This window comes from Natator depressus, chromosome 3 (assembly GCF_965152275.1).
Source record: "Natator depressus isolate rNatDep1 chromosome 3, rNatDep2.hap1, whole genome shotgun sequence".
In the NCBI taxonomy this organism is placed as follows: Eukaryota; Metazoa; Chordata; order Testudines; family Cheloniidae; genus Natator; species Natator depressus.
In genome coordinates, this window is record NC_134236.1 from 18139800 (window position 1) to 18283978 (window position 144179).

General features: G+C 47.7%; 1 protein-coding gene across 2 annotated transcripts; it reads right to left on the minus strand.

The window, feature by feature from the left end:
• Positions 1 to 14655: 14655 nt before the first annotated feature.
• On the minus strand, positions 14656 to 84195 carry TNFRSF21 (TNF receptor superfamily member 21). 2 transcript variants are annotated; one of them, XM_074947492.1, is made up of 6 exons: positions 84065 to 84195; positions 58671 to 59325; positions 56336 to 56839; positions 41667 to 41932; positions 17217 to 17439; positions 14656 to 15911 (listed from the first exon to the last, which is right to left on the minus strand). In XM_074947492.1, exons 1-6 carry the CDS (start codon positions 84146 to 84148, stop codon positions 15682 to 15684), a joined length of 1962 nt encoding a protein of 653 aa, XP_074803593.1. In that variant the 5' UTR covers positions 84149 to 84195; the 3' UTR covers positions 14656 to 15681. The 2 variants fall into 2 exon arrangements, with proteins under 2 accessions (XP_074803593.1, XP_074803594.1); XM_074947493.1 differs by lacking the exon at positions 84065 to 84195 and adding an exon at positions 78960 to 78995.
• Positions 84196 to 144179: the final 59984 nt, after the last annotated feature.

Below are 144179 nucleotides of genomic sequence, written 5' to 3' on the forward strand. Positions count from 1 at the left end.
CACACACATTATATATATATATATCCTGGAGCAGACTTTTTTTTTTGACGGATCAGTATTTTCTGACAAACGATTCATGGATAAATTCACAACCAGCTCTAGTCTGCATCACAAAGCCTGGGAAGACTGGCTTAGGGCAAGTCAAGAATTGTGCAAGACAACCCTTAAACAGACATAATGGGAGCTTGTGGTTCAGGAGCGAGGACCATCAGCAGTTCTGCAGGAAGTTGCATCCACCAATGAAATTAGTGCCTCAGGAGCAGTGAATTCACACAACATCGCAAAGGATATAAACGAGACAAGTGAAGTGGGGAGGAACAACAGAGATGGGGAAGGGACAGTCATTGGCTAACTAATGAGCCTGAACCCCTTATTCCTTAACATAATTTCATAATTCTCAAATTCATAATTAACAAATTCATAATTTCATGACTGATTTTACAGTCATTCTCCACCATGACTGTAAAATCAGCACAGCGTGGGCCAACCCACATGGGACCTTCAGCACTAAAGGAGTGAGGCCCAGATCCTCAAACATATTTAGACCCTGTCAGGGTTCCTTCCCCACTCTGAACTCTAGGGTACAGATGTGGGGACCCGCATAAAAGACCCCCTAAGCTTATTCTTACCAGCTTAGGTTAAAACTTCCCCAAGGTACAAACTTTGCCTTGTCCTTGAACAGTATGCTGCCACCACCAAGCATTTTAAACAAAGAACAGGGAAAGAGCCCACTTGGAGACGTCTTCCCCCAAAATATCCTCCCAAGCCCTAAACCCCCTTTCCTGGGAAAGGCTTGATAATAATCCTCACCAATTTGTACAAGTGAACACAGACCCAAACCCTTGGATCTTAAGAACAATGAAAAAGCAATCAAGTTCTTAAAAGAAGAATTTTAATTAAAGAAAAGGTAAAAGAATCACCTCTGTAAAATCAGGATGGAAAATACTTTACAGGGTATTCAGATTCAAAACACAGAGGATCCCCCTCTGGGCAAAACCTTAAAGTTACAGAAAACGGGAATAAACCTCTCTCTTAACACAGTTATAATTCACATAAAACAAAAGATAAACTAATCCACCTTGCCTGGCTTACCTACACTGGTTGCAATATTGGAGACTTGGATTAGGATGGGTTGGAGAAGATGGATTTCTGTCTGGCCTCTCTCAGTCCCAAGAGAGAACACACACATAAACAAAGAGCACAAACAAAAGCCTTCCCCCACCCCCACCCCCACCCCCCAAAGATTTGAAAGTATCTTGTTCCCTTATTGGTCCTTTGGGTCAGGTGCCAGCCAGGTTAGCTGAGCTTCTTAACCTTTTACAGGTAACAGGAGGTTGCCTCTAGCCAGGAGGGATTTTATAGCACTGTATTCAGAAACGTGGTTACCCTTCCCTTTATATTTATGACAGACCCCTAACTCCCACAATGGAACTTTCCTAAATACCTTTGCAGATCTGGGCCTCATTCCTAGCTGGAAGCAGTAGATGACTCATTAACCTATTGTGTGGATCAGCCACTAGAAGGGGACAAAGGCCTGCATTGTCCTAGTGTGGGTCAAAGTGATCCATGATTTCCCTACATCATTGACCCCGACAGCATGAGGAGAAGCCCATACTGTCTAACATTTGCTTCACTTTTTCCTGAGAAATACTTCTCTGCCCAATTCTCAGACCCTTCCTCCACTACTGGAGCAATCTTCCCTAGTGGGAGTGGGTCACTCAGGGTATGTCTACACTGCAGCTGGAAGGTGTGATTCCCAGAGTGGGTAAACAGCCTCATACTAGTTCAGCTCAAGCGAACATGCTAAAAATAGCAGTGTGGCTGTCTCGGCACTAGAAATGGCTCTGTTTAAACCAATCTAGAGGAATGTCCCCATACCCGCATCTGTCATTGGGGTTTTTTGTTGGCCCTTTTAAAAAAAAAAAAACAACTAGGATGTGTGGGTGTGGGTGTGTAGGTATTTATTAAACCATTGTCAGTTCTAAACAAGGTAAACCAGAGGTAAACCAAATGAATAAGAACACAGGTAAAGGCAAGGACCCCCACAACAGGTGATATAAGGTAAGTAAAGGCCCGGCAGTATGCTGACTGTGACTGAGGGGGAGTTCCCTCCCCGAGGACGGGACCCAGATAAGAGGATGGAGGATCAATGGACCGTTGCCATGTCTTGCAGCTCCGAGGACCCTCACGACAACGGGACAGCTCCGGACTCTGTCCAGGTAGGTGGAACCCACAGCTAAGGAGTGGACCCCAGGATCAGGCAATGACAGCTCTGCCCCAGTGATGACTCGGCTTGTACTCCCCCCTGCGACGTCATGGGCGTGTGGTTGTCCTCAGTGAAAGAGTGAGAGCTGGTGACACACACTCTGCATGCAAGTGAGAATCACCCTCCCGCAACCCGATGAAAAAGCGCGGTGCTCAGCGCACTCCTCTGAGGCAATCTAGAGAGCTGAGGTGTCTGCTGCGCTTTCCAACACTTGCAGCAGCAGCACCTCCAGACTCTGCCACTCAGAAGGGCAGCCCCTTCCCCCTGCTGTTACTGGGCAGATCATAGGTCACATGGCTTGCTTAGTTTCCCGCCTTTTGGTAGAAAGGGCGGGAAACTACACCTGGGGAGAGGGAAGAAGGGCAACCAAGATGGATCCCCAATTGTTGTTTGGGTATTTCAAGATGGCGCACCTAAGATGTTAAGCACCAAAATTTTTTCCCCTACAGCTCAAGCTAGCTGTCTGAGTCCACGTCTGCCTGAGCCCCGGGGTCCCAGCTCAGGCACTGAGCCTGAGCTTCTGCCCATGCTGCAATGCCCACATGGGTGTTTTTAGTGCACTCGCTCCCGCTGAGCTAGCACAAGTCTGTCCGCCTGTCCAGGGAATGGCACTTCCAGATGCAGGGTAGAGTACACATACCCCAGAAGCCAAATAAAGAGCCAGAGGGGATAGACGCCATTTGAGGAGGAGCAGCAGCAACAGCTGTAGGCTGAGGGAAACCCAAGAAGAATGGCATAAGACATATGTTTGCCTGCAGCCAGGAACTAGCTGTCTGTATGCAGCTGTGAACTCCTCACCGTTCCTGGCCTGTCTGGATAGCTGAGTTTCTTTACTCTATGAACATGAAACAAGCACTAAAATTCTTGTAATGATCTTGTAACTTACTGACAAATACCAGCCTGGATGAAAACCAGTTTACACACTTAGGGCTCAGTCCTGCAAGGTGCTAAGCATCCTGCATACCACACACATCAATGTCACTAAAGCAAGGAAGGCAAAGGAGGACAGAATAAGAGACATGAAGATAACATGAACGGAGGATACTCAAGTCCAGATCATCTATGCTAGTTGGTGCCTAAATCCCATTGGTTACAGTGGGAGTGAGGACCCAGATCCTTAAAGGTATTTAGGCTCCTAACTTCCATTGAAGTCCATGGGAGTTAGACACCTAAATAGCTTTGTGAATACCATCCTAGGTGCCTAAATGATCTGGGTGGGCTTAAGTACCTTGTAAAATTAAGCCCTTAATGTGGAATGGTTACATGACTGAAAGTCATTAAAATCTACCCAATAATAGTAATTGAAACTAATGACTATTATTTGCATTACAGCAGCACGTAGCTAACCTAGTTGAGATCAGTGCCCTAAAGTGCAGTGCATTGTACAAACACAGTAAGAGAGACCCTTCCCTGAAGAGTTTATGATATAAACAGAGAAGGAGCAGAAGAAAAGAAGTATAGTTATCCCCATTTTACAGATGGGCAACTGAGGCAGAGAGAGATCGAGTGATTTTCCCAATTTCCCACAGGTAGGTTGTGGCAGACCGGGGAATTGAACATTGATCTGCTGACTCCTAGTCCAGTGCCTTAAACATAAGACCATCTTCCTCTGAATTACTGATGGATTAATACCCGTTGTTAGCCACAGTGTCTTGATAAAATTATCAAGTCAATGGCTCTCCAAATGTCCACAAATATCCTGTAGAGAAGCTATTGTTTCTCTCTCCTTTTTGCTTAACTGATAATGCCTTGTATGGAAACAAGTGCCCTTGTTAAGAATTCATCACCTCGCTGCAGTTTCCCTGCTCGAAATCATAATCCTGTTTGTAACAACACAATTAGTTGCTGTGGAGATTATGACGATGTCATAGAGAACTATGACTTTGGGTGGGGAATAAACAACAGATTTTCTTACCACCCGCCCCCTCCCCAACATCCTCTTTGTTATGCAAGTCTCCTCATTAATGAAGAATGAGGAAGGCCCCTCTGGATTATACAGCAGTAAGAATATCTTAAAACCACAGTTTCCCATGGAACGTCAGCAGCTGTTTTATGGATTGCGAAACTAACAGGTTTTTACATTGGCCTCCGAGTTCATAGGACACTAGTGAACATTAGACAACTCCCAAAAGCTACAGAACATGAGCTTGTCCAATAAAAGGTGTGTTCTCAGCTCTTTTATGCCTGCACATACCTGATGAACTTGGAGAGTGAGCTTTAATACAGGAAGACTATTAGGACAGTGAACGATCCACACATCATTACAGAAGAAGCAAGCACACACTATTCACCACAACCATCTTGAAATCAGAGACTGGGCCCCAAGCCCCAAATCAGCAATCACAGTGCTTTGGTGCCACTCAGACCCAGCCTGGAGCTTGTTTCTCTAGCGCATGTCTAACTGGAGATTTAAAATTGGAACAAGGATATCACAGGGCAAGTGCCACTTAATTCAAGAGCATTCAGAGTCCCGGGGAATGAGGAGGAGGCAGCAGAGATGTTATGGTTTCAAGGAGAAAGTGGAAGAGTCTGCTGTTCAGCAGGGATGATACTTGTTTCCCAAGGCAGCTTGTGCCTTCAACTCTCTGTGACCCAGCCTCAGGCAGTTGTACCAGGCCAGAACTCCCACATATTGCCACATTCCTTTCAGTCCCATTCACTCTATTCTTTCTACCAGGCCAAGGATTTCATTATCCCTATTCAACCTGTTTGCCATATCTCCAGTGACAGCACAAAGGTGGTCTGTTTTCAATCATTAATGCTCTTTGTTATGTAAGAGAAGGAAAAAGAAGTGACTTTACAAAATAGAACCAAAGTAACTCTGTTAGGGCTTGCTTAGGAGGGACAACTGACCCTGCCTAGTGGCAGTGCACTCTAGTGAGTAAAGAACTGGACTGAGAGTTAGGAGACTTGGATTCTGTTCTATTCTATTCCCAGCTCAGTCACTGACCTGGTAGGTGGCCTTGAGGAACTCACTTGACCTCTCTGTGCCTCTGTTCCCCTTCCCCTGTGTGTCTGTCTTATTTCAGGAGTGAAGTCTTCAGGGTAAAGTGTGCTTCTCGCTGTGTGTTTGTGCAGCGCCTGGCACAGAACTCTGAAGGCACGCTATTAAAGTACACTTGTCTCCGTAAGAGTTCAATCACTCCTGGTAATGTGTCTCTAAGTCCATACATGCAGATTTAGGTTCAGACAGCTTGACCATATTCTTCACGTGCACAGAAAGTGCTTCCTTTACCTCTTGTCAAAATGACTACTTGTTTGGCCTCTCTCTTCTTGCTCAGCCTTCCTGGTTCAGAACCATACTTCCTCTTTCCTGCTTAATTAGCATGTCCACAGTCTCTCTCACTTACCAAACAGTCTGGTCTGCTCCCGTGGAGCTGAGTTTCATTTCCCTTGTAAAATCCTTGACAGTTAGTCAAGCAAGGACATGTTATAGAGTGCTTCCAATTTTGCCACCACAGAGGGCAAAGATGGGGTACCAAAACCCCTTGAGTGTGACAGAAGAAATTTTAGAAACCCAGGGCCTGATTTTCCGAGGTGCTGAGCACCCACAGTGACAAGTGAAGTCAGATGGAGCTACAGGGGCTCAGCCATTCTGGACATCAGACCCCAAGTATTAAGAACGCTCCCTTTTAAAGAAAAACTGCAAAGCAAGCATGAGTTAAATCCAGGTTTTTCCACTATCAGCTAAAAGTCCCATGTATCAGAGAGCATTCAGAATAAAAATAAGTTAACTACCCCTTTTTAAAAATCCCCTCAGGATTTCTGTTGGTATGGCTCAGTTCACTGTGACATTACAAGTAGCATGAGGTTCAGTGGGAGATTAGACATTTTGGATGTCACACAAAGTACCAAGTTCACAAAGGGTTAAATCATTTACAAAAATTAAAGCTTATTTCTGTGTTGAATAGCCCCAACCACTTGGCCAGCGAGAACACGGAGTACAGAAAGCCAAGCTCCAGTTTTGCTATGCACCTTGCCTTTAAAACAGTAAAACATTAATCTGTTGGCTGAACACTGGCTTTATTGCCAATGTCTGAATGAAAGGGCAGTAATCAAGGCCCCGAGGAGCTGTTTATTATGAAACTAAACTGGTTACAAAGAACTCTAACGCTATTAAACACACACGAATCACCTCACTTCTCAGGCTAAACTGCTCCAAGCCAAACTTGGCTCAATAGGGCCCATGGGCCTAAAATCTCAGACATTTCAAATGTTATTTTCCTTCAGATAGAGATTGGGATTAAAGGTTGTTTTATTATATCATCCAGCCTAACCCCTTGAATCAGGTCTACCTCCTGCACCTATTATATCCCCTTATGTACCATCACCGTGGTAAGTAGCTCCAAGTACGTCGACTTCGGCTACGTTATTCACGTAGCTGAAGTTGCGTAACTTAGATCGACGCCCCCTCCCCCCCCGGCCAGTGTAGACCAGGACTAAGGCTATGTCTACACGAGCAAACCTACAGCAGCACAGCTCTACCGATGCAGCTGTGCCGCTGTAAAAGTGCTTGTGTAGCCACTCTATGCCGACTGGAGAGAGCTCTCCCGTTGACCTAATAAACGAGCATTGGGAGCTACGTCAGCAGTAGAAGCTCTCACACCGACATAGCACTGTGCGCATAAGCACTTATGCCAGTAAAATTTGTTGATCAGGGGGGTGTTTTTTGCCACCCCCGAGCTAGATAAGTTTTGCCGACGTAAGTGACCGCGTAGACATGGCCTTCCACTCTTCCCCTACGCTCATGCTCCCCAGTCACTTTTTTGAACGTCTCAGTTAATGATGCCTCATCAGTCATTTGGGTGTGGCCAAAGATCAGTGAAAAGAAGGCAACAACAGAGCTGGGTGAATGATTGTTTTTCCATTTTGCCTCCAGCTCCCGGGAAAAACAAAACACAAACAAACCAACGTGGTTCCAGTTGAACTGAATCCTAAACATTGCACAAAGTTTTGGCAATTGAAATAAAAAATCTGTTCCATTTGACTGGAAATGGATTTTTTTCCAGTTATTTTTAAATGGCTGGATTCACAAATGATGACAGCAGCAGCAGGAGCCACCCACCTTATGACTTTCAGTCCAGGGGTTAGGGCACTCACCTGAGATGTGGGAGATGCAAGTTCAAGTCTTTGCTCCAAGGACTAATTATTTATAAAAAAGTGGAACAGCTCCAATAGGAGAGAGAGAGAATGGGAAGTAGGCACCTAAATACCTTTGAAGATCTGGGCCCCAGTGGGATGTGCCTGGACACCTAACTCCCATTGCATCACTTACCTTTAAAAATCTGGCAGCTAAATCACTTAGATGTTTTTGAAACTTTTACCCAATGATTATTAGGGCCTGGAGTGACTAAGGGCAAGTCTACACTAAAAAATCAAGTCCATTTAAGTTACCTGGACATACAGCCACTGCAGTAAAATAAAATTGATTTTTCATGGCCGCACTAAGCTCCTTCCGTCGGCGGTGCGTGTTCTCACCAGGGGGCTTCCACCAATTTAAACAGACAGTGTGGAGCATTGTTCACTGACAACCCGGAGCCGCTGACAACTCCCAGCTGTCAGCCCCATTGGTGGGGCTCCGGGCTGTCAGCCGCCAGGGGCTGACAGCCAGAATAGTCAACGCAGTGTCTACACCAGGGGTCAGCAACCTACGGCACGCGAACAGATTTTTAATGGCACGCTGCTGCCTGCTGGGTCCCAGCCACCAGCCCCACTCAGCCTGCTGCCGAACCCAGGCTGGGACCCCAGCAGGCAGCAGCGTGCCATTAAAAATCCTGCCCGCCCTGACCCGCTCTTCTCTGCCCCCCCGCGGGGGGCAGGGTGAAGATGCTTGGTCCTGCCAGCTGCTGCAGGGCAGGCAAGGTCCCCCTCTCCCCCACCATGCTGGGTTCCTGCCCCTCCTCCTTTCCTTCCCTGCTGCTGATCAGCTGATGGCCCTTGCAAGGGAGGGGGAGAAGCGGAGCCGCATCCGAGGAGGAGGCAAAGAAGAGGTGGGGACGGGGCCTTGGGGGACAGGGGTGGAATCAGGGCATATCCCCTCCAGCCCCCTGCTGCGAGCCGCTCTGGGTAGGGAGCACCCCCACGACTCTAGCCCAAACCCACAGCCCCCTGCCCTGACCCCTGCACCACCCTCACACACACACACCCAGCCCTCTGCCCTGACCCCTGTACCTCCCCTCTCCAGCACCCCCTACCCCATGCCTGACTCCTGCACCCCCCACATGCCCCCAGTCCTCTGCCCTGACTCTTACACCCTCCTCACACCCCCAGCCCTGACTCCTGTACCCCCCACACATACCCAGCACCCCCACACCCCATGCCCTGACTCTTGCACCCTCCCACATTCCCACCCCCACCCTGAGCACCAAACAGGAGCTCTGCACCCCACCCCCACAGTCCCACCTGCACCCCTTGCACCAAATGGGAGCTGCCCAGGTAACCACTCCACACCCAAACCTCCTGCCCCAACCCTGAACCCCCTCCCTCATTCTAGCTCCTGGCCAGACCCTACACCCCAACCCCCAGCCTTCTCCTTCACCCCCAGCCCTGTGCTCAGTGCACTCCCACCCTCAGCTCAGTGCAGAGAGAGAAAGAGAGCTAGAACCAGGGAGAAGGTAGGTACCCACTCTATGTGGGCAGGGCCAGGATCCCAGACCGGCAGCGGGCTGAGTGGGGCCCTGGCTGGCAGGAGCCGGGGGACGGAACCCCGGACTGGCAGCGGGTTGAGTGTCAGCAGGCTGAGCCGCTCAGCCCACTGCTGGTCTGGGGTCCCGGCCGCCAGCCCTGCTCAGCCTGCTGCTGGCCCAGGGTTCTGGCTGCTGGCCCCTTGCCAGCCAGGGTCCTGGCCGCAGGCCCCGCTCAGTCTGCTGCCGGCCTAGGTGAACAGAACCCCAGGCAGGCAGCGGGCTAGCAGCATAAGATCAGCATTTTAATTTAATTTTAAATGAAGCTTCTTAAACATTTTGAAAACCTTCTTTACTTTACATACGGCAATAATTTAGTTATATAATATATAGACTTATAAAGACCTTCTAAAAAATGTTAAACTGTATTACTGGCACACGAAACCTTAAATTAAAGTGAATAAATGAAGACTCGGCACACCATTTCTGAAAGGTTGCCGACCCCTGGTCTACACTGGCACCGTGTGTCGGCCTAAGTACATCGACCTAGGTGCTATGCCTCTCGCAGAGTGGGAGTTATTAGGTTAGTGTAGTGGGCAACTTACAGTGGCAGGAGCAACATTGTATTGAAGACACTCACAGAGTTGAGTTGATGTAAGCTGCCTTACATCGACCTAACTCTGTAGCACAGACCAGGCCTAAAGCAGAGAAGAAAATAAAAAGGGCAATGGACAAATTGTAAACAGATTTCATGTGTGCGTGTGCAAATTCCCTCTTAAGAAGGTGAATGGAAAGCCTGGTACTCCTGGTTCTGTAACTACGAGAGAGGTTGTCACCACTAACCAGCTCTTACATCACTAAATGGTTAGACTTCTGTTGTTTGTGTTTTACCTTTCCATTTGGTAGCAGTAACCCTGGAAACTCCCTCATTATGCCATCAACAGTAGCAATGATCAACAAGCAAATGGAAAACCTGAGCAAAGCACCAATTCAAATGGGATTAATTTAAACATTCTCAGTAATCTGCCCAGAATGAGTTTCCCTCAGAGCTGGTTAGCTTCACAATAATTCAAGCCTTCCCTACCCTAACTTGCTATGGCCCTTCCACACCCTAGCAGCAGAGTGTCTTTCAAAACCTTGCAGGTGATACACCTGTTCTTCTTCGGCTGCCACAGGGTGGCTCATACAAAGGCAGAGGAGCTAGAAAGAGACAAGAAAATGGCACGTGCCAAAGGAGCTAAAACCGGCCTTGAGACAGTCCTAAATGATGCCCTTATCACAGTGGCTAAAATAGGCACATCCTTTACCCTGGCTGTGAACAGTATTTGATACTAGCCCAATGGCATCTATTGCACTGCACAGATTAAGCTGAACCACAACTGAATGTAACTGGTTCCAGTACTCAGCTGATGTGGCCTGTTGGCCCGCATTAGGATGTTATCTGGGGAACCCTATTGTTCTCTATGAGCTCATGGTCCAGACTCTTCTGCAGCCGCTTGACGAGAGATGGTCTCGCGACATCAGAGGCCCATCTCCCAGTGGATTATTCACACAAATACTGTCCATATCTAAAAAGAAAAGGAGTACTTGTGGCACCTTAGAGACTAACCAATTTATTTGAGCATAAGCTTTCGTGAGCTACAGCTCACTTCATCGGATGCATACTGTGGAAAATACAGAAGATGTTTTTATACACACAGACCATGACAGAATGGGTGTTTATCGCTACAAGAGGTTTTCTCTTCCCCCCCACCCTGCTCTCCTGCTGGTAATAGCTTATCTAAAGTGATCACTCCTTACAATGTGTATGATAATCAAGGTGGGTGATCACTTTAGATAAGCATGGAAATGGCCCACCTTGATTATCATACACATTGTAAGGAGAGTGATCACTTTAGATAAGCTATTACCAGCAGGAGAGCAGGGTGGGGGGGAGAGAAAACCTCTTGTAGCGATAAACACCCATTCTGTCATGGTCTGTGTGTATAAAAACATCTTCTGTATTTTCCACAGTATGCATCCGATGAAGTGAGCTGTAGCTCACGAAAGCTTATGCTCAAATAAATTGGTTAGTCTCTAAGGTGCCACAAGTACTCCTTTTCTTTTTGCGAATACAGACTAACACGGCTGTTATTCTGAAACCTGTCCATATCTAGTTCTCCTACACTCTGCACTGTATCCCAAGACTCTGTCATAGTTAATTCACGAATCGGATGATATAAAACTATCTGGAGGGTAAAGTTTGCAAAAGCACCTAAGTGACTTACAAGGAGACTTTGGCTGTTTGCTTGTTTTAAAAAAATGCGGCTCGGGTTTTGAAGTCACTTAGGCATTTTTAGAAATTTTACTGGAGATCAAATCCCAGCAAAACTAACACCCCACTGATTGGCTGAGGCAGATGTGGTAAGAGCAACAGTACACAAGACACCATTTTCAGTGGGACGCTGTTACAGAAGGTTCGTGTGATACAAAAGGCCACTTGGGCAACGTCCTTAACCGAGGCTTGAAACTAGGAGAGCAGTTTTAACTAACCAGTGAGGTTATCACCAGTTTAGAATCTCAACTGCAGCCTCCTAACCTGTTGAGCTGACAACTCTGATTAGTGTGATGCAACAACCCTGCCACAATGTCACACAAGCATGTAGTGTGGGCTGGCAGGAAGGCTGTACATTGTCTAGCTGCTACAGAATGCAAAACCTTATTATGGGAGGTGGGCAGAGGGTGATCCTGCTCACAGGCTGTTTGCGCTCTTGCCTGGAGCAACCAGCTCAGATTTTTTTAAGATTGTAATTCTTAGTGTCTTGTTTACTGGACTAAGTGGAAAGACGAATACTTGAGACCCTCTGATGGAAGGCTCTATAAATGTGTTAGTCTCTAAGATGCAACAAGGACTCCTCGTTGTTTTTGCTGATACAGACTAACACGGCTGCCACTCTGAAACCTGCCATAGAAGCAAAGAGCTTCCCATAAATGCTTCTGGCAGTCCAAGTAAATACAATGGAGCTTGAGCTAGTGCGAAAGTGAAGGCATAGATCATAACCATCACCGAAACTGTAGAATCAGTCTCTATGACAGTTATCTGGGGAAAGGGCCTAAGGAACCTGGACGACCTAATGGAAGTTGATGGGAGGAAGGCAATAGGATGACTAACCTGAAAGCAAAGCTGTTGTAGGGGCTGCCTGAAACCTAAGAAGGCTGGATTAGGAGGGTAATTTCCTACCTGAAGCAAGTGGTTCAAACATCCAGAACTGAAAATAGGGGGTGGGAGGAGGCATGCTAGAGAAGAACAAAGTGACTATGAGTGTAGCTTGTAAAGGGGGATTTGTTTTAGAGCACTAGATGATGCAGGGAATTGGATGTAAAAGCTGTATGTCTCTAGGAAGCTGGCTTAAACCTACTCCCATTTGATGGCAACCAAAGTTGCACCAGCTGATAGTTCTTTGGGGTCAGCCTGATTGACTCATTAAGCCTCAGTCAGTACACAAACCTTCACAAAATACCACCACCACCACCGGCAGAGCAATGCAGGGAGGTTTGTACTCACTGCATGCACTGGACCCGATCTATGGCTAGACAGAGGGCTTCAGTCTCCAAGACTATCAATCCAGCACTAGAATTCACCTTCTTCCCCCTTTCCTACCCCATAAGTTCCCCTAAAAGATTCCTCATCAAGCTGGTAGCCACAGCTACAGAATTACATCACTTAGATTGCAAACAGGGCATTCTTTCAACGGGTTTGTTAGCTTCTCTAAGGCAGTGCCCCCTATCTCTGCAGGGGTGGTGTTCAGTACTGGCTCAGGTGTATCAATTACAAATTACACACCTATCAAAAGTACACGCAAGACTGACAAGCTGTTGCCTGGGCTGTTACTTTAAATAACAGGAAAAACTGTGGCACATTGTGCAGGCACAAAAGGAATAACTACACTGTATGGGCCTTGTGCTATCTCAAACACAACAGAGGCTGGACAAAATCGAAGGGTGAAAGGGAAGGAACAATTCAAAACAGACACACCTCTGTTCAGGCAAAAACAGCCCTGTTCAATTTGTACAGATGCAGATCAACAGGGAGGGGTAAGCCACAAAGCTCTCCTTGTCAGCAGCAGTTTTCAGACAGCTGTTTTGCTATTTCAGTTTTGTCTACGCTTTACTGGTTTAACCACAGCTTCAATCACACAGGGCAGTGAAATTTCAAAGTGAAACAGCAAGCAGATTTCTTTCCCATCTCCTTTGATGTCTAAATATCTGCACTTGACTTACAGGCCCCACAATAATCAGCTGTACCCATAAAATGAGACAGAGTTCCAGCCAGGCAGTGTCATTTATATGGATTTTTGGGGCTTCACTTTGTGCCTCCAGGCCATGAAGGAATTAGTCCTACCCAATTGCTTGAGACTGTCTCTACAGACAAAGAGCTGGGGATGTTTTAGTCTGAAGCTTCCACATGCATTATGGGGTGGTAATATCAGTGTGATAAATTGAACGTTGACTACCACAAGCACACGCTGGCCACTGACCCATCTCCCCACAACTTAGCATTCCAAGTCTCCGAGCAGCTCTAAGCTGCTACTTTTAAAAGGCTGCCTTAAAAAAGGTTTCTTCTTTGTTCAGTTTCCCCAGCAGAGAGCCTCTACTGGTTGAGCTGGGAAATAGCCAGTCCTGCACTTCAGACAGGCTTATGCTCATCAGGTTAGGAAAAATAGGGAGGTTTATACCACTGGCAAGGAAAGATTCCCAGTTTTCCAGCATTCATCTTACTGTGGGAAAGTCCTCAGATAGTCTGCTTTCAAAGTACTCCACGTATATACTGAGCACCTAATTTAGGTGATAATTATAGCTCCATTTTACTTTAATATCTACTAAGCCTGTCTCCTCCAACTGAACCCTGGGCTCTCCTAGTACACCCCTACCTACCCTGGGGTCCATACACTAGAGTTCCTTAACATGGCTTGATTCAGCCTTTGAAAAAACATAGCCACCTACTAGCCAGAAACCAACATGAAAAATCTCCCACAATTGAGGGGTAACTCAGTGAGAAGTCTCCTCCCGCCAACATGCTGGGAACAAAAAAGGATGCAACATTTTACCAAGGTGAGATGTGTTCACCTCTGCCTTTGTTGTTTACTACGTGTGCTGCACCAGACTCAGCCTTCTAGTGGTGGCAAGTTATGTCCAGTCTCAGGTAAACAGAGGTGCAGCAGCCTAACCTGGCGGTACAGATCACCGTGGCTAGATTCTTGTTCAAGAGGAAAGTGTGGCACAAGGCACCATGCCTCACCTCTGTGGCAGTCCACATATCCAAAACCATCAACACAAATGAAGAGAAAGTATGAGCTTTCTTGGGTATGAATTTAATGTAACAATTTCACTTAAGACAATCACCCATTATGCCTAGACCACGTATGCAGAACTTCAAACCAGACTACATCTTAGAACTAGTTCAAATGCCCCACATCAAAACTAGGGCTTACTGAAACAGATTCCAATCATCTTATTTATAGCAGTGATTTGGAGACATCCAGCCCACAGAGCGAAGCATCACAGAAGTTAACACAGAAGCATGTCAAGTAACAAACATCTAGTATTTATTAATAAATTAGTACACTGGAAGGCAATTTTTCTGTATCAGAACCTCCCCTCCCCTCAACCTCACCCCATTCCAAGGTAGCAAATGCCATCCTTGTATTATAGTTCTTCAAGCTGAACATATTACAGACTGTTCATTATGGGAGCATAACAGTTGCAAATATAATCAGACCATTCTGGTTTTTGCTTTTTTTTTTTTTTTTTTTTTTTTTTAAAAATAAAAAGTGAAGTGTGATTTAAGAGACCACTAAGACCAGGTAAGGTCTTCGGAACCTTACCTATTAGCCAACACCTGTATAAAAAAAACCCCCAAACAAACAAGAGAGAGAACTGTAAAAGCATAGCTCAGGAAGTTTTATGATCACAAGGAGAGTGTCACCGCCAGGGCTCTCCCTCACCTTCCACAGTTCAGCACCAGTGCTGACTGAGATGATTTATACAGGGCCTGCTTATCTCTTAAGTTGCAAGGCAAGATACTTCTTGTTGCATGTGGTACATTCAGCTGCAGGCCAAGTGACTTTGTTATAGTCTTGAAGGCTGGAGGAATTAAGCCATTTATTTTCTTTAAAACATTTCTGCTTTAGCTTAAAGGAGCACAAGTAATCAAGCATTTTATGCATTGTCCAGGTGAAAACCATACAAAAAATAACTGTGCTAGTAAAACCTCCGCAAGGAAAATGAACCATACAATAGTACATTTAAAAAAAAGTCAGCTCAAGAAAAAAAATAAAAGCGAGTTGCATTAGAGAGTAACAGACGAAACTCAATTCTCATGTTTTCCTATTTTCCACCAAGGAGAAGAGGGGACAAGGGGAAAGAAAGGTTTGTGAAGAGGAAAGCTACTTTGGAATAAGACAGATATGACAAAAACTAAAATGAGTTAAGAACTATTCCAGATTCAATGTGTAAGTTACACTGGATTTGTGGTCTTTCGTTAATGACATTTTTTAAAGTGCATAAAATGACTGACTGGAATGAAAACAGAAAAATAATTCAGAAGGGGACAGAGGGAACAAAGATTTTAATTCTGAAAGTTAAGCATGAAAGGGGCAATGTTTGCAAACTGCCCCTTCCACAAACGAGAGAGAGACCTTGAAGAAAATACTGGCCATGTATTCTACAAAAAAACAGCCTGCATATTGTCACTCATCTTTAACGAGTGCCAAGCTAGTACTAGCAAGATTCAGAGTGCGTGGTGGCCATTGTCTACAATAGATCGGGAAGATGACTATAGACAGAGTCCAGCAGTGTTTGGCTGGCTTCCTGGCTCTTGACTCCAGCAATTTCAAATAGCCTGTCCAGCTTATCCTCTGCCTGTGGAATCTCTTCAATCACATGGAGCTCCTCAGGAGTTAGGATGTGAAGCATATCGTCAAAGATGGGTTGCAGGTCACAAGGGTCCAACCGCACCTGACGCAACACTGTGTCTTTCTTTTCTGTGAAGGGAAGAAGGGACCGATGGTTAAGGCACCATTTGCTGGAAGAGCATTCTCCCAGACAGGAGACAACAAACAAATAAATTCACACCTTGGAGACCTCACTCCCCATTCCCTGCCTCTAGGAGGCAGGTCACAACTTGCGAAGAACATGAAAAATGTGGGTGGGTGTTAGTCACAGAAACTAGAGATGGAGAAAGCCTATTGAGTCACCCAATCCAAACCTCTGCCACAGCAGCATGGTTCCCCAGAGCATATTTGCTAATGCTGAATTACAAATATTGAAAATCACAGGGAAAGAAGAGAGGCCAAAAGCCAGGGAGTGCTACATTCTGTTGGCTTCAGTCGTTTTAATGGGTCAGATTACTTTGTGTCCTCAAGTGTAGATGATTGGGTTAGGTTCCAATGAGTCATGCTTCAAATTACAAGTTACCTTAAAGGAAGTTGGTTTAAAAAAAGAAAAATGTACGACCTGGAATTCATGCAACAAGGAAGAGGCTCAAGCAAGGTGGTCTCCCTTCCTTGGGATCTCTCAGACATCAGATCTCCTAATACTGACTAGGAAAGAGGCAAGTGTCGTGGGAATAAAAAAAAAAAAAAAATCCAAGGAAAATCACCATGTTGAAACCTAGTCTGTTTCAAAGACAGCAAATTTAAAATAAATTCAGGTATGACCCTGCCAATTCTTGTGGTTTTATAGCCACGTTTTCCTATTTACAAATCTCTCCCCCCCTATGTGTTAAAAACCTTTACAAAGGGAAGGAAATTCATTGACTGAATACCCAGGGAATACAGTAAAAAACAACTGTAAAGTTGGACCCGGTGAAACACCAAATAGTGTCAATGGGCATTTTCCTTTAATGGGAATTCGATCAGTAGCCACGAAGACACTAAAAAGCCATGTGCAATCTGAGAGATCTTAGATGTTATGTATAGCAATAGTAGACAAAATTTGACAGAAGAGTGATTTTTAGGTTGAGGGTCCCTTTAAAGCACTTTGTCCTTTCTACTCAGGTCTTTATACCATGTCTACAACAAAGGTATCTGGTACCTGAATCCCCATACCAAGTGCCTATACTGTCAACTCATAGTCTCTCCAATTGATATTCAAATTGTATTTATTCTAGTGACAACATACTCCCAATAACTCACTAATTTCTTCTCCACATATCCTGGCTTCCTAGTTTTACTGGATGCAGCAAAGAAGCAGTAACCCTTCCTATGGTCACACATTAGCACTTTCCACCTTTTATATTGTTCTGAAAACACATTTAAACATGCAGACTAGCATGCTGACTTGGGTACCTTTGGTAATAAAAGAGCCTGTTCGGCTGAGTGGAGAGGAGCTGCTGGAAGTCGAATCACAGCGCAGAAGAGGTTCAGATTCATCGACAAAGAAGCCCTTGTTCTTCTCGCAAGGAGACTGTTCCACGGGGAGGATGGTGGCATCAGGAAGTTTCAGATTTGGACTGGCAACGGGACCGAGTGGGCCAGGGCTCACTGGAAGGGCCAGTTTGTCAGGTTCTAGCTGTGAAGACAAAAGTTGATTATGATTTGTTATGCAAAACCTAAAGCAAAGTTCATATTCAGAACCATTTGCATCTCAACTTACCAAACAGGGACAGAGGCCAGGACATTAATATTGTAACTTTATAGGTAGACTCTAGCCCCTTCTCAGTGGAATTTAGAGTAAACACATAATAGCTCTACCTTTTAACAGGGTTCACAATATTCTGATTGACTTCTCCACAAGGAAAACTGAAAGTACCTAATGTAAATGGCCTGTTCTCAAAGGAATTTCTCTCCCTACATCCTACTGTCCCAGTAAATAAGGAACAAAGCAGAGAGTTCAAAATGATGGGGTCTAAATTAGCTGTTACCACTCAAGTAAGAGCTCTTGGAGTCACTGTGGACAGTTCTCTGAAAACATCCACTCAATGTGCAGCGGCAGTCAAAAAAGCTAACAATGTGTGGAACCATTAGGAAAGGGATAGATAAGACAGACAATATCATACTACTACTATATAAATCCATGATACCCCCACACCTTAAATACTGCATCCAGTTCTAGTCACCCCATCTCCAGAAAGATATATTAGAATTGGAAAGGAACAGAGAAGGGCAACAAAAATGAGTAGGGATATGGAACAGCTTCTGCATGAGGAGAGATAAAAAGACTGGGATTTTTCTGCTTGGAAAAGAGAGGACTAACGGGGGATATGACAGAGGTCTATAAAATGATGGTGTGGAAAAAACGAGTAAGGAAGTGTTATTTACTACTTCACATAACACAAGAACCAGGGGTCACCCAATGAAATTAATAAGCAGCAGATATAAAACAAACAAAAGGAAGTACTTCACACAATGCACAGTTAACGTGGAACTCGTCGTTAGGGGATGCTGTGAAGGCCAAAAAAAAAATTAGATAAGTTCATGGACGATAGGTCCATCAATGGCTATTAGTCAAGAGGGTCAGAGATGCAACCCCACGTCCTAAGTGTCCCTAGCCTCTGTTTGCCAGAAGCTAGGAATGGGCGACAGGAGATGGATCACTTGATGATTGCCTGTTCTGTTCATTCGCCCTGGGGCACCTGACATTAGCCACTGTCGGAAGACAGGATACTGGGCTAGATGAACCACTGGTCTGACCCAGTATTGCCGTTCTTATGTGGTGGAAAACCGCTACCAGTATTTGGTGTACTTACATGTGTGTCCAAGAGCGTGTCCAAGTCCAAGTACTTGTGTTAAAAGCAATTAAAAATATACTGGCCATTTAGTATCCCATATACATATTCAAAGGTGAGTCACTATAGCTTATCTTCATGTTCTTTTCATTTCTTTGCATGGTTAACGGAAAGAGAGAGAGAAAAGCCCAAGATGGCTTGCTGATACCAAGAGTCAGGATTCCACAGCTCCGAAGTAAAACATACAGGCCCCAGTTTCTCACTATGGCTAAGCTGTGCTGATGTACTGGAGAGCAGCAGCTGCAGGAAGCAGGTTGTAGCTCCCCCATTCAGGGCCAACCAGCTCTGGTCAGAGGCTCCATGTACCAGAATAGTAGGTTCAGGAACAGCTGAGCTCAATTCTGCCACTCTCCCTCATACCCCAACCCACCCGGGTCGTCTTATGGGAGGTTCAGAAGGGACTTGTGTAGGAGCTGGTGCTATTGCCAGCACAAATTCCCACTAACTGGGGGGGAATTATTCACTGGAAACCACTGGACACAGTGTTGCATAGCAGAATGGAGACCCACAGCTATACCTCTATGACCACAGAGCACTCAATGGGGTTGCACAAGTGTAACTTAATGGAACACCTTGAACAGTTCTGTTGCTGACGCACCAGACGAGAATCTAGCTCCCGCTCCTAGAGCTGAAGATATTTTCATTAAATGAAGTGCAATTTTCAGCTACTTTTCAGAGTTAATCACATTTCAAATTAGTCATTTATTTGCCCAAACTGTGTCTCCTCCCCAAAAATATATACACCTGCTCTAAAAGTTAGACTGTATTTAACTCCACTATGGGCTTACTCACAGATCTTAAAGCCAGAAGGGACCATTAAATGATCAACCGTCTGACCTCCTCTGGAGCACAGGCCATTAGAATTCCACCCAGTTATCTCTCTTAGCCAAACACAAGTTATTGTGCTCAATAAGGCGTATCTTCCAGAAAGACATCCAGCCTTGGTCCGAAGACATCAACCTATGGAGAAGCCACCACTTCCATGGGTAGTTCATTCCAATGGTTAATCAACCTGAGTGTGCTTATTTCTAATTTGAATGTCTACTTCCAGTCATCAGTTCTTGTTATGCCATTCTCTGCTAGATTAAAGAGGCCTTGAGTAACCTGTATTTTCTCCCTGTAAAGATGCTTATACACTAATCAAATCACTTCTCAATCTTTTTCATAAGCTAAATATATTGAGCTCCTGACATCACACCGGAAAGCATTTTATCCAGTCCTCAAATAATTTGTGTAGCTTTTTTTTGCATGCTCTCCAATTTATCAACATCCTTTTTAGATGTGGACACCAGAACTGTACGCAGCATTTCTGGACTCCCATTTTCCTTCATCTAAACCTATAGGTACTGAGAGAGAGATTTAGGCAACTGCACTGTTGAGAACCAGAATATCCCAGGAAGGACAAGGACTGTTCATACTCAGTTCTTTCGGTCTCAAGTCCCATATCTTTACTCATTTCACTTGGTAACAGAAAGTCCAATTTCCAGATGGAGCCAGTTTTATTTAACTTGTGCACACGGATAGAGAATAGGGAGCATAATACCACATGCAAAGCAATTTATATTCCATGGACTAGCTAGATACACAAGCAATGAAGCCCATTTAACTATTCCACTAGATAAATAATAAAGGCTCAAGTCATAGATTTAGAATCATATTAAGGCAACTTCTTAGCATTGGTAGCCCAATAGCATTTCATAGCCACACCCGAACCCCACTCTCTAGTATACAAAGGAAGTATGGAACAATGTTCGCATGCTGTCAGATTGTTTAACGCAGCCCAGCTCTGCTAGGCATTTTAGGTGTTGTATTAAAAGTAAGAAGCTTGCTCCACTCAGCCCTCTGCATATGCTGGAAATGGTAAAATGTTTCTGGTATTAGCTCTGCAGCCTGACCCCCTAAGACATATGACAACTGCAGTCACTCCCTCACATTCATACAAATGACTTATGCACCTAACAAAGAGGTATTTGTACACACTGTGCGGTTCTCAGGAACTCTGCACTGATCTTTAGTACTGTGATTCACATGAATGTAATTCTACATTCTGCGTGTGTAAAGCATTTACCTCCTACATATGTCCATTGAGCCGCCCACCTCACTTCCATCAATTCATGAAATTAACTTTCAATCCTGTTCCACTGTAATAAAAGGACTTCTTTCAGCAGGAGACCGAGGATTGTTCTACTTCAACATGTTTTGCAATATATTTACAGTGGTGATTGATTTTAAAAAAAAACCAAAACACACAATTTTGTACTCTCCATTAAAATGCCCTGCATGATTCTGCACGATTTGTTCACAAGATTTAGACTACTGTTAACTGAGAAAAAGAACGCCAGTAGAGAATTGGTGTAGTAAACCTGGATGCTTCCAACACAGCATCCTACAGGAGATAGGGATTTTACCTTTAAAATAATTTGACAGTGGGGCTAACTCTTCCGAAACATGCAATTTGCCTGCTCAGTACCCAGGTGCAAGCCTATTTTTATCCACAAGAGAGGTCTGAAGAACAAGGTGCATGAAGAGACAAGACAAAGGATCAGAGATGTTGAAAACTTAATGCCTCCTAACACTAAACACCAAATAAATCACAAACAGCTGCTAAAACATTCATGAAAGGGTGGTTTTCTAGAATGTAAAAATCCTCAGAGCCTGACGTGTTCTGAACACACTGTTTACTTAATAAGCGAAGTACACAGGATTCTGGGATGTGTAGTTAATGTTTAAATAATGAGGGAAAGAAAGCAGAGTAAAACACTGCTTTGGAGAACTATTAATAGACTGAGTAACTTACATGAACCTGCTTGCAAAATTTATTTTTAAAGCACTAGTCTAGAAAGGTGCTGTCCACTTCCTGACCTAAGCTGGGTTCATGGTGTTGCATCCAGCTGAGCACTGCCCCATGGGTAGCTATGTTTCAGAAGCTGGAAAAACAATTCCTGTATACAGTTTATCCAGCACCATGGGCTCCTTGGAGAGTGAACGCACTCCTAGAACCTGCGTCCAGCTGATCATAAATAGTCTCCTGGGTAAGGTTTCAGAGTAGCAGCCGTGTTAGTCTGTATTCGCAAAAAGAAAAAGGAGTACTTGTGGCACCTTAGAGACTAACCAATTTATTTGAGCATAACCTTTCGTGAGCTACAGGTCACTTCATCGGATGCATAAAGTGGAAAGTACAGCGAGGAGATTTTATATACACACAGACCATGAAAAAATACACATTGTAAGGAGAGTGATCACTTTTAAGATGAGCTATAACCAGCAGGAGAGTGGGGTGGAGGAAGAGAAAACACTGGTCTGGGATTCTGGAGATCTAGATTCTATTCCCAGCCTTCCTGCGGAACCCTGGCCAAGACAGCTTCTATGCCTGGGCTACCCCATTTGTGGAAAAAAGGGGGACAATACAACCTACTCACAATTGGTTAGAGTTTATGGATGCTTAGACAGAAGGTACTATGGAACTCCTCCGTTTTCTCATTCCCTTTTACCATTCTACAGGGGAGCCTCACATTAGATATTGTAGTAAGAGTCTAATGACGGTAGAAGCAAATATCTGTAAAGTGCAGAGGAGGCAAACAAGAGCTCTCTCACTGTACTGGGAATCACCATGTCTAATCAGAGAGGCATTCACTACCACTGACCCGCAGTTACCTCACTAAGCAGTTACACATTTGGTTTTCACACTGAAACCAATTAATGGCTTTGACGAATCAGTTACCCTCTGCAACGAAACAGGATTAAATCGCACCAATTTTTCTAAGTTACTGCAGCTAGTTTTTTGCAATGCAAAACTTCTATCTTCCACTTTTCTGCTATTCCAGGCTCTTTAACTTCCAGGCTCCAAGGACTTGAGTGACTGCACCTCCCGCTATGTCTGTTCAGTCCCTAAACATTGTGGCAATGGGAACTGGCACCAAGGCAAAACAGATAGCTTCAAGCTTGCTGCCCCAGACACGATGGATTAGTTCCTAGCTGGGAACAGAGAGGCAACAATTTTTAAAAAGCCCTAGAAGGTACTTAAAATGGCCTGCTGAAATACACAGGACTTGTTCCTTAAAGACAGCTGTGAGGACCTTCTGAAACGACCTTCAGCCAACAACCATCTGCTGACAGCATCCCTACAGCCTGTATTTTTACAGCTGGTTCTTTATTTTGGCTGAAAATGTTTGCATTGGCTTTATTACACTGTAGTACTGGATCATCTTCACAATAATTTATCAACCAGCTGAACTGATCTTTATGTATTAACATCCGTGAATAATATGAATGTACTTATGCTCATTCATTTACAGCCCCTTCTAGAGCACTCATCATGGTACCTGGGCAACTCAGCCAGCAGCGTCTGAAGTTCAGTGATCTTAAATATAGGGGGAAGACCAACCTATGCTTGAACCATCTCGAAGGTGAACTGTAAAACCAGAGGAGAAACACTGAGGCCTGAACATCCTTGCCCTCTCCTCCCACCTACCTCCATCTGGCAACATTCAGATGAAACTGTCAATTCTTTCCCATTCGTGATGACTGCCAGCTCTTGTTGGTTTATTAATGGTATCCCAGAATTTATCATATTGTTGGATCATATTAAAGAAGTTCTATACTAAAATCACAAATGAGTTTGATTCCTCATAGTTTAAATTCCAGGGTATTACTAATTAAGAGGTCTCTTGGTTTTGGGTACTGTTTCTTTCCCTCTGTGTGAAACTTGCAAGCTGCTAATTGCGTTAGTACATTCTAAGACAGTCTGTTCTCAAAGCAATTCTTTGTAACAACTACTCCTCACACAGAGAGAGACTCAAAGCAATACTCTGTAACAACAGAAACAGCACCCAGAGACCCCCCGCCCTTTTGTTGCATTCATCTTGCTTTGTTAACAATTGTGATTAAAATAGAGATAGAGGATGTATGTGGATGGATGCTTGGTGTGGATAATAACTGAATGATCAGGGAGGTGCCAGCCTAAGAATCCAGTGTCCATCGGCTGAAGAAGGCGTCAAGTGGAAATAACCAGAGGACTCCCGGAGGGCAGACTGGAATCCACCCAACAGCCTCAAGAATGGGAGAACCAAAGAACAAGATAACATCTGGTAGCACGGAGCCGTCAGGAATGTGTTATCTGCTGATTGATTCAGCAACAGCATGATGAAGCAATTCCCATAGTCTGGCATAGGAAGAAATTCCTATAAAAATGGACTCTAGAAAGTGAGAACTTTGGGGTCTGATTCTGCAAACCAACTTCCAGGAGCACCAGATGAGCATCTGACAAGGCCCTGCTCCCTCCTCGTGTCCAGGCCACCTGGCCAGTGGCTGGGCATGAGCAACTCTAAGGCTGGTAACTATGATAACCGTGGGGGGGGAGAGAGAGAGAGAGAGAGAGAGAGAGAGAGAGAGTGTGTGTGTGTGTGTGTGTGTGTGTGTGTGTGTGTGTGTGTGTGTGTGTGTGTGTGTGAGAGAGAGAGAGAGAGAAATTGAATGGATCGTTATAGCTATAACTAACTGCTTACTATAATTCTTTCTGTATTCACAATAAATGTGGCATTTTGCCTTTTCCCCTTTAATAAGAGCCTGCTGGTTTTTATTTTATTGGTATAACAATATTGGCACATCACCAGTGTCTCCAGAATTACGGAAGACTTAGATTTGCTAGGTGGGGAATTTAGCAAACGGTGCTGGACTTCTACTCATTTTAACTTTGCATCACCCCTTTGGATTATTCCTTAAATTTAGCAATAGCTTTTAGAAGCACATGGTGGGACAGACAAATTCACCCAAAAAGTGCAAGAAAAGCTACTACTTCAGGGCTCTTAACTCTAGCTAGAAAGATTATCTGATCCACCTCATGTAATGAACCTTTCAGTTTTCTGTGCATGTCAGCAAACTGCCACGGTCTCTTACATCAAGGGTAATTCTATGACGGCCAGGCCCATATGACTCACTGAATACCTTAACTTATAGAAATGGAGGGCTCTCCAAGTTAAGAAAAACACTGGGCTCAGCTAAATTCAATTCACATTTGTACAAAGCTGCAATTCATACTGGGATGTCTGCGGACTCAAGTGAACTCAAACGTGCATTTGCAGCCCCCTCATGGAAGGGAGCAGTCAAGGAACACGTTTCGACACAATAGCTGTTTGGATTTTTGCCCCTAAAAGACACGTGTTGCGCTCCCTGCATTCCCTCGGCGGGAGTCTTGTTGTGGGTGCTTCGTTAAGGAACGCATCAAGATTCTCTCTGCTGTCTCTTCACCTTACAGAGACCTTCAGACAGCACAATGGGTTTAAAATTTATATGCAGCTCATGAACAAGCGCTAACAGATGAATCTGGCTCACTGGAATCAGAACAGAACTTGCATTGTTTTTGTTATTAAACTACAATGAGAGAAATTAAATGTTGGGACCTGATGATTAAAAAGAAGCCTGATGGTAAGTTTTAAACAAACAGTGCATTATACTGGCTAATTGCCTAATGCCAATGAAGAAACAGCTACCTGTAGTTTGGTTAAGAGAAAGTTTTCTTGCCTAACACACACAACTAACGAGACTGTAATTTTCCTGGCCAATTTAGCAGCTGGCTCTAGTCAATGGAGAAAATCTTAGAGACTGAGACTTTGCGGTCATTGGGTCAGGTGACAGCGCAAGATTTCACTGCTTAAGAGAGGAGGGATTTACATTTAGGATGGGGTTGCCGTTTTCCTGCTTCCTTGCGGAGGGATAGGTCAGTGGTTTGAGCATTGGCCTGCTAAAAACCCAGGGTTGTCAGTTCAATCCTTGAGGGGGCCATTTAGGGATCTGGGACAAACATTGGGGATTGGTCCTGCAGCGATTTGGACTAGATGACCTCCTGAGGTCCCTTCCAACACTGATATTCTATTCTATGTATGATTCCCTCACCACTAAGATTCCACAGCCCTGGAGGAGGGATGACCTGAATGAAAGTGATGAGAGCCCAGTCATTTCCAAGCTGTGAGGGAGGACATACTCTGCACACACAGTACAGCAGAGGAGACATGCCTCAGCAGGCGCTCACTGCAAGCAGGCATGATCTTACCAGAAGGAACAGAAGGCACAGCAGGTGGGAGGAACAAGACACTGTGCAGTGCCAGCCAGATTGCAATTAATAATTTCTCAAAGCACTTAACTCCCATTAAACCTAATAAGCCCTCCATGCACACGAGGAAGATACGCCCCAATAAATGGTGTACACGTTCAACTGGCACCAGATTTGGTCTACTTTACAATCAGCCCTCTAAATTAAAGTTTCCAGATTATCTGCACCAGTGGAGGAAGATAGGTGGGGTCACAATGTCCACAGTTTAGCAGTTTTGATCACTGTTTGGGGCGCAGGGGGTGGGAGTGTACATTGGATAAAGTTCCCGTACAGAATTTCAAAGGAGGAAGACATTTATATTGCAATTCTCTTCCCAACCCTCTTCAGAGCTCCAAGCTCATTTTTATCAACATAGGAACGTCACACCACTCCTCCAAGCTACAGTGTTATATATTCATTAAGAGGAGGGATTTTAATTCTGAAAGGTCTTTTTCATTCAAAGTCAGTTAACTGATACCATTAACTGGACAGCCAGCCAAAAGGGAGACTTCTGCTGTGTTTACTGAAAGACAAACAATTGGCTTCTCCCTCTTACCACTCTTCCATAATTTTCCTGGTTTGAAATAAAAGACTGGCCATTTTGAAAAAAATTAAAAGTGCCAGGAAGACTCATACAAAATCTTCACACCCCTCTCCTGCACATAAGAGCCAGAGAGATGACAGAGACTGTGCGCAATGCCAAACACCCTCGCTCTTAGTTCTCCAGCTCAACACCCTCATCCCTCAAAAAGAGGGATTTAAAAATCCACGTTTTCCCCACCTCTGATTTCTGAGTGCATTCAGTCTGTGTGGCTATTGTTGAAATGTTAAGCTCTTTGGGGGCAAGGGCTGTATTTGTGCCCTGTACAATGCCAAGTACATTGTTAACACCAATAATGAAGTTTATTGGGCTATGTCTTCCTGAAGTGTGCATGCAGGACTCAGTTTTAATGATATTAAGTTTAACAGGGCACCAGCCATGATTAACAGTGTTTGTTCCAATACTTTGTCACTAGTGTAGACTAGACACACCATGGTTCTAACACCGAATTAGGGATAGTCATTATAGTACAGGTCAAAATCTTGGGGTTTGTCTACATTGAAAATATAATCAAAATCAGGGCAGCTGGTTACAATACTTTTTGTATCCTGATAGCCTTGAACTTTCCAAAGATTTTGTAAGAAGACTACATGGGCACTACAGGTGTTAACCACAGTAACCAGTGTAGATCCAGAGCCAGATTAGTTCGAGATCTAGGCTCTAAGTAGGTTTCCCTAACATGTTTAGAAAACAGCACTGTCACACCCACACTGCATGTTCTCCCTCAGTTCATACTAAGTCCTTCAAGGTCTTGTACTCCCACCCCTACTAATTCACTGGAAGGTATACCAGTGTTCAGATAGATCACAAAAACAGGATTCCCCAGACCTCAACTGATATTCAGCCATAATCAAACACACACACACACACACACCCACCCCTGATCTAGTTTGATGCACGTTTTCCCTAAAGACCTGCCTTAACCCAATTTAGGTCTCTTTACACTCCACTTTGGTACAATGGGTGGTTAAATAAATCGCATTCCTGAAATTCGGAGGAAAAATATGTTTTCATGTACCCTTCTTATTTAATTGGCTGCCTTTGCATTTTAGATACTCACTATACAGACTGACATCTGCGCAGTGTTTAATTCCTTCCCATCTTGAACCTTGCAAGTGACGAATTTAGCTGTAACCCCCTTATAGAAGTGCCCAGTTCTCTGTTTTGCTAAAAGGGGAAATAAAGTAAATAATTCATGAACCAGGAGTCTGACACAGCAAAAGATTTAGGCTACATTTGAAAAGAGCTGCTTAAAAAGATCCAGACCAAAGGGTTTTGAGCTCTGATAACAGGAAGTAACAGAACGATTGAACCTTGGAACAGCTATTAGGCCATTTGCAATACTGCGTTATATGGAACTTTCACATCCTCTTTTCCCCATCTGGGGGATGGTGAAGGAAAGCTGCAGAGAGACTGAACGTCACAGTGTGTCAAGTGCCGAGTCAGCAACAGAATCTAGAGCCCTAATGCTACGAAGATTCAGGAATTTGTTTAGATTGATATACTGAATTCCCCGCACTAACCACCCCCTTTAAAACAATTGCACCTGGGAGAACAAGTAGCATGGGCCTCAGTTGACATGAGTAACACAAATATTGCTGTTTACTGCCCTTAAGTCAGGGCTCTAAAATACTTCAGCTGTATCCAGTAAAGTCACAAAAAGGTAAGTGAGGGATAAGAGTAATAAAAGTGGCAAAAACCCTAGTGCATAAGAGCACCTATAGTGTTCGGGCACTGTTATTTTAGTAAACCGGACATGCTATGCAACACTGCTAGTTAGTTAGCTGCATTCTGCAGCTGGTGTGAATATGTTTAGGGTCACGTTGCAAGACAAACTATACTGGCCTATTATCTGTAAGCTGCTAAGCAGATCACTGCAATTGACCTTATGCCCAAACAGAACCAAGTACAGCTTAAGGTAGGGACACAAATGTTGAGCTTCTACAACCATCCCAAGAATGGAGATTTGCAAGTTATTAGTAACCACAAAGCAAAAAGTCCTTTGGGCAGAATGCTACTGGGATTCTGGGAAGAGCTAATACTCTACAAAGTGTCTGGATGCAATTAGGCAACAGAACCCATCGGGGAAAATTAATGGCCATTTTTCATACAACAGGACAAGCCTGGAAAGGAGACATTTTGCAGAATGTGCTCTTTCTTTCAAACACTGTTCAAATTCGGTGCATGCTTTTCCAGCTCATCACGGAGGCCAGAGCTCATTCAGATCTGTACATGTTAACACCTCAAAGTTCTTCCCAGAGCTGTTCTGCTCTTTGCTCATGTTCACAACAGTCACTGATCCAGAAGACAAAGCGAGCCAGAGGGCTAATCTAGTTTTAACCTAAATTCACTAAGTGTGATGTAAGACTGGCATAACCTTACACAGTAACAACCCAGCAAGCACTCAGCAGAGAAATTCTCTTGCTATATGCCATGCTGCTCTCTACAGATGAATGGATTTAAATTAAGTCTATGTGTATGCATCAGTAGTAGTAAATATTTATACGATGGTAGTGCCCACAGACTCCAATCAAGAGTGGGGCCCCTGTTGTGCAGGACAAAGCCCAGAACGAATCCTTGCCTTGAAGGTAAAACAGACAGAGGGGAGGGGAGGGGAGACAGACAAGTAAGCGAATAAGGGCTGGGGAGGATGGTCCAGTGATCGGAGTGCTAGCCTGGCATTCTGGAAACCAGACTTCAATTTGCAGCTCCTGGGTAACCTTGGACAAAAAAAGTCTCTTAATTCCTCTGCACCCCATTTATGAAATGGAGAGAAGAACTTTCCCCACCTCACCAGTATATTCGGAGGATAACTTCATAAAAGACTGACATGCTCAGTTATGACAGTGATGGAGGCCATGCAAGTCCCCGAGGTTTATCATGCTTTATTACATGGGTTTGTAGTGTGGATTTTTAAGTTGAGGATACGAGCAGGAAAAGGAAAGAAGGGGAAGAGGAACAGTCACAGCTAGTCACCCATCGTCCTGCCACAGTCTGTGAGCTGGGTTTTGTAGGCACTGTGGCAAAGGAGTCTTATGGATGCACTGGAAGAAGGTTGGACAAATGAGAGCAACAGAGTTCAGCTTTCCGGTTAATTCTCAAGTCTCTAGCATACCCTGCTGCGTCCTAGGTACGGAAACATGCTAGGTCTAACACCACCAATTTGAGAGCAGAGCATGGCCAGAACCAGCTAAGGGATGGAATGAGAGCCTCTGCAGTAGGGCCACCCATAGCTAGATATTCTGCGGCAGTAAGCCGTTATTCATCTGAAGGGTGACTCCACAAGAAGCCAGTTTGATGGTGGGTACTCATCCAGTGGGAACTGGATTAACTGGCAACCTTTTTGGAAGCCTTGAAACCATGCCTTTAAGGAACAGCTAGTTACAGGTGCAAAGAAATGAATGGTTTCTCAGACCTGAAAAGCTTGTATGAGAAGTTTCAGAGCAGCAGCCGTGTTAGTCTGTATTCGCAAAAAGAAGAGTACTACTTGTGGCACCTTAGAGACAAACACGAAAGCTCATGCTCAAATAAATTTGTTAGTCTCTACGGTGCCACAAGGTCCTCCTTTTCTCTTTGTATGAGAAGGTTACTGCTTCGGAACTGTTCATTGCCAGGCATTGTGCTATGTACACAGCTAGCTCTGCTTCTTAAAATGAACGGAGAATTCTTGAGGAACAAGCTAGCTTCATCCCAGTGACGCCTCCCTTAGCTTTCCCAGTAGCTAAGTCCTATAGGCCACCACCAGCCGCAGCACAAGCGTCTCACATCATCACTGCATCTCAATCCTGCTCTGCAGGGGACACCTCTAGGGGAGAGAACAATCCAGACTCCTCCCTAGTTTGTTGTGTCTACTTACATCAAACCTTTAAGGGATGGGTTGCAATGGGGACATTCTCTAGCTTAGGTAAGGTTCATGTCCATGTCCCAGAATCCAGAAGAACACTTTCCCCTCACCTGTCTGCTGTGCCTCTCCAGTTATCTCCCCAAGGCTCTCTTCTCCCCACACATCTTTTCTTACCTCCATCTTGACATAAATTCCAGAAACTCATTTAGAGAATACTTTGGGGTAAGCATGTTCAGGCATAGCAGTAACTTGCAGAAATGCACCAGGCTCCAATCTCAAACCCATACCCTTAGGGCCCTATTAGCATTCGTTTAACTAGCCCTGTATATTCATCAGATGGATTGCTGTGTGGAACATTTACCAGTAAAGACACAACATCTGTACAAAAAAAAGAAGTTGGCCCAATAAGAAGACTTCCTCACCCATCCGGTCTCTCTAATATCCTGGGACCAACACAGCTACAATTACACTGCAACCTCCAAACAAACAAAAAAAACCAAAACAAAACCAACCGCACACCAAAGGAATTCCGGTGCCATGAGCCTGATACAAGAGCTCCAGCAAAGGGGTTAATTTTAAGTGTCACTTAAAAGACAGACCATGACTTGCCACAGAGCAGCGGGGAAAAAGGGCTTGGTCTCACAGCATGCCAGTAAGTGAAATGGAATGGTAACTCAGAAGCCACATGGTACTAGTAACAGGGCCATATCCAGTCTCCAAGCTAGAGGATGCAGCTGTTTCACAGGTGAGACACACTGCTGGGGATGCCCAAAGCTGCGAGCCACTGTGTTACCTCTCTGTCTAGGCAAGAGAGAGTTTTACTGGCAATTAGATTGTGTGTCAGCTTCCTGCCGCACCAGCCTGTTTTCCCCGCCAGAAAACTCCTCAAGGCTCTCCCTGCCCAAACATTGCCTGGCAAGTAACAATCAGTGAACTCTAGCTCCCAAGCTCCTCAGGAGATCTCTCTGCTGTGTACAGGTCCTACCATGGTGCATTCACAGAAGATATTAAAAGTCGCTGCTCTGTTAAAGAGTCAATACATCACAGCTTACTAATTTCAGTGGATACAGGCTTCCCTTCAAACATGGCCCTAAGCTGGTTTACAGCAAGTAAAACAAGTTCATTAAAAAAAGAGGAGAGATTAAATGATACCAAACAAAAGAGATAAAATGTAGAGATGATTACAAGCAAATAAAAGTGAAAACAAGTCTTTCAGAAAGGAGGAAGTTAAACAGAAATTAAAAGGTACAGCACAAAAAGTGAAATCTCTGCAAGCTGCATGGAAACTTTTTAAAGACACCATAATAGAGGCTCAACCTAAATGTATACCCCAAATTAAAAAACATAGTAAGAGAACCAAAAAAGTGCCACCGTGGCTAAACAAAGTTTAAAAAAAGCAGCAGTGAGAGGCAAAAAGGCATCCTTTAAGGGTGGAAGTTAAATCCTAGTGAGAAAAATAGAAAGCAGCATAAACTCTGGCTAATGAACTGTAAAAATATAATTAGGAAGGCCAAAAAAGAATTTGAAGAACAGTTAGCCAAAGAATCAAAAAGTAATAGTAAAATTTTTTTTAAGTACAGCAGAAGCAGGAAGCCTGCTAAACCAGTGGGGCCCACTGTATGATCGAGATGCTAAAGGAGTACTCAAGGACGGTAAAGCCATTGCAGAGAAACTAAATTAATTCTTTGCATCAGTCTTCATGGCTGAGGATGTGAGGGAGATTCCCAAACCTGAGCCATTCTTTTTAGGTGACAAATCTGAGGAACTGTTCCAGAATGAGGTGTCATTAGGGGTGGTTTTGGAACAAACTGATAAACTAAACAGTAATAAATCACGAGGACCAGATGGTCTTCACCCAAGAGTTCTGAAGGAACTCTAACGCGAAATTGCAGAACTACTAAATGTAGTCTTCAGAGTAGCAGCCGTGTTAGTCTGTATTCGCAAAAAGAAAAGGAGTACTTGTGGCACCTTAAGAGACCAACAAATTTATTTGAGCATGAGCTTTCGTGAGCTACAGCTCACTTCATCGGATGTAGTCTGTAACCTATCATTTTAATCAGCTTCTCTACCAGATGATTGGAGGATAGCTAATGTGACACCAATTTTTAAAAAGGGCTCCGGAGCTGATCCCGGCAATTACAGGTTGGTCAGCCTGACTTCAGTACCAGGCAAATTGGTTGAAACTATAGTAAAGAAAAAAATTGTCAGACGCATACATGAACACAATTTGTTGGGGAAGAGTCAACATGGTTTTTGTAAAGAGAAATCATGCCTAACCAATCTACTAGAATTCTTTGAGGGCGTCAGCAAGCATGTGGACAAGTGGCTACAGTGTACTTAGATTTTCAGAAAGCCTCAACAAGGTCCCTCACCAAAGGCTTTTAAACAAAGTAATCTGTCATGGATTGAGAGGAAAGGTCCTCTCATGGATTGGTCACTGGTTAAAAGATAGGAAACAAAGGGTAGGAATAAATGGTCAGTTTTCAGAATGCAGAGTGGTAAATAGTGGTGTCCCCCAGGGGTCTGTACTCAGACCAGTCCTATTCAGTATATTCACATATGATCTGGAAAAAGAGGTAAACAGTGAGGTAGCAAAATTTGCAGATGATACAAAACTACTGCACATTGGAAAAATTAATCTTAACTATACATACAAAAAGATGGGGTCTAAATTAGCTGTTACCACTCAAGAAAGAGCTTGGAGTCATTGTGGATAATTCTCTGAAAACATCCACTCAATGTGCAGCGGCAGTCAAAAAAGTTAACAGAATGTTGGGAATCATTAAGACAGGGATAGATAATAAGACAGAAAATATCATATTGCCTCTGTATAAATCCATGTTACACCCACATCTTGAATACTGCGTGCACATGTGGTTGCCCCATCTCAAAAAGATATATTGGAATTGGAAAAGGTTCAGAAAAAGGCAACAAAATTAGGGGTATAGAACGGCTGCCATATAAGGAGAGATTAATAAAACTGGACTTTTCCGCTTGGAAAAGACACTACTAAGGGGAGAACATGACTGAGGTCTATAAAATCATGACTGGTGTAGAGAAAGTAAATAAGGAAGTATTATTTACTCCTTCTCATAACACAAGAACTAGGGGTCACCCGATGAAATTTAATAGGTAGCAGAATTAAAACAAACAAAAGGAATATTTCTTCACACAATGCACAGTCAACCTGTGGAACTACTTGCCAGAGGATGTTGTAAAGGCCAAGACTATAACAGGGTTAAAAAAAGAACTAGTTTAGTTCATGGAGGATAGGTCCATCAATGGCCATTAGCCAGGATGGACAGGGATGGTGACCCTAGCCTCTGTTTGCCAGAAGTTGGGATTGGGTGATAGGGGATGGATCACTTGATGATTACCTATTCTGTTCCTTCCCTCTGGGGCACTTGGCATTGGCCACTGTTGAAAGACAGGATACTGGGCTAGATGGACCTTTTGTCTGACCCAGTATGGCCTTTCTTATGTTCTTATGACAAAGTCTAAAACTTATTCTAGCACAATGGTTCTCAAACTTTTGTACTGGTGACCCCTTTCACATAGCAAGCCTCTGAGTGTGCCCCCCTCCCCCCCATAAATTAAAAACACTTTATGTATTTAATACCATTATAAATGCTGGAGGCAAAGTGGGGTTTGGAGTGGAGGTTTACGGCTCGTGACCCCCTGAAGGGTCCCAACCCCCAGTTTGAGAACCCCTAGTAAGATAGAGTCTTTGTTCGTGACAGTTTCTTTCATCTAGTCTCCTTTCCAGCCTTCTACCAGTCAGGATGCAACACAGAGATGAAATAGACAGTTTTCTTTGTCTCCTCAAGTGAAGGATAAAGATGGAGTTTCTCTGTTCCTTATATTCCTCAAATGCATTTCTTTGTCTTACATGTCAGGAAGGCTTCCGGGGGACTTAGTCCCCTGTCTCTCTCTGGGGTGCAGGAGCCCTGTTAATTTTCTGTCTCTCGAGGTCACGAACATGATAACACCCAGTGGTTTAGCTCAATGGCTTTGTTCACTGCTAGTATGTAAACCGAGGCAAACCCACATTCCTTTGTGTAGGGGAGACCTGCTTACCACGTCTACCTAGGCTAGGCTGTCTTGTCTTAATCATGTTCTACTAACATCCTACAGAGGAATTCATAACTTCATACATAAGGCTAACACATGCACTTTACAATGATTCTAATGTTACGGGCTTTCTTATGACACCTCACACGGTATATTTTGTGCAAAATATCATTGCAGTAGTATGTAGGCTGTGAATAGGGGGGTGCCTATATATCAAAACATTATTCAAGCTAAACTCTCCAAGCAGCAACTCTGAAAGATATTTTTTTTAAAAGTGCTGTGTTCTCTGTTTCCAACATCATATGGCATCTGGAGGCTAGCAATCTACCCTCAAACCTCTAATGATCACTTTCTAGCAGTGGCATTGGTTTGCTTTCCTGAAAAGTAGTGAAATTAGGTCACTAATCTCTTCAGCAAGCTGCATTAGGCTTGCCTACAGGAGTTCACTCAGTGGAGCTCTAATGGTTCATTAAAAAAAAATAAATAAATAAATTCAGCTGGTGCAGCCCCCTTTGTGGACACTTATTTCAGTTTATCTTAAACAGACTGCTCACCAGCTTCTTCTAACAGCCCCCTGTTGTGACTTTATGATAGAGCAGTGGCTCTCAACCTTTCCAGACTACTGTACCCCTTTCAGGAGTCCGATTTGTCTTGCGTACCCCAAGTTTCACCTCACTTTACAACGAACTGCTTACAACATCAGACATAAAAGTGCTTTTTATGTAGCCTATTGTAAAACTAGGCAAGTATCTAGATGAGTTGATGTACCCCCTGGAAGACCCCTGCGTACTTACAGGGATACATGTACCCCTGGTTGAGAACCACTGGTTTAAAAGACACCTTTATCTAGCCTGCCCCACATCCCATTTATATGCCTCTTGTGTGCTCCACTGAACAGCATTCCATTCACACAATCTCTTTTCAAAGGTAGCTGCAGAAAACATTCCTGGCTTTTAACTAAATCCAGTTTCCATCTTACAGTCAGCGTCCCTGGGTGAGTCTTCTCCCCCCTTGTTTTCCCATGAGCTCTCCATTCTCAGGAACACTAAAGAACTTATTTGGCAAAGCAGGTATGTGACAATGGCTACGTCCTAACAAGTACAGACAGGATATTTTTGTGTCCTTTCAAATCCTTTTCAAATAGTGTCTTTCTATCTACATATGGTAGCTGGTTGAAAAATTGGCAAACATCTAGATGAGTTGATGTATCCCCGGAAGACCTCTAGGTGTCCCCCAGGGGTACTCATACCCTTGGTTGAGAACCACTGCGGTAGAGGACTTGTGGCGAGTTTCATGTCTGCAGAGAAAGTGGCAAATAATTATCTTGTAAGACCACTGTGGTTTGGCTTGACTGGTTTGCATATGCTAAATAAATAGTCAGTGTTTGGAATCACACTGAATAGGGATGAGAGAAAGATCAGGGCAAATATTGTGAGCAACTCTTGGGATATCAAATTCCCTAGTTTGAGGTTACCAGTGTGATCTGTGCTTGGAAGCCTCCGCTCCACCCATCACTGCATCCATGTTACCCTGACATCCATGCTCCTACAATTCAGATCACAAATCCCACCAGTTCCTATTTCCTACCAGCAAATATTTCCCAGGATTCTGCAAGATTTACTCCTTTACTATTTTTAGTAAATCCCCAAGTTCTAAAAACTCCAGCCACTTGCCCAAAATGAATCAGAAAAAAAAAAGTGTCTACAATATCCAATTGGATAAACATCCCACCGTGCAAAAGCCCAGAGTCAGACACTGAACTAGTACCATACTCCAGAGATGGACACCATCTGGTTACAAAGAGCTCAGGAGCAGCAATTCTCACTTGTGTTTAATCAGTGCCCCTTCCCTGTAACGTTAGTTTCGGAGAACAAGCCCTTAGTCTGTCATGTTCTTACAGGAAAGAGGTAGCTTTGGCAATTTTTTGAAAGACGGTATTAAGGCCTAGTCTACACTAGGAGGGTTTGCTATCAGTTCCTTAAACAAAATAAGCAATACCAGGAAAAGCACTTTTCTGTCAGTATAACTGGTGTCTATGCTAGAGCTTTTACCAGTATACAAATATCATAGAATCATAGAATATCAGAGTTGGAAGGGACTTCTGGAGGTCATCTAGTCCAACCCCCAACTAAATCATCCCAGACAGGCCTGACCTTAAAAACTTCTAAGGGAGGGGATTCCACCACCTCCCTAGGTAACGCATTCCAGTGTTTCACCACCCTCCTAGTGAAAAAGTTTTTCCTAATATCCAACCTAAATCTCCCCCACTGCAACTTGAGACCATTACTCCTTGTCCCATCATCTGCTATCACTGAGAATAGTCTAGATCCATCCTCTTTGGATCCACCTTTCAGGTAGTTAAAAGCACCTATCAAATCCCCCCTCATTCTTCTCTTCTGTAGACTAAACAATCCCAGTTCCCTCAGCCTCTCCTCATAAGTCATGTGTTCCAGTCCCAGAATCATTTTTGTTGCCCTTCGCTGGACTCTCTCCAATTTTTCTACATCCTTCTTGTAGTGTGGGGCCCAAAACTGGACACAGTACTCCAGATGAGGCCTCACCAGTGTCAAATAGAGGGGAACGATCACATCCTTCGATCTGCTGGAAATGCCCCTACTTATACACCCCAAAATACCATTCGCCTTCTTGGCAACAAGGGCACACTGTTGACTCATATCCAGCTTCTTGTCCACTGTAACCCCTAGGTCCTTTTCTGCAGAACTGCTGCCTAGCCATTCGGTCCCTAGTCTGTAGCGGTGCCTTGGATTCTTCCGTCCTAAGTGCAGGACTCTGCACTTGTCCTTGTTGAACCTCATCAGATTTCTTTTGGCCCAATCCTCTAATTTGCCTAGGTCCCTCTGTATCCTATCCCTACCCTCCAGCGTATCTACCACTCCTCCCAGTTTAGTGTCATCCGCAAACTTGCTGAGGGTGCAATCCACACCATCCTCCAGATCATTAATGAAGATATTGAACAAAACCGGCCCCAGGACCGACCCTTGGGGCACTCCGCTAGATACTGGCTGCCAACTAGACTTGGAGCCATTGATCACTACCCATTGAGCCCGAAAATCTAGCCAACTTTCTACCCACCTTGTAGTGCATCCATCCAGTCCATACTACTTTAACTTGCTGACAAGAATACTGTGGGAGACAGTGTCAAAAGCTTTGCTAAAGTCAAGGAATAACACGTCCACTGGTTTCCCTTCATCCACAGAACCAGTTATCTCCTCATAGAAGGCAATTAGATTAGTCAGGCATGACTTTCCCTTGGTGAATCCATGCTGACTGTTCCTGATCACTTTCCTCTCCTCTAAGTGCTTCAGAATTGATTCCTTGAGGATGATTTTTCCGGGGACTGAGGTGAGGCTGACTGGCCTGTAGTTTCCAGGATCCTCCTCCTTCCCTTTTTTAAAGATGGGCACTACATTAACCTTTTTCCAGTCGTCCGGGACTTCCCCTGATCGCCATGAGTTTTCGAAGATAATGGCCAATGGCTCTGCAATCACATCCGCCAATTCCTTTAGCACTCTCGAATGCAGCGAATCCGGCCCCATGGACTTGTGCACGTCCAGATTTTCTAAATAGTCCCGAACTACTTCTTCCTTCACAGAGGGCTGGCCACCTCCTCCCTATGCTCAAAAGAGTCACATCCTTAACCAGTATTACCGTATCAGCAAAGGTTTCAAGTGTAGACCTGGCCTAAGGCTACCGAAGAGTCCCCAGTGATACAGACCTACTAAGTTTCCTTCACTGGAAAACTCATGGATTAGTTTTTAAAAGATGACTTGCAATGTTTAAAATGGCATTTGTACTCCTTTTTGCTTTTTTAGGAGACATATACAGGTGCCCAAGTTAGTGTTGTTCTGTGTGTGTGTGTGGTTGAGAATTCTCTTTTAAAGCTCTGCAATATAAGGAATGTCCAGTCTGGTCTTGCTGGAGGTCTCAGATAATGTATACTGTGAGCTTCCATTTTTAAAAGGGAAAGAGCTCACTTGGACCACTTAACAGAAGCTATCCTCTCCATAATGGGCATTAGCAGGCACTAGAGTTCACCAAAGGTCCATCTAAAGTTGCTTCTTGCGAACTAAAAATTTCTCCCCCTTAATTGCTTGGCTCTCTTGTGACGTTATAATTTTACTAGTTTTCTGGTTGGAATCTTCCTCTGGTAGACAAGATCCATATTTCTACTGTAAACACTTGAAAAAATGTTCTTGTTTTCTTTCCATGTTATAAAGCAGCAGCAGAAAGCACAAGCCTATTTCACCTTTAGAAAGGAACCTTGGAGGTTTTCTCTCGCCTAGGATTTTAAAAGGTGGGTTAGAACATTTTAGTTGCCACATTCCAAACACCTTAAAACCCTAGTTGAGACAAAACTTTTAGGCGGCTTTTTAAAATATCCCTCCTATGAAAGATTTTGCAGTGCTCCTAAGCAATAAATGTCTCAATTTCTTGACCTCAAAGTGAGACAGCCCTATACAGTGCAAGCACGTGCTCTCTGCATTGCAGTGGATTTTGCAGAAATCCATTTCCCCACCAGGGTCTAGTTTTTAGAATTAAAAACACATGCTTAAGTGCCTTGCTGAACTGGGGCCATTGTTGCTCACTAACCCAACAGAGAGGAGGGTCTCTCACACAGAAAAACCTTACACATATGGTTGTAACTATAGGCAGTAGGGATTACAACTGATCTAAACCTGTAGTGTAGAAGGTTTGTTTTTGTTTGTTCTCAGAGACATTAATGCATCTATTCCCTCCTTGTTTATCTTTCGTGTAAGCAAGTATCAAGTAGTTATTCAAGACATTTACCTCTCAACGTAATGCCTTGCCAGGCTATAAAAACATAATCCCTGAGAATTCTTTCGAACAGTGAAGATAAGAATTTAGGGCAGGAGAAAAATGATGTACAGTACCCAATGGTTTTAATTAAATTACTGACTGTGATGCCTCAACAAGTCCTCCAACACTGATTACCTCTGTTCTTGGGCAATCTTAATTTTTCTAATCGGATACTGATGACAAATCCAAACCAAATTTCATTTTATCTGATGTCCTAATCCAGGATTTATCAGGGATATTCAATGTCAAAATGCAACCAGACAAAAAACAGAGTTTACTACATACTCAAGGAGACTAGGAAAGTCAGTTTGATATGCTACACACGCAACAGGAATTTCTTGCATGCATACCACAGAGAAAAAAAATACACATCTAAGTATGTCAGGTGTTGAGTTTACATATAATTATGTCTTATGCTTTCATTTAGCGTTTTAAATCTTGGATGCAAGATGTCTTGGAGAACAGCATGCAGACCAGACAGTTATATACTTTGGCCTATTAGGATTAAATTAGAACAGAAGCTGTTGCACTGGACAGGGCAAGACAAAGCTATCCATTATTTAAACATGGAACACAAAGCTGTACTCCATGCACAAATGACTCTCATAGGGTTACAACTAGGAAGCTCTATACACCCAAGTATCTCTTGAAAATTAATTTAAAGTCCAAGCACAATATCATTACTACAAAGTGTAAAAGACCCACTAATACAATACATGGTTTCAAGATCAAGCACTCAAACATCAGAGAGCACCCAGTTTTGAGGCTGCTCCAGCAACTGTAGCTCTTAATGCATACCCTAAAGATATGCATGCTGTTTGCAGTTTACCTTTAATGGGAAATGTGAGAGCTGGTACCTCCATATGCAAAATCCTGGAATAGTTTCAAGAGCTATTTAACCATGAGGCAATCTGAATGACATACAAAACAGTAATAGCAGGCAGCACCACAGGAAAGAGAAATGCTGACTGTGAAAGTTTAAGGAGACCTTCCCCTCACCCCCAAGCACCCCCCTAACAAGGGTTCAGGTATGAGTTCATAAAGACAAGTACCGTCCCTCATGAGCAAAGCTGCATGAGAATTCTACTCCAGCAAAGCTCAACCGTGCAGGGCAGAAACCTGAACATAAGCCCCTGTGTAGTTTAGGGCCCCCCACAGAAAGGCTGCACTGACAGAAGCTGCCCTAGGGGATATCAACCTTCAGTTACCCTGGAGCCTAAACAAGTTCACACTGAAGTCATCAGCAAGACGTCCATGGCAGCTGATCAGAACCCTGAGGCTGCACTGTATACAAGTTCTAGAGCCCACAAGATGCTTTGAAATAACCTGTAAGCTTGGTGTCATTCATTTCTTTGGGACTTGTCTTCATGTACAGTGCTATAGTGAAGCCACTAGTACGCTGATGTAAGGTATCAGGGGGTAGCCATGTTATTCTGCATCCACAAAAACAACAAGGAGTCTGGTGACACCTTAAAGACTAACAGATTTATTTGGGCATAAGCTTTCATGGGTAAAAAACCACTTCTTCAGATGGAGAGCTTCTCCCATTGGTATAGTTAAATCCACCTCCCTAAGAGGCAGTAGCTATGTCGGTGGGAGAAGCTCTCCAGTCTACACTGGGGGTTAGATCTGTATAACTGCATTGCACAGGGTCGTGTATTTGTCACATCCCTGAGCGATGTACTTATACTGACACAGGTCTGTCGTATAGATCTGGCCTTGGAAGGATAGACTAGTGCAGGGGCGGGCAAACCTTTTGGCCTGAGGGCCGCATCGGGTTTCGGAAATTGTATGGAGGGCTGGTTAGCGGAGGCTGTGCCTCCCCAAACAGCCAGGCCTGGCCCAGCCCCTGCTCTTTATTCCCCCCCACCATCCCCGGGATTCCTGCCCCATCCAACCCCCTGTTCCCTGATGGCCACCCCCCACCAGGACCCCTGCCCCATCCACCCCCCTACTCCCTGTTCCCTGACTGCTCCCCGCTGCCTCATCCAACCCCTCTCATTCCTGACACCCTCGCAGACCCCTGCCCACCCAACCACCCCTTCTCCCTGACTATCCCCGGTACCGCTGCCCCTGACTGCCCCCCGCCGCCCCATCCAACCCCCTTCTTCCTGACTAACCCTCCCGGGACCCCTGCCCCCATTCAACCCCGTTCCCCAACCTCTGACCACCCCAACCCCTATCCACACCCCTACCCCCTTACCGCGCTGCCTGGAGCGCTGGTGGCTGGCGGCGATACAGCTGCGCCACCCGGCTGGAGCCAGCCACGCCACCGTGCAGCACAGAGCACCGGGTCAGGCCGGGCTCTGCAGCTGTGCTGCCCCAGGAGCTTGCAGTCCTGCTGCCCAGAGCATTGTGCTGGTGGTGCAGTGAGCTGAGGCTGCAGGGGAGTGGCCGGGGGCGAGCCTCCCGGGCCAGGAACTCAGGGGCTGAGCAGGAGGGTCCCGTGGGCCGGATGTGGCCCGGGGGCCATAGTTTGCCCACCTCTGGACTAGTGCATATTTCTGTGATGAAGGGTGTAATGGAACAAAATAAAACAAGCTGCCTCTGCAACCAACATACACTTTACCTGGGTTGTGTCTTCCATCAGGCCTCTGATCTTCTCCACAACATCATTACGTCTGTGCTGACGAAGAGCGCTGATGAGCTGAGCGAGACTGGCTTCCGGGCCTCGGATGGTCCAGTGCTGTAAGGCAGCATAGGCCCTTTCATGGTCTGCAGAGTACCCGTTGGAGAAAGCCGCCATCTCACGGTCAGTTGCATTGCTCAGGAATTGGTAGATATCTTTCCACTGGCTTCCAACCTGGGCTGCGACGAGCTTCAGGATGTCAATGCCTGGCAGAGAGAAGAGGTGGAGATGAAGCACAGCAGTTTCCAGCCTTGCAACCTCTTGTTGGCTAAATATCCAACTATTTATGTTTTGTACTAGCAGAAGGGTGGGTCTCGTCCATCTAAGAACTACATTTAACACCTCTTTAGGTCTTGTATTAGCAATAAAGGATGCTTATAATACTGGGCGGCATGCTACTTCCCAGGGTTTTGCTTTAACAATGCACCTTTAACGTTTGTTATGTAAGTGTAAAACCACAAATACTCTCTGATGCAGACATCTAAAATTAGCTACTGTGTTTGAGCAGTTGCTGATATTAACAAGCATCCCGATTGGTGGTTGCATTATATTAGGATACCTGGCCAACTAGCCCTTCACTTGCTGGTTTGATTTGGGGCAGGAGATGTTACACATTTCAGAATGGATTCTGGTGAGAGGGGCACTTGTTATCCAGCCCTCTGTGCTGCAATCTTATCTAGTTCATCCAGTAGGGATGAAATCCAGTTATGTGTTGCATTCAGCATTGCTACTGCCTATGGGTTGCTCTGGTGTGAAGAGATCCTTAGTAAAGAAGAGTGACTGAAGTTTTCTACAGCCCTGCACAAAAGCACTGAAGCTGTGACACATTATGGAACCACTGACTTGGGTGTGTTATGGGAAAAAGATGTGTCACCTGAACTTTTCTTCACAAGTAACAGTCACTTTCCCAAATATTAACGCCCCATCACAGCGAGAGACTGTGCTAGCTACAACCATATGTAAACTTCTGCTCCACTGTGGAGAAACTTTAAAGACCTGTGAAATACTTGAGGTTTAGCAGGCAAAAAGCACAACTCTGTTGTTACATGAAAAACTTTACACAAAGTGATCCAAGTTTTCTATTAAAGAGTCTCTCTCCTCCCTCCCCTCTTCCACCCACCATGTCTCTCAAACCACTGAGCACAAGAGACTGTTACAAAACTACCAACACAATATCCTCTCACTGTGAAACTTCAGAAGGGATATAATTAAAAGCCAAGTTCATCCATGTGGGGAGAAGGAATCAGCAAGCACAAACCTTCAGATACAAAACTACAAGATGTTGTTTTGGAGCAAGGAAAGCTGAGATTTTTGGGGTGTTTTTTTTTTTTAAGGCAAGTAAGCTTAGCAAAATCCACCTCAAGCAGCCACACAAGGGATCCACACAACTGGTTTTCATACAAGCAGTTCTCAAGTTTTCACAGGGTGGGCCACATCTTTGGTTTCCTCATCAACTGCTGCCTTTTCATTTCATGATCACACAGACCACTTCCCCACCCATCTGCAGTCACATAACATCTTTGTGGCAACTACAGCAATAGCTTGCAGAGAAATGTCGAGAATGTCTGGGAGATCTTTCCCAGTGGGATCAGATTTAACAGCCTTGGTAATGCAATTTTTAGACTAAGCAAAAACCCTAGTCACTGCGTTTCTACACTCAGGACTGAAAATTCAAGCCACAAATTATGTAGTCCAATTATGTTAGCAACACTCAAGTCACTATTTGTTTTTTTTAAAATGGTGGTGCTATGCAATTTCAGTTGCCAGACCGTATGTGACAGTTACAGGAATTGAGAAGCCAGATCAATCAAGTTAACAACTCCAATATAACTAACTTTTCCAGTTAAGTGGAAGATCTGGTACCTCCTAATTTGGGATTAATAAATATATGATCACTAACATATTTACAACATGAAAACAAAACCTTTAACCATTAGTTGGCTTTATCTTTCCCGTCCTGCCCAGATAACATCTCCATGGAACAACTTTACACAGCCAACTCCAGGGGCATCCAACCCATCTATAGCTGGGAGGTAAGTCTTCCTTAATGCTTTCGGTTAAAAACAAAAACAAACAAAAAAACCCAGAGATATCAGGTTCAGAGGGAAAAAATACAGTCTGCTTTGGAGGTTTAAGCAGAGGAAGGGCTCTTAGAGGTCACTGAAAGCAACCATCAGTGAGAACAATTGGTGCCAAGTATTGTGAATTCTTGTACTTTAGCCATGCCACTCAAGATCCCAAAGCTCCAGGATATGGCGAAAGTCACTTAGACATGTTTTAATCCTACTTTAATCTACTGTTCTCATAAATAGGGCTAAGATTTTGTCATGGTTATTTTTAGTAAAAGTTACAGACCAGTCACGGGCAAAAAATAAAAATTCACAGAAGCTGTGACTGGTCCATGACTTTTGCTGCTGCAGCTCCATGGCTTCCCCTGCCACAGTGGTGGCTGGGAGCTGTGGAGTTCCCCCTCTGCCTACGGCGGCCGAGAGCTGCAGGGTGACCATATTTCCCAAAGAGAAAATGGGACCCCAGCCACTCGCCCAAGGTGTCCCCCTCCCCCTGTGCGAGGCTGTCGGCTGTCGCTGGAACCTTGAGAAGGGCCCCCTCAGGAGTCTCTCACCTGTCCTGGAATCTTGCTGGGGGCCCTCTGTCACGGCCCGCTGGCTGCCAGCTCAGGAGTCCTGCAGCCCCTAGGGCTGAAGCAGAGAATGTCATGGAGGTCTCTGGAAGTCCCAGATTCCGTGACTTCCATGATCACTGTGACAAACGTAGCCTTATTCATAAATAAGGAAAAGCCCACACAACGTTCAGCTAAAATCTTTTCAAAACTTTTGGGGCACAATATTTTCAACCCTGCTAAAAACAAATGTAAGAGCCATTGTTATGAAAAGACACCATTAGCCTCAGAGGTGTTCCACCGCTACAGACAGGAAAGAATCAGCTAGGACTCAGGAGAGCTGGGTTCAAGTTCCTGCTCCGATACGGACTTCCTGGATGATCCTGGACAAGTCACTTGGGAACCGAGGCCCAGTTCCCATCTGCAAAGTGGGAATAGCAGCATTTGCCTACACCACACGAGGTGATGAGAGAGGAAACTAACTAGAAGATAAGGTGCTCAGATACTATGGTAATGAGGCCATATAAGAATTAAGACGGTTATACCATGGTAATGAGGCCATATAAGAATTAAGACGGTTAAGAATTAAGACTCAGACTCTTCTAGCTGTATCAGCTGTAGACAAGTACTCCGAGTTCCACAGAATGAGGAATAAGTGCCCCAACTGCAACCAATATTAAACTTGGTGGAAGCTTTGCTAACAGCCTTCTGCTGTAAAAGAGTCATCCACACAAGTAATGAAACATAATTGACATTTTATTGTCCTGGAGCTTTAGCTATAGGGGTTCACATGTTAACGCAGTACTCTCTTCTGGGCTACCTGTGCCTATCCAGATATATCAACTTCAAACCTCATTTTCTCACACGAGGAGGTGTGGGGCAGATCTCAGCTGATGCCAGTTTACACAAAGATATGCTATTTAGCTATTGTGTTCTTCAACAAGACTTTGCTACATAGAACATTTTGTATATTCATACTGATGTTCACAAGTTTAGTAAGCTCAATCACACAATTAGCTAGTGCTGCATTAGTAATTCTATAAGCTATGCATGTTTATATCCTCTGGAGAGGTCATTAACCTCTCAGATTAGGATAAAACACCCTGTGCAGGGTTTAATGGTGTATAAAACCCTTAGGAACAATTGTTCCACTGAAGAGTGAGTTGTGAAATATCAGCCTTATGCTATACCCAAAGGCTTAGACATGGTGATTAAAAGTAAGTTTTGAAATCTTAGATCCCCCACATGCACTATATTGTGTGAACAAACACGGAAAAGACAGACAAAGTACGAATTTGGCTTCAGTCAGCCAGAAGACCATTATGCCCACTGTTCTGAAAAATAATATTAAAACTATTACATAAGTTACTGGTGCATGCTGCCAAGTTGAGATAAATATTATTTGAACCATTTAGTGCAACTTAATTCACTTGTTATTTAAAAAAAAGTTGTTAATGCTCATAGTAAGCCTAACCGTACCATCTTCATATATCCAGAAAAACATACAAAGTTAGCACTAAGAATAGAGGGTTATAGCTTCCTGTTTTAATAAGAACATGCAGTAAACAGTGATATTATTAGAACTCATTCAAACGTTCACTCAGGTTTTAGATAGTAAAGAGTTTCATACAGTGTTACTGAAAGTAGAATTCTAGTGTCTAACCCTGCATGCACTGTTTTCCTAAGAATTAGTTGCTACACTAGCATGTCCATCTAGGTAGGACCATCAGGACCACATTCATCAGGTCCTTTCACTACCTTACAATCACTGTCCCAGTTTTCAAACTGGGGTAACATTAGATTTAGTACTCTACCTAGACGCCAGGCACCTGCAGCACCCACTGAATGCAACAGGATGGAGGGTGCTAAGCACTTTCAAGGTTTTTAGAACTTTGACCCACACTATTTAGCACTGAAGCAATTAGGCTGGCCACAGGTTTTAACTTTTACCTAAGGCTAAACCAGCTTTGTGTTTGCCAATAGTTTATTTAGGATTTCGTCACTTCCATCCCACGCCTTCTCCCAAGCCAGACCCAATGCCTCTGACCTTCTCCCTTGCTGCTATCTTCTTCACAATGAGAAAGGAAGAGGCAACTGAGCCCTGCTGCTAGTACTGGCTGTTTATTCTGTGGCAGATACCAGGGCATGTCATCCCAATCAGTCCATCTTTTATAGGCCCTATTAGTTTAGTTTCACACTCATAGGAAGAGATTGGAACTAAAGCTGCTTGACCCTTATTGTGAAACCCAAGGCCATGCAAAATATCCCACTAGTCTCTGGTTCAGACCTGGAAACTAAGCTTGAAGTTTCAGAGTAACAGCCATGTTAGTCTGTATTCGCAAAAAGAAAAGGAGTACTTGTGGCACCTCAGAGACTAACCAATTTATTTGAGCATAAGCTTTCGTGAGCTACAGCTCACTTCATCGGATGCATACTGCGGAGAGTGTAGAAGATCTTTTATACACACAAAGCATGAAAAAAATACCTCCCCCCACCCCACTCTCCTGCTGGCAATAGCTTATCTAAAGTGACCACTCTCCTTACAATGTGTATGATAATCAAGGTGGGCCATTTCCAGCACAAATCCAGGGTTTAACAAGAACGTCTGGGGGGGGGGGGGTTAGGAAAAAACAAGGAGAAATAGGTTACCTTGCATAATGACTTAGCCACTCCCAGTCTCTATTCAAGCCTAAGTTAACTGTATCCAATTTGCAAATGAATTCCAATTCAGCAGTTTCTCGCTGGAGTCTGGATTTGAAGTTTTTTTTGTTGAAGAATTGCAACTTTCATGTCTGTAATCGCGTGACCAGAGAGATTGAAGTGTTCTCCGACTGGTTTATGAAAGTTATAATTCTTGACATCTGATTTGTGTCCATTTATTCTTTTACGTAGAGACTGTCCAGTTTGACCAATGTACATGGCAGAGGGGCATTGCTGGCACATGATGGCATATATCACATTGGTGGATGTGCAGGTGAACGAGCCTCTGATAGCGTGGCTGATGTTATTAGGTCCTGTGATGGTGTCCCCGAATAGATATGTGGGCACAGTTGGCAACGGGCTTTGTTGCCAAGGATAGGTTGCAAGGATAGACAGGGCCTAATAACATCAGCACACTATCAGAAAAGTACTCCTTTTCTTTAAGCTTGAAGTGTTATCTCTAAACATTTTCAGATCCACGACCTTTTGCAGCCTCTGGAGAAGCGCACAGGTTATTTTTCTAAGGAGTCAAAGGGATTTACAACTGGATCTTCCACCAAAAATGGAGCTGAGTTTTGCAATGAAAAATGCCGGATAATCACAAGGTATTTCAGAGTTGAGATTTGGGATGACCTGAACCCCACAAAATGGGGCTTTTCAAGCAAAGCAGTTAAATTAGTATGTCATCGTTGTGACTGAATTGGAGCTGATCCAATAAAAGATATTACCTCACCCACCTTCTCTTTCTATTATCCTGAGACCAATACAGCGACAACAACATTGCAAACATATTTAATTAAAAGACACTGTAGAATGATGCAGAGTTGAAAAGAGATTCTTGCAGTGCTCATCCAAGGAGAGTTGTGAGAGTCATGGCACAACTTCAAGTTATTCTCCAGCAATCCAGTGCCTAGTTTTGATGATTCTACATTCCGTCTAGAGCAGCTCTCCCCCTCGGGTAGCTTTCCCTGTAAGCACTGTCTCACAGGTTTGACTTGTCTTTCCTTTGTTTGTTTACCTTTGAATAGTGAACTGGAAGTTTTTCCAGCTGCTCCAGACATCTTTGCAAGTCTTAGCTTACTCTGGAGTGCTCAGTGTTCTCCTTAACTTAAACTTCTACTTTGTTTCAATGCAGCAGTTACTCATTCCATTGCTGAAACATACTTAATTGGTCATCAAGCAAGTCTGCAAAATGCCTTCGTGTTTTAATGACTCAATCTATTCTTGGACAAATCTTATCCATCTCCCATAAGTCTGGTTTTTACAGGGTGGAAGTTAACAGTGCCCTTTGTTGATTGTTCATGCTCAAGGCCAGCTTCTCTCCCCATTTTAACTGAACTAAGGATCAGTGTTGCTAAACATTCAGGGTTTGTCTACGCTTACAGTGCTGCAGCAGTGCAGCGATACCACTGTCGTGTTTAGTGTACACCAGTGGTTCTCAACCTATTTATCATTTGTTGGCCACGTATGGGGCCCACAATGTGTTACCTGGGTTGCAGTTTGAGAACCACAGCGCCCACGCCCCAAGACCTCTATGCCCAGCATCCTCTGCCCAGAGACCCCTCCACAGAGTGGGGCCCCGGGTGTGGGGCCACTCAAGGGTGTGGATATTCCACACATCCCGAGTGACACAGGCTATGTCTATGCTGCACACCTTTCAGTGACGCAGCCGTGCAGCTAAAAAGGTGCTCAGTGTAGCCATTCTTTGTCGGCAGGAGAGAGCTCTCCTGCTGATAAAATTAATCTATCCCCAACGATAGGCGGTAGGTAGCTTGGTCGGCAGGAGAGCGTCCCTTGCTGACAAAGCACTGTCCACAGGTGCTTTTTGTGGGTAAAACTTTTGTCTGTCAAGGGTGTGTTTTTTTCCCCCCAAACCCTTGAACAACAAAAGTTTTACCAACGAAAGTACACTGTAGACAAAGCCACAGTTATACAGACATAAGTCTGTAGTGTAGACCAGGGCTCAGGCACTTTCATTTTGGAAAGAGCTGCAGTAATATGAGATCATTTGTCTATTGTCTTTACGTACACGCACCCATTCACGTCCATTGTAGGAAGTATGAAATGTTTACTTCTACACAGCTAAGCATTGCACTCGGTATTATAAGAACGCCTTACAAGAGTTACATGAAGTCAGCAAACAGTCTACGCAAAGCAGAGCTTTGTTTTTCCATTTCTGCGGAGACAGGATTTTGGTGTTTGTACTGTAATGTTCTTTTCACACTGTTCAGGGCTGAGCTGTACCTGTGACCCAAGTCTCTCCACGGGCACTTCTTTCAACAGACAGGCCTATATCTGCCCTTCCCTGAGAATAAAGTCCATTATTCAGCCCACTTTTGACTGGACTGCCAGGTTACAGCACCTGGTTTTCCCCAATAGGCACTCTATTACTTCACCTACACCTTTCCTCCCTACCACCCCCAAATATCCCATGGACTCGCATGAAACACAGTCGCAAGCCTGAGCACTTATTTAAAACACAGTGTTTAACTTTGACAGCACATCAAGAACTTACATTCACACCAAGCCAGAATGTGTCAAATCCAAGCCACTTCCCAGGGCATCACAGACAGCATGTGTGTTTTAACAGGAGAACTGAAAATCCCAAACATTTTTACGCTCCAAGAATGGAAAACAAAACAAACCACTGAGGTGGAATTTTCACATTTGAACTCATTTGGCTTTTGAGCTAACATCTCTCCACTCCCCTCCCCAACCCGAAGTTTCAGTTCTCAAAGGACAAACCAGGGGGGAAGTTACAGGTGAACAAAATCCTTAGTCGAAATGCTGGGGTGGGAGTACAGGTGAAAGGAATTTGGAGCCAGATGGTGCCGATGGCTGTGTGCCAACAGCAGATTTTTACTGTGGAAGAAAGTTTTGCTATTAAACCCTCTCATAGATTAATGATGTGCTGATTGAGAACAATATTAATTCACTAAGCCACTGAAGGAATTTCTCTTCTCAACCAAAAAAGCCTTGTAGGATGGGAAAAGGACTCATTTAAGATACTGAACAATTCCCATGTGCAAGATGGGAAGTAATAACTCGCCTTATGACCAGTCAAGGAAGGTGTACGGTCAATCATTGTGGGGTTAGCATTCATTGTACCCCAGGACACATGAGAGTGCAAGAATCAGTGGGGCTTTAATTGCATTTCATTATACAGCAGCCACTGTTCACCATCCCTGACCCTCCCCACCACCACATTATCCACCACTGTCAGTGAATACTTAAGAATTATGCAAAAAGAAAGGAGTACTTGTGGAACTTTAGAGACTAACCAATTTATCTGGGCATGCATCGGATGAAGTGGGTTTTAACCCACGAAAGCTTATGCCCAAATAAATGTGTTAGTCTCTAAGGGGCCACAAGTACTCCTCGTTCTTTTTGCAAATACAGACTAACAAGGCTACCATTAAGAATTATGCTTGCTCTACACCTTTCTTGAAAAGAACCCTGTGTAGTCCACATCAGTTAGTATATAGGAGTGACCTATCTAGTCATCCAGCTGGTTTTCTTTGGTGCAGAAGAAAGTGCATATCCACCCAGACAGTACGAGCACCTTATGGAATTTTTACCACTTACACAGAATTAATCTTCAAAGTAATTCTGGGGTATGGACTGATAACTCAGGAGCTCAAACGTGCCAATAGCAAATGTGGTATGAACCTACACATGGGGAACACAGAGGGACACTGCCAGGCCTGGCATTAAACTCCCCCTATCACACCACCAACTAGTCACTGTAAGACCAGTTGTCTGGATGAAGGGGAAAAAGCTTGGGCTAACTCAGCAGTAGCTATCAAATGGACAAACACCCCCTCCCCCCCCCCCCCCCCCCGGGAACAATCCCACCTCTACAAGAGAAATTAAACTCCTCTCTCCACCTGCCTGTCACCTCCTGCCCGGTTTCAATTTGTGTGGGAGGCAAGGTTTCTCTCAGATCTGCCAGACCCCAGGCATAACATCTCCCTCTCTAGCCCACAGCTATTATCTTACCGTGATGTAGCAAATCAAAGTAAGGCACATTCTCTCTCAAGGAGCTAGCTGAGTTTGTGGCTACCGGCTGGCATGGCTAACACTTTAGAGGATGCCTCCAACGGGTGGGACTGAGTTTTTTTAAATAAAGATGTGAGCTCACACTAAGCACACAATACATGGATGCTGACCATGTTAAGTCATCCCATTGTCAGCCAAAACTTGGGGCTGTTTCTTTTGAAGTGTTCCTTCCGAAACCAGATGGTTAGAAGAATCTTCCAGTGCTCAGTGGCAAAGGGATCTGCACGTACTGCAGTACAGACAGATGGGTTGCACAGCAGGACCTGCTAAGTAACTAAGAACCAGTTTTGAGACATGCCAATATAACAGTGCTTGAGAACAAGGATTCCATGTCTTCCTGATTATGTTTAATCTTACTCCAAAGAAAACTGCCAACTTTTTTCTTCTGTTTGCACTTTCCAAGTCTGAATCCCAGAGGAAATCTAAGAGAAGCAACTCCTGTATGTTCCCTTCAGCATTTAGAGGCTATGCAATTCAAGCAATAAATATGGCAAATGAAAGCTTAAGAGTACGGACGTGGTATTCAGTAAATTTACATTTAAGAAATGTAAATTTCTTTGCCTTTAAATGCCTTTAAATACAGCCCATCCACATCCAATTTAACTAGATACTGTGTTCCTGAATTTGCGATTGCCCTAAAATATACATAAACACCACCATTAAGGAACCAGTTTGGAAGGAGGTTACATATCCAACTATTTAGTCCACTAAGGAAGGAAAGGAGACTGCCATTTTGTAAACTACAGCTATACTTTCAAAGGGCAATTCCATCTAAGGTTATAATACTATTCAACCATTCATGTAAAGGTGGATTTAGTGTAGAGTCTGTATGGAAAGTTAGCAAATAATGCAAAAATGCATGCCCTAATGCGACAGAGACAACAGAAGAGTTTTAAGGTCAACAGTGCAGCTGCACTGATACTTGCCTGTTTCTGTGTTTGCAAGTTCTATCTCACTATTCCTCCTTCAGTAAGCTAGCAGGCTGCTAGAAACCTTAATGTAACTTGGGCCACAGGGTAGAAGATGCAAGACTTTTAGGGAAAGAGGACCCTTTGCTTTCCTCGTTTCAACATTAAATGGAGTCCACTATTTCAAACTCATCTTTTCAAAGTCAACCCTGTTGATGTAGGATGCTTACTGGTAAAATGTGTACAAGAGTATTCACACAAAAACACACACCCCTATGGCACTGAACTGACTTCTTCCCTGCCCTGAAGAGACTGCAATTTTAACAGTCCTGGGGACGAAAGCATAATAAAAGCAGAGCAATTGACCACTATCTGGCACACATCTGGTAAGATCCGAGGGCTCTGGGTTTAGACTATAGTGTAGGGTTAATTAAGGAAATGAGTCCAGGCAACAGAGTAAGGGACAACTGCTAGCAAGTGGCGTAAGTTTATCCAGGAAACAGGAGGCTGTATTGCTTGCCATATAACTGCTGAGATACCAGACACCTACGGTATGTCTACCCTGCTGATGGGAGCATGCCTCCCAGCCCAGGTAGACACATGCCTAAACTACCATGCTAGAAATAGCAGTGTGGATGTTACAGTATAGGTTAGCCAGCCAAGTATGGACATGGGGGAGAAATGAGAGGTGGAAGGGTTGGGCAGACATGTACTTGGGCAGCTAGCTTGTGCAGCGACATACACACTGCTATCTTTAGCACGCTAGCTCACACCAAGCTAGTGTGTCTGTCTACCACCCCGGCTGGGGGAAGATGCTCTCAACGGCTGTACAGACACATCCCTAGCGTCAGCTGAAGACTGAGGAACGTTCTCTTGATGCACAGCATTTACAGCTGAAGGAGGTGCCTCTATAAATAGGTAGAGTCCAATTTCTTAAAATGGAAACAAGAGTACAGTTCCTGCATCGCTAGAGCAAGGTTGAAAGTACTTTCAATCACCACAAGCCAGGCAATACTGTCCAAGCAGGAAATGAAAAATTTTACAGGACAAGTCAAGGGACACTTCAGCTAAAGCAGAAGGAGGAGAACCAGAATGAAGAGAACCTGGGATTTCATAGAGCTATGATTTCATTACTCATCTAGTTTAAAGAAAGGCAGACCAAGCTTAGCAGACCAGAGAGACATCTGCAGATCATTAAGTTGCAGTTGCCAGAATAGCAAGTACTTTCAAAGCAGCTCTCCATTTCTCTCGTCTATTTTGGCAGGTAGACGGACATTAATCCCTGTTCTCAGACACTGCCTGCCAGAGAGACATTGAGATTTACATGTATCCACAAAGGGCTGTTCCTTCACAGACATAACTTCAAGTGCTATATTTTGCCATGTGTGTCTATGCCTTTTAGTGAGGTGCTCCAGACTGTTTGTCAGCAGCTCTCTGAAGAGAATAACCTTGCTCTTGTACACGAGACCATCAGGTCACTTGAAAAAATCCAGATACTCCCCGATACAGTTTGTGATTCATTGGGTCCCTTTAATAGCACCCCACCAACAAACAAACAAAAAACCTAACTAACTGCAAGAAAAGATTATGGCTATAAGTATGTGCACCGGCATTTGTTCAGTGGCCAAATCCCACTTATTCACATGAGTAGCCACAGAAGTCAGTATGACTGAGTCAACAGCCAGAATTGAGCCTTGTAATTCTATTAATTCAGATGACCAACCTGTCGGGTAAGCTCAGTGACAAGTGTCACTTGAAGCCAAAGCATTAGTATGAATGACTAATGTTTAGAGCTAAGATGCTAACTATTCATAGTACTGTTTCCAATGGCAACCTATTTAGTCCTCTTAATATACTGTTACCTGAATTTTATATTTGTATCTGGACTAATCTCCTCCAGGCAGGGCCTGTACCTTTGTCATCCTGATAAGGCACCACATAAGCCTGTGGGGATGTATACAGCAAAATCCATTGCTGGAATGAGTTTATGCACTTGCTGCCTCTCTGTTAAGCCCGGGTCCAAGTCTAAGGGATAGGAATCATTTCCCTCTTCACAGAATACTTTTAGACTCAGGAAGAAGAGTGTATTTTGAAGAGACAGTAAAAGCAATTTTACTTTGATGGCAAAAAAGGCATAATATGCCCTGATTTTACCTAGTTCAGAATATTTGACTTTTAAAAGCCAATGACAAATCTACAATGGTATAAGAATCCCCGTGCAAAGTGCACTTTTAATTAGGCACGTTGACATGCACTGACAATAGTAGTTATATTTGTCAACACTTTGAAGAGTGATACAGAAGGGAAAGTTTAAAGTACAGGTGTGATCTGACTAGGCAACTATGAAGAAATGGCACTTACTCAGATCTGATCCCTTCCCAGCCTGCTTACATGGGCAACAGATTGTACGCCAAAGCACTGTCAAGCCAGTACAGTGATGAACTTTCCAATCCCCTCCCTCCACTGGCCTCCCCTCCGCACTGGGCCAGGATTAGGGTTGCGATGCCGGGGTGGACGGAGCATACATATAAATGTGGGTTGAAAAAAAAAAAAACCACACACACACAAAAAACCAACACCCCACACCATACACAAAATGCAGTTGGAGCGTCACCTTAGTAAAAAGTTTGGGAAACACTGATCTAATGATCTGAGCACAGAACCGGGATCCAGGAATAGCACAGTTCTTTCTAGGCCTCGCTCTGATATTAACCATCTGCCTGGCCTTGGGCAAACAAAACCATCTGCCTGCCTCCATGTATCTGTAAAATGGAGAATACTTTACTCTGAAAGGACTGTAAGGATAAAGACTTTAAAGAACACTTCATTGTCTAAGTGCTGGAAAAAGCACCCTGCAGTAATTGGGTTAAAGGATTTAAAAAAAAAAAAAAAAAAGACAGCTGCTTACAAAGCTACTGAATCTTGTACAACTCTTTTCTTACCATTTTAATGAAGCCCCTGAGTTGGAGTGTTGCAGATCTAATTTATCCTTATTTATAGAACCTACTATGGCAGTTTCTCTATAGCACCAAAGTCTCAATACTCCTGTGAGGTGGGGAAGCGCTATAATTAAAGAAACTGAGGCATGATTAAGCAGTTGGCCCAAGATCAGACAGAAAACAGAACCCTGGGCTCCTATGTCTGTCTTGTTCCATAATCAGAAGGCAATCTTTCTTCCCTTGTGCAGAGAACTGGATTTAGCTTTGTATAACTGGTTTTAAGATCTGCAGCTAAAGACTGTACATACAGTACCTAGACTCTCTTGGTGCAGTCTAGATATTGATTTTGATTTTTTCCCCCCACAATATTCCTTTAATCTTTGCAAGTACATCAATCTGCATCATCCACCACTCCAAAAACAGCATAGCTTGCAAAGCCCTCAACAAAAATAGAGAAGTGATGCATATCTTGCGTGGTCCAGATCTTGCAAATGTCAAGTTCTGCACTGAATTTTACAAAGCAAAACTGTAGCTTTGTATAACACACAACATAGCCACACAAGACTTGGACCACCACAATGCTCAACACAATTCAGACTATTCAAACAATCTTATTGTCTGGGACAACCTAAGTTTATAAATTAGTGAAAAGCAATGGTTACCCAGACAGACTTTAACCTTAGCTAACCTTGAGGTGCAGTGACCTACTGTCACACCCGTCCTGAGGCTGAAAATGACAACAAAAACTTGCTGCCTCACTCTTCCGCCATTCAGTGCTGTTTACAAGAAATGGAAGACCCATACCTCTAGCCTGAGGTGCCAGGGAAGGTATTTATCATTGCCACTTGGGCCACACCCTCATGCACTCCTCCCAAAATGCTGTCTGTGCTTCCCTACAAGATTCAGTATGGGATGCACCTGTTACTCTTGAAATACCAAATAAAATAAGGAGAGACAGGAGGCTACTTTTCAGCCTCTGGTGTTTTAATGGCAGATCAGCAGCTGACCATTGAGGGACAGACATAATCACAAGTTAGTTTTAGAAAAACCTTATACTGGATCCAAAAAAAAAAATCTAGTCAGACATCCAAATCTGATACGTGGAAAGGACTGGTTATGTGAACTTGGTTATGTGAACTAAGGAAGAATATTTAGTGAGGATCAGGAATGTGGGTGAAGATTTGGCTTGCTGTTGATGGACACAGTAGGATAGAAACTTATGACTGACTCACTAAATGTAATGGTTGCAGATCAATGGCATCTGCAACCAACATTTTTAACATGGAAGAAGCCTTGAGGAGTTCTGCAGGTAATTAATGGAGAAAGCAAGGGACACTATTCCCTGTAAAACCTGCAGTTAATTTCTCGGTTGCTATTACTCACCATGCCCATTGCAGTAGTAGATCCACTTCTCTCTGTTCTGGGTTGGAGTAACGGATTTTTTCAGAGCAGCCTTTTCCACAATGGCGCTGGGATCTTGCCGAGGACCCTTCTTCAGAGTTCGTGAGCTTTTCCGAACACTGCACACAACTATAACCACGAGAACTAGCAGCAGAAACAGGACGATCATCCACGGTAAGTGTTCATTGATATCAAAATGCTTGTGGGCGTTCTGGCGTGGCGGTCCTCTCTTGGGGGGCATGAAGGGGATGCTCGATTTTTCACCGCTTGTCATCTCCAATGCTGGCTGCAGTTTCAGAACTGACTGGCTGTGTTTGTGGTAATAATTTTGCTGGTGATTGGTAGCCCTGGAGTTTGAGATGGTCACGTTGACACCATCCGTCTCATTATCTGAGGTTTCATTGTAAATGTCTGCTGGGTCGACTGTGCCGTTGTACACATTTGGTCTACGAGAGGCAGCAAAGCTGGAAACTGAAGCGTTGACACCTGTGAACAAGAGAGAAATTGAGGACGGGGGGAGTTGGTTTATTTTTTTAACTCTTAAGCCACACAAAGACCCACATTTGGAATAGTCATAGTATGCTTCCTGTTAAGTTCCAAAAACAGAGACTTAGATGGGCTTCTACTTGTCTAGGACATCGAGGTTCAGTTTTAACTACATAAGAAATAAGAACACCACAAAGTTTGTGTCTTACACACCAGTCTGCTCACCTTATCTCTAATTACTTTGGCTTACTTGTTAGACACTGGATTTGTGGCAACTCCTCATTAAAGACTGCTGGGTGATTAGAGGGATGTTGTCAATTTATATTCAGCCTGAATTTTAGACTTTTTAAAAAAGGAAACCATGCAGCTTTTACAGAGCTTAAGGTCAACAGGAAAGCTTCTAACCCACAAACGCATTCTCCCATAACGTTTGTAACTCAAATATTGCAGTAGTTAAAATTAAACTGAAACCGACTGAACTGATTTTGGTAAGAGAAATGCAGAAAATAAAACAACGTAAGTAGCTGCAAGAAAATTATCCATTTCAGGAGCCTAGTTGTTCTTAGGAGAGGCTTGAGGTTCCTTGTCCACAAAGTAGGACTTTTAAATTGAAGGCGTTCCTTTAAGGTGTATTTTCTTTACCCATCTCGGAGTTATTTTTATTTCATGAATAGATTTATGCATTAGTGACAGCCCTCAAGTTTTAGTCAATCTTATGAATTAAAAGCCTTGTAAAAGAAGAGCAAAGAATAGCATAGCATAGCAGGGACTGTAGCCTAGTCCAGTACTCACAAGGCTAGTATTCCTGAGACTGTTTCTATTCCCAGTCCTGTCAGTGACTGGCTGTAACTTTTTGTAGCCATTTAACCTCTGCCTCAGTTTGGCTGTAAACTGCATATGAATCTTGTCCACATTTGAGAGTTACAAATTAAAACCTTAGTAACTATTAAGGATTCAAGCGGAGAGAAAATTTAAACATAATGGAGGAGGTTTGAGGGTGACTAGAAATTTGGGGTGCCTCAATATGAGAATGCCCAATTTCAGACCTGTTAATGAGGCCTAATTTTCAGGCAACACTGAGCATCTACCCTCTAAATATCAGGTCCCTTTAAGGCACCTCAAATTGAGCACTCCAACCACTGACACCCCAAAAATAATCACTTCTGAAAAGTCTCAGCTAAATGCACTAGGAGTTTAGGTTTTTTGTATATTGCTCAGCTTTAGTCTGCTAAGTTATTGAGGAATTATTTTGTATATAGTCAAAATGAAAACTATTTGATAGAGATTGGGAGCATTTTGTATTTTGATCATGTTAAAGCAAGTAGAGTTAGATATAAAATGTACATTTTCCCCACCAGCAATGGCTTGTGGAAACCTTAAATATAAAAAAATAAGATTTAATATGAGGAGGTTTCAGTCCAGACTTAACAGAAATGCCCAAACAGCTCATCTTAAGGTAGGTCATCATGGTACATATAAAAATACTACTGGAAAGAGATTGTAACTACCTAGAAACCGTTTCAAGCTTCCATCTCTCCTGCAGAAACCACTGTTGGAACAAGGTCCTCCCTGTTCTAGCATGTTGGCTTAGCACAGATGGGAGCGAACTACTTTTTAAGTGTGTTCCCAAACTGCGTTACAGCCTTAGAGAGCAGGAGCGCCGTTTGAGCCCATCAATGGTGCAAGAGCAAGTGCCCTTTTAACAGCATCAAGGAGCCTAGAGTTCTGCAATTTGGTCCCAACTGAAGAGCTGGATTCTTGCTTCACTGCAGCAACATAGCTGTAATTTAAAATTCTAAAACCTGTTATCTTTTTAGTGGGAAAAATCTACCTTCAGGAAGATAAGTGGTAGACGGAACTTCATCGTTTACATCATCCTCTTCTGGGCTCAGTGAAGACATAACTGTGTTAGGAAGAGATGATGAGAACCCACAGATGTGATCGCTTTCCTTAGTTCCTGTCTTTATTACCACCATATTCTTCCCCAAGCAGTTAGTGTATGTTTTGCATCTCATCACACTGGAAGGCACATCAGAAAAGGTACCCCGAGGACATGGTTTACATCTAACATCTTCAGTCTCCGTTCCTTTCTTTCGCACACCCCAGCCAACAGGGCAGACTGAATAAAGGACGCAGGTATCATTAAACTGAAAGGTTCCAGATGGGCAAGTGCACTCGCGGTCAGTCAAGGCAGTGCAGTGCGTTTTCTCAACCATTGGCAGTTCGCAAGGTTTTCGACAGACATGACATCTCTCTATACCATTCTCATGTTTAGTAAAGGTCCCATCTGCACAAGGGCTACACTCTCTTAAGGTTGTCTTTGTACAGTGCTTAGACACATAGGTTCCTGCTGGACATTTGTCACAGATCAGCTCTTTGTTAGTGGCACGGTCTAGGTGGTGATATTTGCCAGAGGAGAGGCTTATGGCATTCTGTTCAGAAGTCAGCTTTGACTGAGCACCAGTGGTGCCAAGAAACACAAGTACCTGAAAGAGAGAAATATGCAAGATATCAATAAATAAAAAGTAACAGTGAGCCCTATATCAGATCTATCCCTTCACCAATCAGTATTTGGTTAACATTGGAGAGTCATCCAAGGTAACTTCCTGCTTCTTGTACAGTACTGAGAACAGCCCAGATGTCACCAACAACGTAGGATAGACCGGAGAGGTGGGGGGCCAGGATAAAGTTCTAGTATTCGGGGGAGAAGTGGCCAGTGTAGCTAGGGATTTAGCAGAAGGGGATGCAGAGGAGAGAATGGATTTTGGAGATGTATAGGATTTACCCGGTGTCTGGATACAACAAGGAATGGACTACACAGTCATTTTGATGCTTATAGCACCTTACATTAGTCTGTCTGAACAGCACAGTGTAAGCACTACTTCCTGTCCTTGAAGGGATTACAACCTAAATAAGACTAGATGGCCTGCAACTTGTTTTTAAACACCCTCAATTTCAAAAATATGCACGTAAGACTCAGGACAGGGGAATCCACAGTAGTTTTATATTTTAAGGTAAGAGTTTCAACTAAGGCTTGGTCTACACTTCCGTTAGGTCGCAGACACAGCTAGCTCGACAGAAGAGAGATTCCATCAACACAGCAAAATTGGGGTGGGGGTGTCGTTCCTACACTGACAGAAAAATTCTTCTGTCAGCATGCACTGTGTCTACGCTCTACAGGATGATGTCGACATAGCTCTGCTGACATAGACATGCAGGTGTAGTCTGTGAAGTATAGATATAACTTTAGTTTCAAACAACCTGAACGCCTCTCTACTGGGGGACCATAGCAGATGCTGAGGAAATTGTGCTACAATATAGGTGAGCCGCAAACATAGGGATGGAGACGTTTACAAACTGATCAGCAGTTGGGCCAGAGATGTACATTCATTCATATGCAAGACAGGCAGAACTCCACACTAAAGTGTTTTATAACTGGATGTTATTAGGTTTTTCACACTATAGAATAAGACTCATGCTAGATAAGGTTTTGTTTACATATGCCATCATATTAGTGTTTTAGCCCCATAATCTACTATGTTAGAGGCATTTCATTAAGATATTGACTTTCAGACTGTCTCAAATGCACTGTTAAGATGAAATTTTTATTTGTTTTGGGTTTTTTTGTTTGTTTTTTTTTTAAGGGAGGAGGAATGTTATGTCTTATTTCGTTATTCACATCCTATGTCTTGTGGTAATCCAGTTCTACTGTATATGGGACATAGGTTCAATTCCTCATCCCAGTTCTTTGGGCTGACATCCAAGTTTTTAAAGCACTGACCTGCCATGCAGCAAACTAGGATTTGATTCTGGCTAAACTGGGATGGTGAATCATTCTTCAATAGCTATTTTCACGTTGTGTCCAGGATTTCCTCCTCTACCCACCCCTATTTCGCTACCCCAGCTTTCACTCTTCAAGTGCAGGCGAGTGTACCAAGTCTCCTATAGATTTCACATAAAAGGTTCTAATGGAATAAAAAAATCCAATTAGAACTGAAAGAATGTCAGTGGGCTCCACCTAAACCAAAGTGGATCCAGACTGCTGGCACTTAACATTAAAAAGGTTGCAGAGCAGTTTTTAAACTAAGAGATGGGGGAAAGCCGATTGTTGCAGAGGCGTACGTGGATCGGACAGAGACTTCTCTTAGAGGAGAGTCAACTGATAGAGATTCTCTAGGTTTTAGTCAGGAAGGGATGAAAGAGGACAAAGTATGGGGCACATCAGACGAGAAAACATTCACAAACAAACAAAGTGACACATCAGAAAAGGGCAGACAAAAACAGTGACAAGTTTTTAAACTGCTTGTACACAAATGCTAGAAGTCTAAATAATAAGATGGGTGAACTAGAGTGCCTCGTGTTAAAGGAGGATATTGATATAATAGGCATTACAGAAACCTGGTGGAGTGAGCACAATCAATGGGACACAATCATTCTGGGGTACAAAATATATCGGAAGGACAGAACAGGTCATGCGGGGGGAAGAGAGTGGCACTATATGTGAAAGAAAATGTAGAATAAAATGAAATAAAAATCTTAAAATGAATCAACATGTTCCATAGAACCTCTATGGATAGTAATTCCATGCTCTAATAAGAACAACACAGTAGGGATCTATTATCCACCACCTGACCAGGACAGTACTAGTGATGATTAAATGCTAAGGGAGATTAAAGAGGCTATCAAAATAAAAAGAAAAGGAGGACTTGTGGCACCTTAGAGACTAACATTTATTTGAGCATAAGCTTTCGTGAGCTACAGCTCACTTCATCGGATGCATTCTGATGCAAAGACATGAGTGGTGTAGAGAAAGTGAATAAGGAAAAATTATTTACTTGTTCCCATAACATAAGAACTAGGGGCCACCAAATGAAATTAACAGGTAGCAATTTAAACCAAATGAAAGGAAGTTCTTCACTCAGCACACAGTCAACCTGTGGAACTCCTTGCCCGAGGAGGTAAGGCTAGGCTAGGACTATAACAAAGTTTAAAAGAGAACTGGATAATTCATGGAGGTTAAGTCCATTAATGGCTATTAGCCAGGATGGGTAAGGAATGGTGTCCCTAGCCTCTGTTTGTCAGAGGGTGGAGATGGATGGCAGGAGAGAGATCACTAGATCATTACCTGTTAGGTTCACTCCCTCTGGGGCACTTGGCATCAGCCACTGACAGTAGACAGGATACCGGGCTGGATGGACCTTTGGTCTGACCCAGTACGGCCCTTCTTATGTTATGTTCTTATGGGGAAGGCTGTTGCAACACCACAGCCCATCATGCAATGTGTGCAGAGTTCTAGAGGACAACTTTCAAATAGTTACAAAATGGAGAAGTTTGATAAATAAACCTGAGTCAAAATTACTTTAGAATAGTGGTTTTCAACCTTTTTCAAATTGCTGACCCCTAAAAAATTTCAAATGGAGGTGTGGACCTCTTTGCAATAGTTTGCAGGCCTCCAGGGGTCCACAGACCACAGGTTGAAAGTCACTGTTTTATGGTAACAACCACCTTTTGTGGACCTTTAGACATAGTCTGCAGACCTCCAGGGGTTTGTGGACCACAGATTGAAAACCCCCTCCAGGGGTCTGCATCAGAAATCAACTTTGGGAGTTCAGTTATTACACTAGTGAAGATTTAATTAAATACTGAAAGGACTACTGGGATTGAGACCAATAAAACCTATGTATTTTAATCTAACAGCTGGGGAAATACGTCACTTTGTTGTACTATATTGTTACTTGCTCTGCTACCTATTCCAGGATATCAGCCAATGAGAATACTTAAAAACCCAACAAACATGGCTCTGCAAAAAGGATACCAATGGAACAGCAAATTAGACTGCATCATTTTTGGTGCAGTCTCCAACTTCCTGGAAACGTATGCTCAGTCTAAAACATTTACATTTCCCCAGCTCAATAATTTATGGCCAAGGATTTATACAAAACACATAATATTTTATAAAAGGAGCAATTACTTGTGTTCAGAAGTTGACAAGGACGCTTCAGCTGACATGCCAATTATTGTATATCAAATAATGGTTCTGACAGTAAATAAAGCGTTGCACAAAAGGTTTCTCCCCCTCCCCAGTACAGAAATAAAAAAAGTCTCTTGCTACAGATAGGGAAACTCCATACTTGGGCCAACCTAGCTACGTAGCTCAGGAGTGTGAAAAACCTCACACCCCAAAAGATGTACTTAAGCCCACCTAAGCCCTGGTATAAATACCACTAGGTCAACAGAAGAATTCCTCTGTTGATCTAACTACTACCTCTTGAGGGGGTGAATTAATGACCAAGACGGAAAAAACCCTCCCTTGCTGTACAAGTGTCTACGCTGCAGCACTACACTGGTACAGTTGCAGGCAAGCCCTAAGGGTATGGCTACACTAGGGAGACTATAAATGCAGCCTACAAAGGGTTTTATCTGTTGGCGAAGGAACACCTCCTCCGCACAGCTCAACTGGTCCTACCAATATTGATCTGCCTTTGGTTTGCTGCCCCTCTGGCTCCAGCAGGAGGAAAAAGGGTTGCTTAGCTCTTTCAGATTATGTATTTACTAATAGGGTTTGAAACCTAGCTCATCCAGGGAAGAGTCTGGGGGCAGGCAAGTGATGCCAGGGAGCCAGATTTCTTCCCTGGAGAGAGAGAAGCAGAGGGGCTGCAGTTTTGCCAGGGGGGAGAGGGGCTGAAGATTTCAGAGTGCTGCAAGACATGCTGTTACTTTAAGAGAGGGACCAGAGAGCATAGGTCCCAGCTGCAGGTGGTGTCAAGGGATTTCTACATCTCACACAACTCTGCTGGGCAGGAGGAGAGGGCAGAAGGGGGGAAGGAGGGAAGGGAAGGTGGCACATGGAGAGGCTCAGTGGATTTCTTGGAGGTGGTGAAGATACATAGCTGTCAACTAAAATGACAGGGTGTCACGGAGTGTGGGGGAGTCCAGGCCCTGCACCCCTCTTCCTGGGATTCACTGAGACTCTCAGCCAGCCAGTAAAACAGAAGGTTTATTGGACAACAGGAACACAGTCCAAAACAGAGCTTGTGGGTACACCCAGGACCCCTCAGTGAAGTCCTTCTGGGGGAGCAGGGAGCTTAGACCCCAGCCCTGGGGTTCCCTGAGTTCCTCCACCCAGCCCCAAACTGAAAACTAAACCCACCGAGCAGGTTCCCTGCTGCAGCCTCCGTCCACATTCCTGGGCAGAGGTGTTACCTCCCCCTCCCCCTCCTGGCTCAGGTGACAGGCTCTCAGGTCTCCCGTCCCCAGGGCACATTCCCAGGTCAACACTCCCCCCTCCCTGCTGCGTCACATCGTCACATCTCTCCCCCCTTCGAGACTGAACTGAGCGGGGTCACTGTGACCAGTGACCTGGGGAAGTTCGGGGCCCCCTCTCCGGGACAGCGCATCCGCTATCAGGTTGGCACTTCCCTTCACATGGACCACGTCCATGTCGTAATCCTGCAGGAGCAGGCTCCACCTCAGGAGCTTGGCGTTGGCTCCTTTCATCTGGTGCAGCCAGGTCAGGGGAGAGTGGTCGGTGTACACGGTGAAGTGTCGCCCGAAGAGATAGGGCTCTAGTTTCTTGAGGGCCCACACCATGGCCAGGCACTCCTTCTCGATGGCCGCGTAGTGTTGCTCCCGGGGTAGCAACTTCTTGCTCAGGTACACGATGGGGTGTCTCTCCCCCTTTTCATCCTCCTGCATTAACACCGCCCCCAGTCCCGTGTCGGAGGCGTCGGTGAACACCACAAAGGGCTTGTCAAAGTCTGGGTTTGCTAGAACTGGGCCACTGACCAGAGCCTCCTTCAGCGCCCGGAAAGCCTCCTGGCACTGCTCGGTCCAGACCACCTTGTCTGGCTTCCCCTTCTTGCATAGCTCAGTGATGGGGGTGGCTATGGCGCTAAAGTGGGGCACAAATCTTCGGTAGTATCCTGCCATCCCAATAAAGGCTTGGACCTGCTTTTTGGTGTGGGGAGCGGGCCAGTCTCTGATCACCTCCACCTTGGCCGGTTCTGGCTTTAGGCGGCCGCTCCCCACCCGATGGCCCAGGTAAGATACTTCAGCCATCCCCACCTTGCACTTCTCCGCTTTGACAGTCAGCCCAGCCCCCTGGAGTCGGTCCAGCACTTGTCTAACCTGGGACACGTGGTCCTCCCAGGTCTGGCTAAAGACACAGATGTCGTCAATATACGCCACGGCAAAACTCTCCATCCCCCTCAGGAGCTGGTCCACCAGGCGTTGGAAGGTGGCCGGCGCTCCCTTGAGGCCGAAAGGCAGGGTCAGAAACTCATAGAGCCCCAGAGGGGTGATAAAGGCCGATTTCAGCCGGGCATCTGCATCCAGCGGCACTTGCCAGTAGCCCTTTGTAAGGTCCATGGTGGTAAGGTACCGAGCTCCTCCCAGCTTGTCTAGGAGCTCGTCCGGCCTGGGCATGGGGTAGGCATCCGATACAGTGATGGCATTGAGCTTCCGATAGTCCACACAGAACCGGACTGACCCATCCTTTTTGGGGACCAGCACCACCGGCGAGGCCCAAGGGCTGGCCGATGGCTGGATCACCCCCAAAGCCAGCATGTCCCGGACCTCTCTTTCCAGGTCCTGAGCAGTTTTCCCTGTGACTCGGAAGGGGGAGCATCTTATCGGCGGGTGCGACCCTGTCTGCACCCGGTGGACAGTCAGATTAGTGCGTCCAGGCTGGTTGGAAAACAGCTGTCGGTACGGATGCAGCACCCCCCTGACCTCAGCTTGCTGGGCAGGGGTGAGCTGATCCGAGAGGGGGATTGTTTCCAGGGGGGAACCAGCTCTGGTCCCAGGGAATAGATCTACTAAAGGGTCATCTCCCTGCTCCTCCCACTGACCACACACAGCTAACACCACATTCCCCCTGGCATAATATGGCTTCATCATATTCACATGGTACACCCGGCGGTGGTGGGCCCGGTTCGACAGCTCCACCACATAGTTTACCTCATTGAGCTGCTTGACGACCTTGAACGGGCCCTCCCAGGCGGCCTGTAGTTTGTTCTTTCTCACGGGGATGAGAACCATCACCTGATCCCCGGTGGCGTAGGCACGGGCCCGCGCCGTGCGGTCATACCAGACCTTCTGCTTCCTCTGGGCTCTGGCCAGATTCTCCCTGGCCAGGCCCATGAGTTCAGCCAGTCTCTCTCGGAAGGTCAGGACATACTCCACCACTGACTCTCCATCGGGAGTGGCCTTCCCCTCCCACTCGTCTCTCATCAGGTCCAGGGGGCCCCTCACCCTCCTTCCATATAACAGTTCGAAAGGCGAAAATCCGGTAGACTCCTGGGGCACCTCCCTGTACGCGAACAGCAGGTGAGGTAAGTACTTGTCCCAATCCTGCGGGTGCTGGTTCATAAAGGTTTTCAGCATCATCTTTAGCGTCCCGTTAAACCTCTCCACCAGCCCATTGGACTGGGGGTGATACGCTGAGGCCCAGTCATGCCGGACCCCACATTTCTCCCACAAGCACCGGAGCAGGGCCGACATGAAGTTGGAGCCTTGGTCTGTCAAGACTTCCCTGGGGAACCCCACTCGGCTGAAAATGGTCAGGAGCGCATCTGCCACGGTGTCTGCTTCAATGGAAGCTAAGGGCACTGCCTCGGGGTAGCGGGTGGCGAAATCTACCACCACCAGAATGTATTTCTTCCCCGACCGGGTCGTCTTGCTGAGAGGCCCCACGATGTCCATGGCCACCTTCTGGAAAGGCTCCTCTATGATGGGCAAAGGTCTCAACGCCGCTTTCCCCTTGTCCCGGGCCTTCCCCACCCTCTGACAGGGGTCACAGGATCGGCAATACTGCCGGACGGTGGTAAAGACCCCGGGCCAGTAAAAGTTCTGTAGCAACCTCTGCCGGGTGCGCCGGATTCCCTGGTGCCCTGCGAGGGGGATGTCATGGGCCAGGGACAGGAGCTTGCGGCGGTACTTCTGGGGGACCACCAGCTGCCTCCTGATCCCACAGGACTCCCCTTCCCCTGGGGGAGCCCATTCTCGGTACAGGAACCCCTTCTCCCACAGGAACCTCTCCTGGCAGCCTCTCCTCATGGTCCGTCCCTCACTGAGGTCGGCCAGGTCCCTGAGCTTCTGCAAGGAGGGATCTTTCCTCAACTCGGCCTGGAACTCAGCGGCTGGGGAAGGGATGGGGCCCGGTTCCCCCTCCGTGGCCAGGTCTGAGGCCGCAGCCTCTCTGAGCCGTGCCCCTCGGCGCTCCCTCCCCACCCGAGTAGGGTCTCGCGCCTCCAGTGTGGTACCCTCCCCAGGGTCAGGTCGCAGTGCCCCTCGCCGGCTCTGGCTATGGGTCACAACCAGGGCGGTCTGGGGGTCGCTTGGCCAGTCCTCTAGGTCCCCCCCCATCAAAACTTCAGTGGGCAAATGGTGGTGTACCCCCACATCCTTGGGGCCCTCCTTGGTCCCCCATTTCAGGTGTACCCTTGCCACGGGCACCTTAAATGGGGTCCCGCCCACCCCCGTCAGGGTCAGGTAGGTGTTGGGCACCACCCGATCTGGGGCCACCACCTCGGGCCGGGCCAGCGTCACCTCCGCGCCCGTATCCCAGTATCCATTGACCTTCCTCCCATCCACCTCCAGGGGAACAAGGCACTCTCTCCGGAGGGACAGCCCCGCACCCACCCTGTAAACCGAGCACCCTGAGTCCAGAGCCTCCAGCCCTCTGGCGGGGCTGGCTGGGGGTACTCTTCCCTCCTGAGCAGGTGGCAAACTGGTAGCCCCCCTTTCCTGGGTCGCTTGCCCCTCGTCCAGCTGAGTCCCTACCCAGTTAACCCTGGGTAGGTTGGGTCTGCTCAGTTTGTCCCTGAGCCCGGGGCACTGGGCCCGTACGTGGCCTCTCTGGCCACAGTGATAGCAGCTCAGGTCACGTTGGTCCCCTCGAACGGGTCGGAGGGGCCCGACGCCAGGCATTCCCCTTTGGAGGGGGTTCTCCCTATTTCCCTGCTGGGAGGCCCCATGGTGACTCTCTCTCTGCATCGGGGGGGGCCTGTTCTTTTGGGACTCCTCCCGGCTACCCCCTGACCGACTGTTCACAAACTCGTCGGCCAGCTGCCCTGCATGCTGGGGGTTCGCGAGCTTTTTGTCCACCAGCCACAGCCTCAGGTCGGAAGGGCACTGTTCATACAGGTGCTCCAGTACAAACAGGTCAAGCAGGTCCTCTTTAGTTTGGGCCCCCGCTGTCCACTTGCGGGCATATCCCTGCATCCTGTTGACCAGTTGTAGGTAGGTGACCTCAGGCGTTTTACGCTGACTCCGGAACCTTCTCCGGTACATCTCGGGGGTCAGCCCAAACTCACGGAGCAGGGCCTGTTTGAACAGTTCATAGTCCCCTGCCTCTGCCCCTGTCATCCGGCTGTAGACCTCCACGGCTTTGGGGTCCAGTAAGGGGGTGAGGAACTGGAGCCTGTCTGCAGGGTCAACCCTGTGCAGCTCGCAGGCATTCTCAAAGGCCGTCAGGAAGCTATCTATGTCCTCCCCCTCCTTCCGCTGGGCCAGGAAGCACTTATCAAAGCTCCTTGCAGTCTTGGGTCCCCCCTCACTCACCGCAGCCGGGGCCCCACTGCTCCTCAGCCTGGCCAGCTCCAGTTCATGCTGTCTTTGTTTCTCCTTCTCCTGCTGCTCATGTTGACGTTCCCTCTCCTTCTCCTGACGCTCCCTCTCCTTCTCCTGACGCTCCCTCTCCTCCTCCTCCTGCTCATGTTGACGTTGTTTCTCCTCCTCCTCCTGCTCATGTTGACGTTGTTTCTCCTCCTCCTCCTGCTCATGTTGACGTTGTTTCTCCTCCTCCTCCTGCTCATGTTGACGTTGTTTCTCCTCATGTTGACGTTGTTTTTCATGATCCTCCAGCTCCCTCATTTTCCTCTCCCTCTCCCATTCCAGCCGCATCCGCTCCAGGGATGGGGAGCTCCGCTGGGAGGATCCCCTGCTGGCTGCTGGGGTCAGGGGGCCCTCGGTATTCGCTGGGCTTCCCACAACCCCTCCCCCAGGCATAGGTAGGAAGGGTCTCGGGGTGTCCTGGGCAGCAGTCTGACCCCTCCCAGCCTGGTAAGGCCCCAGGGCCCACGCTGCGTCCGCCGGGCGGCTTCCCTCAGGGACAGGGATCGGGTCATCCAAGCGATCCCTCTCCTCCAGCTGGGCAATCAGCTGTTCCTTGGTGGACCTCCCGACGCGCAGCCCCCTCTGCCTGCACAGCTCCACCAGGTCGCTCTTAAGGCGTTTAGCGTACATCTCCCGGCTGGCCACTCGCAGGCCGGGCAGCTGTCCACGGTTTCCAGGAAAAGCCCCTAGTGTGCCAGTCCTTCTTGAGGTCACCACCTCTTTGCCAGGGTCGAGCTGCAGACTCCTCCGCCCCTGGGACCGCTCGCTGCAATCCCCCGGGGGACCCTGTTACTGCAAAAGTCCTTCTCTCTGGTCACACACTCCCAGGGGTTAACCGCCCCCTGAAACAGTCTCTCTCTGAATCTTCAGCACGCCTGGTCCCCGTCAATCCCCCTTCGTTTTACTGTTCCCCAGTCACTTACTGCAGGAAGCGCCGTTCACGGGGTGCAGTAGATCCCACCGCTGCCACCAGTTGTCACGGAGTGTGGGGGAGTCCAGGCCCTGCACCCCTCTTCCTGGGATTCACTGAGACTCTCAGCCAGCCAGTAAAACAGAAGGTTTATTGGACAACAGGAACACAGTCCAAAACAGAGCTTGTGGGTACACCCAGGACCCCTCAGTGAAGTCCTTCTGGGGGAGCAGGGAGCTTAGACCCCAGCCCTGGGGTTCCCTGAGTTCCTCCACCCAGCCCCAAACTGAAAACTAAACCCACCGAGCAGGTTCCCTGCTGCAGCCTCCGTCCACATTCCTGGGCAGAGGTGTTACCTCCCCCTCCCCCTCCTGGCTCAGGTGACAGGCTCTCAGGTCTCCCGTCCCCAGGGCACATTCCCAGGTCAACACTCCCCCCTCCCTGCTGCGTCACATCGTCACACAGGGGTTTTGAGGGCATGATGGAGGTAAAACATACAAGTCCTTTACACCCCGAATAGTAGGAACAGAGATGAAAAATGTTTCAAAATACTGGTTTATAAATGGTCTTGAAAGGTAACATTCAACAAAACCAGAGATAGAAGAGACTGAATACAGGGGTTTTAAAGGGATAAAAACCTAGTTAAGAGTTTCTCAGACTCTCTCAACCCAGAGCCATGTTAGCAATTCGCCAGGACTCCAGGGAACCAATTCTCATTGAACTGTAGCAGAATACATGTGCATTCCACTGATCACATGAGGGGGAACCAGTGGATTGGAGAAGGCTGCTCAAATCAAGGTAGAACATGGAATTCTGTGATTTATAGTTTACTTGGACTGCACCTGTATTAGAATGTGAGGCAGCTGCAGGCCACTGCCGGCCCACACCTCTGATTTCATGAGCATACAAATAAATGACCTAGGTTTCTAAAAGGGATATGCAACCTTACTTAAAATGTATTTCAAGTAACCTCTCACAATTAACTACAGAGCTACATACAGGGGGACATGTTCTGTTTTCTAACCCATTCTGATCACTAAATTTCTACCATTTTCTCCTACCTGTGGTAATTTTCTATAAAGGACTCAGATAATTTAACTCCAGTAGGAGTTACACTGGGGCAGCAACAGGGCAGAATCTGGCTCAGAGCCATTTTGTAACTGCTTTTGGTTTTAACTATACAGGATTTCATCACATCAGCAGACAGTGAGAGCCCACCTGATCCCATTAACACCCAACCGCATCATAGGTGTGGGGCTAGCAAACCACCACAGGTTAAAATCAGGAGGACCAATAACCTTTGTGTGACCCTTAAAGGCACATTACAATCCAATCGCAATGCCTCTCAATCAGGACAATTCACATGTGTGTGGGCATCAAAGAGATGTTAAAAGAGTTAGACCTAAGAGATCAAGGAAGGGGCTGTGCATATGTTTGTGTCTGTCTTCAAGGAGAGACTGCTGAATTGGAATTAATTTGCAAACTGGATACAATTAACTTAAGCTTGAATAGAGACTGTGAGTGGATGGGTCATTACACAAAGTAAAACTATTTCCCCTTGTCAACTGCTGGAAATGGCCCACCTTGATTATCACTACAAAAGGTTTTCTCCCCCCTCCCCCCCGCCCCGCCCCCCTGCTGGTAATAGCTCACCTTAAGCGATCACTCTTATTACAGTGTGTATGGTAACACCCATTGTTTCATGTTCTTCATATAAATCTTCCCACTGTATTTTCCACAGTATGCATCCGATGAAGTGAGCTGTAGCTCACGTAAGCTTATGCTCAGATAAATTGGTTAGTCTCTAAGGTGCCACAAGTACTCCTTCTCTTTTTGCGGATACAGACTAACACGGCTGCTACTCTGAAACCTGTCTGTATCCTGTAGCTCTATTAATCTTAAAATCAAAGATGTATATATACTGCATGAATCTAATGAATATTACCTATATTGTCTTCAGCTTATCTATCCCTGTTATGAATGATCAGCAACTGCCTTTTGCAATCAGTGCAGCTGGATTATCTTTGTATGCACAGGAAATAGAATGTTAACTTCAAAGGGTGGGTCCTTGTGGACTCAACAATGAGGAATCCGGACACATGCTGTGCTCAAAACAGTATAAAAGAAAAACCTTGGGCTTGATCTTGCCATCTCTGGTCTGCTGAACTTTAACAGGGAAAGTTTGAGCCCTTGGATGGAGAGCTCCAAGTAATTACTTGGATGCTCTGAAAGATCCATGGAAAATGTGACATCTAAGTTGTCATTTGGACTCAGACTCCAACCTTTTGGATGAACCAGAGAGACTTATTACAAACTGGAAGATTTAACATCACTGTTATTATCCTGATCTACAAATTCTGAAATCAACTGTAATGTATAGAATCATAGAATATCAGGGTTGGAAGGGACCCCAGAAGGTCATCTAGTCCAACCCCCTGCTCGAAGCAGGACCAATTCCCAGTTAAATCATCCCAGCCAGGGCTTTGTCAAGCCTGACCTTAAAAACCTCTAAGGAAGGAGATTCTACCACCTCCCTAGGTAACGCATTCCAGTGTTTCACCACCCTCTTAGTGAAAAAGTTTTTCCTAATATCCAATCTAAACCTCCCCCATTGCAACTTGAGACCATTACTCCTCGTTCTGTCATCTGCTACCATTGAGAACAGTCTAGAGCCATCCTCTTTGGAACCCCCTTTCAGGTAGTTGAAAGCAGCTATCAAATCCCCCCTCATTCTATAGGATTCATTTTAATCTCTTAACTGTTTTCCTGTTAAAGGTCTGGCTACCAGCATGGTTTTTGGATAAGATCTGAAGTATATTTTGATCTGGGAAGCGTGTCTGGTTCTTTGGAGCTGAAAGAACCAAATATATGTGATTCTTGGTTTTAATAATCATTATCACAGAAGTCTGGTTTGTCTGGGCAGTACATAAGAGGCTAGAGGGCCTGAAGGGGGGCTGTCTGTGGCTTCATAATAACTAGTACAGTGTTTCCGAAGCACACATTTGTTATTGGCTTGGTGAAATCTTACGATAGAATGTACCACAAGTTTGGGGGTACATGCTCTATATTTTGGCAGTCTGACAAGAGATTGGCTCTCTTAGCTGTGTTCCATACCAGGCAGCATGACAGAATGTCTCCAATCTCCCCCTGTTCAATTGCCACTGCAAAGAATGGGGGGTGGGGGGAGATCGCAAATGGCAGGTTTGCAGAACTGACCCTAAAGTTAAGTATCCATGTCAGGAGGGATGCCAAAAGCACAATCATGTTCCAAGTACATGTGTTTAAAAAGGAAAAAAAAAAAAAAAAACCCCAATCAAATGCTTCTTATAGTTTTTCCCCAGTGTTAGAGGCACTTTAGGTTTGCCAGACTTTCAGCTCAGTCTCAGCACAGCAAGTTTATAAAATCTCTATCACTAACATTTGTATTGCTTTAGTTAAGGCTACAATTCCCGTTTTAAGGAGGGACCCTGTCAATGTTTATCTGAAGATGCTGTTCCTCCTACAGTAACATTAGCAAGTCTCTTTGGTTTTACTTTGTGCATTTGACAGCGCTTTTGCATATAGTCAGTTTCACACTCTCCGTGCTGTACAGTGAGCTTCTCCCTTGATGGAAGTACCTTAGAAACAGGGGAGACGAAACAATCCCTAGAAGTTTTTTGGGGGGTTTTTTAGAAGTAGGTTCTCAAGACCAAGTTCAGCAGGAGAGATCAGAAATTGGATTTTTAAAAGTCAATTTCCAGAAACTTTGAATTATCGTAGAATCAGAGTTAGAAGGGATCACAAGGTCCTCTAGTCTAACAGTGTCCCTTTAATATACTGTAACCAATCACCATTTGCTGACAGATTAAAAAAGGGACAAGAGTTTGAGTCAACTTGAATTGAATCTCTTTCGTTGTTGTCAGACTGCACAGATGCCAAATACAAATTTTGGTTATCAGCAATGAATATGCTCAAGTTGATTCGATGTTTTTAATCTGCAGTGCTTGAAGTGGGGAGCTGAGCCCAACCTGGCTCCTGCTACACAGGGTCACAGCAGATTTGGCCCAGCCGTTCCACCCTCAAATTGAAATGCCACCCCATGTGCTGGGGTCAGGTTCAAGCACCAGGAGCCAAGCCCAGCCAGCCCCACTGCAGGGTGAGTGCGGTGAGGGCTCTCTCTCTGCAACCCCTGCCCCAATCCTCCATCCCACTTTGGCCAGTGGAAGGAAACATTGGGAGATATGGCACAATAAGTCCAGGACAAGTGGAGTACCACACTTCACCCAAGGTCATGCCTACACAAGGAAAATGCTGTGCTAACATACAATGTTCAATTGACCTCATCCAGGCTAAGGGACAATACAAGCCCTGGGTTACCTAAAGCTTTATTTTGTGTTTCAACATTAAAAGGTAACTTTTGTATTTTTATTTCAACCTAGAGCCACCTCAAAAACCAGGAGAGATCAACCAGTGTGAGCACAAACAAGAGACTAATAGACACTTACATATTGTGAAACAAATTGTATCTAAAGTAGGGATGTTGATTAATTGCAGTTACTCAAGCGATTAACTCAAAAAAACCAATCACAATTAATTGCAGTTTTAATTGCACTGTTAATCAATTTCAGTTGGTAGTCTATTGTTTAAGTATTTTTGGATGCTTTTCTACATTTTCAAATATATTGATTTCAATTACAACACAGAATAAAAGCATACACTACTCACTTTATATTATTACTTTTGTTATCTTTACAGTGCAAATATTGGTAAACAAAAGAAACAGTATTTTCAATTCACCTCCTACAAGTACTGTAGTGCAATCTCTTTATTGTGAAAGTGCAACTTACAAATGTAGAAATTTGTGTTACATAACTGCATTCAAAAACAAAACAATGCAAAACTTTAGAGCCTACAAGTCCATTCAGTCCTACTTCTTGTTCAGCCAATGGCTCAGGCAAACACATTTGTTTACATTTACAGGAGATAATGCTGCCCGCTTGTTGTTCACAATGTCACCAGATAGTGAGAACAGTTTTTCTCATGGCACTGTTGTAGCCGAAATTGCGAAGTATTTACGTGCCAGATATGCTAAACATTCGTATGCCCCTTCATGCATCTGCCACCATTCTAAAGGACATGCTTCCATGCTGATGACACTTGTTTAAAAAAAAAAAAAAAAAATACCTTGCAATGCCGGCTACAACAGTGCCATGAGAACAACTGTTCTCACTTCCAGGTGACATTGTGAACAAGAAGCAGGCAGCATTATCTCCTGCAAATGTAAACAAACCTGTTTGCCTGAGCGATTGGCTGAACAAGAAATAGGACTGAGTGGACTTCTAAGCTCTAAAGTTTTACACTGTTTTGTTTTTGAGTGCAGTTATGTTTTGTACATACTTCTACATTTGTAAGTTCAACTTTCATGATAAAGCAATTGCACTACAGTACTTGTAATGGGGGACCTGAAAAATACTCTTGTTTTTTACAATGCAAATATTTGTAATAAATATAAAGTGAGCACTGTACACTTTCTATTCTGTGTTACAATTGAAATCAATATATTTGAAAATATAGAAAACATCCAAAATATTTAAATAAATTGTATATTATTAATCATGTACTTAATTTCTTTAATTGCATGCTTAATTGCAATTAATTTTTTTAATCGCTTGACAACCCTAATCTAAAGCCATTAACGTCTGGACCCTGTCAACTAGATCAGAACAGACTATTAAAGTGGCCAAAAACTTTATTAAGGCAAAGTTAAGGTTACTCAGTGACAGCACAAGTCCTTTCAGAATGTCGAATTCAGACAAACTCAAACTTCTGAAAACCATGAAATACAGAGTTAAGGTAAACACCCCTACATCTTTAACGTTAGCTCCCTGGAGCTCGCATGAGCCACTGGGAATGATCTGTATCTACTTCAGCTGCATTCACTGTGTTAAGTGTAGTTGTTTTGAATGGTAGAGGAATTAGTTGGGGCAGCTTGGAAGAGCTGTGACTGTGACATGAGGTGATCTCATAGTGAGGTGGGATTCGAGACTAGCCTGTGGATTTAATAATGGGTAGGCGAAAGTATAGGGTTAGATGGTGTCCCATGTGCAAGCCGTGTGAAGGTGTCGTAAAAGGGTATGAAGTGGTTGTTAAATTTTACAAGGATAGTATTCTGACGGAGGAGTAGGCTCAGTGTTTAAATGTAGGGCATGTGCAGGTGGCACCTGTCCATTAGTGACAAGGCAGAGTACGCGTGTGTGTTATGGGCATATGGGACAGTGCTCAAAGAGGGCAGAGTTAGGAGTGGGCAGGCCTACACCTTAACTCCCTATTTCCTGGTTTTCATCCCTTTCCAGTGGGCCATATGGTTGCTCTGAGATTCCTCTCCAGTCCTCCCCCTCCTGTACATTTTGTTGTAATTGAATGGGGACAAGTCAGGCTCTGAAATGTCTGCAACGTGTAGGGATGGTGAGAGGCAGATTTTTCCCCAAAAGGTTCCAGTTCATTCTCAGATTTCTGCCCAAGGCAGGTTTCAGCCTTCAAAGTTGCAGGCTCAGAGGTGTTAAGTGGCCCATTCATCTCAATGAGATGTTCTCAGCTGAAAAAATACCTGATGGAGATGAACACAGCCTGAAACAACTCCGAGACATGTGAACTGCTCTGTTCATGACAGTGAGTGTTCCCTTCCCCTCTTCCCACAGCTGAAGAGTTTCTGATGTGTGCGCAGTATATCAGCTCTTCACCCCAATATCAGCAGCGTGTTCTTGGTGCATGCATCAAACCTGCCTGCTCCAAGTTCCCCACTCAGAGGGGCACAACTTCCCCAGATCCTGCTTCATATGGAGGGGCTCAGACCCAGAAAGGCAAATACCCCCCTACTGAGAACCTGGTTCACATGAGGGAGGCTAGGGATCGGGCTCAGACCCCCCCAGATGGGCAGGGCCCCACAGGTCATGGCAGACACACAGGACAGGTAGCAGGCTCGGACACCACTGGAGCAGCAGGGACCCCAGAACCAAGCTCACAGAGGAAGATAGGGAGTGAGGCTCAGACCCCGGAAAAACAAGCCATCCCCCCACAGAATATGACTCACAAGAGGCAGGGAAGGGGGTCACACCCCATAGATGGGCAGGACTCTCCCAGATACTGCTGTACACACAGGGGCAGGGAGCAGGGCTCAGACACCCCCAGAAAGGCAAGGCCCCCCACAAATCAGCTCATATTAGGACAGTAAGAGGGGTCAGACCTCCCAGATCCTGGCACGCGCACACACAGATTCAGATAGACACCAGCTGGGCCTGAGCTATCCAGCTGGTGTATATGTCCGAGGGCTAAGAATCCTGTTAACTCCTCTGCCTGCGCAGGCTCAGTGTAAGCTTTAGAAGGGACAACAGGCTCATGAGCATGTAAAAGGGGGGAGGGGGGGGAAGCTGGTTATTTTTAGAGGCTGTTTCTTTGGAAACCCTGGGTCAAGTAGCCCCGAACTTGGATCACTAACAAAACCCTGTACTCCATGAGACCACTCACATTGCCTTGAAATTTGGAAATCGTCTAGATTTTAGGGAACTTAGAAGAGCCAAGCTTCAAACGGAAAGCTGGTCTTCATGTTAACTAGAGCAGAGTAATTGCTCTGCTGTAACAGTGGACTCGATTAACTTTAAGATGGGAAAGGGACCACTCCTGGAGTTATACCCTATCCCTAGTAGGGCCACCTAGTTCATTTTTTCAGTGTATGAGTGCTCTTCTCATGGCACATTCAGTCTGGTCCAGTGGATAAAACGCTAGATTGGGACTCTGGACTTGGAGTCCAGGGTCTCTTCTTGGCTCTGCCATCCCTTGCCCAAAGCGATACCTCACCTCTGTGTCCCCCCCAACTCTTATCTTGCCTACAGCCTGGTCTACACTGGACAGTGCTAGGTCAACAGAGTTCTCCTGGCAGCTTAGCTACCTCCTCTGGGGGAGGTAGAGCACCTACCGTGACAGCAGAACCCCTCCCAGCAGTGTAGGTAGTGTCTTCACTGAAGTGCTAACGCAGTACCCCTGCAGCATTTTAAGTGTAAACAAGCCCTAATCTTTAGTGTGGGGACTGTCCGCTATGCTACAGAACAGTGGGGGCCAGGTCTCAAGTGAGGTCTCTGTGTACTACCGTAATACAAATAATTGGGATAGGTTAGTAACAATTATTTTCAGCTTGAAGCCTTTGTATAGACAATTACACTTCTAGGGGAAGAAGGAAGCAGCCCCTCTGTACAGCATTTTTTAATCAACATGAGCTCCATTTGAATGGAAATGTGTCATTTATTGTGCATTTAACCTGGAACCTAGGAGCATTTCTATAAATTAAAATAGAAGCTAGTAAGTCTGAGCAGGGAAAAGCATACAGCTGGGATTCTGATATCTTGAGCACTTGTACCAATTTGCCAGACTGAAAACTCTGCTGTATTAGACACTGCCTAGTCTCCCATTCACCTGTGCCTGCACTAACTAGCATGGAGATAAGAACTCTGAATAGCCCAGGCGCACAGCCAGTTAGAGGTGGGTAGGTGTGCACCAGAGGGAGTGCAGGCCACCACTCACAAAAGCTTGAGGTAATGGTTTGGAAGCCAGGGCTGTATACAGGGCGTCCAGAAGTTATTCAGTTTTGTTCTCCATCCCGACCGCCAGCACACAAAACAAACAATGCTTGTGTCACTTGGCTTGTGAAAGATTCAAGAGGACAATGCGACAGCCAGGAACTACAAAAGGACATTAGTTAAAAATTAAGGCAGTGTTGATAACAGATTCCTCATTCCCATGACTTCACTTAGTAATGTCAAAAATCAGATTGAAGTAGCTGACTAAGCTAATACTTCTCACATTAAAAGTTGCAGGAGCATAGGTGGTGCTCCCCTCCATGCAGGGAGGCTAGCCCCAGCTCCGCCCCTCCCCCATGACAGGAGCCCCATACCCCTGCCTCCCTCATGGCTGGAGCCCTGAGCCACCCCCACCACACCTGCCTGGAGGAGCCCCGGGCCGAAGCCCCAAGCACCCCGCACACACACACCCCTGCCTGGAGGAGTGTCTCTGTTTGATATGCCCCATGCAGGTCTCAGCTGGCTGAGGTGGTGGTACGGAACATGCTACTCAGCTTCCTGGGCTCATCAGTAATCTCCATGGAGTCCAGAGGAAGCTGAATAGCACATACTGTCTCCTTGGCCACCCCAAAACCTGCATGGGGCATAATAAAATAAAAAGCTTCCCCCCAAACCCTGCAACGGGGGGAAAGGGGGGGTCTGGCAGTAGCACCAGGAGAGGCAGAACCTCCCCTGGCCTATTATACTCACTGCCCATGTGCAGGAGCATAGGAATAATGAACTGAAACTTGAAGCATAATCCAATTCATTACTCAAATACCAAAGAGTGGATTGCATGAGAAAAAATGAGGGGAAAAAAAAAAATCTATCTTGTGCAAGACACATCTAGTCAGTATATCAGATTTCAAGTTGTTGCATCAGCACTGTTCTTAGTGCCCAATATGCTCACTGAAGTTGCCATAAGCAGTGGAGAAAAGCACTCTGCATCCAGCGTGAATAAGAGTTGGTACCCCAATTCTTTCCACCACAAAAAGAGCTGGTTTACCTTTGGAAGAGCAGTTCTCATTTAGTCATAACGCAGCGTGCCAGCACATCTCTCTCGTCAAAAGGTGCACTTCCACAAGTTTCCAGTCCATTCAGATATTTTAAGGGTTTAAACATCAAGGCAGTACAAAGACACTTTGGAATGCTGGAAGGGAGCTTTAACTAGGACAAATTGGGAAAGGGGGAAATTCAGGCTGGCTATCCCGCTGTTTCCATCAGCTCTGGCCACGCTACCCCTTATTTGATTCCCTTCGTTAGCTCCTGTTTCTTTCCACATCAAAGTCAAACTTGTCACTCTCACCTTCATTCCACTGCACAATTCTGCCCTTCTCTACCTAGTCCCCTCTCCCATGCCCTCTGCTCAGCCCAGTTCTTACCTGGTTTTCTCTCCCCTATGGAGTGTTGCACAGACTCTTATGTAGGCTCTCTACTGCTGCTCTCTTGCCCAGATTCCGAAAAAGCACAGGCAACGTAATAAAGCTCGTCAGTCAGAAACCCTAAGAGCGCGCAGTAAAACTGAAAGGGACATGTCCATTACTCATCTGAGCTACCAGAGCTTCCTGATGCTTGTTGTTAACCTCAATATTCCTTCCTCTTCACCTCCATGCTCTGCTTGTTACCCCAAGTGTTTTCTTTGTCTCAATTTAGGGCCCAGTTCTGCCACTGTGGGTACTTATGGCAGTAAGCATTAAACCTAACAGTAAGTGTTTACAAGACTGGGCCTTAAGCTCTCCAGGGCGGAGATACTGTATCTATTGCAATACTCATTCCTCCTACAACTTTGTCATGATTTTTCCATACTCATTCCTCCTACAACTTTGTTATGATTTGTCCAATTTAGAACCTGATTGACTCCTTGCCCAAATGAATCTGCTAATGGTGCCAATGGAAATTTTGGCAGGACAAGTGGCTTGGGACCCTTAGATTGTATGACCTCCTCAGGACCTTGCTGTGTCACCTTATTTCTGTAATGTCTCTCACACACACTCAAGGTTACTAAGGGAAAATCAAGGCACTAGTAAACACAGGAAAGCACATGGGGGAAAAAAAAATCTGAGTGTGGTGCACATGACAGTAAGTTGGTAGAAACAAGAGCTGACGCGTAGGCAAGGACAGAGTTATAGTTAGCAGTGAACTTTGATGCTACAGCTGTTAGTCTGTGGAATTGCCTCTGGAGGGAAATGGCAAAATCTCACCACCTGGCACACATAATTGAACTGGACATCACTAGTAACTGTATAATGGGGAAAATCCTGTACAGAGTGAACTAGACAATCCACTAAGTAAAGTGAGTTTTCACTTGTTAAAAGGAGTACTTGTGGTACCTTAGAGACCAACAAATTTATTTGAGCATAAGCTTTCGTGAGCTACAGCTCACTTATGCTCAAATAAATTTGTTAGTCTGTATCTGCAAAAAGAAAAGGAGTACTTGTGGTACTAACTAAGACTAACACGGCACGGCTGCTACCCTGAAACCTTTCACTTGTTAAATAAGCCATATGAGTAGTTTCATTTATGCAAGGATGATCTGCTATAATTCATTTTCACTTATGCTACTAAATTTTGTTTAAATCAAGCCTAAGTTCTGTCACCTGTATTAAAGTGTATTAAACACCTGTGCAGAGGACAGGATACCTTCTATCCTGGAGAGTAAAATCTCCAGGTCTGTTTCCATTCTCTCCTCCACCCCCAAGAGACAGAGAAGCAAGGCAACTAAGATAGCGTGGGTCTTAAACAGAGAGACTACAAAAGAAAATATGCTGTAAGTTATTTATTTTAACTCGAGTTTAATGATGCGGAGGTTCTTAAGGAAAGCAAATGAGTTCTCATTTGCAGAAGCGTTGAAGATATTCTAATTGGATTTGTTTTTTTAAGAGAATATATGAATTTTGCTCTAACCTACCAATAGTCTTTTTAGGTCTGCATAGAATAATGAAATTTAAGGAATACGCAACCAAATTGTTCCATACTAATAAGATGAAACAGTAGCAAGGCCTCATTCAGTCCCCACCTGAAGAGACAATGTGTAACAAGGAAAAGCCGTGATGGTTAGTTACTACCCTAGTACACATGGGAGAAAGGAGACAAGTGTTAAATGGGTACAGGGGACTACACATTTCTGTAGCACTTTCTGAACAGCAGGCACTGATCCTGTCCCATCATAAATGGCAACGCTCTCGGACCTCAATAGGAACAGGCTCCCAAGGCCACTAATCAACAACAAGCAGCACCCTCAAATCCCCCTGCAACAAGTAGGAGAATTCAAGCAAAAGACTGAAAACTGATGAAGTAAAGGTAGATTAGGCTCCTTTAAAACACATTGCTTTCAGCAATCTGAAAGAGTCACTGCCTGCTGCATGTTAAATGACAGTTAGGAATGACCCAAGGTAAACAATTATGAACACAAGAAGGTTACATAAGGTAATTATTGACTGATCAGATAGCCAGCTGTAGCTTCAGAACCACTAGCCAAGTTGCACTGTTTGTACCAACAGTAAAAACTATGAACAGGCCTTTTATTTTTATAAGTGATTTTTTTCTGAATAGAAGCCTCCAAGAAGGTGATACGGATCATTAACCATTTAGTCTGTCAGATCAATTAAGTTACCAAGTATGATCAAGTGATAGCCAAAAAAACACTGTCAGTAAGTTTCAGAGCCTGGGGAATGTAGTTCGTTGCTGTTTACTACAGGGTGATTTGCTCAACCATTTGTTATGATTGAGAATGAGGCCCTGATGACTACCATATTTTGGCAATTTATGAACCTAACCTGACCTATTTTCTGAAAATCTTTAACATGGTGTAAAAATTAGTGTTCTTTTATCTGAAGGAGTAATTCATTTGGTTTTCCATTTAACACCTTTATGGTCTTAGATAACTTTTCTTTACCCAGGGATTCTCGTAGAGCCAGCAGTGACTTGCCAAGACCCACCCTGATCCAGAAAACAAACATTCCTTAGCTATACAGTTCACTTGAGTACATTATTTACCATCCACCTGGATTAATTCTGACACACCAATTTACTGGTGTCTCCTGGGAAAGGAAATGGGGCAGTCTGTGTGTTAAAGCCTTACCTGCATACGTAAACATTCAAATGAACTCTCAACTGTTCTGTAGCCTGAGCACAATGTTAATTTAAGACAGCCAACAGCATTTAGATGTGGTGAGCTTTCACTTCTCTCTCTACAAGGACTGCAGCAAAAACTCACATTTCCCTGCTAAGGTGCTGAATACACAGTGCCATAGCAACAGCAACGCTCGGAATGAGGGAGCTCTCACTGTACCAACCTCAGAAGAGTTCTTAAGTCTAGACAGCAAAATTGCTTCCTTATGAATCCAGATTAAAATCAGAAATTCAAATCTCTCACTTGGGTTTATAATACACGCTATCACAAGTCACCTCCTAAAGTCTCGTACAGGGGCCTTGTACTGATCAACCCTGCAAGAGCCAAGCACAAGATGCAGCCCTGTTAAATGTCTTCAAGATGAGGCTGGCAAATACAGAGGAGGATGCTTGGAATGGTGGGGGATTAATTCATCTGACTTCTATTAAATTTCTCATAATCTCAGTTGTGTGTTATTTCTGATGCAATTAGTTTTACCGTAACTGCCACATTTGTGGGTTAAGGAGTGACATCTATCAGAGATGGCAGAGGCCTAGACAACTGGACAATCTATTTTTTTGCCAATGCAGGATTGTCCCCTATGCTACCTAGTCTAATATTTTAGAAGTTCAGTTGTTAAAGTCCAGAGTCTTGTGGCTTCCACCCTCTCCCTTGGGGAGATGATTCTACAGCCTAATACCTCTCTCACTGCCAGGAAGGATTCCCCTAATAGTCTGCCTAGAGGAACCCCCTCTCTATTCCACCCTTTTGATCCTAGTGACACCACCCTGGGCAGATTTGGGAGGAGGCAGGCACAGAAAAAAAAACAGCGCAAAGCTGTGCAGAGATCCCAGCAGCAACACATCCACCCTCCCCCCCCACCCAATCATCAGTACAGACTTTTTGCCACCCCAAAGGCAACACATCCACCCCCACACCGCACCCATTGCCGGGGTACCCCCTGCTCGGCAGTGGGAGACACCAGCTAGGATCTGCCCCCGGGAGATGCACAGAGGAGGCAGAGAGTCCAGGGGATGCAGGAGGAAGCTCCACCTCAATCCTCTTGGCTGGGGCCGAGGGATTGCTAACGCCCTCCCCTGGCTCTGGGCACCTGCCCGCGGGGGAGAGCCGGGCAGATGGAGGGGGAAGCGGGGGGAAAGGGTGCCCGCTCGGGGTGGGGTGTTTCCCAGGGTCTCGCCGCAGCGCCGGCGGCAGCATCGCACCATGACTCACTGCAGCGACAACAAACGGCTGCGCGGGCCGGGCGAGCACCGCGCAGAGCCGAGCCGCAACAGCCGGGCCAGCCCGGACAAAGGGGCCCGCGGCCCAGCCCCCATCGCCCCAGCCGGCCCCCCGCCTCTCGGGCAGCTGGCGCCCCGTCCTCCGCGAGCGATGCACAGCCCGCCCCCGAGCCTGCATGAGCAGCCCCACGGTGCGCTGGCCCCCAACCCGCAATGCACAGCCCGTGTGCACTAACCCCACACCCAACCCGGGCCCCATCGACCCCAGCCCCCTGAAAAGCCACCCTCCGTGTCCTAGCGCCCCATTAGCACCCACGCCAACCATCAAAACCCTCGCCCTTCCCCATGTGCCCCTTACTCCCCCATCCATCCCCCCACGTGCCCTGCCATGTGCCTAGCCCCCCCCATCCACCTCCATAGCCCCCCCATGTGCCTAGCCCCCCAATCCATGCCATGTGCCGTAGCCCGCCCCATCCATCCGTCCATCCCCATCCCCCCCATGTGCCTAGCCCCTCCAATACCCCCTTATGGGCTTAGCCCCCCCCCATCCATGCCATGTGCCGTAGCCCGCCCCATCCATCCATCCCCATCCCCCCATGTGCCTAGCTCCCCCAATGCCCCCCTATGGGCTTAGCCCCCCGAATCCATGCCATGTGCCGTAGCCCGCCCCATCCATCCATCCATCCATCCCTCCCCATCCTCCCATGTGCCGTAGCCCGCCCCATCCATCCCCATGAGCCCTGCCCCCGCGGCACTCACAATGAGAAGGCTGGAGATGGCTGCGGCTCTCCGGCCGGCCTGGGGGAAGGCGGCGGCGGCGCGGCGGGCCGCAGAACCCCCCATGGCTGGCGGCGCGGCGGGGTGCGGGGATGTCACAGCGCCATGGAGCCGGGGCCGGCCGGCAGCGGGAGCAGAGAGGGGCGCGCCTCGCCCGGCGCCGCAGCGTGCACGGCTGAGGAGCAGCCCATCTAGGCGCGGCGTCCTGGGCTGGCCTGGGGCGCTCAGCGCGCGGCAGGGACCCCCGGCTGCGCGGCGCTCCGGCCCTCCGGCCCCAGCCGCGCGGGCTGCAGGCAGCGCGGGAGCAGGGCGAGGAGCCCGCTTCCCATCGCTACCGCGGGGCTGTGCCAGCCTCACCAGCCGGCTTCAAACTAGCAGCGCGCGGCAGGGCGGAGCGAGGAGGAGCCGCGCGAGGGCGAGGCGGGGCACACACACACGTGAGGCGGAAAGGGGCGGGGCCTCCCTTTGTTGCGTCACTCGGGGAGGGCACCGCGCCCCCACCCCCCAGCGTTCTGTCTTGGGGGTGGCACTTCGACCCTCCCCCGCCCAGGGAGCCAAGCCTACTGCAGTCAATGGGAATCTGGAGAGTCCACTTCCCTGGAGCAGGGATCCCACAGGGGCAGTGGGCTGCAAACAAGATCTTTTTAGCTGGAAGAGCAGACACTCGCTGTGCCACACCTAATACTGGAGCCAAGAGTGGGGAGCAGCTGGGGAGAGCGAGCAAGATGGGGGCCTGGGCGGAGAGGGCCCAGTGGAGGGAGTCATCTCCAGACACGAGGGCCTTGAAGGTCAAACTGGAGAGGGGGCAGAGGGAAATGTGAACTGAAGAGAGGGGCTGATGTTGGGGAGTCGGGTCCTTCCACGAGAGCCTGAGGGCGTGCGGCCACCCCAACAGCAGGGGTCCTGCCCATGGTACCACCACAGCGCCGCCACGTCCTGGGAGGGAGGCCTGGGACATGTGAGGAATAGACTGGGAGTTTTCTTGACTTCAGTGGCTGGTGTAGAAAGAGTACCCCGGAGTAGGGATACCCCTAGCCTTTCTCTCCTAAGTGACCACAACAAGACTGGGGCTTAAGCCTCCCAGGAATGCTAGGCCCAGCCTTATCAGGGTTCTGAGGACTCTGCCACACAGGAGAGTGGAAGAGAAGTCCTCAAGGTCAGGCAGGCATTCAGGTAAAGGGAGTTAGAGTGAGGACTCAGAGCCTTTTGCTCTCCGATTGCTCCGGCATAGTACAGAAGCCAGGAAAGTTCTCTACAATAGCGGGATCATGCTATTCCGATGCAGAGGAAAGATAAGAAGAGCCACAGGAGGCCAATGTAGCTACACAAGGAACTTTTAGCTATCTACAAACCAAGAGGGATACATACAGGAAATGGAAGGAGGGGCATGTTACCAAGGAAGTATACGTGGGAATAGCACAAGTGTGTAGGGGAAAAAATAAGGAAAGCCAAGATAAAGAATGAGTTACAGTTAGCAAGGAATGTTAGAGACAAGAAGAAGGGGTGCTTCAACTATGTCAGACAAAAAAGAAAGATCAGGGATTGTGTGGGTCCACTGCTCTTTAGAGAAGGTGAGCTGGTAACAGGATGGTAAGAAGGTGGAGCTGCTCAATGCCTACTTTGCTTGTTTTCTCACAAAAAATATGTGAGCAGATGACTAGCAAAGTTATCATAGACAACGAAGAGGAAGGGATGCAGATCAGGATAAGTAAAGAACACATCAGAGATCTTCTGACCAATTTGAATGAATTCAAGGCAGCAGGGCAAGATGCTATTCACCCCAGGGTACTGAAGGAAGTAGCTGAAGAAATCTTGGAGCCACTGGCAATAATATTTGTAAACTCATGGATGACATGGAGAGGTCCCAGAAGACTGGAGAAGGGTGAATGTAGTGCCCATCTTTAAAAAGGGGTAAAAGGAGGAGCTGAGGAATTATAGACCAGGCAGCCTGACTGATACCTGGGAAGCTACTAGAGCATTCAATTTGTAGATACCTGGAGGATGAAGAGGTAATCACTAGCAGTCCGCATAGATTACTAAGAATAAATCATACCAAACCAGCTTAATTTCCTTCTTTGATAACGTAACTGGATTTATGGATGGGGGATGTGGTAGACATAATATACCTAGACTTCAGCAAGGTTTTTGACACCGTGACACATGACATTTGGTAAGTAAGCTGGAGACATGTGGGCTCAGTATTTCACAGAGCAGGTGTTCTTGCAATCTGAATTTACTGGCCTTTTCCCACAATGGAAAGCTGCTTGTCTGCATAGGAGCTACTCCATCATCCGTACATGAAAGAAACTGGCAGTTCCTGTTATTTTCCACAGTGCTCTGCTAATTTCAGACCTTAGGATCTCTTACATGGCATCCGTAACCTGGGAGATTCCTATAGTAGAAATGCACCAGGGAGGTAGCCACTTTCATGGGTACATAAGGCCTGTCATGAGAAAGGAAGGGCTGACATGTAGCCTTGGAAGAGCCCCTGCTGCTGCTCTATGCTGTCACAAAGATGAAATAGCAGTCTCCACCCCAGCAGCTGTTGCACATGTTGCCAAAGGGGTGGAGCGGTGGTCTTGGTGGAACATGAAAAGCAAATCCCCACTGCTGGCTATGTGGCCGCTGGCTCTGACCCAATATCTGAGATAGCCCTTCCTTATGTGACTTGTCAGTTCCCCAGTCCCTCAGCTTCCCAGCAGAGGAGCCCACAGGGTCCCAAGAGCCACTCTTTGTCCAGGCTCAGGCCTGCAATGCTGGAGTTTTCCACTGGGGGCTAGTCCAGGGCTTAGCGGCCTGCTGGGCCCTTTAGACGCTGGTGTTTCCGGTCTGATTGCTGGTTCCCCTGGTTGGGCTCTCCCTTGAGTCAAGTGGCCTCCTTAGTCTCAGGCAGTTGCTTGTGTGAGGCAGTCAGCATCATCTCTGCTGCTAAATAATTCTCTGTCAGCTGGACTGCATCGGCGAGGAACTCTGGCCAGTATTTGAGCACCCAGTCCCTACCCCCAGCCAGAAGTATGTGCACAAGGTGCTCCACCATGATGAGCTCAGACCTCATAACTCCAGCCTGAGTCTCCAGCTTTAATCACTTCCAGCACAGGTCTCTTAATTTCTGGGTGACCACCTGGGGCCAGGGCCCTGGGGGTATTTCTCCCCATAGAACCTCGGTCAGAAGGGCTCCACGATGATGCTGAGGTAGTCAAGTATGACTGCTTTCACCTGCACATAGTCTTGGGCAAACACTGCATCCATCCCCCAGTATAAGGTCTGCACTGGCCCCTTCAAGTGTGATACCAACATGGTGGCCCACTGGTCGGGTGACCACTAGGCTACCATTGCCACTTGCTCAACCATAAAGAAAGCCTCTGGGTTGTCCTCAGGACCCACCTTAGTAACTTTCACTGGCACTGATGGGGTGCCCGGGCCTACAGCCCCTGGAGGGGAAGTCCCAGGGAGCATCAGGATTAGGCCTTCTCTTCCCTCAGGGAGGGACCTTCAGGCAGTTCCTTCCTCAGCCCTTGCCTCAGGAACTGAGAGTTGAAAGTTTGTTCTGTCCCCTGGTCTGCCCACATGTGAGCTGTTCTGCTCCCTTTTAACTCCTCCAGCCTGTGCATGTCTTGCAGGTGTGGCAGGGTGAGGCTGGCTGAGCTCAGAGCATCTGTTTAGCCCTGTGTTGTCCGGTGTAAGATTTGCATATCCCATCACAAGTGGATATATTTCAACATATCAGTAGCTGGATGTTTCTGATCTACTCAGTCAGCTGTGGTTTGGTAAATTAAATCACCTCTCTCATTTTTAGGCTTTGTAGTCAACATTCTCCCAATGAGATGAATGAGTTCACACCTCTTCTGGGACGACCAGATTTTCAGAGATGCTGAGCACCCATAGCTGCCATTCCGCTTAGATTCTGCACAGAGCTGTGGTAGTTCCTATGGGAGATTCACATGGGAACCTTAAATAACCTCAGGAATTAGCAGATTTCAGTGGTAACGGCTCACAGTTCTCTCTTTGGCATTGATCTGACAGTCACAAACGGTACCTAATGCTGCTGCTCAAAATTCATGAGAAAACAAACTAAAACCACAAATTCAGATAAACTTCTGGGCCACGTTCTTCAACGGAAGAAAGCCAGTGTTCTCCCTGGCCGCTACAGTCAGCGCACAAGGAGCCAGCCGGAAAGAAGCTGAAATGAAAGAAGATTTGAAATGTCTCATTGAAACTCATAGGAAAAACCTTGATCTCACACATTGTTTAAAAACGCTACAAGATGCAAGCCCCAGACAAGTTACAAAAAGTAGGTAACATCCCACCTCATGCCATGCAGTGCAGATTTTGTAACCACCCGAGAAGCCAGGACAGGCCTCAGACACTAGAAGATGCTTAAGTTTCTAGAGTATCTATTTACCTTAGACACTATTAATCCTTCCAGCAGCACAGCAAGTGCACGCCCCTTAGACATACCTGGAGCACCCAGCAGAAGATGAATGGTTAAGATGAATGGTGAAGAAACCTGGGTTCAAATACTGTCTTATCTCACAACCAAGATGGGTCTGATGATCTCCACTACTAAAACCCTTTGGCTCTGGACTTATTTGACTTGAATAAAGGCAAAGCTGTTTTAGAACCCGCACGCAGAAATGAAGAGAGCAGCAACAGATGGCAATATTAGGTGCACAAGGATGAATTTGATCGAGTGCCTGTGGTGACAGTCTGCAAGAAAACAATCAGATAAAATAAGAGAAGGAACTGAGCACTCCTGTAGCTTCTGCTCCACCCCTTGGCAATAAAAAAAGAGGGATAAGTTTGAAAACAGACCTGTCAAATCCTTTTTAGTTGAGTGGCAAGCTGTACAGAGAGCTTCCATTCTCTCTCCCAGCAGCAGCACAATAATGCATATAGTCCAAAGTGGAAGTTTACCTCTGTCTGAAAGCAATGGCTGCCTAAAAGCTGCTTTCACGGTCAATTCAGGAGAAGTAGAACTAGCCCAACCAGAGGCGACCCATGCCCCATCCACAGTGGGTCTCAAATTGAGTACAGGAGCTCAGTCAAGTTCTGCTATCAACTCCAGCCATGCACAAGTGGAGCTGCACAAGTGTAATTCGGGACAGAATCTGGCCTGTTGGGTTTAAAAATAGCTGACAGATAACAGACTAGATTCACCCTGCTTTAGCTGGGCTGCTACTGTGAACCAGGATGCAGGGCCAGGTAGTGACTTAGAATGGTTCCTCCCTGTCAGCCTCAGAGGGAAACCACTCCGCCTCGCTACGCCACCTAGCAGCACTTAGCCAAAAGACAGGGGATTAGCATGATAAGTGCCAGCAAAGAGACCAGGGCCCTGACCCTGTGGGGCGGGACAGGGAAATTGGCAGTCCATAGCCCAGCTCTCTGGCTGGAGCAGACAGCAAACACAGTCAGGCTCAAGCCCTCTGGGTGGGGCAGAGCAGGAGAGTCTATAACCCATCTTGCTGGCTCGGGCAGACAGCAAACACAGACAGGCCATCCAGCCTAAGGTGGGTAGGCTGCCATCTCAGGGGTGGGTTTGGCAGCAGGGCCCACCCTATTCCACTGGATCCCAGCCCAGGGTCCTATCAGCGGCAAGTGGTCCCACCACTGGGTCAGTGGATCCGACTGAAACATGCTGACTTTGGTTTCAGCAACACAACCGGACGAATGGCTGGTTTCTGTGGGCTATTTCCTACCCCTACCTGAAATATGGCCAAGTTATAAGCCTGTCAAAAACTGCAGTTTGCACATGCTCAGAGACGTGTTAGAGTTTGGCAGCTGAATTCTCCAAAGATTCTATCTCCCCTGGGCACGGGCTGAGCAGGACTTAGCCTGCAGTTGCTGCTGTGGGCAGCTCTGGCACTAGGCACAGGAACTGAGAGTAGAGAAATTGTCTCTCTCGTGCTCCCAATGGTCCTCCTGTTGGAGCCGAAGCCTAGTCTGACTGGAATGCAGAGGGGACAAGAACTGGACCTGGAGGAAGAGGCATGCAGCAGAGGGAATAGATTGGGACAAGGATCTGGTGGGGTGGCACCTCAGGCAGGGAAAGAAACAGGGAGAAGGAGGTGTTATCTAACCCGATATCTGACTCTGCTGTTGCCTCAGTTTCCCCCTCTTGGGGTTCCCTACAATTATTCCTGACTCTTGTTCAAGTCAAATGACACCCCTTCTTGGGGTCTGGTTTTTTCAAACAGTTCAAATGTCACCTTAAACCAAAACAAGCATTCCTACCCGCCACCCCCCAAGCTGTTTCAGCCTCTTGTTAGGCTAAACAGTTCTCTCCTAAAACCCAAGGCCTGCTGTTTTAGCATTTCCTCAAGCCTCTTCCTCTGAAATCTTCCACTTCTGTTCCTCACTGCAGGCAGCTCCAGCCAGGGTGGATAACTAGGCAGAGGTGGAGCAGAACCCAGGTGGTCAGCCCACCTTGTGACAGGAGTAGACTGGGACTAGTGTGCAAGGAGATTGACATAAAGAGCTGGGAGGGGAGATGAGGGAAAACTACACTGAGATCAGATGAGGAGTCAGGGGAGTGGAGAGACTGGGACAGGCAAGGAAACTGGGAGGAAGGGAGACTGGGGCTGACCAGGAAAAGAGACTGGGATGAGGAGCCAAGAAAGGGAGATATGGTAATGATATGGGAGATGTAATGGTTTTACAGCTTGCACCCGGTTATTATGTCTATTAAACACACTAACATAATCCTGATCATTCCTGGTAGGGAGAGTTAAAGATATAATTGTGAATGGCATGTTCAGAAATGTATCCAGATCCAGTATTTGGCACTGAGGGGAAGGAGAGTGGACCCGAATCAGCTCTGATAATTATGTTGTGTAATCCAGTACAGGCCACCTTAGGACACAAGAGATGTGCTCCATTGGGAGTACAAACCCCTTGCCATATGGTAACTGTGAAGGTGAAGACACAAATAGCGATGCAGTGAAGGCAGAAATGTTCAATAGCTATTTCTGTGCTGTATTTGAAAGGAAGCAGGAGGAGGGGAGGCAGCATCTGCTAAAAATCAAACGTTTTCAAATCAATAAGCCTGGATAACTTACCCCCAGGAGTCCCAAAGGAACTAGCTGAGGAGCGCGCTGAACCACTAATGTTAATTTTTAACAAATCACAGGGAAATGGGCACATGCCAAAGGACTGGAGGACTGCCAACTTAATGCCAATATTTTAAAAGGGGTGATTCAGGTAATTACAGAGTGGTTAGCCTGACATCGATCTTGGGGAAAATAATGGAACAGTTAATGCAGGACTCTATCAACAAGAAATTTGAGTCTAAAAATAAAATTAATACCAGTAACATAGTTTTATGAAAGATAGGTCTTGTCAAACAAACTTGTCTATTTTTGATAAGGTTACAGATCTGGGTGGTAAGGATAACTGTGTTGATATAATATACTTGGATTTCTCAAAGGCATTTGACTTAGTGCCACATGATATTTTGATTAAAAACTTGTTTTAGATGGAATTAACAGGCACTATTAGATGGATTAAAAGTGGCTTACAGCTAGATGTCAAAATGTAGTTATTGATGGTGTGACAAAGTTCCTGCTCTACCTTGGTGAGTCTTGCGCTTATTGGCGAATTTGTTCGCCTTGGAGCTTCACGACAGCCCTCAGCTTGGCCGTTTTTCTGAATCCACAGTCCAGGTCGACTCCTCCTGTGTCTGACTAGGAGTTGGGAGGATTTGGGGGGAACCCGGGCCTGCCCTCTACTCCGGGTTCCAGCCCAGGGCCCTGTGGAATGCAGCTGTCTAGAGTGCCTCCTGGAACAGCTGTGCGACAGCTACAACTCCCTGGGCTACTTCCCCATGGCCTCCTCCCAACACCTTCTTTATCCTCACCATAGGACCTTCCTCCTGGTGTCTGATAATGCTTGTACACCTCAGTCCTCCAATAGTCCACGTTCTCACTCTCAGCTCCTAGTCCCTCTTGCTCCCAGCTCCTCACACGCAAACCACAAACTGAAGTGAGCTCCTTTTTAAAACCCAGTGCCCTGATTAGCCTGCCTTAATTGATTCTCGCAGTTTCTTGATTGGCTACAGGTGTTCTAATCAGCCTGTCTGTCTTAATTGTCTCCAGAAGGTTCCTGATTGTTCTGGATTTTTTCTTACTTTTGACCCTGCCTTAGTTCCGCCCCCCCCCCCCCCCCGACCGGGCCAGACGCTTTTTTGTTTTGTTTTGTTTTTTTGCCGTTTTTTTTTGCTGCCGTTTGAGAGCTGGTCGGCTGCCAGCTTGCCGCCAGCACCCCCCCACACGCCTGCTCTCGGGCGCAGCTATTTGCCTTAGCTGAAACCCCCGGAGGCGGGGGGGAAGATTGCCGACCCGCTACCCGGAGAGGGGAGTGGAAGCCCCCAGACCCAGCCGTTTTGCTGTCAGCTCTTCTTATCTCTGCAACATTCTCGGCCTGCCGGAAGCCTTGGTACACAGCCAACACAGCTGGAGAAGAAGATTTTTTTCAGAGGAAATCACCCAGGGAAGCTACAAATCATCGTGGAAGGGGCCGTACGACTGAGTAATTTTTTGAATTATACTCTCGTGGGGGGGAGTTTGACTGTGGTTTAATTGCGTTTGTGGCGGCACAGGGGGTGTGGCATGGAGCTGCCCCCCGATCCATCGGTGCCCCCCCCCCACACTACTACAACTGTCACGGCCCCCCCGCCATTCGTCCCTGCTGGCAACCTGCCATCCGCCTTCGGATCCAGGTGTTTGCTTTGAACTTTGCCTTTCGGACCGGACATAACAGCCGACCAAACGAGACTCTTTGGACAAACGTGCGTGGGTCCACACCCCCCCCCCGGACTGTTTATCCCACAGCTTGCCCCTATCACCGGACCCCGTTTTTTGTTTTTCCCCCCTTCCAGTCCAACCCATTTGGCACCCCCCCCGCCTGCAGCCCAGCAGGGAGGAGCGGTTAATCTGCTTCCCCCTCCCCCCTCCTCCTTCCGGTGTCTCCCCGTCTCTCCCTGCTCACAATGGTGGGGAATGAGAGGGGCGATGCCCCTCTAACAATATCAGCTGTCCCTCCCCCACCTCCCCCCCGCCCAACCCCTAAGGCCCCTCCCCCACTATTGTTAGAACACTTGCCACCGCCCCCGCTGGGGCACCGGCAGCAGGAGGCACCGGGGCGATTACTGCCGCTGCTGCATCCACCGCCCCCCCAGATTCTAGGAACCACCCCCCCAGCTGGCTGGAAAGGCCAGGGAGGGAAGAAAGGAAAGGACCCCGCTAAAACACCTAGGCCCTCCATGGCAGGAGCTGCCCCCACAGCTGTGGCCTCGTCATTGACCGTGGTGTCCCTCCCTGCGTTTCCCTCTACCAGCTCTGCGAATGTCCCTCCCCCAGCCCCCAGGATGTATGCCCGGGCGGTGGCAGGCTCCCCCCTGCCTGCCGCCTTGTCATCTCGCCCACCCACTTCCTCCGCTACCATCACCAGCGGCCGGGGCCCCTTCCCCACCTTGACCAGGAGGCACAGTGTCCATTGCCTCCTGGTGCCCGCCTCGCCCCACGTGGAGACATACGTGCAGGCGTTGGCGAAGGTGGTAGGACCCACGGCTATTGTGGCGGCCTCCAAAATGTATGGGAAGGTCGTTTTTTTCTTAGCTTTGGAGGCTGCCGCCCAGGAGGCGGTGCAGAGGGGCCTGGCAGTGGGGGGGGGTGTTTGTTCCCCTAGAACCGCTAGAAGACCTGGGCGTTCGCCTCGTCCTCACCTCCGTTCCTCCCTTTTTACCCAATGCTGCCCTGTTACCCGCTCTCTCCACCCTGGGGAAACTTGTCTCTGTCATCAGCCCTCTCCCGTTGGGCTGCAAGGACCCCACCCTCCGTCACGTCCTTTCGTTCCGCCGGCAAGTGCAGCTTCTACCGCCGGCGGGGGTGCGTGACGGAGAGGCGCTCGAGGGGTCCTTCCTAGTCCCCTACCAGCGAGCCCGCTATCGGGTCTTTTACTCCACCGGAGAGGCCCGGTGCTACCTCTGCCGCTCAGCGGGGCATGTCCGCAGAGACTGCCCTTTGGCCCAGGGGGGAGGGGCACCCGAGACCCCCAAGACCCGGCAGGACATCGGCCCCGTCGTTGCCGACGCCCCTGGCTGCCCGGAATCTGAAACCAACCCTCCTCCTACTCAACCCATCGCTGCTCCCGTCTGGGCCCAAGAGACACCTTCCCTACAATGCCCGGGCGAGCAAGGGAGTCCCACCCTTACTATTACCAATCCGGCAAAGCCTATGGAGGACGGTGTGGCAAAGATATTACCGGGTATAGGAGAGGGCCCGCCCCAAGGAGAACCCCCCGCCCCTCATGCTGCCTCACCGCTACCCCCCCGAACCCCTGAACCATCACCTCCGCCCCCCAACACAACCCCTGCTAACCAACCCCCAGACGACACTATGGAGGGCTGGACCCTAGTCCAGGGGAAGCGAGGCAAGTGGAAGGCTCGAGCTCCGCTGCATCCATCCGATGCGGAAGCCCCCTGGAAGACCAGGAAGGGAGGCACTGATATTGAGCCTTCCGCTACGGCCACGAGTGAGATCCATCCGCTGGTGTCGGGAGGGGAAGACAGACTGGCATTGGAGGGCAGAATCCCCCCTCCATGGGAGACCCTCCCCTCCGAGACCCCTGAGGGCGCCCCTTCTGCCCGGATACCACCCGAACCCCCCGCGAACCCCGAAGCGACCGTTGAGGCGGGCCCTAGAGGAGAGGCCCCCGGGGTAGCAGGAGTTGGCCTCTCCTCCGTGTATGTGGAGATTGAGGCCCTAGATTTGACCCCGGTCACCCAGGGAGAGGATGATCTACTGCCGGCTGGCCTCGATCTGGGCAACCTCACCCCAGCCCCCCTTTCCCCATGCTCCCTCCCCCTAATTGCCTTCCCGGGCGAGCACCCTGCAGAAGGTGGTCCACCACCTGATGCCATGGCCTCCAAGACCACCACGGAGCCAGCGCCTAGCATTACTGGGAGCCCCCTCCCTTACCCCTTAACCCTCGACTCTGCTCAGGAGGCACCTTCCTTTAGCTGCTTGCCTCCTGAAGCCCAGAGCCTTACCTCTGCCCCGCCCCCACCCCTGTCCCTGCCCAATTTACCTCCTCCTGCAATGCTATTGCCACCCCTAGGGTTATTTTTTTCCCTCCTTTTGCAGATTCCCCCCAGGGAGCAGTCTTTGCACTTTCTAGTCGCGACCCATTAGGAGTTGCAATTTTTCCCCCGCCATCCCCTTCCACCCCAAGGCGTGAAATGGATTTAATAACCCCAGCCTGTCAGACGCCCCGTCGGTGGTCCGCACCCTGCCTACCCGCCTTAGCAGACCACGAGGCTGTATTAAGAGCCCCACCAGGGAATACCCCGGAAATCGTAACCCCACCCCCCCATGAGCTGCGGCATGCACTACGGAAGTTCTTAGAACACACCCGTGGCGCCCGCAATAGGGTACAGCTGGCTCTTCAGCTATGGGGGGACTTTGATCAAATTCTTCAGGCCACAAGGGCCCTTATAAAGGAGGGCAGAGGGCAAGGAAAGCGCGGTGTTACGGCCTACGAGTGGGCCCGCGGCTTCCGAAAAGATCTACTCATCCACGGGATGGGTCACAGGTTGCTGCGCAACCCGCCGGGGGCCACGAACACCCCCACCAATGAGAAACCCCCACCCCCCCAGCCCTCTGCATGACGCCTCTTATTATTGCAACCTTGAACACCAGGGGCTGTAGGATGGCTCTCCGCAGGTCCCAGGTACTCTCTTACCTTCGGGAAGGGGGGTACTCTGTAGCTTTCCTGCAGGAGTCCCATACGGACCTGACCGTCGAGGACAGGTGGCGGCTGGAGTGGGGGGACGGGGTATACTTTAGCCACTTCATGACTTGGCAAGCTGGAGTGGTGACCCTGTTCTCCCCCACCCTACGGCCCGAGGTGCTAGGGATCACTGAGGCCGTGCCGGGAAACCTGCTGCACCTTCGAGTCCGTATGGAGGGGCTCGTGGTCAACCTTGTTAACATCTATGCCCCGCAAACGAGCCCAAAGTGGCCACAATTCTATCAGCGGGTGTCCGACTTTCTCGGCACCCTAGATTCGCACGAGTGCCTGGTCCTGGGAGGGGACTTTAACACCACCCTCGAGGAACAGGACCGCTCAGGGGCCGAGCCGAGCCCAGCCGCCGCGAACATTCTCCGGGGAATAGTCGAGCATCACTCCCTAGCGGACGTCTGGCGTGACCATCACCCAGATGACACTTCCACGTTCACTTTTGTCCGGGTGGAGGCCCATCGGTCACACCACTCTCGGTTGGACCGTATTTACTTATCCCGTTTCCATCTTTCACAGGCCCACTCCTCCACCATTCGGCCGGCCCCATTCTCCGACCATCATTTAGCCACCATAACGGTCTCCCTCCGTGCAGAGAGACCGGGGCCGGCCTATTGGCACTTTAACAACAGCCTGTTGGAGGACGAGAGCTTCGTGACGTCCTTCCGGGAGTTTTGGCTGGCCTGGCGAGAGCAGTGGCGTGCCTTTCCCTCGGTGCGGCGATGGTGGGATCTAGGGAAGGTGCGCGCCAAGCTCTTCTGCTGTGACTACACTCGGGGCACCAGCCGACGGAGAAATGCGGCGATAGAGCAGTTGGAACGGGAGGTCTTAGAGATGGAGAGGCGCCTGGCCGCCAACCCCGAGGACCCGTCCCTCTGCGGAGCGTGCCGGGAGAAGCGGGAGGAGCTCCGGGCCCTCGAGGACCACCGGGCCCGAGGTGCCTTCCTTCAGTCCCGCATCCGCCTCCTTCGGGAGATGGACCGCGGCTCCCACTTCTTCTATGCCCTGGAGAAAACGAGGGGGGCCAAGAAACACGTCACCTGCCTTCTAGCGGAAGACGGCACCCCCCTCACGGATCCGGAGGAGATGTGTGGGAGGGCCCGTGACTTCTACACAAGCCTTTTCTCCCCGGATCCGACCGATCCTGGCGCTTGCGGGGTGCTCTGGGAGGAACTCCCCACAGTCAGCGTGGGCGACCGAGACCGGCTAGAGCTGCTTCTCACCCTGGCCGAGTTCTCGGAAGCCCTCCGTCGCATGCCCACCAATAAATCTCCGGGCATGGATGGGCTGACCGTGGAGTTTTACCGCGCGTTCTGGGACATCCTCGGCCCAGACCTAGTCACTGTCTGGGCTGAGTCCTTGCAGAGCGGGGTCCTCCCTCTGTCATGCAGGTGAGCAGTGCTCGCCTTGTTGCCGAAGAAGGGGGACCCCCGCGATTTACGAAACTGGCGTCCCATCTCACTCCTTAGCATGGATTACAAAATCGTAGCGAAAGCAATCTCGCTGTGACTAGGGTCCGTGATGGCGGACGTGATCCACCCAGACCAGACCTATACTGTCCCGGGTCGCAGCATTTTTGACAACCTATTTCTAGTCTGAGACCTTTTGGAACTCAGGCGGAGAGATGGTCGGTCATTCCCCCTCCTGTCTCTTGATCAGGAGAAGGCGTTCGATAGAGTAGACCATGGGTACCTCCTGAGCACTCTGCAGGTGTTTGGATTCGGACCTCAGTTTGTGAGTTTTCTGCGGGTGCTGTATGCCTCCGCGGAGTGTTTGGTTAGGCTCAACTGGACCCTGACCGAACCGGTCAGCTTCGGGCGAGGAGTGCGGCAGGGGTGCCCCCTCTCGGGCCAGCTGTACGCTCTGGCGATCGAGCCTTTCCTCTGTCTCCTCCGCAGGAGGTTGACAGGGTTGGTGCTGCGGGAGCCGGAGCTGCGGCTGGTCCTGTCGGCGTACACCGATGACGTACTCCTCGTGGTCCAGGACCCGGGCGACTTGGCGCGAGTGGAGGCATGCCAGGCCATCTATTCGGCAGCCTCCTCCACCCGAGTCAACTGGGTCAAGAGCTCTGGCTTGGCGGTGGGGGACTGGCGGCAGGTAAGCTCCCTCCCACCCACGCTTTAGACCATCCGGTGGAGCACGGGTCCACTGCTCTATCTCGGCGTTTACCTTTCCGCCACGCACCCTTCCCCGCCGGAGAACTGGCAAAATTTAGAGGGCGGTGTGATAGAGCGGATCCGGAAATGGACGAGGCTACTCCGATGTCTCTCCCTCCGAGGGAGAGCACTGGTGCTTAACCAACTAGTCCTGTCCACGCTCTGGTACCGGCTCAACACCCTGGCCCCGGCCCCGGGTTTCCTGACCCACCTCCGGAGATTGATTCTAGAGTTCTTTTGGTCAGGAATGCACTGGGCCCCTGTTGGAGTTCTTCATTTACCCCTGAAGGAAGGAGGGCAGGGCCTGAAGTGTCTGTATACTCAGGTCCGCGTTTTCCACCTCCAGGCCCTGCAGAGGCGCCTTTATAGTGCAGGTAGTTCAACGTGGAGCATATTGGCGCACGCCTTCCTGCGCCACTTCCAAGGGCTCCGATACGACCGGCAGCTCTTTTATCTTTGTCCGAGAGGTTTTCCGCGAGACCTCTCCGGGCTGCCGGTCTTCTACCAGGACCTCCTCCGGACCTGGAAACTGTTTCTAACGACCAGGTCCGTGGCGGCCACCGTGGGAGCAGATCTCCTCACGGAGCCCCTGCTACACAATCCCCAACTCCGTGTGCAGGTGGCGGAGTCCCGCTCGGTGCGCCAGAGGTTGGTCCTGGTGGAAGTCACGAGGGTCGGAGACCTCCTGGACTACGACCGGAGAGACTGGCTGGATCCCCTGATGCTCACTCGGCGCATGGGGCTCTCCAGCCCTCGTACCCCCCGGCGCGTACTTCAGGAGGTGAAGGCCGCCTTGACCCCCGCTGCTCGGGCTTAGGTCAACCGAGCCTTGCGCGAGGGCGCAGCCCGCCCATCCTCTACCCCAGGCCCGCAGGACCTTTCCATTGGGCCCCTACCCTGCCGATCCCAACAAACCCCTCACCCTTTCACTGCAAGCCGGCTGCATGAACTGCAGCCGGTCAGTTTTCAAATTGCACCACGGAAATATTTATACACACTCACGCTTCACACCCTTCACGCCCACACCCTGGTGTCCCGCCCCGATACAAAGTGGTGGGACCTCCTGCCACCTTTGGAGGGTGAGCAACCTCGGTGGGACAGCCTGTATTCCACCTTGGTCCCGAGGCCCGTCGGGGACATCAGTTGGCGGCTCTTTCACGGAGCTGTGAGCACGGGTGTGTTTCTGACACGGTTTACCCCCATCCCGGATACTTGCCCTTTTTGTAATGTGAGGGAAACCCTGGCGCACGTATATTTAGAGTGTGCCAGATTGCAGCCCCTTTTCCGGCTCCTCACAAATATTCTATTGCACTTTTGGCTTCATTTCTCCCCTCACCTTTTTATCTATACACTTCCCATCCGTGGCCCCACAAAATCGCGGGATCTCCTGGTTAACCTCCTCCTAGCCTTGGCTAAAACAGCCATTTATAAAACCAGAGAGAGGAGGTTGGCCCATGAAACGTCCTGCGATTGTAGGGCCTTTTTCCGATCCTCAGTACATTCACTTATCCGGGCGGAGTTCCTCTGGGCGGCGTCCACCGACTCCCTTGATGCCTTCGAGGAGCGGTGGGCGCTGTCCAGGGTTCTCTGCTCTGTGACCCCGTCCGGTTCCCTCCATCTGACCCTTTGATTGAGGGGAAGAGCGAGAGACACCAGCCCCAGCCGTTGCCGCTGTGGATACCATCATTACTGTCATCTAGGAGGGGTCCTATAATACATGGGTGTCTACCCCCCCCACCCCGAAACCGCCCACCCCGCAGCCATGCCCATCTTGCCGGGCACTCTCAGGAGAGGGAGAATCGGTGACACTGGGCACGGCACTAGGTAACTCGAGGGGGTGGAAGACCACGCGTGTCGAGGAAGCCCCCCCGCTCTAGGCCACCCGGTAACTCAGGAGGGTGGAAGACCACGAGTGTCGAGGAAGCCCCCCCGCTCTGGGCCCAGGCTAGCCTGAACACTTCTCCCTCCTGAAAGCTGCTGTGTTATACCTTCTGTTTGCGTTGTTTTGTTGCATAGTTTGTTTTGTTTTCTTTGGTAACTCTTTGCAAGTGTTACACAATAAAATTCTTTTCTGTTTCAAAAAAAAAAAAAAAAAAAAAAACCTTTCCTGTTACCTTACCCAGGGAAAAGGGACCTACTTAGCCTGCTCTCCTGCTACTGCCCTCTGGCCTGGGCTTTCCTTGCTTTTTGCCCCTGCTTTCAGCTTCCCCCCCGACCGGGCCAGATGCTCTCCCCCCTTTCTTTTCTTTTTGCTGTTTTTTTTTTCTTTCTCTACTATTGCTAGAGTGCTGGCCAGCTGCCGGCCGGCTGTTAGCCCCCCCCCCCCCCCCGCCCCGCCCGCCCTCGGACTCTGCTGCTGCTCCAGCTGAAACCCCCCCGCCAAGAGAGGGGGGGCCTGCTGGCCCGCTTCCCTGGAGGCGGGGAGTGGAGGGACCCAGCCCCCAGACCCAGCCACTTGCTGTTTGTCTGCGGACCTGTCTCCGGTCGAGAGGACTCTTATCACTTGCTCCGGCATTTCTGGAATGCTGCTGCTGAAAAAAAGAAAGCCCGGAACAGACAGAGAAAAAGCCGTCCACCAGAGGAACACCGCCCGGGGAATCTACAAATCACCGTGGAGGGGGCCTAAGACTGAGTAACTTTCGAACTGTGCTCTCGTGTGGGGGGAGGCCTTGACTGTGTTTTAACTGTGTTTGTAGGGACACAGGGGGTGTGGCATGGAGCTGCCCCCCGATCCATCTGTGTCCTTCCAACCCCCACACTACCATCTTCACAACTGCCTCCTCCACCATCTTTGCTGGCTGTTTAACATCTGCCTCTGGACTTAGCTGCTCGCCCTGATTCCACCGCGTGGGCCAGAAGCACCAGCCAACCAAACAGAACTCTCTGGACAAGCGTACAGTGGTTTATGTGCCCCCTGCCCCGAATTGTCTACCCCACAGCTTGTCCCTTTCTACCAGACCCCAACTCCTGTTAATCACCTGCCATCACCCCCGCTGGGGCATCGGCAATGGAGGGCACTGGGGTGACATGGGCTGCCATGCCCATCGCCTCCCCAGACTCTAGGGAAGCCCCCCCAGCCGGCGGGAAAGGCCAGGGCAAGAAGAAGGGGAAGGGCCCTGCTAAAACCACTGGGCCCTCCATGGCAGGGACCACCCCCACTGCTGCAGCCCCGCCACCAACCACGGCATCCTCCCCCGCTGCCCCCTCCACCAGCTCTGCAGATGTCCCTCCCTCAGCCTCCAGTATGTATGCCCGGGCGGCGGCAGCCCCCCCGCCTGCTGCCTCATCATCTCTCCCACCCACCGCCTCTGCCACCATCAATAGCGGCCGGGGCCCCTTTCCCACCATGACAAGAAAGCACGGTGTCCGATGCCTCCTGGTGCCCACCTTGCCCCACGTGGAGACCTACGTGTGGGCGTTGGCGAGGGTGGTGGGGCCCTCGGCCATTGTGGCGGCCTCCAAAATGAACGGGAAGGTCGTTTTTTTCTTAGCATCGGAGGCTGCCGCCCAGGAAGCGGTGGAGAGGGGCCTGGCAGTGGGGAGGGGGTGTTTGTCCCCCTAGAGCGCTAGAGGACCTAGGCGTCTGCCTGGTCCTGACCTCTGTCCCTCCTATTCTCTCCAGTGCTGCCCTGCTACCCGCCCTTTCCACCCTGGGGAAACCTGTTTCTGTTATCAGCCCTCTCCCGTTGGGCTGCAAGGACCCCACCCTCCGTCACATTTTTTCCTTCTGCTGGCAAGTGCAACTTTTACTGCCGTTGGCGGCGCGTGACAGAGTGGCGCTCGAAGGGTCCTTCCTAGTCCCCCACCAGGGAGCCCGTTACCGGGTGTACTTTTCCATGGGGGAAGCCCGGTGCTACCTCTGCCGGGCGTCAGGGCATGTCCGGAGGGACTGACCCTTAGCCCGGCAAGGAGGGGCACCTGGGATCCCCGAGAGCCGGCAGGACATTGCCCCTGTCATTGCCGACGCCTCTGGCCGCCCGGTACCCGAACCCACCCCCCCTCCTCTTCAGACCACCGCTACTCCCGCTCAGGCCCAAGGGGCACCTCCCCTACAATGCCCAGACGAGCGGGAGAGCCCCGCCCTCGCTGCTGACAATCTAGCGGGGCCTATGGAGGAGGGTGTGGCAGAGATACCACCAGGCAGAGAGAGAGCCTGCCCAGGGAGAATCCTCCCTCCCTTATACTGCCCCACCGTTCCCTCCCCAAGTCCCTGAGCCATCGCCTTTATCCCCTGACACGACCCCTGCTAACCAGCCCCCAGATGATGCCATGGAGGGCTGGGCCCTAGTCCAGGGGAAGCGAGGCAAGCGGAAGGCTCGAGCTCCGCCTCATCTACCCAAGGCGGAGGCCCCCCGGAAGACGAGGAAGGGGGGACACCGATGCCAAACCTTCCGCTTTGCCCACGAGTGCGTCCCATCCACCGGTGTCAGCCGGGAAAGACGTGGCAGCACCGGAGGGTAGTGTCTCCCCTCCATGGGAGACCCTCCCCTCCGAGACCCTCAAGGAAGCCCCTTCTGTCCTGATGCTACCCAAAGCCCCCGTGAACCCCAAGGCAACCGTCGTGGCGGGTGCCGGCGGAGAGAACCCCGGGGCGGCGGAAAGTGTCCTCTCCTCCATGTTCGAGGAGATCGAGGCCTTAGATCTGACCCCAGTCGCCCAGGAGGAGGACAACTTTTTGCCAGCAAATCTCGATCTGGGTGACCTCACTCCACCCCTCTTTTCCCCATGCTCCCTCCCCTTAACTGCTGCTTCCGCTCCCACCTCCGAAGAGCCCCTGGACTCCTCCACTGACCCAGCCGCTGATGGCACCCCGCTGACGACCACCGAGCCTGTTCAGGTGACAGCCAGCGCCACGCGGCCAGGACACAAGTCACCAGGGGCACCCCCCATTGGTGCAGAGCAATCGACTTCCTTCCCGGGCGGGGGCCCTACAGAAGATAATCCACCTCCTGATGCTGTGGCCACTAAATCCACCACAGAGCACGTGCCCAGTCCCACTGAGAGCTCCCTCTCCACCCCCTTAACCCTTGAGCCTGATTGGGAGGCGCCACCATCCTGCTGCTTGCCTCCCGAAACCCAGAACATCGCCTCTGCCCCTGCCCCTGCCCCTACCCCTATCCAATTTACCTCTTGCAATGTCATTGCCGCCCCGGGGCTGTCTCCTTCCCTTTCCCAACTGATGACCCCCAGGGAACAGCCTTTGTGTTCTCCTGCCCCAACCCATTAGGAGCTGCTATTTTCCCTCCACCGCCCCCCCATCGCCCCAGAGCTTGAGGCGGGCCTAGAAGCTGCAGCCCATCAGGCACCCTGTCGGGGGTCCGCACCCTGCTTGTCCGTTTTAGTGGACCACAGGGCTGCACCAAGGGCCCCGCTGGGGAACAACCGGGAAACCGTAACCCCACCCCCACATGAGCTGCGAGGAGAGCTGCGGAAGTTTTTAGAGGATGTCCGTGGCTCCCGCAACAAGGTACAACTTGCTCTCCAGTGATGGGGGGACTTTTCTCAAATCCTCTGGGCCACAAGGGCCCTCATGGGGGAAGGTAAAGGGACGGGGAAGCAGGATGCCGCGGCCTACTGGCGGGTCTGCGTCTTCCGTGAACAATTACTCACCTACGGGATGGGTCACGGACTGCTGCGCGGCCCGCTGGGAGATGCGAGCGTCCCTACCAGTGAGGACCCCCCCGACCCTCCCCATGACACCTCTCACCATCACAACGTTGAACACCCGGGGTTGTAGGATGGCTCTCCGCAGGTCCCAGGTGCTCTCCTTCCTTCGGGAGGGAGGGTACTCTGTGGTTTTCCTGCAGGAGACCCACACGGACCCAACCGCCGAAGACAGTTGACAGCTGGAGTGGGGGGACAGGGTCTACTTTAGCCATGCCACGGTTCGACAGGCTGGAGTGGCGACCCTGTTCTCCCCCGACCTACGGCCCGAGGTGCTAGGGGTCGCCGAGGCCATGCCGGGTTGCCTGCTGCATCTCCGGGTCCGTATGGAGGGGCTCGTGGTTAACCTCGTTAACGTCTATGCCCCGACATCGGGCCCAGAGCGGCTACAATTCTACCAGCGGGCGTCCGCCTTCCTCGGCACCTTAGATTCTCATGAGTGCCTGGTCCTGGGAGGGGACTTTAATACCACCCTCAAGGAACAGGACCGGCCGCCATGGACACCCTCCGGGAGATAGTCAAACATCACTCCCTAGTGGACATCTGGCGCGACCACCACCTGGATGACACTTCCACGTTCACCTTTGTCCAGGTGGAAGCCCATCGGTAGAGCCACTCCCGGTTGGACCGCATTTATTTATCATGCCTCCATCTCTCACGAGCCCACTCCTCCAGCATTTGGCTGGTCCCATTTTCTGACCATCATCTAGCCCCCGTGACAGCCTCCCTCTGTGCGGAGAGGCCGGGGCCGGCCTACTGGCATTTTAACAACAGCCTGTTGGAGGATGAGGGCTTCGTGACGTCCTTCCGGGAATTCTGGCTGGCCTGGCGAGGGCAGCGGCGTGCCTTTCCCTCGGCGCGGCGATGGTGGGACCTGGGGAAGGTGCGCGCCAGGCTTTTCTGCCGCGACTACACCCAGGGCACCAGCCGACGGAGAAATGCGGCGATAGAGCAGTTGGAACGGGAGGTCTTAGAGCTGGAGAGGCGTCTGGCCGCCAGCCCCGAGGACCCTCTCCTCTGCGGAGCGTTCCGGGAGAAGCGGGAGGAGCTCCGGGCCCTCGAGGACCATCGGACCCGGGGTGCCTTTGTTCGATCCCGCATCTGCCTCCTTCGGGAGATGGATCACGGCTCCCGCTTCTTCTATGCCCTGGAGAAAATGACGGGGGCCAAGAAGCACGTCACCTACCTCCTGGCTGAAGATGGCACCCCCCCTCACGGAACCGGTGGAGATGTGCGGGAGGGCCCGAGCCTTCTACGCAAGTCTTTTCTCCCCAGATCCGACCGACCCTGGCGTTTGCAGAGTGCTCTGGGAGGAGCTCCCTACGGTCAGCGCGAGCGACCGAGACCGGATAGAGTTGCCTCTGACTCTGGCCGAGCTCTTGGAAGCCTTCCGTCATATGCCCACTAATAAGTCTCCAGGCATGGACGGGCTGACCGTGGAGTTCTACCACGTGTTTTGGGACGTCCTCGGCCCAGACCTAGTCACTGTCTGGGCCGAGTCTCTGCAGAGCGGGGTCCTCCCTCTTTCGTGCAGGCGAGCTGTGCTCGCCTTACTGCCAAAGAAGGGGGACCTCCGCGATTTACGAAATTGGCGTCCCATCTCACTCCTCAGCACGGACTACAAAATCGTAGCGAAAGCAATCTTGCTGCGGCTAGGGTCTGTGCTGGCGGACGTGATCCGCCCAGACCAGACCTACACCGTCCCGGACCGCAGTATCGTTGATAACCTATTTCTGGTTCAGGACCTTTTGGAACTCGGGTGTAGAGACGGTCTGTCGTTCGCCCTCCTGTCCCTAGATCAGGAGAAGGCATTCGATAGGGTGGACCACGGGTACCTCCTGAAAACTATGCGAGCGTTTGGCTTCGGACCCCAGTTTGTGGGTTTTCTCCAGGTGCTGTACGCCTCCGCAGAGTGTCTGGTTAAGCTCAACTAGACCCTGACCGAACCGGTCAGCTTCGGGCAAGGAGTATAGCAGGGGTGCCCCCTCTCGGGCCAGCTATATGCTCTGGCGATCGAGCCCTTCCTCTGCCTCCTCCATAGGAGGTTGACAGGGTTGGTGCTGCGGGAGCCGGAGCTGCGGCTGGTCCTGTCAGTGTACACCGATGACGTGCTCCTCGTGGTCCAGGACTTGGGCGACTTCGCGCGGGTGGAGGCTTGCCAGGCCATCTATTCAGCAGCCTCCTCTGCCTGGGTCAACTGGGTCAAGAGCTCTGGCTTTGCAGTAGGAGACTGGCGGCAGGCGAGCTCCCTCCCACCTGCGCTTCAGACCATCCGGTGGAGCGCGGGTCCGCTGCTCTACCTCGGCATTTACCTTTCTGCCACGCATCCCTCTCCGCCGGAGAACTGGGAAAATTTAGAGGGCAGGGTGATAGAGCGGCTCCGGAAATGGACGGAACTACTCCGATGTCTCTCCCTCCGTGGGAGAGCGCTGGTGCTTAATCAACTAGTCCTGTCCAAGCTCTGGTACCGGCTCAACACCCTGGTCCTGGCCCCGGGTTTCCTGACCAACCTCCGGACATCGATTCTGGGGTTCTTTTGGTCAGGAATGCACTGGGCCCCTGTAGGGGTTCTTCATCTACCCCTGAAGGAAGGAGGACAGGGCCTGAAGTGTCTGCACACTCAGGTCTGCATCTTCCGCCTCCAGGCCCTACAGAGGCTCCTTTATAGTGCAGGCAGTTCGGCATGGAGCATACTGGCTCGCGCCATCCTGCGCCGCATCCGAGGTCTCCGATATGACCGGCAGCTCTTTTCTCTCTGTCTGGGAGGTCTTCCGCGAGACCTCTTCGGGCTGCTGGTCTTCTACCAGGACCTCCTCCGGACTTGGAAACGGTTTTTAATGACCAGGTCCATGGCAGCCACCGAGGGGGCAGATCTCCTCGCGGAGCCCCTGCTACACAACCCCCAGCTTGTGTGCAGGTGGCGGAATCCTGCTCGGTGTGCCAGAGCTTGATCCTAGCAGAAGTCACGAGAGTCGGAGACCTCCTGGACTACGACTGGGGAGACTGGCTGGATCCCCTGATGCTCGCTCGGCGCATGGGGCTCTCCAGACCTCATACCCCCGGCGTGTACTTCAGGACGTGAAGGCTGCTTTGCCGCCCACTGCTAGAGCTTACCTCGATCGGGTCCTGCTCCAGGGCACGCCCCGCCCACCCTCTACCCCAGGCCCGCCGGACCTTTTAATTGGACCCCTGCCCCGTAGACCCAATCGACTCCCTCACCCCTTTACGGCGAGCCGGCTGCATGAACTGCAGCTGGTATGCTTCCAAACCGCGCCAAGGAAACATCTGTACACGCTCGTGCTCCACACCCTTCACGCCCTCACCTTAGTGTCCCGCCCCGACACAAAGTGGCGAGACCTTCTGCCACCTTTGGAGGGTGAGCAGCCCCGGTGGGCCAGCCTATATTCCACCTTGATTCCGAGGCCCGTTGGGGACATCAGTTGACGGCTCCTTCATGGAGCTGTGAGCACGGGCACATACTTGGCGCAGTTCAACCCCATCCCAGATACCTGTCCCTTTTGCGGTGTGAGGGAAACCCTGGCGCACGTATATTTGGAGTGCGCCAGGCTGCAGCCCCTGTTCCGGCTCCTCACAAATCTTTTATTACGTTTTTGGTTGCATTTTTCCCCTCACCTTTTTATTTATGCACTCCCCATCCGTGGCCTCACAAAGTCGCGGGATCTCCTAGTTAACCTCCTCCTGGCCCTGGCTAAAATGGCCATCTATAAAACCAGAGAGAGGAGGTTGGCTGACGGAGTTTCCTGTGACTGTGGGGCCGTTTTCCGATCCTCGGTCCGTTCACGTATCCCGGCGGAGTTCCTCTAGGCGGCGTCCACCGACTCCCTTGATGCTTTTGAGGAGCAGTGGGCGCTGTCCGAGGCTCTCTGCTCGGTGTCCCCGTCTGGCTCCCTTTGTTTTGACCCTTTGATTGGGGGAGAGAGTAAGGGACCCCAGCCCCAGCCATTGCTGCTGCGGACACCACCACTTTAGATGGGTCCTTTCACACGTGGGTGCACGTGCCCCCCCCGGGTTGTCCACCCCACAGCCTGCCCCTTTTGTTGGGTGCTTTCAGAGGAGGGAATTGTTGGTGACACTCGGGCGTGGCGCCGGGTAACTCGAGGGGGTTGCAGACCTTGAGAGTCAATGAAGCCCCCTCGCTCTGGACCACCAGGTAACTTGGAAGGGTGGAAAACCACGAGAGTCGAGGAAGCCCCCCACTCTGGGCCCAGGCAAGCTTGAACACTTCCCTCCCCTGAAGCTAATGAGAAAACAATTGTGATTGGTTGCTGTGTTACACATTGCATATGCTTTGTTTTATTTTGTAAGTGTGTTATGCAAATAAAAAAAAATTACTCTCCTATAGCCATCTGGCCCGACCCTGTCACAATGGGGAGATATCAATGGCCATTTCTAGTGAGGTCTCTCCTTGGTCCAATGCTGTTTAATACTTTTAATCAAGGTTCTAGAGGATACGAAATCTTTACTGGTAAAGTTTGCAGAAGACTAAGATTGGAGGAGGACAGTTACTGTTATGGAGTGATCTGAATCACCTGGATTAATGGGCATGACCCAAAAAAATGCATTTTAACACAGCCAAATGCATCTGGGAACCAAGAACACAGGTTATATCTAGAGAATGGGAAATTCTGTCTTGGAAAAGCAGCGATTCAGGAGTTACACTAGATAACCATCTCAACCAGAGGTCTCAGTGCAGTGCAAGTTGTCTGTCCAGCCCAGCAGAGCAATGCTGGGGCAAAAAGGGCTAATGTGATCCTTGGACGTACAAAAAGGGGAATATCAAGTAGAAATGGGGAAATGACCATGCCTCTGTACACAGCATAGGTAAGACCACTATTAGAGCAGTGCATCCAGTTCTGGTGTCCACACTTTAAGAAGGTAGTAGAATTACTGAAGAGAGTTAAAAGGAGGTCCACAAAAGTGGTTCAGGGGCTGGAAAACAAATCTTACGATGTGAGGCTTCAGGAACTCAATATATTCAGGTTTCAGAGTAGTAGCCGTGTTAGTCTGTATCTGCAAAAAGAAAAGGAGCACTTGTGGCATCTTAGAGACTAACCAATTTATTTGAGCAATTTATTATTATTAAATTTATTAATTTTGTTAGTCTCTAAGGTGCCACAAGTACTCCTTTTCAATTTATTCAGTTCCCCAAAGAGATGGCTGAACGGTAACTCGATCGCTACATGTAGGTTCTGACACATGGAAAAAAAGATCTGAGAGTAGGGGGACTTTCAACCTTGCTAACAAAGGCATAACAAGATCCAGGGGGTGGAAATTGAAGTAAGATAAAGTCAGCACTGAAATAAGATGCAGTTTCCTAGCAGGGAGAGTGATTAAACATTGAAATAGCTTACCAGGGAGGTGATGGACTCGCCATTGCTTGGAGTCCTAAAAAGGAGATTAGATAGCTAAAAGACATGCTTTAATCCAGCTTCTGGGAACAATTCTATGGCCTGTCTATACTAGAGATCAGACTAGATGATCATAGTGATGCGTTCTGGCTTTAGTCTGTGAAAAACAAATCCCTGTTATTAATGTAGTCAGCCCAGCTCTTTGCTAAGCACATCCCCTCTACGACTCTTTCTTAGACTGTAGATTCTCTGTGGGGATGGGCTGTGTCTCCTTAAGTGTGTGCACAGCACCCACATATTAGATTAAGTATGATTTAGAGCTGATTGGGAATTTTCCAACGAAGCAAGTTTTAGTCGGAAAATGCCAAATTATCAAAATGGAAATGTTTGATGGAAGCGTCTCGGTTTCGACAAACTGTCAGGCACCAGGAGAGCTCAGACTCAGTGGCTCTGGGGCAGCCTGACCATACGGTCTGCCACAGAATTGAGAACCCCAATGCTTGCAGGGTCTGTGTCTCTCGGACAGCCCCACTATGTGTGGTCTGCCTCAGAGATGGGGACATGCCTGAGCCTACCAGGTCGCTGGCTCTGGGACAGCCCTACCATCCCTCCCAGTTCTGCAGCAAGGAGCTTGAAAGCCATGGCTCTAGCCTGAGTTCAGCAGCTCAAGCTGGGGCCCTGAGGGTTTCCAGGTTCCCTGCAGTGGAGCTGGGATCCCTAGCTTGCAAGCTGCAAGGTTCCCAGCTCAGCCATGGCTCCCAGTGCTTCCAGGCTCCCGGCTCCCCTTCAATCTGGCTGACAAGGAGTGGGGAGCCAGATATTAGCCTGGCGCTTTGGAGTTTGGGCTCCCAGCGTCAGTTTGGTTTTAGAAATTGTCTAAACAAAGTGTTTTGATTCATTTGAAAGATTTTTTTCCCCCACATTTTCCTTCTGTGGGAAATTTCAAAAAATGATCATTTTGGTTCCAAAACACAACTCAATTCTTTTTCTGAATTTTTGGAACAAAAATTCTGATATTCAACCAGCTCTAGTCAGAGCCTGTAGACACTACTATCACGTTAATATTACATAATCAGGTTGAGGTTCCGTGGGCATGTGAGGGCAATACTTGACCCACTCTTTACCTCCTTATTCTCTTGGCCCAACTGCAGTAAAAGTCCTAGCAGACCATTACATTGCATCACAATGCTAATCTCAGCCATAAGAACAGCATTACTCAAACTGTCAAGGTGTTTATTGACAGGATGGATTGATTAATGACATGGTGCAAGGCACATGTTATTTGTGCCTCCCGTCCATCCATGTCACAGTGCAGCAGCAGAATGTTTATGACCTATCTATGGGATAACATGCTGATCCCTGCAGAGGATACAATTGCTACCTCCCCTCTCTGGCACTAAATGGCACAACACTGTGCCCTTTCTCACACAAACTCCTCCCCATGGGTGAGATTTAGCAATCCAGGCATGAAGTTCTTGGTCCAGCACACCCACGACTAGTTGGTTCATCTGCTGTTCTTGGAATGCTGTGCCAAAAATGAAAAAACTGGGGTTAGATTCATAATAGTAATAAAGATTAACAGAATCCAAGCAAGATGCCCCCAGTTGCTGTTACGGAGAAGAAAAATACAACCTTACCTACAGCTTGTATCTGTGAGATTGACAGTGATCAGGCAGGACATGGAGTGTGGAAGAGTGAGAAGACATCTGTCTAGTGGCTTCAGCACTAGCCCTAATTTGGCAGACCTGGGTTCATGTCTCAGTTCTGCAAGAGACTTCTTGTATGACCTTGGGCAAGTTGTTTAGGGCCAGATTTTTTAAAAGGTATTTAGGTACCAAAAAATACAGATAGGTGCTTAGTGGGATTTTCAAAAGCACCTAAGCAGATTAGCTGCTTAAGGGCTTGACTACAAAAGGGCACTCAGGAAAATTAATCCAGATTAATTTTCAATGTGATTTAGGGTATGTCTACACTACGAAATTAGGTCGATATTATAGAAGTTGATTTTTAGAAATCGATTTTATTCAGTTGATAGCGTATGTCCACACTAAGCACATTAAGTCAGCAGTGTGCGTCCTCACTACCATGGTTAGCATCGACTTACAGAGTGGTGCACTGTGGGTAACTATCCCACAGTTCCCGCAGTCTCCGCCGCCCATTGGAATTCTGGGTTAAGCTCCCAATGCCTGATGGGGCAAAAACATTGTTGCAGGTGGTTTTGGGTACATGTCGTTAATCGCCCCTCCTGCTGTGAAAGCAATGGCAGACAATCAGTTCGTGCCTTTTTTCCGTGCAGATGCCATACCAGGGCAAGCATGCAGCCCGCTCAGCTCAGCCGCCACTGTTGTGTCCTGGGTGCTGCTGGCAGCAGATGGTGCAGTAGGTCTGCTAACCATCGTCATCCACCGATTCTGCTGCAACTCTGCTCTCCTGCAGCTCGGAGGATCCTTTCTGGTCCTCCTGGGTGCTGCTAACTGTCATCATCCACCGCTTCCACTGCAACTCTGCTCTGCTGCTATTGTCTCAGTAGCGAATTTCTCCATGTTTTCTGTCATGGGCTCCCGGGTACATGTGTTCTTCCTTGGGAAATATGCGCGGTGCTAACGGTCGTCCTCCACCACTTCCGCTGCAACTCTGCTCTCCTGAATCCACCTTGCAGGTCCTCTCGTCATTCTCTATAAATATCTATTCTCGTGGCATCCGTCTTTAGCCACCGCTTCCACTGCAACTCTGCTCTCCTGCTCACGCCATACCACGGCAAGCATGGAGCCCGCTCAGATCACCGCAGCAGTTATGAGCATTGAAAACACCTCACGCATTATCCTGCAGTATGTGCAGAACCAGAACCTGCAAAAGCAGGCGAGGAGGTGACGGCAGCGCAGCGACAAGAGTGATGAGGACATGGACACAGACTTCTCTCAAAGCATGGTCCCCGGCAATTTGGACATCCTGGTGGCAATGGGGCAGGCTCATGCCGTGGAATGCCAATTCTGGGCCTGGGAAACAAGCACAGAATGATGGGACTGCATAGTGTTGCAGGTCTGGGATGATTCACAGTGGCTGCGAAACTTTTGTATGCGTAAGGGAACTTTCATGGAGCTTTGTGACTTGCTTTCCCCTGCCTTGAAGTGCAAGAATACCAAGATAAGAGCAGCCCTCACAGTTGAGAAGCGAGTGGCGATAGCCCTCTGGAAGCTTCCAATGCCAGACAGCTACCGGTCAGTTGGCAATCAATTTGGAGTGGGCAAATCTACTGTGGGGGCTGCTGTGATGCAAGTAGCCAACGCAATCACTGAGCTGCTGCTATCAAGGGTAGTGACTCTGGGAAATGTGCAGGTCATAGTGGATGGCTTTGCTGCAATGGGATTCCCTAACTATGGTGGGGCGACAGACGGAACGCATATCCCTATCTTGGGACTGGACCACCTTGGCAGCCAGTATATAAACCACAAGGGGTACTTTTCAATGGTGCTGCAAGCACTGGTGGCTCACAAGGGACGTTTCACCGACATCAATGTGGGATGGCTGGGAAAGGTACATGATGCTTGCATCTTCAGGAACTCTGGTCTGTTTGAACAGCTGCAGGAAGGGACTTACTTCCCAGACCGGAAAATAACTGTTGGGGATGTTGAAATGCCTATAGTTATCCTTGGGGACCCAGCCTACCCCTTAATGCCGTGGCTCATGAAGCCATACGCAGGCACCCTGGAAAGTAGTAAGGAGCTGTTCAACTATAGGGTGAGCAAGTGCAGAATGGTGGTAGAATGTGCATATGGACGTTTAAAAGCACACTGGCGCAGTTTACTGACTCTGTTAGACCTCAACTAAATCAATATTCCCATTGTTATTGCTGCTTGCTGTGTGCTCCACAAAATCTGTGAGAGTAAGGGGGAGACATTTATAGCGGGGTGGGAAGTTGAGGCAAACCGCCTGGCTACTGATTATGCGCAGCCAGACACCAGGGCGGTTGGAAGAGCACAGGAAGGCGCGCTGCGCATCAGAGAAGCTTTGAAAACCAGTTTCTTGACTGGCCAGGCTATGGTGTGACAGTTCTGTTTGTTTCTCCTTGAAGAAAACCTGCCCCCTTGGTTCACTCTACTTCCCTGTAAGCCAGCCACCCTCCGCACTTCAATCACCGCTTGCAGAGGCAATAGAATATCAGAGTTGGAAGGGACCTCAAGAGGACATCTAGTCCAACCCTCTGCTCAAAGCAGGACCAAGCCCCAGTTTTTGCCCCATATCCCTACATGGCTCCCTCAAGGATTGAACTCACAACCAAGTCATTGTTGTTTCAAAATCATGCATTCTTTATTAATTCATCACACAAATAGGGGGATAACTGCCAAGGTAGCCCGGGACAGGTGGGGGAGGAGGGAAGCACCAGGTGGGGTGGTGGATGAGGGGAGGAAGGAAGGACAAGGCCACACTGTACTTCAAAACTTATTGAATGCCAGCCTTCTGTTGCTTGGGCAGTCCTCTGGGGTGGAGTGGTTGGGTGCCCGGACCACCCCCTGCCCACATTCTTGGCATCTGGGTGAGGAGATTATGAAACTTGGGGAGGAGGGCGGGCGGTTACACAGGGGCTGCAGTGGCGGTCTGTGCTCCTGGAGCTCCACCAGACACTGGAGTATATCAGTTTGATCCCCCAGTAGCCTCAGTATTGCATCTTGCCTTCTCTCATTGCGCTGCCACCACCTCTCATCTTGCTCATCCCTCCTGTCCTCACATTCATTTTCTGCTTTCCTGGACTCTGACATTGTTGGCCTCCACACATTCTGCTGAGCTCTTTCAGTGCAGGAGGGCTGCATGAGCTCAAAGAACATTTCATCGTGAGTGCATTTTTTTCTGCGAGTGCATTTTTTTCCATCTTCTTATCTGCGCTAGCCTCTGCGATGGAGATGATAGGGGGAGTGTTGAAACATTTGCGGCTGCGAGAGTTAAAAAAAGGGAGAGTAGTATTTTAAAAGACACATTTTAGAGAACAATGGGTAGACTCTTTCATGGTGAACCAAGCTGTTAACATTACATAGCACTCGTGCTTTCGGTACAAGGTCGCATTTTGCCTCTTATATTGAGGGCCTGCCGGTTTGGTGTGAGAGATCACATATGCAGGGCTGGGCAACAGAATTCGGCTTGCAGGCAGCCATGGTAAGCCGCAGTCTTTCGGCTTCTTCAACCTTCATAACATGTGGGAATGGTTTCAAACAGCAGCGCTCTCCTTTCCCATACCAAGCACCCGTTGGGTTGGCCATTTAAAAGGAGGGGCTGTACTGGCTGCGAATGCATCCCAAGTCTTCAGGGAAAATTAATCATTAAACATGCTTGCTTTTAAACCATGTATTATATTTACAAAGGTACACTCACCAGAGGTGCCTTCTCTGGTTTCATGGTCCGGGAGCCTGCCTTGGGAGGGTAGGGAGGCGTATTGGCTCCAGGGTGATAAACAGTTCCTGGCTGTCGGGGAGAATGGTTTCTCCGCTTGCCTGCTGTGCGGTATCCTCCTCATCATCATCATCTTCCTCATCCCCAAAATCCTCATGCCTGTTGCGTGAGACTCCCCACTTGCAGGTGTCCACGGACAGGGGTGGAGTAGTAGTAGGGGAGCTGCATGCAATTCTAGGGAGCGCATCATAGAAGCGGCATGTCTGGGGCTCTGACCCAGAGCAGCCGTTTGCCTCTTTGGTTTTTTCGTAGGCTTGCCTGAGCTCCTTAATTTTCACACGGCACTGCTGCAGGTCCCTGTTGTAGCCTTGTCCATCATGCCCTTGGAGATTTTGGCAAATATATTGGCATTTTGTCTTTTGGAACGGAGTTCTGATAGCACAGATTCGTCTCCCCATACAGCGATCAGAGCCAGTACCTCCCGTTCAGTCCATGCTGGAGCTCTTTTGCAATTCTGGGACTGCATGGTCACCTGTGCTGATGAGCTCGCCATGCTGGCCAAACAGGGAATGAAATTCAAAAGTTCCCGGGGCTTTTCCTGTGTACCTGGCTAGTGTATCTGAGTTGAAAGTGCTGTCCAGAGTGGTCACAATGGAGCACTCTGGGATAGCTCCTAGAGGCCAATACCATTGAATTGCATCCACACTACCCCAAATTTGACCCAGCAGTGTCGATTTCAGTCTGGGAAAAAAGTCCCGGCTTGCAGCTTCCTGAACAGCCCAGTATTCCAAAAGATGCGTGCGTCATGCACCTTTCCGGGCCAGCCTGCGTGAATGACAATAAAACGCCCACAGTGATCCACCTGGAGAACCATAGAGAAGCGCCTGGAGAACCATAGAGAAATACCCCTTCCGATTAATGTACATGGAGGCTAGGTGGGCTGGTGCCAGAATTGGAATATGCGTCCCATCTATTGCCCCTCTGCAGTTAGGGAAACCCATTTGTGCAAAGCCAGCCACAATGTCATGCACGTAACCCAGAGTCATGGTTCTTCTGAGCAGGATGCGATTAATGGCCCTGCAAACTTGCATCAACACGATTCCAACAGTCGACTTCCCCACTCCAAACTGGTTAGCGACCTATCAGTAGCTGTCTGGAGTTGCCAGCTTCCAGATTGCAATAGCCACCCACTTCTCCACTGGCAGGGCAGCTCTCAATCTCGTGTCCTTGTGCCGCAGGATGGGGGCGAGCTCATCACACAGTCCCATGAAAGTGGCTTTTCTCATCCGAAAGTTCTGCCAGCCACTGCTGGTCATCCCAGACTTGCAGGACGATGTGATCCCACCACTCAGTGCTTGTTTCCTGAGCCCAAAAGCGGCGTTCCACGGTGGTGAGCATGTCCATGAATGCCACAAGCAATCTCGTGTCACAGGTGTTATGCGAGTCGATATCATCGTCGGACTCCTCACTGTCAGTTTGTAGCTTAAGGAGAAACTCGACTGCCAAACGTGACGTGCTGGCGAGACCCATCAGCATACTCCTCAGCACTTCGGGCTCCATGCCCGCAGACCGAAAGGGAAGACAGAGTGCGCAGTACAAAAAACACTGAAAGATGGCACCAAATGTGGACGGAAGCACAGGGATTGCTGGGATGCGAAGCGATGCATCATGGGGCGTTGGGACAGGACCCAGAATTCCCCGCACTCCCCGCCCCCTTCCCACAAGCCACAGCGCCAGAATGGGAAGAGGTGCTCTGTGGGATAGCTGCCCATAATGCACCGCTCCCAATGCCGCTGCAAGTGCTGCAAATGTGGCCACGCCAGTGCGCTTGCAGCTGACAGCGTGGACACACGGCAGCGCTTTCCCTGCTGCGCTCTCCGAGGGCTGGTTTGACTCCCAGCGCTCTACATCTGCAAGTGTAGCTATGCCCTAAGCTAAACTGAATTAAGTCTACTTTAATGCTGAACAAGGTTATGTCTACATTTAAAAAGCTACAGTGGCACAGTTGCTGCTGTTGTGCTTCAGTGTAGCTAATCACGACAGCAACAAGAGGGATCATCTCATTGCCATAGTTAATCCATTCGCCCCCCACCCCCGAGAGGTGGTAGCTAGGTCGAAAGAAGGCTTCTTCCATCAATCTAACGCTGTCTATGCCAGGGGTGAGGTCGGTTTCACAAAGTAACTCAGGGGTGTGGATTTTTCACACCTGAGTGATGTCGCTGGGTCAGCCTAATTTTGTAGGCCAGCCCAAAGAGCATCCAGAAAGGGGTTTAATTAAATGTCATAGAATCATAGAATATCAGGGTTGGAAGGGACCTCAGGAGGTCATCTAGTCCACCCCCTGCTCAAAGCAGGACCAATCCCCAACTAAATCATCCCAGCCAGGGCTTTGTCAAGCCTGACCTTAAAAATATCTAAGGAAGGAGATTCCACCACCTCCCTAGGTAACGCATTCCAGTGTTTCACCACCCTCCTAGTGAAAAAGTTTTTCCTAATATCCAACCTAAACCTCCCCCACTGCAACTTGAGACCATTACTCCTTGTTCTGTCATCAGCTACCACTGAGAACAGTGGTAACTAATCCACTTGAAGTTCACACCTTTGGTTAATTTGGATTAATGTTCTTGAATGTCCTTGTGGAGACAAGCCCTAAATCCCACTGAAATCAATAGGAGTTAGGACCTGAAACTACAGATGCATTTTTGAGAATCCCAGTATGCGCCTGTCTGCATCTTTAGGCAACGAGGGCTTGTCTACACTGCGAAGTTGTCGACAAAACTTGTCTTTCACGGGTACTTAAAAAAGCCCCGCTGTGAAAGACAAAAGCTTTGCCGACGCAAGCGGCAGTGTGAACGTGGCTTTGTCGGCAGGAGCACTCTCCTGCTGACAAAGCTAATGCCGCTCGCAGGGCTGGAAGTATTTTGTCGGCAAAAGTGCCAACAAAGTACCGAAAAAGAGCGTTTACACGTGCTGACCTTTAGCGACAAGGCTGTGTCGACACTGCCTTGTCGCGAAAAGCGTCGTGGTGTAGACAAGCCCTACGTACCTTTTAAAATTTGGCACTTAGGGCAGGTCTACATTTAAAATGCTGCAGCAGTGTAGCTGTAGTGCTTCAGTGGAAACACTGCCGGTACTGATGGGAGAGCTTCTCCCATTGGCATCCGTCCCCCGCCTCCCTCAGAAGTGATAGCTGTGTTGACGGAAGAATTCTCCCTTCAACCTTGCGCTGGCTACACCGGGGCTAGGTTGCTTTAACTGCATCACTCAGGGGTGTGGTTTTCACCCCCAAGTGACATAGTTATACCAACCTAATTTCCTAGTGTAGACCTGGCCTCAATCTCTCTGTGCCTCAGTTCCCCCTCTGCAAAAGAGAATGGCAGTCCTTACCTTGCAGGGATGTTGTGAAGAGAAATACATGAAAGAGTCTGAGGTGCTCAGTTACTATGGTAATGGGCGCCATAAAAGTACCTAAGCTAGATAGTCCTGTAATGGAGTCTCAAGTTGACGACTTCCTTACCACTAGATGCCAGGAAAAGTGGACTGTGACCTAAACTCCTCCTGTATATCCTTGGCCAACAAATGCTTTTGAAAACAGACTTCCTATTTTGCAGCGAGACCATTACTATGTATATTATGGTAGCACCGAAATGCCCCAGCTGAGGCTGGGAGGCCATTGTAGAAAGAACTGTATGTAGTCAGAGACAATCCCTGCCCCGAAGAGTTTACACTCTAAACAGACAAGACAGAATGATACTTCCCTTCTCCCCATTTTATAGGTGAGGGGGTAAGGTGCAGAGAGATCAACTGACTTGCCTGAGGTCACCCATGGAATCTGTGGCAGAGTTTGGAATTGCGCAGATCTCCGGAGTCCCACTCCAGTAACTTAACTACACAGCCACCCTTCCTTCTCATAGAATATCAGGGTTGGAAGGGACCTCAGGAGGTCATCTAGTCCAACCCCAGCTCAAAGCAGGACCAATCCCCAACTAAATCATCCCTTCTCAAGACCTTAGAGCCTTATTCACAGAGCCATATTGTACAACTTCCTTGGGACGCTTTCACTCCTGGAGCTCAAGCCAAAAACCTTGGCTTTTCCAGACAAGGGCTCTCGTTCTTCCCAGCAAGCGAGCTCACTGCTTCCCAGCCTCGGGGGACCAGCAGCTCAGCTCATCTCTTCCAGGCAGAGCGGAGCCTGTCAGCACCACAGATACAGAGCAGTCAGAGCTAACCCACGAGATCCTTCCCCACCAAGGTTGACAACCACATGGGATAAGTGACTGAAGACAAGACGGGGTGTCTGGCTTCAGCATTGTTTCTGCTGAGAAAGCAGGATGATGAACCAAAAAAATGCCAAAGCACAGTGGTTCTCCGGCTCTTCCAGTCTGCCAACCCTTTCATAAAGCATGGGCCACATCCCCTCTCAATCCCCCTGTGCTTTGGCTTCAAGATTTCTTGCCTTTCCCCAGACTCAACGTTTTTCTCTGTCCCAGGATTTCTCACCCAGGTTCTTTGTCCCCCCCGATATTTGTCACCCTCTCAAATAGCCCTTTTCAGGAGTCACCATGCCAGGCTATTGCTGTAGTCTGTCTCTGCTCCCCCTGCCTCTCTACACCTCTCTGTAGGAAGGCTGGCTGTGACCCTGGTGACACTGGCCAGCCCGATGTGCAGTACTGGGAGAAAGACAGATCAGTTAAATGGTGCTTGAGCAGTTCTCCTGATGCAGCCAACAGGGTAATCCATGATAGGGTGGCTAACAATGTGGGAAAATAGAATATGTCCATGGAGAATCCCAGAATTCTCAGCTTTTCCTTGTATGGGGAGATGTGTGGGCAAAGTACTTATTCTGCACCTTGCCTGATAGGCATAGTTGAGCCTACACAACAGGATATACTTGGATATGGTGACATACTGGTTACAGGAGAGACTGGTCCATGCTGCAAAATTCAGATCTGGATTTAAACAAACTCAAAGGTTGGCAGGGTCCAGCTACAGGTGTTGGTTTTATCTATTTACAGAGATATATCTGGTCATGAAATTCAGATCTGGGCTCTGTGTTTACAACCCCACTCCCACCGAAAGTTCAGGAATGTTTGGATCTTGGATTCTGGTTGTGGCCTGATCTTGTAGCCCTTAGTCATCTGGGTCTAGGCTCACTGACATCAAGGGATCTATTCACATCAGTGTCATGATTATATATATGGACTCAGCCTCTCTTAAACAGGAAGCTTTTAGTAAAGAAAACAACTACACAGAGACAAAAGTATATCCACACAGTTTGAGTTCTAGCTGTGTCTGTGTTTTCCAGGGACCATCCCCGGTCTAGACTGCATATAGCACACAATAAGGATTGAGGAACATGCTGCAACAAAACATCATTACAGTGAGTAAGGGCTGCACGATCAGGCTCCTAGTTTTTAAAGAAGCATGAAAGTTCCTGGTTGTTCCTCTGTGCAAATTGTATTTCTTGTTATGGTGAACATTTGAGTGAAGGCATTCTGCAACCAACATAGCTTCCCCATAAGATGGCTCCATGGGGCACAACGACACCTAGCCTGATTTATGAGCTCTGTGATTTTGTTGATCTAGATCAGGGGTTCTCAAACTGGGGGTCGGGACCCGTCAGGGGGTCATGAGGTTATTACATGGGGGTCATGAGCTGTCAGCCTCCACCCCAAACCCCGCTTTGCCTCCAGCATTTATAATAGTGTTAAATATAAAAAAGTGTTTTTAATTAATAGGGGGGAGGGTTGCACTCAGAGGCTTGCTGTATGACAGGGGTCACCAGTACAAAAGTTTGAGAACCGCTGATCTAGATGATTCTACACATTTGCTTCTTGGCACCACAAAGATGTGGTCACTGTCTCAGCTCAGGGGACAAAAGACAGCAGGATTAAAATCCAAAAAATTCTGAGCAGCCCATTTTATTAGACTAATATCAACACACAAATAGTATTGGCAAGCTCTCCTTCATGGCACAGAACCACTGAGCCAAATGGAGCAATGGAGACACTCATTTACCCTGGTATTGGTTAGAAGCGACTCCATTGAAACAGTGCTCTGAGACTGCCTGGGGTAACTCCATGAGGCCCCAGTGACTTCAGTGGGAGTTGGATTGTGCCCTGACAACTGACTCCATAGTGTCTGGATGCTGATTCAGGCTACATAATTAATTTTTAATTATAATTTTAATTATGAGGGCTGCATTTTAATGGAGAAATTGTATAATTTCCCTTTACATCCTCTCCCCAAGTCAGGTCATTATCAGATTCCTGTAATGAGTCTGTAATAAAACAAAACCTCACACAGATTTCTTTCTGATCGGGACATTCGGAAGAACAGTGCCATGGGGAAAAAGGGGAGTTATCAGGACAAAATCTTTGAAATCAGAAATGCAAAGCTGCCTGCAAGCTCTGACAGCCAGGAGAGGATACAGTGGATTTCATAATGCTTTATGGCAATTAAAAATAATTATTTATTCATTTACCCACATGGCATTTCAGAGCATGCAATAACTTGGGCTCATAAATTAAACATGCACATTGTTTTAATATATTATCTGCATCTTATACCAGGATAATAGGATATTTAACTGCCTGTCGTAGAATCATGTATCCATTCTGCAGGCATCATACAAAGGCAACTGTGACATCAGTGGCCCAGGCCAGTATTAAAAGGTGCATTTAAATCCCACGCAAATGGGAGAAAGTGTGATTAATGGAGAAGCTTTAGAGAATTGAGACAGTCATAAATAAGGCAGGTTGTTTTTCATGGTAAATATGGGGAGAGACATGGCAAAAAAAGAAAAATGCAAGCAATAATTGTAGGGGTTTAAAAAAAAAATAAGAGAGAAAAGTGATGTCATGAAATCCATTAATTATTTTCTGTTAGTAGAGGGGTAAGTAATTGGCACTGATAGTTTATAGACACATACAAAGATGGCAAAACGCCAGAGAGGAGCCAGATGTGTACACATTCAATGCAATGACTTGCTCAGCAGTGTGGAAAACTGGGTGACTTTCAGAGAGGAAGGCTGGTGCAGTGGTGAACCAGAGACCAGGGTTCAATTTTCTGCTCTGGCACAGACTTTCTGGGTAACCCTGGGCTTGAGCATTTAAAGGGCTTCACTGCATTGTTAGCTTGAGGTATAACACAAGCTTTGTCCCTAACCCATCTCCCATCCACACACACCAATCTCTAGTTTGTGTTAAGTGATGCTCTAAACCAGTGGTTTTCAAACTGCAGGTCGCAACCCAGTACTGGGTTGTGGAATATAAGGCACTGGGTTGCGGCGGCTCTGGTCAGCATCGCCGACCGGGCCATTAAAAGTCCCGTTGGCGGTGCTGCTTGGCTAAGGCAGGTTAGTCCCTACCTGTTCTGACACTGCACTGTGCCCCAGAAATGGCCAGGAGCAGGTCCCACTCCTAGGTGGGTGGGCCACAGGGCTCTGTGCACTGCCTGAGCACCAGCTCCACACTCCATTGGCTGGTTCCCAGCCAATGGGAGCTGCAGGGGGCAGTGCCTGTGGGTGAGAGCTGCACGGAGCCACTTGCGCGCCTCCGCCTAGGAGCCGGACCTGCTGCGGGCCACTTCTGGGGTGCAGCACGGTCTGCGGTGCCAGTACACACAGGAAGCCTGCCTTAGCACCCCCACTGCTGCTGACCGGGAGCTGCCTGAGGTAAGCCTGTGCCCCAACCCCATGACCCAATCCCCTGCTCCCCCAAACCCAGAGCCCCTTCCTGCACCCCAAAATCCTCATTTCCAGCCCCACCTCAAAGCCCTGACCCCTTCCTGCACCCCAACCCCCTGCCCCAGCCCAGAGCCCCCCTCCCACACTCTGAACCCCTCATTCCTGGCCCCACGCCACACCCCTCATCCCCACACCCCAACCCTCTGCCCCAGTCCTGAGCCCCTCCCACACCCCAAACCCCTCACCCCCAGCTCCGTTGCTTCATGGGCATCAACAATTTTCTTCAACTGGGTCGCCAGAAAAAAAGTTTGAAAACCACTGCTCTAAACTCTAGGTAGTTGGTCTGGCAGGAAGGGTGAGTTCAAGCTCAAGTGCTGATGCTGAAGCTACTAATGCAGGTGGGGGGGATGCAGCAGATCGAATTACAACTCAGGAGCTGCTAAACCAATCAGTGTATGGAGCACCAGTGTTGTTTCACAGCGTGGGTCACTCTCAGTTGAGCTAGGCTAGCTTGCACAGAGTAATTTGAGTTACCTGCTGCAGTGAAGACAAGCCCTCTGTGCTTCCATAAGCAAAAAGGGGGATATAGAACTTCCCTCCCTCTCAGGGGTGCTGCAAGGCTAAATATGCTAAAGAGTATGATGTTCTCAGATGTTATTATCCAAGCTAGATTTGATGGAAAACCAAAACTAGGGGCGTGCATCTCTTTGGTCCTTGACAGTGATCTAATGGCACGAAAGGACTGTAAAGGAAGCAAATCTGCTCACTGGGGTATATTCCTAGCAGAGGGGCTTCTGCAAATGAAAAAGAGCTCGTATAGCTAACTGGCATAGAGGTCATGTCAGAGGCATGGTCAAGGGCGGGTTCATGGCTGAAATGCCACTGCATTCTGGCTATTCCTGGCAGCTGCAGTGGACCCTAGAGGCTGTTACACCTAAGCATAAGTAAGAGCAACCAAGAGGCTACTGTAATTTATGCCAGGATCTGGGAAGGCCCTGAGGAAATCCCAGGCTATGCAGAGCACTACGGTGGTTTAAAAAAAATATAGGTGGGCCAGAACACAGACTCAGGACTGCGGTGTTTGCCATGGAAATGACAACTAACAAAGACACAGTCTTAGTCATGAGGCTGTGTTCAAACCGGACAGTTCTGTTTCTTCTGGAGTTCAAGAAAGGTCTTGAGAGACTGAGCTTATTTGAAGGAGGACTTGTGGCACCTTAGAGACTAACCAATTTATTTGAGCATAAGCTTTTGTGAGTGAGCTGTAGCTCACGAAAGCTTATGCTCAAATAAATTGGTTAGTCTCTAAGGTGCCACAAGTCCTCCTTTTCTTTTTGCAGATACATACTAACACGGCTGCTACTCTGAAACCTGTGCCTATTTGCTGAATCAAGCCTTCTAATGCCATTCAGAATGTGGGTGGGACAGAGGGAGGAAGAAATGATGATGTCAAGTTTAGACAGTGGAGATTAGCATACTTAGTGGCTGCCAACCTGCAAATCTCCTGTCTGATGTGCCATGATGCAAGAGTGGCTGGGCAAGTAACAGGTGCAGAGTTGTTCAATGCCACTGGTGTGCTGTGCAATACTCTCCCTCCCTCTCCTTCGATAGTCAGTGGATTTCACAATAAGCAGGCTTGGCATTTAGGAGTTGCATTTGTTTGTTTTATTTGTAGTTATCATTGCAACCAGATGCAGGGCCAGATACACCCCTAGAGTAAATAGTGATGTCAATAATGTTACCCCCAGGATGGGTTTTGCCTGAAGTCTTCAAAAAGAAGATGGATCATTTGTGCAATTTAAGAAAGTTCATGAGACATTAAAAAGAACTATTTAATTACTGCTATTATGTAGCCCTAGAGATCAGGCAGCTGATTCTCCTCTGCCTCACATCTTGTGTAGTCATTTGAACCCAGAACAAGTCTGTTATTGATTGGTATGTGCACTAGAATAAATTAGGAGTATATTGTACCTCTGAGTATAGTAATCAGTCATATCAGTACTCAGTTTATGAACCATGGTGCCAACTGAAACCAAAGCAAGAAAGATGGGATTGTCTAATGTGCTCATCATTGACCTAACATTAGGCCAATAGTGCACGTATTTGAAAAAATTCCACTTCCCCCACCAAAAAAGTACACCATAGACCAGATCCTCAGCTACCTCAACTCCCACTGTAGTCAGTGGATATTGAGGGCTTTCAGAACCTTACAGGCTGCTCAGCAACTAGCAGGACTGGGTCTTTTCATCACAGATCTCACCTAGCACCAAAATCAACAGGTTAAAAAAAGCCAATACCTAACTCCCAGAGAATAGCTCCATGTTGAATGAATGGGGAATATCACAAGGTTTCTCTATTCACTGCTAGGACTTCCTCTTATAGCTGCATCTGGGGAACAGCTCCACTTGCTCTGAAGCCCTCCTCCAGCTGTCATTAGCACTGTAGCATTTTCTCATCATGACTCAGGATGCTCCCTTTTCACAGCTGGGCTCTCTGGACAGGTCACTGTAGTTTTCCTGTTCTACAGTATCAAGGTCTCACCAGACTAGCTGTCCGTGTTGCATTCCCAGCAGTCCTCCAATTCAAGGTTATGCCATTTCCCAACTAGCTGGTAGGGGAACCAGCGCCTGCCCACTACTTTGGGTTCCAGCCTAGGGACCCTACAACCAGCAGCTAAGATCTGTACAGTGCCAAAAACCTGCTACTGGTTCCCTGGGTTCCTTCCTACGAGGCCTCTATCAAGCTTCCTTCTCCATGGTACGTCCTTCCCTCAGAGCCAGGATCCCACGGTTCCTACTCTCTCCCTTGGTTTTCCCCTTTTCCCGCTCCAAGGGTGACCACAGGAACCCACACTACCACCCCTTTCCTCTGCAAACATCCTGGCTTTATACTGGCCTTGCCTGCTCCTGGGCTCCACCCTCAATCAGCACTTGTCTATCAACCCTAATTCCCTCAGGTGTGGGAATTATCCCATTACTTAGCTCAAGCCACTTTAACACTCTCTAGCTAGTGTGAACACCCCATTTTTTATTTGTGTAACACTTACAAAGAATCACCAAAGAAAAATAAAGCAAAACTATGCAACAAAACAAAGCAAACAGAAGGTATAACACAGCAGCCTTCAGGAGGGAGAAGTGTTCAGGCTAGCCTGGGCCCAGAGCGGGGGGGCTTCTTCGACACTCGTGGTCTTCCACCCTCCTGAGTTACCTGGTGGCCTAGAGCGGCGGGGCTTCGTCGACACTCGTGGTCTTCCACCCCCTCGAGTTACCTAGTGCCACGCTCAGTGTCACCGATTATTCCTCTCCTGAGAGTGCCCGACAAGATGGGCACGGCTGCGGGGTGGGCGGTTTGAGGGTGGGGGGGGTGTACACCCACGTGTTATAGGACCCCTCCTAGGTGACAGTGATGATGGTATCCACAGCGGCAACAGCTGGGGCCTCTCGCTCTTCCCCTCAATCAAAGGGTCAGACGGAGGGAACCGGACGGGGTCACTGAGCAGAGGACCTCGGACAGCGCCCACCGCTCCTCGAAGGCGTCAAGGGAGTCGGTGGACGCCGCCCAGAGGAACTCCGCCCAGATACGTGAATGTACTGAGGATCAGAAAACGGCCCTACAATCGCAGGACGCTTCATGAGCCAACCTCCCCTCTCTGGTTTTATAAATGGCTGTTTTAGCTAGGCCTAGGAGGAGATTAACGAGGAGATCTCGCGATTTTGTGGGGCCACGGATGGGGAGTGTATAGATAAAAAAGTGAGGGGAAAAGTGGAGCCAAAAGCATAATAAAATATTCGTGAGGAGCCGGAAAAGGGGCTGCAATCTGGCACACTGTAAATATACGTGCGCCAGGGTTTCCCTCATGTTGCAAAAAGGGCAAGTATCCGGGATGGGGGTGAACCGTGTCAAAACACCCCATTACAAGGCATTTAAAATGGAAGAGTGATAGGGTGTACCTAGTCTTTGTAGCTCCCTACAGGAGGCTATATGGCCCTACCACATCCCATCCCAGAAAAGGAGCAGCGAAGGTGGGTCCTCCAGGCCTGCCTAGAGAGGCCTCATGAAGCTAGCCCATCAGAGAGAGCAGGCTCAAATAAAAGGAGCTGCAGAGGCTTAGCAGGACAGTTCCTAGCTAGGACCAAAGGGGGTGTGTGGGCCAGCCAGCCGGCCGCCCGCCCTTGAGGGACAGCCAGAATTTGGGTCTGGATGAATTTGCTTAAGCTGGGAGAGAGGACCTGAGAACTTTAGCCCTAAGGTAAGGGATGAAGGGGTGATGTGTGAAGAGGCCCAGGGAAATAGTAACAACAAATTGAAGGAAGCAGTACATAGCTGGTGTTTATAGGGTCCCTGGGTTGGAACTGGAAGTAGTGGGTGGGCCTGGGTTCCACCACCGGTGAAGTGATATAAACCCCAAGAAGGGGACAAGGCTTGTTTGGGAACCCCAACAAAGAGCTGAATTTAAGGGGCCCAGAGCTGGGGCTGAAAGACAGTTGTTGCTGGATTCTGCTACCCTGGAAGGGGTTCATTTGGACTTTGTGACTTGGCCAGAGGGCCCAACCACTGAAGACCCTGCCAAGGTTGGCTGGCAATCTACCAGGGCACCAGGAGTGAGAGAAGGACTGCAGTATTGCACCCATTTGCAAGGAGGTGCCCCAGAGGTGAGTGCATCCCCTGCCCCCCATTACAGGAAGTTACTGGAGTTTTGACACTGACCCTAAGCAGTGAGGTCAGTTGATATGTAACTGGTTAGGAGATGGCAATGGAAATATTGCTGTGAGCAGGACTACAAGAAACAAGACAAAATGGACTTCAGCACCCTTCTGAAACACTGGTTTTATGTTGCAATCCAAATGTCTGTCTATGGTACATTACAAAATAGAGCACTTTTTCCATTCCATGTTGAACAAACAATGGTTTGCTTCTCCAGTCACTGCAGAATTAGGAAAAAGTGGGTCATGCATATAATTCTACAGCAGGAAACAAAAGGCCATTCTGCCCCTCTTGGATCCCCTACTTATGGATGCTGAAGCAAATTAATGTGATTCTCAGTTGATTCAGGCATATAATTAATATATTTTGGTGATAACTCTCTATTATGCGGATGTTGGGAGTGTTCATGTTGCTATGAAAAAGACTGTAAAATAAATAATTTATGGAGTTCCTGTTCCAAACACCCAACTCTGGTGTCTCCACTTTGCATTCTGGTTTTTCTTGTAACCTTAGATTCTTGCTAATTATCCACAAGCTTTAAGGTCTTTGCTCAGATTCTTTCATCTATTTCTGGTCAGCTACCTTACTTTTTAATAATGGCACTGGCCTCATTATGTTAAACATGCTGTTCTAGGATATTTAAAATCCCCCTTCACTGTGTTATCTCCTATATACTCACAGGTACTGGACAATTCAGTAAAGTGGGGAACTGGGGAGGGATATACGCAGAAGGGAGAAAATATTGGCAGATGACCTGGTATAAGGTATAGCTCCATCAATCTCAGAGCCATGCTGATCCCTACCAGTTAGGGACATGGTCCCTTGTTTATGATACCCAACAAGAGAGGAATAATCTCTATATAGATTATAGATAACTGTATATAGTGTGGTGGGTGTCTAAATGTATACACCTCACTGGCTGGGTTTTGTTATTTCTTTTCTTTGCTATTAAACAGCAGACCCAAATACAGAATCACAATGAATATACATATCTGTGTGCACTGCTCAAAGCAGACTCAGATCTGAAAACAGATTCATCAGGTTTGCTGATTTAAAAAATATTGTCCCAAGAGATGAGGGTAGAAAGTGCACAAGGAATCAAAGTGGAGAAAACTGCTTTGAGGGCGTATTGGAGAATCGATGCATTTTTGCCTTGTTTTGGTCAGCATCTGACAACCACTCTCCTCTGAGCAAAACTAAACAGAAGAACGTAATGTAGCAAAATCACTGCCATCATCCTGGGATTGGTGGAGGGGCAAGGCTATGTGATCTAAATGTTTCTCACAACTTGTCAATTCATACATTGCCAGTGCACTTACTACAGCGGAGACCAAGGTCAGAGTAATAGATGGTCTGCAAAAGCAGCCATACAGGTCTGTGATCTGACTCCCTCTGTGCAGGGCAAGGGCTCCCTCCAGTCCCCTCTAAACCCAGCTTCCGGTCCTTTATAATGTCTTTCTTCCCTCTCCCAGAAGGCATCCTAAGGGGGTTCTTCAAACAAAGGAGTCCTCTCCCCTCTTCCTTCCCTTGTGAGAGGGACATCCATAGGAAAACAGAGGCCATGGCGACTGGGCTATTGGGAAGTCTTTCTGGTTTCAGCCCTTTGGGCTTAGTATAAAACGGAGTCTACCTCAAGCCCCTCCTTGTGGGTCACACAGCTTTGGGAGCAGGGAGGCCTGCTGCTGTCTCCATCTTAGCGGGCCCCTCTCTGCTGTCTGAGGTGGAGCGGCCTTCTTCCTTTTCACTGCCCCTTGCTGTGGCAGGCTTTCCCTTTTAAGCTTCCCCACCCTCCAGGCAGAACAAGTCTTGCAGGTGAACCTCACTGGTGCTGAATAAACCCAGAGGATCTTTTTAGTCTCCTCTCTGCCAGAGTGAGGGCGTGTTCACTCACACACCCCTAAACACATGCAGGCACTTTTCAAAGCATTACAGCAACTAATACGCTATCTATGCAAAGTATTTTATAAAATATTAACTAAGGGCTTGTCTACAAATGAAAGATAACCCATAGTAAAATAGGGTGTGAATTCAAAGTGGATTAACCATTCCTGATTAACTCCATGTGTGGACCCTGTGAGGCCCACATCCTCCTAATTTAGAAGTGGCTCCTAACCAAACTAATTCAGGATAAGGCACTCTTAAGCTATGTCTACCCTGCACACCTTACAATGGCGCAGCTATGCCATTGTAAGGTGCGCAGGGTAGCCTCTTTGTCGCCGGGAGAGAGCTCTCCCGGTGACAAAATAAAACCACCCCGAACGAGGGGCAGTAGTCTAGTCTCCGGGACAGCAGCTCCTGCCGAAGAAGCCCTGTCCACACCGGCGCTTTATTGTTAAAACTTTTGTTGTTCGGGGTGGGTTTTTTCACACCCCAAGAGACAAAAGTTAATGACAAAGTGCAGTGTAGACATACCATGGAACAAGGCTAAGAGCATCCACACAGGGAGTTAGTCAGGAATGTCTATCCTGGGTAGACAAGCCCTAATTAAGGACCGGGTTGTGCACCCTTACTACCTACCAGCAGTATGCTGGTGACATTTGTTAATCCTCACAACAGCTTTGTGGGGTAGCTGTCCAAGTATTATCCTCACTCACACTGATTAGTGCCTGATCTACTGAAATCAATGGCACTAACTGTGGAGTAGGAGCCTACTCAAAGTAAGTAGGCCTATCCGAATCTGGCCTGAAATGAATACAGAGGCAGATTCATAAGTGTCTTGATCAGCATGAACCAGCACAGGTCCCTGGGCCTCCTCCGGGGAACAAGCCTGCAGCAGCCACTTCAGGAGCACCTAGAAGGGGGCAGCCCTGGGCAAGAAAAGTTGTGGCCAGACTGTCCACAGGTGAGCAGTTCCAGTTCCATCCTTTGGAGGGCAGAAATGGGCACACGCTGCCGTTCCAGGAGAAGATCTTTATATGACTACTGGTGGAAGTGTCGGATTGGCGGGGGAACCAGAGGAAGCTGGCGGTACCCATGCTGTTCCTCTTCCCTGGATAAATAGATGTTGTTGCCTTAGTGCTGTGTTTTGGCTGTATTGCCCTGTGCTGTCCATGTACCCAAGCTCTGCTCTAGAGGGGAGAGACAAGTTCAGTCTCTGGCCATTCAGTCATTGATCTTGCTGCTAACAATGGGCAGTGATGAGGCCATGTGCACTAGAATAGGGACTTCAGGCTGCTATAGCTCAGATGGGCTGTATAGCAGTGATGCCAATTCAGATATTTGCTGGAAGGGGGCAAATTCCAGTCCCAGCTTGTTTCTTCCCACTCCCCTCCAACTCCTGCAGGGACCCTGGGTCTCCTTTGGCCAGGGAATCTCTCCTCTCTTACCCACACAGTGCATTAGCTGATGCCTCCAGGAGTCAAAGTCACAGTGGACTCCCCTGTGCTCCTCCATATGTGAACAGACTCCCCATGCACCAGGTCACAACACCATTTGGCCTGGCCACACCTCCATCTGGACAGACTGCGGGCTGGATCAAATTTCAGTGGCGTTGCAACCCTATATGCTCGGTGGCAAAGTCACTTGCTGAAACTCGGCTTGTTCACGCCACTGTCTGCATGAAGAGGCAGCTGGGTCAGATTTCAGTGGTGTTGAACCACACAGCTGGAGTGACATTCTGGCAGCAGCCGTGCAGCTTTAATAAGGTACCCCTGGTTAGAAGGGTCTGGATCGTGGCTCCCCCAGTTCTGCAGCCTATGGGACTTGGAGCAACTGCAAAAACCGGCATTCCCCCTCCCCCCGCTACCTCTAACTGGTACCATTGCTGTATAGGGTCAAGCTGAATTTGAAGCGGTGACTTTACATATCCCATTAGAAAGCCACTAAAGCAGTCCCTTCCCCCAACTCCTGGTTTTGCTCATGGTTATTCTGCAGTTGGATATGTTGCTAAGCAAGGTATAAAGAAATAACCACATAGAACAAATCCCTTGATATTTAACTTCTACTACAACAGTAAAAACTGGACTAACTCCTACAAGGTCACAAAAATATTTTAGAAATAGCTACATGTGAAGAGTGGCCACTCACCCCTCTGTACTCTCATCCGTTACTGAGAATCTCGGGACTACCCTCAAAGCAACTAACAGACTCTGCATCAAAGGGCCTCTTGGGTTTTGTCTTTGTGATCCAGCTGCCACTTTCAAACACCGAGACGTGGTAGGTAACAAACATATTTGTACTGAGATTTGTTCTCTTCCTCCTCCCACCCCATCTCTGCCTACATTTACCATTCCTCTAACAGTTTAATGGCATGCCATTTCTAGGAATTGGGAGGAAGAACACAAAGGAGAGCAATAATAATTATGCAGTAGACTATTCATTCTAGGATGTAGCTATTATAGTTAGACATAATTCTCCAGGCCAAGTAATGCCAAAAACAACAGGGTCCTAGTAAATGATGGGTTAGTGAAAGAGGGATTTCAGCCTTCCAACAAAGGACTTTTTGGTCCTTGCTGTACTTTCTCATTCAGCTGAGGCACAGTTGTTAGTAACTGTGACGCAGTGGGAGAAAACCCCATCCAATGTGGGGCGAGTGCATCCCATCACACTCCTAACCCCAGTCTATCTACTCACCCTCCTTAGCAGGGGAGTGCAGGCCAGAGTCAATAGAGTCACCCCTCTTAGCGGGGTAGTAAAGCCTAGTAGCCCCAATCAGTACCTTTGCCCCATGAAGACAGGGCAGTAAGACCTAGTGGCCAGAGTCCCTAGATTCGCCCTTCTCAGCAGAGCCGTGAGGCCTAGTGGCCAAAGTCAGTCCGGAAGGGGGCCGCCACACACACAAGGAGGAGGGAGACAGCCCGGGCAGGGGAGTCCAGGCCCTCCCTCTCCGCTGGACCCCAGCCCAGGGCCCTGGCGCATGCCACTGAGTCAGCAGGGGGTTCCAACCAAAACATGCTGACTCAAAAGTCCAGTTCACTAACTGGGCCACTATCTAATGTTCCTGGGCTGCTTCCTACCATGGTTCCCATTGCTGCAGTCTGGGTGTCTCCACTGTCTCCAGGTTCCCAGGTCTACGCTGTCCCCTGCACTTCCTGACGCAGCCAGGTCTCCGTGGGTACCTTGGCGTCTGTCTGGGTTATGGCATCTCCAGCCCACACAGCCTCGGGCTTCAACTGATCTTTGGCTGGAACCAGCGGAGTACATCCTTCATCCCCAGTGGTCAGCCCCAACTGAGCTGAGTTGCTCCTTCTTATATCAGTGAACCTGGAGCGCGCCCAGTAGATCAAGGGGTTAACAATGTAGGGTTAACTCTTCCCCGTCCAGTGCGGGGCAAGTGAACCCCGTCACAGTAACTTTAAATTGGATGATTGGTGGCCTCTAATGGGAATATGAATTAATCTTTGGAACTGACAGCCTGGCTGCTCGTGCCTGATCTTACTGCCTATGTGTTTTGTCCTCTGTCTCCTCTCTTCCACCTGCCTTGTTCAGATGTCCATCTTCCATAACTGTCTTTTGAGGTTACTGATGCTCATTCTTCATTAACACTTAGTACATATACAGAAGTTTTCATCTTTTAAGTCTTTCCAACTATTAATTAATGAATCCTCTCAACACCCCTGGGAGGTGAGGAATAAAATAGTATTGTCCCCATTTTACAAAGCAAAGAAGTTAAGTGATTTGTCCAAGACCACACAACAAGTCAGTCATAGAGTTGGGATTAGAACTCAGGAGCTCCTGGGTCCCACTCCCATGCTCAGACCAATGTCTAAGGCACTGAAAAGTGGCACTTCAGCTTTGACAAACCTTCACAATGGACAGACTGGAAGCAGCATTTTGCAAGTTCTCAAATTGCTACAAATCTCCATAAGGAAACTGAAGATCTACAGGTATGCTCTTTATTTATGCTCTGCCTGCTTCCCCATGGCATATCTTAAGTCCTTTGACTTTACCAAATACAGTCACAGATGACTGGAAAAGTTCTGGCTATATTTGTAGCATACTTTTTAGCTCAGAGGAATGTCATTTATGAAAGAGCGTGTTTTCCACCAGAGAGTTCAAAGATGAGGGGGAAATGTGGAATATCTTATAAGAGCTCTGCATGCATTGGCCAAAAACTGACTTGGGAACCACAAAACGTGAAAATATCAGACAGGCTGGTTATTGGATTAATAGATAAAAATCTTTGACAGCAGCTACAATTAAAAACAGACTTAACCCCACACTGCTATTCAAATAGCAAAGCAATCTGAGCTGGCGAGACAGCAAAACCAAGAGCAATCTGCCCAACTTGAAAAACAAGAAACTAATTAATTTAGAAGCTGTTTACAGATTTATAAGTACTACAGGTCATTACTAGAAGACCCTTGCAGCAAGGAGAGAGAAATCCCAGGTTAAGAGGGACAAATTTCAGTCAAACACCAAAGCCTTTAAGTCTAAATGCACAAGATGTGGAAAAAACTCATAGCCCATCAGATGTAAGTTTCATCAAATGCGCAAGGTGTAATAAACGCATAAAAGTATGGACGTTTTTCAGTTGCTTGCTACACCAAAATGGGGAGTTGACTTATTAGACAATCAAGAGCCATTGTTTCTGGGATCTATCATGTGTGATGACAGAGCCTGCCTGGAGAGTGAAACTGACTATTAATGGAAAGACTGTAGACTTTAAAATTGACTCAAGAGCAGAGATCAGCCCTCTCAGAAGGGACTTACAATTATCTTCAACCCCTCCCAGACCCAAAGACATCTGACACAGCTCTGACTAGCTCCAGAGGCGCTCTGAGCCAGTTCACCACGGTAACAACTTATACTCTGAATGCAAAGCTTTTGTCTTTGTATGTGATCAAAGGACACAAGCTTTGCATGGCAGCTGTGATGGGCCTAGTGAGAAAGGTGGACGAAACCTATGGCTCAAAATAGGTGGTCAGCTGGCACAGGGTCTGTTGGGCCTACCCGTTATCCAGCAGCACCAACAATGTCCACCGCCTTGTATAGAATACAGGCAAGAACTATTGTTTTTCTCGGTGGGAATTGCTGAGCACCCCAAGTTCCACTGATGTCACTGGGTGCAAAGATACACAGTGTGATAAATGCCAAGAAATGGGGGCTATCCTCCTCGGACCAGGCTCTGAGACAAACCAAAGAGAGCAGCTGCGATACAAAGTATCAGCTGTATAGAGAAGGGAGGCATTCCACAGAGGTTTTTTGCAGGTGGTGAATTAGCAATACGAGCTTAATCTAGGGACATATTGAACCCAAGAATACATACCTCCTCCTGTTTGGGCTAGTTCCCATCAATACCAATGACATGTAACTTTACTACATTTCTAGACACTGAAGTATATTCACACCTAGCTAAGGTACTTCTATGGCCCCCATCCCTGTAGTATCTGAGCGCCTCTAAATGTTCTAGGTATTTATCGTCAGCACCCCCTGGAGATAGGAAAGTGCTACTATCCCCATTTTACAGATGGGGAACTGAGGCACAAACTACTGATTTGTAAAGGTGTTCAGGCATTGATCCACTTGGCATTGCAAGGCCAATGATTTAGATGGCTAAATCCCACTTTTAAAAGTCTATGACATTAGACTCCCAAATGCCTAAATTGCTTTTGAAAATGGGATTGCTTTTGAAAATGGGATTTAGCTATCTAAATCACTTAGGCCTTGCAACTCACCTAAACACCTTTTCAAATCAGGGTCTAACTGACTTGCTCAGGGTCACACAGGGGAGTGGTAAATAATGAAGAGGACAGGTCACTGGCACAGTGTGATCTGGATCACTTGGTAAGATGGGCCCAAGCCAAGAATATCCATTTTAATGCAGCTAAATGTAAGGATCTACCTCTAGGAACAAAGAACATAGGCCATACTTACACAATGGGGGATGCTATCCTGTGAAGTAGTGACTGAAAAAAAAATTGGAGATTATGGTGGATAACCAGCTGAATGTGAGCTCCCAGTGCAGCCCTCTGGCCAAAAGGGCTAAAGTGATCCTTCGATGCATAAATGGGACTCTTGGAGTAGAGAGGTGTTATTACCCCTATATTTGGCACTAGGGTGACTGCTGCTGAAATCCTGTGTCCAGTTCTGCTGTCCAGCTCAAGAAGGATGTTGATAAATTGGAGAGAGTTCAGAGAAGAGTCAAGATAACAATGCCTTACAGTCATTGAACTCTTTGAGTCCAACTCTTTAGCTTAACAAAGAGAAAGTTAACTGGTGACTTGATCCTATAAGTACCTACATGGGGACCAAATATTTGATGGGCTCTGCATTCTAATAGAGAAAGCATAACATGATCCAGTGGCTAGATGCTGAAACTAGAAAAATTCAGACTGGAACTAAAGTGTAAAGTTTTAACAATGACCAATTTTAATTGGAACAATTTACCAGTGGTCATGGTGGATTCTCCATCACTGACCATTTTTAAATCAAGATTGAATGTTTCTTTTAAAGGATATGCTCTAGGAATTATTTTGGGGAAGTTCTCTGGCCTATGTTAGACAGGAGGTCAGACTAGCTGATTGTAATGGTTCCTTCTGGCTTTGGAATCTATGGATCTTGTAGTTGGGCTTGGTTAGCAGTGTGCAGCACTGTGCACCTGGCAATATCACTGACACATTGGTTCCTCTGTTGCTGAGCGATGGGATACTTGTCTTGTTCTCCTTATCCAACACATGCACAGAAGGGCTGTCATTGGCATGCCTCCAATGCCATCTCTAACTCCCCTAACCATAGAGATGCTCCTGCCTTGGTTTTTGTGCTCCACAGGAGCCTGTGCAAACCTTCTCTCTCTCTCTCTCTCTCTCTCTCTCTCTCACACACTCACACACACACGCGCCGATTTGTTCTACCTGGGGTTGAAGCACCTTAATTGTGGTTTGAGGTTGCCTGGGCTACCACTAGCAGTGTCACTGCATGAAGATGGACAGATGCTTTGCTGCTGTGACAGAAGCAGCTCCATGGACTACTGGGCTCCATGTACCAGAGCTTAGTCAATAGCCTTGCATAGCGTACCGCACATCAGCTCGGACAATGAATGAGCCAGGTCAAAGAACTAGATGTCATGGTATACTAGCAGTGAATATAACCGTACATGACCATAGACCAGTGTGATCATGGCTTTGAGACTGTGACGGAGGTAAAGCCTTCACTGAACTTTTAACTATATGGATTTCAGCTTCCAGGGGACAGTGTATTCTGGTTACCAGGACAAAGAGGTATGTCGAGGTTTTGGGGCAAAGGCTGTGGTTTTCTAGGTCTCTTCTGAAGCACTTAGTACTCTTTAGGTGCTGATAAAGACCGGGTAATGAGAATTGTGGCGTGGTCCAGGCGACTTCATAAGCAAGGTTAAAGCTAGTCTAGCATTTGAAGTCCAAATTTCAACCCCACCTAGCTTCCCCAGAGGATACCAATTCTCCTGAAATTTCACAATCTGCATGTCATCCCCGACTAGAACTCTTAGGAAGACACCTTTGCACCACCCCCTCAACACCCACTATCCTGGGGCTGGATCCAGTGTGGTCACTGGCATAACTGGAGCTCTGAGTCTGCTCTAACTTTCATCCAGCAATTTACTGGGTCAAGGGGCCATTCCAGTAATGTCCTGGATTACTGAGGCATAATAGCACTGTAGCTAAACTCCTTTCCCCTGGGAGCACACCTTAGGCTGGGGAGTGGAAGGAGGGGACAGCAGTGGCTACAGTGGCTCTAGGGCACTTGAGGATCCCCTTAGGCAGAAGAAATCTTCCAGAGGCTTTACAGTGGCTTTGCCCCCAAAGCTCTCTCAGGGTGTGGGTATGCATCTGCTATGTACAGAAAACAGCAGGGTGTTCTTAAAACTGGGCAAAGCAGGCCTGATTCTGATCACCAACAGCACCTGGACTCCATTGACTTCAGTGGAGCTCCTTCTGGTTTAACGCAGTCAGATGAATCAGGCAAGTCTAAAAGTAACAAAGGTGGTTGTTTGGCATCAAAGAGAGTTCTTAATTGGGCTTTTTAAAAGCTGTGGTTCAGAACCACGCTGAGTGAATCACTCCTAATGAGTCATGAGTTTCGAGAAATATCCAGGAGCAGATTGCAGTATCCTCAAATTTATTAATAACAAAAATCACCTCCAAGAAAATCAAACCACTTCCATTATTGGTTTTTCACCTGGGCCACAGGTGCTCCTGGCAGGCCCTATTGAGATTTGGGCTCCATTGTGCTGGGCACTGTACAAATATAGTGTAGTAGACAGAGCCTGACCCAGATCTGATATCTAAATAGACACCGAATATGGGAAGAGCAGACCCACCAGCAGAGTGTTATACCAATAAAATAAAAACCAGCAGGAGCTTAATAAAGGGAATAAGGCAAAATGACAGATTTGTTGTGAATACAGAGAATCATAGTAAGCAGTTAGTTATAGCTATAACATTCTATTCAATTTCATATTTATTCACGCATTCATTCATACTCTCACACACTGGTTCTGCAAGGTTGTTATCATAGTTACCAGCCTTAGAGTTGCTCGTGTCAAGCCACTGGCCAGGTGGCCTGGACACGAGGAGGGAGCAGGGCCTTGTCTGATGCTCCTGGAAGTTGGTTTGCAGAATCAGACCCCAAAGTTCTCACTTTCTAGAGTCCCTTTTTATAGGCATTTCTTCCTATGCCAGTCTATGGGAATTGCTTCATCATGCTGTTGCTGAATCAATCAGCAGATAGCACATTCCTGACTGCTCCGTGCTGCTAGATGTTATCTTGTTCTTTGGTTCTCCCATTCTTGAGGCTGTTGGGTGGATTCCAGTCTGCCCTCCGGGAGTCCTCTGGTTGTTTCCACTTGACGTCGTCTTTGGCTGATCAACACTGGATTCTTAGGCTGGCACCTCCCTGATCATTCAGTTATTATTCACACCAAACATCTATCCATCCACATACATCCTTTATCTCTATTTTAATCACAATTGTTAACAAAGCGAGACGAATACAACAAAAGGGCGGGGAGTCTCTGTGTGCTGTTTCTGTTGTTACAAAGTATCACTTTGAGTCTCTCTCTGAGTAAAAAGAAAAGGAGTACTTGTGGCACCTTAGAGACTAACCAATTTATTTGAGCATAAGTTTTCGTGAGCTACAGCTCACTTCATCGGATGCCGGGGACAGAACAGGAGTGGAGTCTTAGAATTTAGTAAGTAATCTAGCTAGGTATGTGTTAGATTATGATTTCTTTAAATGGCTGAGAAAATAGCTATGCTGAATAGAATGAATATTCCTGTCTGTGTGTCTTTTTTGTAACTTAAGGTTTTGCCTAGAGGGATTCTCTATGTTTTGAATCTAATTACCGTAATTATCTACCATCCTGATTTTACAGAGGTGATTCCTTTACTTCTATTAAAAGTTCTCTTGTAAGAGAACTGAATGCTTTTTCATCGTTCTAAGATCCAAGGGTTTGGGTCTGTGGTCACCTATGCAAATTGGTGAGGATTTTTACCAAACCTTCCCAAGGAAGTGGGGTGCAAGGGTTGGGAGGATTTTGGGGGGAAAGACGTGTCCAAACTACGTTTCCCAGTAAACCCAGATAAAGTTTGGTGGTGGCAGTGGAAATCCAAGGGTAAAATAATTTTGTACCTTGGGGGAAGTTTTAACCTAAGCTGGTGAAAGTAAGCTTAGGAGGTTTTCATGCAGGCCCCACATCTGTACCCTAGAGTTCAGAGTGGGGAAGGAACCTTGACATGCATCCGATGAAGTGAGCTGTAGCTCACGAAAGCTTATGCTCAAATAAATTGGTTTGTCTCTAAGGTGCCACAAGTACTCCTTTTCTTTTTGCGAATACAGACTAACACGGCTGTTACTCTGAAATCTCTCTGAGTAGTTGTTACAAAGTATTGCTTTGAGAACAGACTCTGTCTTAGGATGTACTAACACAATTAGCAGCTTGCAAGTTTCACACAGAGGGAGAGAAACAGTAAAAATAAGAGACCAAAAACCAAGAAATCTCTTAGTTTAAATTCCAGGGTATTACTAATTATGAGGACTCAAACTCATTTGTGATTTTAATACAGAACTTCTTTAATATGATCCAACATAACACGTGATGGCAGCAAACGGCAGGTTAGTGCCATGGGGGGATGGGGGTGCAGTAGATGGATTTTTGTTTTTATCAGGTGAGGTTTAGTGAGGAGGGGATTAGCTGAAGGGAGAGGGGGATAAAGAGGGGAAGGGGTGGGGGACTGGGGCGACAAAGGCTGGTGGAGTGAAGAGATTGTGAGGAAGCAGCTGAGAGTGGGTAGGAGCGAACCGCTAATCAGCACAGGGGGGAGTGGCTGGAGTGAAAGCGGCTTGACTTCATCAGTGTCTGATAATCCCTGCTTAAACTGCTCCTGCTGGCTTAGTACTCTAGTGGGCTTTTCCCTTCTTTCCCCAAGGCCACACTTCTGGGGGAACACCAGCTGCTGCAGGTGGGAGGCTGCCAGAACCATGGCTGGGCCCAGGAGCCTCTCCTAAAGAGTCAAAACAAAGGGTGGGAGAATGTAAAGTGGACATGATCCTGCTTCCTGACAGGGAAAGTGAGGTGCAGAGATTGGAAGCAATGTACCCAGGTCTCACACCGCCTACATCAGAGGCAAGAACCAAACACAGCTCTCCTGAAGCACAGGCTATTTCCTTAACTTCTGTAACCTACTTTCCGGCCCCCAGCAGCCGTGAAGAAAATTCTAAAAGCCAGCTAGCGCTCCAGGGTGTATTTTCACAGCAGTCCCCCCAACTCTCCGGGGTGCAGCTACACCGCCCAAGCTGGGCATAGGCTAACCAACCCACGCTAGCTTGAATCTACTCGCAATGAAGACAGAGCAGCATGGTCTGGCAAGCTGAGTATGTACCCTGGTGCTGAGCTTGTACTACTGTGCTGAAGCCCACGCTGGGCTGCCTTCCCTGCTATCGTTACCTGCACTAGTCCGGTCAGGAAGGTAAGCATTTACTATGTAGATATACCCTAGGTCCTGCCCCTGCAAATGGAACTGTGTGGGCAGAACCACGCACCTCCCATTGAAGTCCCCAGAGCTCTATGGGGATGCAGGGGTCTGCCAATCCCAGAGCTGATTACAGGATCAAGGCCCTAGTCTGAAGGCTGTGCAAATAGCAAACCTCTTTAGAACAGCGGTTCTCAAACTTTGGCAAGCTGAGGACCCTTGTTTTGATTAAAAATATTTTGCTGACCCCCCCCCCCGCCCCCCAAGCCCTTTGGCTCAGCCCCAGGCCCTGCCCCCACTTCACCCCTTCCCCCAAGGCCCCACCTCTGCCCCATCTCTTTCTGCTCCTCTTCCTCACTTCTTTCTGCCCCCTCCCCCAAGCCCACCCCATCCCTGCTCCTCCCCCTCCCTCCCAGCACTGGCTGTACGCCACTGAACAGCTGTTCTGCGGCATGCAGGAGGCACGGGGAGGGAGGGGGTGGAGTTGATCAGCGAGGCCAGCGGACCAACTGGAGTACCCTGGCAGACCCCAAATTGAAAAACACTGCTTTAGAGTCAATTCTATGTGTAACAATTTTCTGTGCCTCTTCTGGTCATAGACTCAAACTAAAAGCCTCAAGAGATGTTAGCAAAAGCCACCGATTACCCTCAGCAGAGTTCAGCTCTTCTGAATTCTAAGAGGAAAAAAATTATCCCAAGTGGTGAGAAATTTTAAGGCACTGTACAATAATCAAAAGAAAAACAATCTCAGACTGAATCTGCATTTAGACATCAGAAAAAGTTGGATTCCTTTATGCACTGACTGGATGTTATCATGTAGATCAATGGTTTTCAGCCTGTGTTCCGCTTGTGGCCCAATCAGCACACAGCTGCAGGCCATGTGACATCCCCAGGGCCATACAGATAGTGTGTATATATATATTGTGTGGATGCGGCCAACATAACACATAGAGAGCTGGCTATGCAGCCTGCGATGATACCATAGGTTGATGAACCTTTGGTGCAGGTAATGAACAGTTTACTTTGTTTAAAAACCAAAATAGCCCTGTCCCAGATTTTCCTGGTGTTATATAAAGCCTGCTGCAAATGGCTCGGCATGGAAATACTGCACATTCTCCACAAGGCACCAAGTCTCCCATGCCTGCGCTCTACAGATTTACATACTCACATGCCTTTTAAAGTGATGTGTGTCCCCAACCCCAAGGCATTAGCTATAAAATGTCAAATGGCATTTTTTCAAAAATGCAACATGATCACAAGAGAGAAAATATTAAATGTCAACAAAAGGCTTATGCCAAATATGGAGATGGGGAAGCACAGCAGATTGGCTTTTCTCGAAAGGCTCCTAACGGCAGTCTTGGAAAAGGGCTGATAAAACATTCTGTTCTGAGTCTTATTTTTCTGCTGCTGCATATTAGATGGCAGCTGGTAAGTTAACCTCTTCAGGGCCTGATGATACACAGCAGACTTAGATGAGGTATTTAACCTGTCTGTTGCAGAATCTAGCCCTGGAGGGAAAGTGTGTGTGGGGGGTGGGAGGGGTGGGGGGAGTAGAGGATAAGGATTGGGTCAAGAAGGGTGTAGTTATCATGATATATGGCATCACAGATTAAGCAAATGTATTAAAGAAAACAGTTATAATTACAGACAAACAACCACTCTTCCATTCAGCTTGAGTTCCAGCCCTTTCTGCGGCTCAAGGGTTTAGCAGGGCTGCCCACTGGCAAAGAACTCTGTAGGTCACACACAGACAGCTAGTAGCCGAATATCATATTACAAGTAACTTGTTACAGTAGGTAGGTTTCAGAGTAGCAGTCGTGTTAGTCTGTATCCGCAAAAAGAAAAGGAGTACTTGTGGCACTTTAGAGACTAACAAATTTATTTGAGCATAAGCTTTTGTGAGCTACAGCTCACTTCATCGGATGGTGTTTTTCCTAATGTGTGTTGGAAAAACCCAGTTGTTTTTCAGCCTCATGGATGTGGCTGAGAGATTTTGTGACGTACAAGGGAGGCAATTTTTATTTTATTAGCTGTGCAGCCCTGAACAAGATGCTCAGCAAATTCAGCATGTGCCACTCGGAATATAAAACGTTAAACTCCCACCCTCTTTAAATTAAATGCAGATACTCGTGCAAGAGCGGGGGAGGGAGCGTGAAAGTCACTGTGCAGTACTGACAACCTTGAGTGTTCAGAAATCAAGGATCAGCCTCCTCACCCCCCCCCGAATCATGAGATTCTTAAAGATTACTGAATTCTGGGTTCTCTTTATTTGCCGTCTGATGTTTGAGATGAGAGTGGAGTTGATTCACGTTTTCAAACTTGTCTTTGTAATCATGAGGGCTGTAAACATCCTTTATAAAAAAAAAGAAAAAGAAACCGAGATTCTCCCCTAACACATGACTCCATGAGCTGGGGCTCAAGAAAAAACATCAAATGGCACAAGACTCATGATAAAACTGGCCACACTGAACATTAAGGGCAAATATGCCTGTGGGCACAGACATGCCTGTGTGCACAGAGTTCTTGCAAGAGCTTTGAGAGAGGGGAAGGGATAATAAAGGGGCTTGCTTGGAGATTTAAATGAGTCCTCTCTTTAATCAAAAACAAAAAACAAACCCCACAATTTAAATGAAACTGTTTGGATGAAGCAATCTGAGTTCCTGACCACAAGTAGTCAATGAGAAGCCAATGCTGCTTTTTGTAAGATGGGGGAAATGAGCCCCAGCCTAGTGAATGCATCTGATGAAGTAAGCTGTAGCTCATGAAAGCTTATGCTCAAATAAATTTGTTAGTCTGGGTGGTTTTCTATTGTGTAATGAAATTGAGAACAATGCAGCTACCTATGTGAGTCATTTCCATGTTTATTTTGCTCCTACGGCTATGACAATGTTCCACAGTACAAACACTTAGAAGTGAGTGCAATCCCACTGAAGCCCAAACCGAGTTCAGGGTCCCATTGTGCTTGACGTTGTATGTCAACAGAGTAATGGGCAGTCTTGCCCAAACAGACAAGACAAAGGAAGATCTGTAGTTCCTGCTGTGCAGCCGGGGAGCACAGGCACAGGGGCCTAGGTTTTCAGAAGGGATTAGTGATTTGAGGTGCCTCGGCTTTTCAGGGCCCTGCTTTAGACACTGTTAAGAGTCTGCTTTTCAGAGGGTGAGTGCTCAGCTGCTTTTTTTTTTTTTTTTTTTTTTTTAAAAACTGGGCCCTTTTTAAGGCAACTCAAATTGGGCCAAAAATTTCAGTGCCTAGGATCTCTAGTTACTTCTGAAAATCTAGGGCAGAGAGATTAAGGGACAAATTTTCATAGGCATCTAAAGATGCAGCTTGAGATGTCTAGCGACACAAATAGAGACTTAATGGGATTTTCGAAAGCTCCTGAACAGGTTAGGCATGTGTGAGATTTTGAGGATCACCCAAACTAGCAAGGGGGTTCTGTCACCACCTGGCTTGTAACTTTGGGTGCTTAAATACTATGCTGCTTATGGTTCAGAGCTCTGACACCAGTAGCCAGCCTACAAACAATGTCTCACCCACCTACCTTCTCCTTTCAGGGTGACCCAACAGCCCTTCTAGTCCCAAATCTTCCCAAACTCATCTGAGTTTTAACTACCAGACACTCAGACTTTTCCTGTCTGATTCATCACCCCTGAAAGAATGAAACCTGCCCCCAATTATCAGTGCACTTTGCCACACACAGTCCACACAGTTTGCATAACAGAGATATGACTGGGTTAAAAATAAACAAAAGATTTATTTGATAGAAAAATCACAGATTCATAGATGAAGTCATAAGGAAAAGCAAACACATACAAGCTACACAGAAAATAAACAAAGATGCAACCTCAGGCTTTAAACTTCTATACTGGCTAAATCTCCTTCTCTAACACAAGTTACCTATTCCCTCTGAACAGTTTCCCAGCAAGCCCTCTGTCCTAGAGAGGATCCAGCATCTCAGGGACAGCACCTCCCTTAGATGCTGGCCCTCAGTTTCTGGATAGCCAGCACTTCTAGCCCCTTCCCTTTTAACGGGGGTGAGGGGAGGGTTGCAGTTTTTTCCTCTTTCTCTCAGACTACAGAAAGTCATGATTACACAGAGCAGGGGAAACTCCCTCCTGCCTTAGTTCTCCAAGTTTCCTTTTCAGTTTCAGTGTCTTTCCATTAACTTTAATGGTCCACCATCGTCTTTCCCTGGGTTGTTTGATGCTAGGGGCTTGGAGTTAGGTTTGTGAAAACCACGAGCCTGGGAGGTACCCTCTGTTATAGACTGGGATGTAGGTGGTCTGGCCTAGTAATCGGAGCAAGAGTCAGGCCTAGTGGACAGGACAGACATCCAGGTTGGGGAATGAAGCAGAGGATCAGCACAAGAGTCCTCTGCCAGTTACCAGATCCAGGGGTCAAGTCAGAGTAAGAGTCAGGAATTGAAGCTAAGGGTCAGCACCAAATTCAGATACCAC

Coding starts and splice junctions, on each gene's coding strand:
- TNFRSF21 (XM_074947492.1), bottom strand. CDS start 84,148: ATGGGGGGTTCTGCGGCCCGCCGCGCCGCCGCCGCCTTCCCCCAGGCC. Junction 56,840..58,670: donor TACCACTTATCTTCCTGAAG/GTAGATTTTTCC, acceptor TCTTGTTCACAG/GTGTCAACGCTTCAGTTTCC. Junction 41,933..56,335: donor CTACTACTGCAATGGGCATG/GTGAGTAATAGC, acceptor TCTCTCTGCCAG/GCATTGACATCCTGAAGCTC.